At 53.5% G+C, this 134,191-nt stretch overlaps 12 protein-coding genes across 25 annotated transcripts in view; 7 read left to right on the top strand and 5 right to left on the bottom strand.

Moving 5' to 3' along the window:
- The window catches only part of NFATC4 (nuclear factor of activated T cells 4), a 12,740-nt gene extending 182 nt beyond the window's left edge, over nt 1–12,558 (bottom strand). Inside the window, exons 1-10 of one of the 3 annotated variants that reach the window (XM_073895000.1) lie at nt 12,172–12,558; nt 7,616–8,714; nt 6,119–6,281; nt 5,329–5,528; nt 4,825–4,997; nt 4,199–4,339; nt 3,314–3,369; nt 2,909–3,035; nt 2,128–2,709; nt 1–1,380 (exon numbers count right to left, since the gene is read on the bottom strand). The exon at nt 1–1,380 is cut by the window's left edge and continues 182 nt beyond it. In XM_073895000.1, coding sequence (XP_073751101.1) covers nt 1,313–1,380; nt 2,128–2,709; nt 2,909–3,035; nt 3,314–3,369; nt 4,199–4,339; nt 4,825–4,997; nt 5,329–5,528; nt 6,119–6,281; nt 7,616–8,604 — 2,499 coding nt within the window. In that variant the 5' untranslated portion in view covers nt 8,605–8,714; nt 12,172–12,558 and the 3' untranslated portion in view covers nt 1–1,312. The other 2 variants (XM_073894999.1, XM_025870240.2) reach the window with 2 other exon arrangements.
- Nucleotides 12,559–35,682: 23,124 nt separating this feature from the next.
- Nucleotides 35,683–39,540, top strand: RIPK3 (receptor interacting serine/threonine kinase 3). Its single transcript, XM_025870243.2, has 10 exons — nt 35,683–35,834; nt 35,983–36,123; nt 36,252–36,561; nt 36,988–37,127; nt 37,255–37,301; nt 37,519–37,686; nt 37,799–37,866; nt 38,107–38,469; nt 38,613–38,673; nt 39,223–39,540. The coding sequence occupies exons 1-10, from the start codon at nt 35,815–35,817 to the stop codon at nt 39,366–39,368; spliced, it is 1,464 nt and encodes a 487-aa protein (XP_025726028.2). The 5' UTR covers nt 35,683–35,814; the 3' UTR covers nt 39,369–39,540.
- Nucleotides 39,541–39,664: 124 nt separating this feature from the next.
- On the top strand, nt 39,665–55,750 carry ADCY4 (adenylate cyclase 4). Of its 7 annotated transcripts, none has more exons than XM_025870242.2 (26): nt 39,665–40,659; nt 40,965–41,176; nt 42,619–42,816; nt 42,902–43,063; nt 43,688–43,837; nt 44,277–44,425; nt 44,504–44,615; nt 45,261–45,388; nt 45,542–45,700; nt 45,958–46,090; nt 46,293–46,466; nt 48,912–48,955; nt 49,081–49,167; nt 49,369–49,438; nt 49,787–49,884; nt 50,558–50,642; nt 50,751–50,888; nt 51,509–51,619; nt 51,875–52,059; nt 52,237–52,321; nt 52,798–52,956; nt 54,241–54,387; nt 54,681–54,788; nt 54,881–54,995; nt 55,321–55,445; nt 55,531–55,750. In XM_025870242.2, the coding sequence occupies exons 2-26, from the start codon at nt 41,018–41,020 to the stop codon at nt 55,681–55,683; spliced, it is 3,234 nt and encodes a 1,077-aa protein (XP_025726027.2). In that variant the 5' UTR covers nt 39,665–40,659; nt 40,965–41,017; the 3' UTR covers nt 55,684–55,750. The 7 variants fall into 7 exon arrangements, with proteins under 7 accessions (XP_025726027.2, XP_073751092.1, XP_073751093.1 ...); XM_073894991.1 differs by having other exon boundaries at nt 39,665–40,671; XM_073894992.1 differs by lacking the exon at nt 50,751–50,888.
- Nucleotides 55,751–56,229: 479 nt separating this feature from the next.
- Nucleotides 56,230–59,399, bottom strand: LTB4R (leukotriene B4 receptor). Its single transcript, XM_025870244.2, has 2 exons — nt 59,230–59,399; nt 56,230–58,619 (listed from the first exon to the last, which is right to left on the bottom strand). The coding sequence occupies exon 2, from the start codon at nt 58,561–58,563 to the stop codon at nt 57,571–57,573; it is 993 nt and encodes a 330-aa protein (XP_025726029.1). The 5' UTR covers nt 58,564–58,619; nt 59,230–59,399; the 3' UTR covers nt 56,230–57,570.
- Nucleotides 59,400–60,654: 1,255 nt separating this feature from the next.
- LTB4R2 (leukotriene B4 receptor 2) lies at nt 60,655–64,212 on the bottom strand. Of its 2 annotated transcripts, XR_012378948.1 has the most exons (3): nt 63,603–64,212; nt 61,675–63,256; nt 60,655–61,467 (listed from the first exon to the last, which is right to left on the bottom strand). XR_012378948.1 is itself a non-coding variant. In XM_073894998.1 (2 exons), the coding sequence occupies exon 2, from the start codon at nt 63,244–63,246 to the stop codon at nt 62,170–62,172; it is 1,077 nt and encodes a 358-aa protein (XP_073751099.1). In that variant the 5' UTR covers nt 63,247–63,256; nt 63,603–64,212; the 3' UTR covers nt 60,655–62,169. The 2 variants fall into 2 exon arrangements, 1 of the variants encoding a protein (XP_073751099.1); XM_073894998.1 differs by having other exon boundaries at nt 60,655–63,256.
- A 1,503-nt stretch (nt 64,213–65,715) lies between these two features.
- Nucleotides 65,716–68,439, top strand: CIDEB (cell death inducing DFFA like effector b). Its single transcript, XM_025870246.2, has 5 exons — nt 65,716–65,871; nt 66,176–66,320; nt 67,207–67,356; nt 67,583–67,773; nt 67,939–68,439. The coding sequence occupies exons 1-5, from the start codon at nt 65,831–65,833 to the stop codon at nt 68,075–68,077; spliced, it is 666 nt and encodes a 221-aa protein (XP_025726031.1). The 5' UTR covers nt 65,716–65,830; the 3' UTR covers nt 68,078–68,439.
- Nucleotides 68,440–68,489: 50 nt separating this feature from the next.
- Nucleotides 68,490–73,898, bottom strand: NOP9 (NOP9 nucleolar protein). The gene is made up of 10 exons (XM_025870245.2): nt 73,562–73,898; nt 72,673–73,128; nt 71,789–71,899; nt 71,405–71,546; nt 71,126–71,318; nt 70,344–70,484; nt 69,834–69,959; nt 69,441–69,677; nt 69,116–69,221; nt 68,490–68,773 (listed from the first exon to the last, which is right to left on the bottom strand). The coding sequence occupies exons 1-10, from the start codon at nt 73,806–73,808 to the stop codon at nt 68,616–68,618; spliced, it is 1,917 nt and encodes a 638-aa protein (XP_025726030.2). The 5' UTR covers nt 73,809–73,898; the 3' UTR covers nt 68,490–68,615.
- A 61-nt stretch (nt 73,899–73,959) lies between these two features.
- Nucleotides 73,960–80,501, top strand: DHRS1 (dehydrogenase/reductase 1). Its single transcript, XM_025870247.2, has 9 exons — nt 73,960–74,378; nt 74,643–74,816; nt 76,357–76,500; nt 76,655–76,734; nt 78,099–78,231; nt 78,551–78,697; nt 79,237–79,306; nt 79,849–79,929; nt 80,112–80,501. Exons 2-9 carry the CDS (start codon nt 74,667–74,669, stop codon nt 80,246–80,248), a joined length of 942 nt encoding a protein of 313 aa, XP_025726032.1. The 5' UTR covers nt 73,960–74,378; nt 74,643–74,666; the 3' UTR covers nt 80,249–80,501.
- Nucleotides 80,502–93,044: 12,543 nt separating this feature from the next.
- RABGGTA (Rab geranylgeranyltransferase subunit alpha) lies at nt 93,045–99,225 on the top strand. 2 transcript variants are annotated; one of them, XM_025870265.2, is made up of 17 exons: nt 93,045–93,201; nt 93,519–93,575; nt 93,735–93,845; nt 94,203–94,327; nt 94,511–94,698; nt 94,942–95,145; nt 95,456–95,539; nt 95,628–95,710; nt 95,800–95,901; nt 96,007–96,112; nt 96,209–96,260; nt 96,420–96,508; nt 96,649–96,737; nt 96,832–96,948; nt 97,801–97,914; nt 98,181–98,268; nt 99,018–99,225. In XM_025870265.2, the coding sequence occupies exons 2-17, from the start codon at nt 93,573–93,575 to the stop codon at nt 99,164–99,166; spliced, it is 1,704 nt and encodes a 567-aa protein (XP_025726050.1). In that variant the 5' UTR covers nt 93,045–93,201; nt 93,519–93,572; the 3' UTR covers nt 99,167–99,225. The 2 variants fall into 2 exon arrangements, with proteins under 2 accessions (XP_025726050.1, XP_073751088.1); XM_073894987.1 differs by lacking the exon at nt 93,045–93,201 and adding an exon at nt 93,236–93,349.
- A 35-nt stretch (nt 99,226–99,260) lies between these two features.
- TGM1 (transglutaminase 1) lies at nt 99,261–116,972 on the top strand. Of its 3 annotated transcripts, none has more exons than XM_025870258.2 (16): nt 99,261–99,394; nt 101,635–101,698; nt 102,415–102,741; nt 102,890–103,078; nt 104,071–104,319; nt 104,723–104,841; nt 104,957–105,064; nt 105,515–105,689; nt 106,072–106,210; nt 106,342–106,445; nt 109,004–109,092; nt 109,775–109,928; nt 110,037–110,318; nt 110,450–110,610; nt 110,994–111,130; nt 116,567–116,972. In XM_025870258.2, the coding sequence occupies exons 3-16, from the start codon at nt 102,417–102,419 to the stop codon at nt 116,793–116,795; spliced, it is 2,460 nt and encodes an 819-aa protein (XP_025726043.1). In that variant the 5' UTR covers nt 99,261–99,394; nt 101,635–101,698; nt 102,415–102,416; the 3' UTR covers nt 116,796–116,972. The 3 variants fall into 3 exon arrangements, with proteins under 3 accessions (XP_025726043.1, XP_025726044.1, XP_025726042.1); XM_025870259.2 differs by having other exon boundaries at nt 99,325–99,394; nt 101,638–101,698; XM_025870257.2 differs by having other exon boundaries at nt 99,350–99,394; nt 99,560–101,698.
- A 7,272-nt stretch (nt 116,973–124,244) lies between these two features.
- TINF2 (TERF1 interacting nuclear factor 2) lies at nt 124,245–129,933 on the top strand. The gene is given in 11 exon segments (XM_025870268.2): nt 124,245–124,767; nt 124,906–125,010; nt 125,132–125,233; nt 125,316–125,423; nt 125,509–125,605; nt 125,766–126,228; nt 126,317–126,384; nt 126,489–126,580; nt 126,711–126,804; nt 126,807–128,421; nt 128,934–129,933. Coding segments are annotated over 10 exon segments (1,413 nt in total). The 5' UTR covers nt 124,245–124,575; the 3' UTR covers nt 126,899–128,421; nt 128,934–129,933.
- Nucleotides 127,382–134,015, bottom strand: GMPR2 (guanosine monophosphate reductase 2). Of its 2 annotated transcripts, XM_025870270.2 has the most exons (10): nt 133,856–134,015; nt 133,344–133,464; nt 133,086–133,205; nt 130,527–130,610; nt 130,204–130,377; nt 129,392–129,473; nt 129,198–129,304; nt 128,967–129,009; nt 128,215–128,377; nt 127,382–128,008 (listed from the first exon to the last, which is right to left on the bottom strand). In XM_025870270.2, the coding sequence occupies exons 2-10, from the start codon at nt 133,428–133,430 to the stop codon at nt 127,819–127,821; spliced, it is 1,050 nt and encodes a 349-aa protein (XP_025726055.1). In that variant the 5' UTR covers nt 133,431–133,464; nt 133,856–134,015; the 3' UTR covers nt 127,382–127,818. The 2 variants fall into 2 exon arrangements, with proteins under 2 accessions (XP_025726055.1, XP_073751089.1); XM_073894988.1 differs by having other exon boundaries at nt 129,198–129,473.
- Between the last annotated feature and the right edge of the window lie 176 nt (nt 134,016–134,191).

Genomic DNA, 134,191 nt, shown 5'->3' with positions numbered 1-134,191 from the left:
AATCCAGCTTCCGTCACACCTGCCCCTGAAAAAATAGGTACTTGCCAGGCCTGTCTGGACCCACTGGGCATAGAGAGGCCCCACCAACCTTAGGTGAGGCAAGTTTTTCAAGTACTAATTCCCTATCTTTTGAGTGTGGGCCCCTGCAGCCGGGCCTCACCAACTCAGCCTGGTGGTACTTAGTGCTTTCTGTGTACCAGGCTCCAAGTGACCAGGGCAGACAAGGTCTGAGTCTCCCCAGCCCACTGGTTGGTCCCATAGCCTGTCAACTGGGGTAAACCAGGTTTCCAACCCTGGTCTATCAATGGTGACATGTGGGTGTCCCTGCAAGATAGACCAGGAGGTCATACAATGCCCTGAGCCAGGGCAAGTGGTGGTAGAGCTGCCGGGGAGCTGTTTGGTTTCCTAGCTTACCTCTGAAGCACAGATCTTTCCAGAATGTCTTCACAGTCCCCGGAGGTGGGAGAATCCAGTGTAGATGGATCCATGCCAGCCCTCCCTCACCCCCAACCCTACTCCAGGGAGATAAACCTCGCTGGGGCCTGAGCCCCGGGGGTCAGGGTATCTGAAGGGGGCTGGGGACAGGAGCCCAGAAGTGTGGTTGTTCAACCTGCTAGTTGATTAGCTGTGTGACCTTGGACAAGTCCCCTTCCCTCTCTGAGCCTGGGATTCCTCCTTTATAAATGGTGGAAAGGGACTAGACTGGTGTTTCGGGACCTTGACTATGAATCAGAATGATCTGAGCAGCGGCAAGAGAAAGGAACTTGAAAACTCACAAATCCCCGGGCCCCATCCCAAAGCTCCTAAAGAATCTGAATTCCCATGGAGGACAGGCCTCCTCCAGCCCTGGCCCCCAACCTCACCCCAGCTGGGGAGCCTCTGGAGTCCCTCCAAACCTTCCCCAGCACCCGTCCACTGAGAAACTCTTTGGGATACAACCCCTAGGCCTCCTTGGACCAGGGCTAGAGTAAGCTGCCCCATCTCTCTCTCTCTCCAAAGACTTCTGGAGCCTGAAGCACTAGTCAGTGAGCAGTTTATTATCCATCAAGCTGTCCCCAGCCTCCCAGCAACCGTGTCCTGTACACAACCAGACACAGCCTTCACTCCCGTCTGTCCTCACTGCCGGCCTCGGACCCCACTCCCATCCAAGGCAGCACCAGGCCCAAGGGCCACACCTCAGCTAGGGGCAGGGGAGAGGAGGCAAAAGCTGGAGAAAGAGGAGCTAGATCGGCCCCAAGCTTCTGGAACCAGCACCCCAGGAGGAAGGGAAAGGGGGCAAGGCTGGGGGGAGCTGGGGTTGCCAGGCGATGCTTCAGGCAGGAGGCTCTTCTCCGGGAGGTGCAGGGAAGCCACTCAGGTCTCGGCCAATGATCTCACTCACTGTAAAGGAGGGGCAGTTGAAAGATTGGGCTAGGGACTGGTCCCCTCCTTCTCCAGAGACCCCCAATCCATTCCAGGCAGGCCTCAGTCTAGGAGTCCTCTAGGCTCCTCCTCTACTGGCTTCTCTTCCACTGGTCCTTAGTTTCCCCAAAATGTCTTGATACCTGGTCCCAATCCAATCTCGCTCAATTCCATCCACGTGGGCTCCCAGGCCCCCATCCCAGCCCTTTCCTGCCGGCTCGGCCTGCAACGTTAGGGCAGTGGCTGTCAGCAGCGCTGCGGGCGGGGGGTCGCCAGTGGGAGGGAGGAGACACAAAATACCAAGGCTCCTCACCACCAATCCTGACCACAGTCACCACGTGGAGGGGAAAGCTGAGGCAAGGGAAAACATGCTCAACTGGGACCTCTGCAAGCCCCTGCCCCTCTCTGAAATACAGTGTCTGAATCTGCAAATTGAGGGAGCTAGGCTGAATGATCTTGAAAGTGCTTCTAGCCCTGAGATTTTGTGAGCTGGGGCAGAGAGCAGAGGCAGAAGGGCGGGGCAGGTACTCCATGCACCCTCTGGAACTAAGTTTAACTGGATTCGGGCGGCCACATGCACCAAGCGCTTGCCTCCCAAGACCCTCCGACTGGCCCTGAGGGACCGAGGACGCCCCATCTCTGGGAAGCCAAAGTCCAGCCCTCAGCAAACATGCAGAGCAAACTCTTGCGCACACGCACACTCACAGCCCCCAGTCGCACACCCACCTTCCTCCAGCGTGATACCCTGGATAGGGGCACTGTCTCGGAAGCCGTCGCTGTAGCCACCCCTGGATTTCTCCTGCTCCGGAGCCCCCTCCCCAGGGCCATAGCTTGGCCCTACCTCATTGTATCCCTCAGCAGATGGGGGGTGAACGCCACTCTGGGGAGGGAAGGGGCCTTCCAGTGGTGGGGATGAAGGTAGTGGAGGCCGAAAGGGGGCTGGAGGGGGGAATGGCAGCCCCAAGGGAAATGGGGAGCCCCGTCCTCCATAGGGGTCACTAGGGAAGGGCCGGGGAAGGAAGGAGACTGGAGGTGGACGGGCACAACCGGTGGCACCCCCAGTCTCAGGAAACATCCGCAGGCCAGGTCTGTAGGATGGTGGGGGCCCCGTCTGGGGGTACAGAGGGGGTGTGCCATAGCTGAAGCCTTCTGACAGGTAAGGAGTTTCATAAGCAGGGTCTTCATGGGGATAGGAGGGGTAAGGGGGCCTGGGTGGTGAGAAGTCCATGTCAGTGCCAAAGGGGGGGCCAGGTGCTGAAGGGAAGCCGCGGAGAGACGAGTCGGGTAAAGGCTCCTCCTTGAAGATCACTAGGTAGGAGGGAAAGCAGGAGGACACACTGGTGAGAGGGCTTGCTATCTCCCCACTGCACAGCCTCCAACCACCTCTCCATCCCCAGGCTTCAGCCGTGGCTTGGCCCCTCACGATGAGGGCCCTGCATCCCTCTGCCCCTGCCTCAGCTCTCCATACCCCCACCCCGCCCCCACCGTGGGCTGTCCTAGAGCGTACCAGGCAGGAACTTGAAACTCTGGGTAGGACTGCGCTTCCTCCGCCCATTGGAGACATAAAAGTAGACCTGGACTGGCCGGGACACCCGCTTGTTGTTGTACTCGGGGACAGTCAGGGTCAGCGTTACCTGGGGAACGGCACAGGATGAGGCGGGGAGACTTCAGGGACCCAGGCTCAGCCCAGCCCTCCCAAGGACCCAAGCTCCACCCCCTGGCTTTTTTTCATTTGCTTAACAGCAAAGTTCATTCCCTTGAGATGAACCTGCTTCTACGGTAGCCAGGCCGCCTCCTTCAGAAAAGAAAAGGTAGCTTCTGGACTCCATTTCCAAGGGCAAGCGACAGATCTGTGAATTTCCTGACTTCTCCCGCCACCCCCCAGGGGTGGGTGCCCTAGTGACACGGGTACCTCGTTGCTCTGCAACCGGTTCACTGTGGCCTCCTCCTCCCATTGCAGCTTCCCATCTGTGCAGGAGGAACAGAGAGCTCCAGCCCAGCTCCAGGGCCCCTGCCCCCTGCCCGCTGCCATTTTCCCTCCTGCTAGAGCCAAGGCCAGACTCAGAAGGCCCCTACGGGGCCTGGCTCACAGAGGAGCCCACTGAGTGTTTATTCAATTGGATGGAAGAGGCAGCAAACTGAAACCAAGAGAAATGGCAGGGCCAGCCCAGGAACCAGAGAGAATTCATGATGGAGGCAACTCTTGAACCCCCCCACCCAGCTCCAAACATTCCCTCCCATGACAGTGCTGGGATGAAGTTCAAGGTTAGGAAAGGGTCCTAGCTTGAAGGAAGACCACGAGACCCCAGTCTCAAGATCTAGAACCTCTGAACCTGCTTTGACATGGTCTCAGGGTGCTAAATTTGAGTGTAGGGGCTGGGGCTCTTGATGGGCAGGGTTAGGGGAGGCGGTGGTTTTACCCAGACCCCTCAGTCTCCCCTTCTCCAGCCCTGCAGCTGCCCTCAGGCCCCTCACAGGCTTTGTAATCACGGTTGTGCTACCAGGCCCATAACTCAGGAGGGTTTCAGGAATTCACCACCCTGAGACCAGGAGTCGCCTGCTCCACTGACTGAGCCAGCCAAGGACCTCCCCCCCACCCTCTTGAGCCTTTGAGATTGCTGTCACACCCACCTCCCCATGGGAAGCAGACAGGACAATGGGAAGGGCAGTCTCTCTGTTCCCTTTTACAGATGAGGAAATGGAGGCTCCACTTGCTAGCTTAGGGACAGCACCAGAGATCTTTCATCTGCGCAGTCCAAACTCTTCCTGCCTGCCCCCCGCCCCCGTGGGTGCTCACCAGGGCCCCTCTCGATGAACACCACCTTGGAGTCTGGCAGGAAGTTGGAGCCAGTGAGCACTAGTTCCTCTCCTCCTCTCACGGAACAGGCACTGGGGCTGTACGCCTCTACCTGGGGCAGCTCCTGGGCCGAGCGCTGGGCTGCAGAGCAGGGCAGGAAAGAAACTGGCTGGGCTGAGTACAAGCGGACAGGACCCTCTGCCCCCACCCTCCTTGGAATAACGGCCGCAGGACCCTGGAGGCGTCCTCCTCAGCAGCAAACACACAAGTAAATCAACGGTATCCCTGGGGTCACACAGACCAGGTAAGGAGCCCGGGCAGAGAGAGAGAGATGAACAAGGTCACCGAAGGCCAGAGGTACCCAAACAAGGACACAGAGCCACCCACCCACGGACAGATGGAGGCCGGGGCCACTCTAGTCCAGCCCAGAGACAGAGTCTGCAGCAGGGATAAATTAGAACACTGCCCCCACCCCCTCCAAAAGAGAAATAAGTGCTGAGTCCCTTTCAGGGCTACCTAGGACAGACAGGACACAGGACACAACGCAGAAGAGATGGGAAGCCACACAGACACACAGAGAGTGAGTGGCAGGAGACACAGAGCCGGCTCAGGGCCTCTTTGCTCACAGCACTCAATGGGCACTGATGCTGTCTGCACCGAGGCGACCTTCCCGCTGCCCTGGGGCACGTGCACCCGGAACACGAGCCGCACTCGTGTGTTCTTGCGCCCAATGTCTGTCTCCCCCTTCCGAAGCTCGATGTCTGAATTCCGGAGCTTCAGGATTCCAGCACAGTCAATGCTGAAGGCAGAGAACGGAAGGCAAGCCCTCCCAGCTGAAACCAGAATAGTGATGCCCCCACAAGAGGGAAGCCCCCCACCCTTCATCCAAAGCCCTGAATGACTTCATCTGGGAGCCTTAAGGGTGGGGGGTGATTTTCTAATCAAAGGTGGTCTCTCCAACGTGCTCCCTAACCCCCAAAGTCCTCTTCTAGATCGTGAAAAGCCTGAAACCTGCTCCTAGGGGTGATGTCTAGCTCTTCTGGGAAGAGGAAGAGTGGGCCTAGCTTAGACCTCATGGAAAAGTTGGTCCTAAAGCCTGAAGACCGAGGGGAAGTGAAATGGGGACCTACTTGGCTGCCATGTTGTTCTCAGGAAGCAGGGTCATCTCCAACACTTTGGTACCACTGACGACAGCTTCATAGCTAGCCGTGGCCACCATCTTGCCCGTGATACGGTGCACCTGATAGAAGGCATGAGGCCGCAGGTTCCTTTCATCTGCAGTGCCAATGAACATCTGTAGAGTCAGTGGCTTCTCACTGTAGCCTAGGAGCTGGCAGAGGGAGAGAGAGGCCACCCAGTTGAAATCCCCACTGTCTCATCCTTCATCCATCCCTGGGTTTTCAGTCCACCAGGGGATGAGGATGGTGAAAGATAAAGGATATCCTGGAAAGGATTCCCGGGGGGAATTGGGTACCAGCTGTGGAGAAAACGTGGCCTGGAGTTCACAGTGCTATTCTTGGAATAAGGCCCAAACTGGGCTGGGCAAAGGGGAAAATCTTCCAAGAGAGACTGGCCCAACTCAACAGACAACCTAACTCCCAGTGAACTTTGGCCTCAGCCTAACCCCTCCCCCACATCTGGCACACCACCATTTTCCAGAGTAGACATGAGGCTGGTGTCCCATGGGAAGAATGGAGGGGGGGCAGGGTGGAGGGACGGAGAAATGGAAAGTATATCCGGGTCCTTGAAGTACACCCTTCCTCCCCTAACTCCAGCCCCTCCCCCAGCCTGCCTGCAGGGTCAATGCTGAGAGGGAGTGTGGGAAAGGGCAGTGCCATGGGTCGGCACAGCTGGAGCCCATCTGCAGGGATCTGGGACTGGAGAAGAGAAAGGCTATCAGGCCTGCCCTCTGCCCCTTACCTTGACTACAGGGTGACCACCAGGGGCGGCTTTGACAGCCCCTCGGCTGCCCTCAGTCTCATAGTGGGCCCGGTGGTGGGCTCTAGGCTGCACCTCGATCCTCAGCTCCAGCTGCTCGTACTGGCTGGGCAGAGGCCAGTCCAGCGGGGGTAGGGCAGAGGTCCTGGAGAGGAGAGAAGAGCAGTGATCATCTGCAGCCTCAGACGCCAGTCAGAGAAGCACTGGGCCCAGCTCCCTGGGATGTGAGGGAGGAGGGGGCGTGGGTATGGGAGAAAGGAAATCACAGCAGAAATAAGACAGTCCAAAAGCCCAGAAGCAAGGGGAAATAGGAGACACCCCTCTCAGAGCCCCTTGAGATGAGAGTGTGGAAAATGGCCCCAGGCCTGAGACTCCCTTCTTTCCAGCTCTGAGCACAGGGTTTGGGGTGGCAAGGGTTCATTCACCTGGATACAGAGGTGAACCTAGACCTAATCATAATCCCCAGACCTGGATGGGAAGAGTCAAGTAAAGGAATACCACTTCAGACCAGAAAAGTCCTCAGAGGTTCACCCCTTTGTTTTTCAAATAAGGAAATTGAGGCCCCAGGGGAGGAGAATACAGCAGGCCAAGCAAGCCAGTGACTGACAGAAGCCAGGACTGTTTCCAGCACCTTTTCCTCTAGTTGGGGGCGGACAGGTCAGGTCCAGAAAGCTGGGGGTTACAGATGGGCAATTTTCCTGTATTGAGCTCGAAGATATCCTCCAGGTGGTGGCTGGCAATGTCTGGAGACAATTTGGGGAGTCCCAACTAGGGGAGAGGGGGCCACTAGCATCTAGTGGCTAGAGGCCAAGGATGCTGCTAAGTCATCCTACGGTGCCCACCACAGCCCCATACAACCCTGGCCTACAGGAACCCAGGGGAACAGGCATTAAGGTTTCTTTCCCCGGATGGAGCCAGCTCAATCTGACATCCCCAGATTTAGGATTATTGAGAGTGAAAGAGGTGGAAGAACTATAAGCCCCGCTTGTTTTAATGTGAATTCTTTAACTTACAAGCTATTTTATTCAAATTAGCAGCTACACTTTTAATCAATAAGTCAGGGCCCTAGAAATTAAGTGAGAGAAGAGAGACTTCCTGCTACCCAGTGCAGGGCTGAAATCCAGCCAGGCTTATGCCCAGCCAGTGCCAGCACAGAGCTGGGGGTGGGGGACACCCTAGGGGCACTCCTTCTTTACCTAAGTGGTCCTCCTGGGGGGGTAGGGAGGTTCTTCCTTATTTGTCCACAGGGAGTGATTGTCCTTTTGTAAATCACGTCTGGAGGGGGTGGGGTTTGGGTTTGGTTTGGTTTTATAATTCTCCCCAAAACTGGGTAGATGGCAGCCATCAAGCTGGTCGCAGATTCTCTTTTGAAATGCCAAGGGCAGAGAACCAGGACCTTTCTTCAAACCCATCCCCTGACCTTCCTGCTCCCTCAGTGGGATGGCTGGAGACACAGGTGGGGCTAGGCACAATCCTCACCTGAAGATGGGGCTGTGTCCCCCAATCCGGGCCTTGGACCAAGCCAGTGGGGAAGGCACTGCCAGGTAGTCCATGCCGGCCACCTCCTTCCGAGGCCCCCCGGGGGGCGCTGCAGTCTCCTCAGCTCCTGCCTGCAGCTTCCCATTGCACGGGGCAGGCTCCTCAGACCGAGGCAGGGCCACGGCCTGCTCGCTGGAAGTCCGCCGGGTCTTCTGCGGGATGCTCTCCGCCGGTGGGGCTCCCACGTAGTCAAAAGGGCCGGGGGAGCCAGGGTCCCGGGCCAGAGGCAATGGGGGTGGTGGCGGTGGCTCGGGCCCCTCCTCCCCTAGGCTGCCACGGCGGGACAGAGCTGGGGAGGCCGAAGACGGGGTTCCCGAGCTGGAATAGCGCCGCTTGCCACATGGAGAGGCGGGCCGTGGGGAGGCTGGGGTGGGCCCAGGAGCGCTGAGGAGTAGCCAGCTATCCTCTGGCCCCCGGCCTCCTCCGGGGCTCGGACCATACAGGTTCCAGGGATCGTCGGGGGTCCACGGCCTAGGGGAGGCCCGGGGCGAGGGCAAGGGGGAGCCCAGGCCAAACCGCGAGGCTGCCTCGTTGAGCTCGGACTCCACCTCGTCACAGGCTGCGTACAGGGCTGCCTCGTCTGAAGCATCGGAGAAGAAGCTCCACGAGGACAGGCTGCTGCTGCCGGGGCTGGGGCTGAAGAAGGGGCCCCCGCCCTGGCCGCCTGTCTCTCGGTAGCCCCCAAAACCTTCTGGCGGCGGGTAATCCCTGGGGGAGCCGTCCCCCCAGGTATCGGGGTTGTCCTCCAGCGCAGCCGGCGGGTCAGGCGGGGGAGAGATGGAGGTGATGCGGATGCTGGGGCATTCAAGAACACGGCCTCCCCCAGCCCCCCCGGAAGCTCCTCCCGGGCCCCCCAGCCTCACTGACCGGGCGGGCTGGCTCTCCCAAGTGCCAGGTGAGGGGGCCGGGCGGGGTGGTGGCGAATGCATGCCAGGCCGAGGGGGTGGAGGCCGGGGAATGCCAATAGGGGCAGCGCCATAGGGAGGGGGCTCCCCCAGGGCCAGACGGCAGCATGGCGGGGCGTCCTCTGAGTCCAGTTCTGTCAAAATGGGAAGGGAGGGGGACAGAGAGAGGGATGCCACAGGAGATGGGGACAAAGAGAAGCAGGTGAGATGTCTGGGTCCCTTGAGTGGCCAGCCCTCCGAGTCCTGTATGCACCCCCTCCTCAGCATAAGGTGGGGGGGGGTCCCTGAGCCTCGAAGACAAAAGCAAAGTTGGACCTCAGAAGGTGGAGTACACAGATCCAGACGTCCCAGGCCTTTTCCCACTCGGAGAACCTGACTCTCCTGAGCCCCTGGCCCTGGGACCTGGGGTACCAGACGGGGCGGGTCTTAAGGTGAGGGAGGCGACTGAAGAGGGGCTGGAGCTGGGCCTGGAGGCGTGTTTAGGGAGGCGCTGGGCTGGGCTGGGGGCGACTCACACATGAACCCAATTAGCAGCGGTTCCCAAACCCCCAAACGGTGCTGGCAGGAGCCCCAGTTGCCATCGCAACGGTGGCCAAGGGTGGGGGGGCGCCGGGGCTGTGGCGACAAGGGGAGGTGGCTCCTCCCTCGCTCCCCCCAGCTGGGGACGGGGGTGCAGCGGAGGGGATGCTGCGTGCCGGGCCCGAGCCCGGCCGCGGGAGGGGGACGCGGGCAGCGCGGATTCCGTGAGAGCGGCCGCCGCCGCCCCCGGCTCAGTCCCCGCCATCTGCCTCTCATTGCGGCCGGCGGAGGAGGGGGAGGGGCGCCCTAGCGGGGCCCGAGAGCTCCCCCAGGCCCCGGCGTCGGGTCCGCGGGCCCAGGGCCGGGTCCGCCAAGCCGCACGGTCCAGAGACCCCCCCCCCGTCCCCTGGCGGCGCCCGGGGCTCTCGGGGCTGCTCTTCCCGCCCGCCCCCCATCCCAGTGACAGACGGCCCAGCCGAGAGGCGGCGCGCAGCCAACGGCACCCCCGCCCCCACCCCAATCACGACCTAAAAAGGAGAAAGTGGTGCCCGGCCCCCAGCCTCACCTCCGCAGACCCCCGTGCCCTGCGACTCCCCTCCACCTCTGAGCCCCTCATCCTCCACCCCAGGCTCGCTGCCCTAAAATCCCCAGACTCGGGATCCCCGGGCCCTTTCCTTCACTGACCCCAAGACCCCTTCCCAGCCCCGCACTAACCTTCCCCCGACCCCCCCGCGCCCAGCGGGGGAGTCTCCTTTTCCTCCCCGAACACCAGCTTAAATTCCAGCTCCTCATCCTCGCAGCTTGCGGCCCCCATGGAGCCGGCCAGAGCCCCCAGGTCCCGGTCTGGGTGGGAGGGGGGGAGCTCAGGAAGCTGCCGTATCTTCACCCGTGGCTCCCTCCCTCCCCTCCTCTGAGACGCCCCCTCCTCCGCCGCTGCCTCCTCCCTCCGGACGCCCCCTCGTTATTATAGAAACTTTTCCAAACTTTTTTCCCCAAACTTCTTCAAAGCGCCCCCCCCAGCCTGTCCCTGATTGGCTGCCCGGGATGCTCCAGCCCCTCCTCCAGGGATGAGATGGGAAAACCACGCGCCCCTCGTCCTCCCCCCCCCCCCCCCCCCCTCTCCCCTCCCCCCTCCCCCCCCCCCAAAAAAAAAAAAAAAAAGAACAAAACTGAATTGGAAAAACGCTCCCTCAAGCGTGGTGCAACCTTACTGAAGCTTATTGGCCCGCACTCGTGACAATCATATCCCGCAGGGAGCACTACCCCCACATAACCCCCCAATTTAGTCTAAGTTCGGGGGCTCCGGGTCCGAGCGCCTTAAAGCGGATACGTCCTGGGCCTATAGTGTGGAGAGCCCAGGGAGATCTTTTCTTAAGTTCTGAAGAGTTGTGCAGCCTGCAACTCTCAAGGAAGGACACCTCTCCTCCCCTTTCCATCCAAGCCTTGACACCCAGCGGCCTCTGGGGTTCAGAGTGGCTACAGGCTGCTCTGAAAAGGAAAAGGTCATCGCTCCCCTGAAGCCGCCTTGCCTGGGCTTTCTGGAAGCCCAACCGAGTCAGCCCTCTCAGCCACCGTCTCTCCCCAACCCTCAAAGGTGAAGAATATTTAGGCGTCTTGGGGAACTGTTCAAAGGTCCATAGCCCCTGACTGGGCGGTGATCCAGGCCGGGCTTTACCGCTGCCCTAGTCCCAGCCACCCAGAGGGGCCATTAATTAGCCTCCACGGGAAGTCGGCTCCCTCCTCGCTAGAACTGTAGTCTGGAATGAATCTCTGATCCGATAGCATCCCGCTCCGACTAGCTTGAAAAATCCTAGCCAGGTTTTCTAAGAGCCCGGAGCCCGGCGACCTTGTGGGCCCCAGGGTTGGACACCTGTCACCTGGGCGGGGGGAGGAAGGAAGACTCGGACTGGAGATTCCAGGAAGGGCAGGCATGGGGAGGAGGGGCTGTTGGCGTGAGAGGGAATTAGATAGGAGATTCTTGACTCGGAAGGCGGACCGGGGTGTGGGAGGTACCATTTCTCCCCCCACCACCAGTACCGAAGGTGTACTTCAGACCTCTCTAACAGGCCGCAGCGACCTTTAATCTAAATCCCTCCAGCTCAGGGCTGCGCCCCCTGCGGCGCCCCAGCCCCGCACCTAAAGGGTTAAGCTACGGCCCTCGGGTCAGACGTTTACAAACACTCGGGAGCCGGGCGGGGACCGCGCCCGTTACTCTAATGAGAAACAGGCTCTGCGGGGCAGAGGGGAAGAGGGGAGGGCTGGCCCGGCGGGCCGGAGCTCCGCCGCGGCCGAGGCGGCTCCCCTCCCTTCCCTCCCTTCCCTCCCGTCCTCCCGCTGGCCCGCCCTGGGGACCCCCCCCAGCCCCCGGGGACCCCAGTGACGTGCGGAGCTGCTCCGGCTCGGAGCCCAAGACCGCGACGCTGGAGGGGCGGGGATAAGAGGCCAGGCCGGCGGGGAGAGAAGAATGTCCCGGGGCCGAGCGGGGAGGCGGCCTGGTTTGATTATTCCTTTTTTTCCCCCCGCCTTTGGTTGGTCTCCTCAGGTTACATTTCCCTTCCAGCTTCATCTCGGAAATAAAGGAAGGAGAGACCCACGGGGAGGGAGAGCGAGGAACACCCTTGAGACCCGCGACCAGCCTCCACCTGGGGGGGGGGGCGGTGCAGAAGGAGGAGGGAAGCGGAGGCTAGATGGGCACGGGTAGAGACCCCAGTCCGGCCCCCTGATTGCCCACACGCCACCCCCACGCCCCCCTCCGCTGTACAAGCAGACGCGCACATTCTTTTCAAATGTCATATTTCCTTTGATCCTGGGCAGCGTTTCTCCATGTGTCTAGCTCAGCAACTACCCAGCCAGCCACCTCCCCCTCTCATCCCCCCCTTTGTATATTTTCCTGGAGAACCCTCCCCTCCTCCAAGCATCTGGAAGGCCCTGAGGGCTGGCGTCGGCGCACATTCCCCTGGCGACTCGGGCCTTGCCTCCCAGTGACTCAATTTCCCCTCTGCCGGTTTCGGGGGGAGGGTGGGGAACAGAGGGGAAGAGTGGAGAGTTTTTGAGCGCAAAAGTGGTACGAACGAGACTGAAGACTGCTCAGAGTGCCAAGCTTCTCTCCGGGGAAGTGGAGGGGGACGGCCCCTGGAGTCTGAAAACCCTCCGATCCGTCTGGGCTGCGGCAGAGGGATGGAATTTATGACTTCTGCCATGTCCTGCCTGTGGAAGAAGAGGTATTTGTAGGTTTAGATTGCCCTACACTTCCGCTCCCCGGCGACCACAAAGACCCAGCCGCCCTCCCTTCGGGTTCCAGGTTTCTCGCCCGCCTAGCCTTTGTTCTCGCTCCGCTGCCCCCTAGCGGGCAAACCTGAGCACAGCTCGGCTGTCTTACCTTGCGTTGGTGGAGCGTTTTGCCTTCTGCTCTGCACTTTCCCAGGCTTGATTCAGTGGCCTTGGAGAGGGACGATATCGTTTTGGGGGGGTTTGGTTTGGTTTGGTTTGGTTTGGTTTGGTTTGGTTTGGTTTTGTTTTGTTTTGTTTTGTTTTGTTTTGTTTTGTTTTGTTTTTAATTACACAGATACATTCTCCTTGTAAACGACTCAAGCCATACAAAATTATATAGTAAACCGTGATAGTCCACTATTTTGTATACATTTATTAGCATATATGTACACACACTTGCTCTTTTCAGGAACATGAGACCATTGCTACAAGCATTTTTCTTGACTTGCTTTTTTTTTTCTCTCTGTTAATAAATGGCTTTAAGATCTTTTCCTGTCAGTACACGTGCATCTGAAAACGGTGATAAACATTCCCATCTCTTCAAGGGAGGTTAGTGACACAGCTAGGTCTGTGGGTCCTTTACCAGTGCTAACTCCTCCATTCATGCCATATCTTACATAGGAATCAGTCTTAGCCTGGGCTTCCCCAAAAAGCTGAGCCTCAGACAAGAATGACATGTAGGCAGCTTACTGTGGAAAGCAATCCCAAGAGAAAAGCCAGTGGGGAATGGGAAGAGAGAAACCAGGAAGGCAGGCCCAAGGATGTGGTACTCAGCTGGTCACTGTCTGAGCAACTGGAACATTGTCCCACTGGAACCTTCTGTGAGCCATATAGAATGTGATTCAAGAGACATAGAGAGGAGTGGCTCAGTCGGTTAAGTGTCTGCCTTCGACTCAGGTCATGGTCCTGGGGTCCCGGGATTGAGCCCCACGTAGTTATCATCCTCAGGCTCCCTGCTCCTTGGGGAGTCCGCTTCTCCCTCTCCTTCTGCCCCTCCCCCTGCTCCTCCTCTCTCACTCACTCTCTCAAATTTTTTTTAAATATTTTCTTTATTTGACAGAGAGAGACAGAGCGAGAGAGGGAACACAAGCAGGGGGCGTGGGAGAGGGGGAAGCAGGTTTCCCACCGAGAAGGGAGCCCGACGCGGGGCTCGATCCCAGGTCCCGGGATCATGACCCAAGCCGAAGGCAGACGCTTAACTGACTGAGCCACCCAGGTGCCCCTCAAATAATTTTTTAAAAAATCAAAAAAATATATATAAAAAGAGACACAGAGAGGAATATTTATCCACTCACTCTTACCCCCAGTGGTCAAAAGTTGCCCCTTGAGTGTTCATCCCCTCACTCTTCCAGGTTTACACAAGTGTCAGGAATGGCAGATGCCCCACAAGGCTGCGGCAAAGGAGTCCCTGGGCAAGGGCAAAGAAAGGAGCTGTAGTTGGGAGCAGATACTGTCGGGTGACACCTGCAAGCAGCTGATTGCCATAGTAACAGCTAGAGTAAAAAATGGATGGAGAGTATATGAGGCAGCTAGGATGTGTCCTGTACAAGATCATCCATTCATTCAGACAAAAAATATGTACCGAAGCACCCATATGTTCAGAGGCAGTTCTAGGCTTTGGGTACCTATACTTATAGACTGAGCCCCCAAGAATTGCCAGTTATTATCAAGCTGGAAATATATTTCTTCCATGACATCTCCCTCTTCTTTGCCCTTGTAACTGTAGAAAAGCATCAGTTTTATTCATGCGATATCTATCTACTTCCTTTCTATTCCCTTCATTGCCATCCCAATTTAGCCCTTGATTTTTTTCTGATTTAGACTCTCAATAACAGCATCTAACATCAACCTTACACATTTGACAACTGAAGTATATATATCATTTTTAAAGCCTATCTCTTCTGTAACAAAAAATTATTTTCAGTATTAATCATGATATGAAACACAATCATGGCCAGAAAAGAAATATAGTAGAGTACACATTTTCTTTTATTGACCTAATATGCTCATAGAAATGCCAGTACGAGACGCCAGTAATGCACATATATAACACACACATATATAGGTATGTGTGTGTGTGTGTGTGCATGTTATCGTACAAGAAAGGAAAAAAGCAATGGGTTAATAATTGTAATTATATACATATACTTTTTATTTTAAATAAAAAGGAAAAAGATTTACATATTGGTCTAAGAATAAATTATAACATTATAATTTCTGTTCCAGGTCTTAATTTTTGCAAATTTGTCAATGACTTTGTAAAAATTGATCTTCCCATACAGACAAAAGAGCCAGATTTGTACATCTATCTCACTCAAGGGTTGATCAAAGAAAACTTTTTAATAATGTTAAATGTTGGGGCACCTGGGTGGCTCAGTCGGTTAAGCATCTGCCTTCAGCTCAGGTCATGATCCCAGGGTCCTGGGATGGAGCCAGCTTCTCCCTTTCCCTCTATCCCTCCCCCCTGCTTGTGCACTTGCTCTACCTCAAATAAAAATAAAATCTTTAAAAATTTTTTAAAAAATAATTTTAAACATTTTTGAGATATAACTCATATACCATAAAAGTCATTCTTTGAAAGCATACAACTCAGTAGATTTTAGTATATTCACAAAATTGTGCAACCTCACCATATATATCTAATTCCAGGACATTTTCATCACCCCAAAAAGGGTGATTAGTAGTCATTCTCCATTCTCCCATTCCCCTAACTACTGGAAACCACTAACCAACTTTCTGTCTCCATAGATTTGTCTATTCTGGACATTTCATATAAATATAATATGTCAACTTTTGTGCCTGTCTTCTTTCACTTTGCATAATGTTCTCAAGGTTCATCCATGCCATAGGAATCAGTACGTCATTCTTTTTTATGACTATCCATTTTAATTTTGAAATTTTTCTTTACACAAAGCAACATATATATAGTCAGAAGAAAACTGTTGCATTGCTTATTATTAAACCCTTTTATTAGTATATAACTTTTCACATGTTTACATCTTATCTCCCAATCAGATAATATATACCTGAAAGGAGCTACTAAGTTTGGGGGTGATATGTTACATATTGTTTGCTCAAGCTTGAGGTCCAGTAGCTAGGTGATGAGATCTGGGCCCTTGCACCTGAGCTTGGTGCCATGATGGATTAGACTTGAAGATTTTTTTTTTTTAAGATTTATCTATTTATTTGACAGAGAGAGATACAGCGAGAGAGGGAACACAAGCAGGGGGAGTGGGAGAGGGAGAAGCAAGCTTCCTGCTGAGCAGGGAGCCCGACACGGGGCTCGATCCCACGACCCTGGGATCATGACCTGAGCTGAAGACAGACGCTTAACGACTGAGCCACCCAGGCGCCCAAAGATTTTTATTTATTTTTTTGTCAGAGAGAGAGAGAGAGAGAGAGCACAAGCAGGGGGAGTGGCAGGGAGAGGGAGAAGCAGGCTCCCCGCGGAGCAGGGAGCCCAATGCCGAGCTCAATCCCAAGACTCTGAGATCATGACCTGAGCCGAAGGCAGACGCTTAACCGACTGAGCCACCCAGGCGTCCTAGACTTGAAGATTTTAAGGGGAAGGGATGACTATGGGAGGGATGTGAATTGCTATGACCAACAGGCAGACTGTGACAGATTTAATTTTCCAGAGATATATGGGTTTAATCCCATTCAACATACCCTTCTTACAGTGTAACTCCTAGTCCTTCCACCCAGAGATGAGAGGTCTATGTTCTCCCCCTTGATTCTGACCAGGGGCTGGTAACTGCCTTGACCAATGGCATACAATAACTTTCAAGACTAGATCATAGGGGCGCCTGGGTGGCTCAGTCGTTGAGCGTCTGCCTTCGGCTCAGGTCATGATCCCAGGGTCCTGGGATCGAGCCCCGCATCGGGCTCCCTGCTCAGCGGGAAGCCTGCTTCTCCCCCTCCCGCTCCCCCTGCTTGTGTTTCCTCTCTCGCTGTGTCTCTCTCTGTCAAATAAATAAAATCTTAAAAAAAAAAAAAAAGACTAGGTCCTAAAAAGAATATAGGTTCTGTCTGGAACTTGATGGCTCGCTTGTGCTCGCTCTCTCTCTCTATCAGTACTTGCCATGTTGCCATTAGTATGGCAGCTCCACAACTATCTGGCTTCCAAGCTCCTTCCATCTTGCTATTCCACCATCCCTAGCATTCCACTTCATGGAAGACCCATAAAGAATCCAGCTCAAGGTCCAGCCATCATGACCATATCTAAACCAAGAACAAAAAAGAAGAGCAGAAGAATACACACCCTCTCCATCCCCGTACCATTTATGTTTACTTCCAATTGGCCAGAATTTAGTCATATGACCACATATATAGCTATAAGCGAGGCTGGGAAATGTGTTTATTCCAAGTGGACATACGTCTAGCTAAAAATGTCATGTTCTACTACTAAGGAAAATGGGGAGAAAGACTCCTGGAGCCAATTAGCAGCCTCTGCAAACTAGAGAAATGGGAGTTGGGGATTATCCATAAATTCCAATTACATACATAGTCTCTTTCCTCTAATACAGGATATTTTCTTGACTTACTACATAATTATCCTCATTATGTATTACACAGAACAAATCAAGTTCATTTTATAGCTAAGAAGAAACAGCTTAATGAGATTTATGGTGATCCTATTTAAGGGATGCAGGCCATGATGTCTAAAGCAAGAGTCCTCTCTCTGTAACCAGGGACACTATTCTCTCAAGTCTCAGCAAGACCTATGCTTCTCCTGAATTATCATGCAAAAGGCAAAACCATAGAGACATTTAAAATGGCAGATGCTGAGCTTTTTGTGGGCTAAGCATTCACAATATACATTATACATTCACAATGTACATTATAGACCAATTTGCAATCAATTTGGTTCGATCTAAAATTATGTTCTGTCAGGACTCTTAACTATAGAGAACAAACCAAGGGTTGATGGAGGGAGGTGGGTGGGGGATGGGCTAGATGGGTGATGGGTATTAAGGAGGGCACTTGTGATGAGCACTGGGTGTTATATGTAAGTGATGAATCACTAACTTCTCCTGAAACCAATATTACACTATATGTTAACTAACTTGAATTTAAATAAAATCTTGGGACAACCCTGTCAGGACCCCTCTCACTCTTGAGAGCTTTTTCTGTATCTTCACTTAATAAACTTCTATCACTTTACTCACAAAAATAAATAAATAAATAATAAATAAATAAATAAAATCTTGGAAGTATAAATAAATAAATGCAAAAATATTGTTACCATAAAAAAATTTTTTTAAATAAAATTATGGAGCACCTGGGGGGCTCAGTCAGTTGGGCATCTGCCTTCGGGTCCTGGGATCGAGCTCTGCATCGGGCTCCCTGCTCGGTGGGGAAGTCTGCTTCTCCCTCTCCGTCTGCCTCTCCACCTGCTCATGCTTTCTCTCACTTTCTCTTTCTCTCTCTCTCAAATAAAAAAATAAAATGTTAAAAAAACAAATAAAATTATGTTCTGCCATTTTTAATAAATTCATGATCACACACATTAAATTTCATGATCACATAGAATTCCCCAGATTTTGCCTTAGAAATTTCCTGCAGCTCCTTCTGAATATCATTCTTATTTACTTTGACATGTTATTGTTTCTCACCCTCTGATTCATCCTGGTCACAGGAAAGGAAGTGAGGTATGGGGTGCAAAATAGTAAAGCACTCTCCCTTCTGCAAGAGGGACACAATGAAAAAACATTTCAAAGAAGACTATGGGACTGGGTTTTCCCAAGACTCCTAGTTCTTTCCTTATGTCCATATTGGGGGGGGTAGATTTTTTTTATTTTTAAGTAATCTCTACACCCAACATGGGGCTCGAACTCACAACCCCGAGATTAAGAGTCTCATGCTCCACCAACTCAGCCAGCCAGGAGCACCTCTTATGTCTGTATTTGGATTGTCAAGATCTTGATCTTTTTCCAGATCATTATTCTTACCTTCACTGCAGAATCCCCCGCCCCTTTTTTTTAAAGTAGGCTTCACACCCAGCACGGAGCCCAAACAGGGCGCTCCAACTCACAACCGTGAGATCAAGATCTGTGCAGAGATCAAGCTCTGAGCAGAGATCAAGAGTTGGACCTTTGGGGTGCCTGGGTGGCTCAGTTGGTTAAGCGACTGCCTTCGGCTCAGGTCATGACCCTGGAGTCCCAGGATCGAGTCCTGCATCGGGCTCCCTGCTCAGCAGGGAGTCTGCTTCTCCCTCTGCCCCTGCCCCCTCATGTGCTCTCTCTCTCTCTCTCTCTCTCTCTCTCTCTCATTCTCTCTCTCAAATAAATAAATAAAATCTTAAAAAAAAAAAAGAGTTGGACCTTCAATCAACTGAACCACCCAGACACCCCAATCACTGCAGAATCCTGATAAGGTTGCAAATTTATCTGCAGTTCAACGGCATGCAAGATCAGTTTCAGCATTCAGTTTATATCTGACATCTACAGAGAAAGATGCATGCAACTGTGCTATATTTTCTTCTGCGCTTTCAGATTGATAATTCTGTGTTCTAAGATTTTTTATTCTTGGGGTGCCTGGGTGGCTCAGTTGGTTGAGCGACTGCCTTCGGCTCAGGTCATGATCCTGGAGTCCCGGGATCGAGTCCCGCATCGGGCTTCCTGCTCAGCAGGGAGTCTGCTTCTCCCTCTGGCCCTCTTCCCTCTCATGCTCTCTATCTCTCATTCTCTCTCTCTCAAATAAATAAATAAATAATCTTTAAAAAAAAAAAGATTTTTTATTCTTCCACCTTTAGCTATCCAATACCATTGGAAGCAAAACCAAGCCTTAAAATTCCACATCCCTCATTACCTTTAACTTGTTCTATAGGAACTGTCACCTGGTCCCTTAGAATCTCATCTAGCTTGCTTCGCTAGAATATGGAAGGAGTCTCATTTCCTTTTGCTCAATCTTTACTCCATATCCAAGTGCATATGTCCCACATATTCTCTGCATACAATCCTACCGACTAGTGAAAAGGCTTATTGAACAATCATTTAATTCACTGTCATGGAGATATCATATTGAGGTTAAGTGCTCTTTGTACTTTGACCTGGTGACTAATACATGGTATTGTTTATCCAATACTGGAATAGATGTTCCATGAGAAACAAGATGTGGTAGACAGAATAATGGTCCCCAATTATGAAGTAAGAGTCTGAGAAAAAAATTTCAGCAGTCTTACTGTACTGAGAAAACAAAAATTGGAGTTCAAGACCTGTCAAGAAGGAGGACCCTGATTAAAACCCCAGGATTTCAGTTAGGGCCCCTGAAGAACTTATACCCTCAGACTAAAGCTGTATCAGTAAGGGTTCTATCGGGAGACAGAAATCACACAAGAATTTGAACCAGGAAAGTTTAATGTAAAATTTCGACTATAATAGGGTATTAGAGTACTGAGCAATTGGCTGGTAAGAAGAAAAGAGAGCTCTAAAGAAGACAGGAATAACAGGTACAGGGAAGAGCCACTATCTCTAGGGCTGGAATAAAATGTCAAGGAAGACCACCACCTTGCCCCAAACTCCCAGGGCTGAGATCCAGACCTCACGTAAGAGAACTATGACTCATGGGCTGGCAGAAGAATCACTGAGAAGCTGAGATGCCGCTCCTCAGAACTCACTGCAAAGCTGTCCAGTCATTTAGGGGAAGGTGCCTCATCAGCTGCAATTCACTAAGAAGCCACCCGAGGAGGTGCCAGGCGAAGCTGTTGATCCCTGGGCCCTGCCGATGGCACCGCTCTGCAGCAGCCTGCCCTGAACAAGTTGTACACGCCGCTGGAGCCTGGCCAAAGGAACACCAGAGCTAGGAAGAGACCTCTTCCTCCTCCAGTGTTCCTCTAGCACCCTCTGCTGGCAATGCTTAACATTGTGCCAACCGGCAAAAGAGACAGAGTTACAGAATCCAGCTCGAATATCGCAAAGCAGGAAGTGGAGGGTGGGTTTGGAGCTGAGACTTAATTGACAATTGGCACAAAGGATAATTCAGAAATGGAAGAGCCCGGACTAAGACTGAAATGCAGCTTCAAATCAGCTGGACCCCATACTGGAGGAAAGTGATTTTCTTCTATTCTAATTGCCTACCAGAAATAAAAAGAATTATCTCTGAAGAAACCTAGCATTATCGAGAGACATGTCTATCTCTATGATTTTTCATACAAAATACCTGTCATTCAATAAAAAAATTACCAGGCATACAAGAAGATATCATTAAGTGGCTGAAAACCAAGCAGAAAAAAAAAGAAATACTCAATAGAAACAGACCCACAGCAGAACCAGATAGTAGAATTATGAGACATGGATTTTGAAATAACTACAATCAATAAGTCTGAGAAAACAAATGATAAGATGGAAAATTTCAGCAGATAAATAAAATCTATTAAGCAAATGTAAAATCTAGAGCGGAAAAAATCCAAATGATCGTCTTTATTTCTCACTTCCCATTGGAGCTGATCCATGCCCAAGTCCCACTTAATTTTTCCCATTCAGAAAATTGCTTTACTTAATAATAATTATCTTTGAATGCCCATTATGTGTCAGGTACAGTAAATATGCATCATATACTTCTATCCACTTGTTGACCTTAAACAAATACTAGTTTCCCCATTGTATAAAATGTATAAGGAAATTGTCTCTCTCCCAAAGACAAAAAACTCTGAAATGGTGAGGCTTTAATCCCGGCCCAGGTCTATCAGTCTGACTCCAGATCTGTGTTCTTCCCACACTCTGCACTATATCTCTCCTCCCTACTTGTCTGAGCAGATGGAAACTGCTTTCCTTCCTATCTCTTCAGCACAACGTACTATCTTCACCTATTTCCTATTTGGGGTTTTTTTCTTTTTTTACTTATTATAAAAAATTATATCCTTATCTCTGGTGTGAGCCTAATCCTTCTACCGGAGCCCCTGAAACCCACCCTTAGCCACTACTCAGGGTCCTTACTCCCTCTCTTAGGCCTGCGACTCTTCCCTCTCTACTGCCACTCCCTCTTCTCCAGGGTCCCAGGTTGTCCCCTCTTAAAAAAAAGAAAAGAATCTCTTGATCTTTCTTCTTGCTTAATCTAATATCTGTTCCTCTTTTCCTTCCTTTATCACCAAATGTCTGAACAGGATTCTCTGCTCTCTGCTTCTACTTCCTCAGATCCTACACACTAACGCACTCAAAATGAAACTTAAAACTTCCTTCACAAAGGTCACCAAAGTCCTCTTTGCTACCAAACCCCACAGGCTATCTTGACCTTGTTCATCATTTCTAGCAGATGTGCGTGCTCATCACATCTCTGGGTTCAGGCGCAGCTGTGATGGACAGTTCTCTGTGAGGCCAGGCTCACCTTGCACGGCCAGCATCCCACCTCAAGTCTGCACCTTGACTTACATTCTGCTTCAGGGCTGTATTAGTCAGGGTTCTCTAGAGAAACAGAGCCTATAGGGTGTGTGTGTGTGTGTGTGTGTGTGTGTGTGTGTGTGTGTGTGTGTGTGTGTAAATATATATTTTAGAGATGTATTACAAAGAAGTGGTTCACACCATTATGGAGACTGTCAAGTCCAGAATCTGCAGTGTGAGCTTGCAGGCTTAAGACCCAGGAGAGCTGAGATCCCAGTTTCAGCCCAAAGGCCAGCAGACTGGAGACCCAGAGAAGTGCTGGTGGTACAGATGGAGTCTGAAGGCAGTCCGCTAGATAATTCCTTCAACTGATTAGGTGACACCTCCCCATACTATGAAGGCTGCTTTATTCAAAATTCACTGATTTAAATGTTAATCTCATCCAAAAATACCCTTCAAGTTGACACATAAAATTAACCATCACAAAAAAAAAAAAAATTAACCATCACAGATCATTTTTCCACACAATGGGAGCTTTCATACCACCCCTCTCTTTGTCTATTCTGATGCAAACACGGCCAGGAAATGCAAAGGAGTTAGTGCCCCAGGTGCAATCTTTGAGAAAGGTCTACAGACCTTGGCGGATGAATATTCCAGCCTCCCATCTTTCATGTGGATAATCCTGGGAGGCAGTCTCTAAATTTGGCAGTTCTACTGGAATAGAGCTTCCTTTGCCCACAACTGTAATCTCAATAAAACACCCTTCTGTTGGCTTTTCCTCCTTCCCTGTCTTACTCTCTCAGTTCCCTCACTCCTGCTTCCTGCGATCCCTCCCTGAAAGTTTACCTGCACGTAAAACTGTGCTCAGGTTCTTCTTTGGGGGAACCCCAAACTTAGATGCCTTCTCAGTAGCAGTTGACTCTGATGATTGTCTCCTGATTCTGCTCCTGCCTTGCTGACTTGTTTCTCTCATTGGTTTCCCTTCTGTTGTCCTGACCTTGATTATGCAGGGTTCTCCTCGATATTTACCCAGGAGAAGTGAAAGTATATGCCCATACAAAGACTTGTATGTGAATATTCAGAGGGGCTTTATTTGTAACAGCCAGAAATTTTGTCCAGGAACAGGTGAATGGATGAAGAAATTGTGTACGAAGGAATACTACAAAGCAACAAAAAAGAATGAATCATTGGTACACCCACCGATATGGGTGAATCTCAAAATAAGCACATTGGGTGAAAGGCCAGACAAAAAAGAATACAAATTATGTGATCCATTTATATAAAATAGAAAATGCTCTGGGGCGCCTGGGTGGCGCAGTTTGTTAAGCCCCATCTGACTCTTGGTTTCAGCTCAGGTCGTGATCTCCCGGTCATGAGATCGTGCCCCACATCAGGCTCCAGGGTTACGCAGAGTCTGCTTGAGTTTCTCTCTCCCTCTGCTCCTCCCTGTCGTTCTCTCTCTCTCTCTCTCAAATAAATAAATAAAATCTTTAAAAGAGAAAATGCGGGGCACCTGGCTGGCTCAGTTGGTAGAGCATGCTGCTCTTGATCTTTGGATCGTGAGTTCAAGCCCCACATTGGGTCTAGAGCTTACTTTAAGAAATAAATACTTAAATTTAATTAAATAAATTAATTAAATGAATGAATAAATAAATAAATAGAAAATGCACACCAGTCTAAAGTGACAGAAAGGAGATGAGGGGTTGCCGGGAAATGGGGAACGGCATAGAAGGGCGGAAGGGAGAAATTAAAAAGGAAGCTTTGTGGTGTGACAAATATGCTCCCCATCCTAATCGTGGTGATGGTCTGATGGGCATAAACATATGTCAAAACTCATCTGGGAGGGGGGTGGGGGGATGGGTTCGCCTGGTGATGGGTATTAAAGAGGGCACGTTCTGCGTGGAGCACTGGGTGTTATGCACAAACAATGAATCGTGGAACACATCAAAAACTAATGATGTAATGTATGGTGATTAACATAACAATAAAAATTATTTTAAAAAAACTCATCAGGCCATACACCTTAAATACATGCAGTTTAGTGAATATCAATTCTACATCGATAAAGCTATTAAAATATTTTTAAAAACCCAATAGTCTCACTTGATTCAAAGTCCTGCTTTCAGATTCTATCAAAGGACCTCACTCATAAAGGCAAGTAGCTAAAAGAGCCAAGATCTGGGTTTATTTTTATTTTTTAAAGATTTTATTTATTTATTTGACCGAGAGAGATACAGCGAGAGAGGGAACACAAGCAGGGGGAGTGGGAGAGGGAGAAGCAGGCTTCCCACCGAGCAGGGAGCCCGATGTGGGGCTCGATCCCAGGACCCCACGATCATGACCTGAGCCGAAGGCAGCCGCTTAACGACTGAGCCACCCAGGCGCCCCAGAGATCCGGGTTTAAAATCTGCTCTGCCTTAAATCTATCATATGACCTTGAGCTGGTTACTTAAATTCTCACAGCCTCTGGACAGCTTCTTCATCTCTACGATGGGGCTAATAGTAATATGCCTCACAGGTTTGTTGCTAAAACTTGCGGGAGATCACAGAGAGAGTCCTAGCCCATCCTAGATGCCAGAATACAATTAGGCCCCATCTCTGAGGCAGTTAGATTCCTTTCTGTTCCCTTCCTTTCCCCTCTCATTGCAGACAGGGAGGGATCCTAGTCACAAAGACAATCAGAGGAGAAACAATGAGGAGGAAACAGGGCAGAGGGCTTGGGTTGTGTTCCCCTGCAAACAGTGCCTGAGACCAGAACTGGAGACTTCCTGCAGGGTGGTCCCAGGGATCAGGGGCGGGGGGAGCAGAAAATGTGAGCCAGGGAAGGAGAAAAGGCCAGTCGACAAGTACATATTGAACTAGCTACTGATACGGAGCTTAGTCTGATGACGTTTTAGAATATATGTGAAGTTCGGTGGGGTGAGGGCCAGAGCTGACAACCAAGAAAGAATTCTTGAGATGTGTTTGGTGCAAAATGGTGGTTTTATTAAAGCACAGGGACAAGACCCGTGGGCAGAAAGAGCTGCTGCCCCCGGGGTTGTGAGGGGTGGCTGATAATATACTCAGGAGTTGGGGAGGTGAGGAAAAAGGGGGTGTCCGGAAGGACTGTCATATGCTAAAGACTCTCAGGATACTAGAGGCCTGGTTACTGTCAAGCCAAGGCACTAACATGAAGACAGTTGGGAGTTTCCTGGAGGAATGTTACATTCCTCCCATCACGCATCCTTGTCAATGAGCTTTAGGTTTAGAAGAAATACAATTTCATTTACATTTCCTTCTGCCTCAGCATCCCTTAATTTTATGGAGGGGAGGGTGATTCTAGGGCTTTAGGAAACTGAGTTATGGGTCTCTGGAAGTTAGGCTATTGATAAGAAAGCTTCTTTCTTGTAAATCACTAGGACATTTGTAAACTGAGGGAGACTCCCGTCCAGCAGGACTGTAATCTCTATCAGTTAACCATTTGTTTTTCCTTTAGGGCAGCCCGGAGTGCCTGAGGAATGTCACATATAGCCCAAAGCGGGGGAGGGGTGTAGGGTGCCAGCTTCCACTTTGTCCTGAGCTGGCCTTCTGTTCCCTCATCAAGTCCAGCCAGAGGCCCTCTGTGGAACTGCAGAACGCACCTCAGAATTAACCCTCAGAGGACAGGAGGCTGCGGCACCAGCCCGTGTTCTTTACTGCATAGGCACTGCCCTCAGCATTACCTCCACTCTTCTCACCACACTTCTGTTAACTGAGGCAGAGACAGGCCTGTTGCATGAGGCACTGGCAGGGTTATGGGACCATCTGAGCAACCACAGCTCAAATCAAAGGTGGCCCGAGGACATGTGGCCCGGGGCACCAAATGTAGCTGCCTCAGGCCCAAAGCCCATCCTCCAGTCAACAACGGGGAGCACCTCTGTGTCGGGCACACAACTCAAGTACCTTTCAGCTGAGAAGCTAGAAACCCAGGACTAAAGTCCTCTCTCCCCAAGACTACACAGGCAGGGACACAACGGACTTCCTCAATCCCTCCCTCAGGACATTTGTCTGGAAGAGAGAAGAGAGAATACCTGAGGGGTGAGTCACTGAAGGGGCCCTGGGAGGAAAGGGTGCGGCAGGGAATTTACCAGAAGAAGGAAGAGCTGTTTCACGGAGTAGTAGTTAAATCATTTGTCTCTGCTCTACAGATACACTGTGAACTAGGAAACACAGTAATGTTTACTGCATGAGTGCCTGTCACTAATGAAGCACGTAATTTGTGCCTGGAAATGTGCTGCGTTCTTTCATGACTTTTTTTTTTTTTTTAGATGTTATTTATTTATTTATTTGACAGAGGGGCACAGCGAGAGAGGGAACACAAGCAGGGGGAGCGGGAGAAGGAGAAGCAGGCCCCCCGCTGAGCAGGGAGCCCGATGTGGGGCTCATTCCCAGGACCCTGGGATCATGACCTGAGCCAAAGGCAGATGCTTAACGACTGAGCCACCCAGGCGCCCCTCATGACCTCTTTCGAGTCAGCCCCACACAATCCGATCCAGTAAGGACTGTTATTACCTGAAGCTCAGAGACGTTGGCTAACTTGCTGAATGTCAACCAGCTAGTAAATTGCAGAGCCCGAATTCAACCCCACGTAGTCTGACCTCAGAGCCTGGACCTTTGACCATCAGGCTATATAGTCAACTCCCCCTGTAAATAAATTAATTAATTAAACATCCAGCTATACTCAATGCCCTCTGTAAATAAATAAATTAAACATCCAGCTATACTCAACTCCCTCTGTAAATAAATACATAAAGCAAACATCCAGCGGGAGAAGCGATTTGAAGCAGTGGCCTGCCCTCCACTGCCCCCCCCCCACCCCGCCCCGCCCAGCCTCCAGGGATGAGAGGGGCTGGGAGAGTATCAGAATTAGATCTTCAGCATTAACTAGACGAAGTAAGCAAAGAGAGGAGGACTCCACAGTGATTGAAGGGACATTATGACGGTCGTATGTGTGCAGACACTTACCACTGATGGCTGCTGAAAATCGTTTTAGTCCCATCTCACTAAGGTAGAATAAAAAGAAAAATTACCCTTCCCAGCCTCCCCTGCCTGGAGGGTGCGGACAGGCAACTTCCAACCTGCCAACGGGACATCATTCACACGTGCTCTGCGAAGAAACAGATGACAAATGAGCAGCGATTCCATTTTGCGGGGGCAGAGGGCCCTAGGGGCAGCACAGTTCTTTGTGAAATCATCGTTCTCTCACCGTTGCTAAGGAAAAACAAGTTAAAAAGGGCCTTTGACCTGCTTGGACGGCTGAAGGAAAAGAGCACATCTTGGGCACTGGAAAAGGCTCCCAAAACATCAACCCCAAGGGCAGAGAGAAGCAGGGAGCACGGCAGGTGGGATCCTAAAGTTCCGGACCTGATTCCAACATGTGTGTAGCAAGAGCAGTTTCCCACACCACCGAGAAATGATTGGACACCAGCAGAGTGTCCTACAATTCAACCCAATTCTGACACGATCTATCTAGAGATAGTATCAGATCCCACAGGTTAAGGGCTCCGTCCCACAGGAATGACGCACGTACACCCTGCTTCAGACACCAATTGCAAATCCAGATTGTCATCCGTGCTTCTGACCAAGAAGGCTATATATAGACTGGAGCTTCCACTGAACCCTGCCTTGGGTTTGATTAATGTTGTAGAGCAGCTCACAGAACACAGAAAAACATTTTATTTACTAGATTCCTGGTTTATTATAAAGGACGTTAACTGAGGAACAGCCAGATGGAAGGGACGCATAGGGTAGGGTGTGCAGAAAAGGACACGGTGTTCCTGCACCAGGAGAGCACCACTGTCCCAGCACCTCCTGTCACCAACCCAGGAGCCCTCCAGATGCCATCCTCTCGGGATTTTATGGGGCTTCGTCACACAGTCATGACCAAGTCATCAGCCACAGGGGATGGATTAAAGCTCCAGCTCATCTCCCCTCCCACAGAGGTCAGAGGAGGAGGAGTGAGGTAGAACTGAAAGTTTCAATCCCCCAATTACAGGACGGGCGACCAACCCCGGCAACCAGCACCCTCCCTCAGGTTACCTCCCGGCTTTCCGAAGGTCACCTCATTAACGTAACAGAAGACACCTCTTTCCTCTTTCCTTACAGGAAATTCCAAGGGTTTCGTAGCGCTGTTCCAGGAATGGGGTCGAATATACTTCTTTTGTAAATCACAATAGCACAGATCCCGCTCCGCGTGGAACACTTTCCCCATAGCTCTGCTCAAACCCTGGGGTTTGTTTTGTGACTTTTCCAAGTTTGAGTGCAGCCCAGTCCCCCAAAGTGACAGCTCATTTGTCCGTAGTTCACCCTTACCCCTCTGGTGAGGGCTTGTTTTTCAGCAGCTGGGAGCAGAGATAAGGGCACCCCCGAGGAGAAGGAGAGGTCCACACTGCCGCCCAAATAGCTTCCTGATCGCTTTCTGTTTGTTTTTCATGTCCAGACAAAAGAACGAGGCCTTTGTGTTTCTTCACCTACAGAATTGACAAGAGGTCCAACCTCACAGAACTGAGGTGACTTTCAGTAAGTGCTTTGGGAACTAGCAAGTGTAAAAAAGGCCAGCTTTTATCATCGTGGATGACAGTGATGATGGGAACAGTGTTGGGGGTGGGGGGCGCAGGTCACTCAGCCAGTCTGGATTCCTGCCTTTTCCAAAGTTCTCACCTTTAGCTCGCAACATCCTCTCTGACTGGAATCACCTCTCCCGGGTTTATGTCTGTCAAAATCCTACTCATCATGGGACTGCCAAGGGCTAACTTCAACCAAGTAGCCAAGATGCTGCCAGTAGGCCTCCTTAATAGCTGCAGGAAACCAAGAGCCCACAGAGTCCGTTTCCGGGTCAGGGCAGGTGTCCGGTGGCAGAGGGAAGTGGCTGCATCTCTGGCCAATGTCCTGGGGGAAAAGAGGAGGCTGAAATGTACTATTTGAGAATTCGTTTTAGGAAAGTTAGGAAATGCAAATAAAAAAATACAAATATGACACATAAGAAGAAAATAAAAATCGCCTGTAAACTCAACAGCCATAACTTTAAAGCTTTTCTATTGTCCGTTTAGATATTTTTCTAAATATGTATTATATATTATAATATACAAAAACGTATACATATTATTATATTTTTCTAAATATATATATATTGATGTGGGAAACAAAGGCAAAAGAAAAATTAAATTTCCTTACGACTTACAGCCCATTGACGAGTCCTTGAAACAGGCAGAGTGACCTTCCTCTAGGAACTCAGCTGCCTCGATGTTAATACTTTGCTAAGGGCAAAAGGCAATCTTAGCCAGACCCCCAGGATCCTGTAAGTCTACCTTAACATATAAAAATTCCTTTGGAAACTTCCTTTACCTCTACCCCACCCCCCACCCCCAAGACACATGTTGGCAGTCATCCCCCAAGCATATCATCCACTGATACACATCTGAAGGGTCTCATGATTAAGGTTTTATTAGACACTAATAAAGCCAGGTCCTGGAAGCCTTGCTTCCAAAATTCCTTAGAGACATATGCTAGCCCTAACCCCCTCCCAACTTGAAAGTATATCATGGGCCGCTCCTCCTGACCCCGGTGCTGCTCTGTCTGCCCACGGGTCCTGACCTGTGCTTTCATAAAACCACCTTTTTGCACCAAAGACGCCTCAAGAATTCTTTCTCGGCTGCTGGCTTTGAACCCTAACATTTTTCCTACATCATATATTATATATAAATATATACTTTTGCTTTCTCCCCAGTAAAATTTAATGTTCAAATCAAATAACTAAATGTTGACTAACATAAATCTTCACATCTCACCATCTAAAACATGGAGCCATCATTTTAGCAGGTCTTTGTTGTGGTAAAACATACATAAAATCGGGGCGCCTGGGTGGCTCAGTTGGTTAAGCGTCTGCGTTCGGCTCAAGTCATGATCTCAGGGTCCTGGGATCGAGCCCTGCATTGGGCTCCAGCCTTGCATCGGGCTCCAGCCTTGCATCGGGCTCCCTGCTCAGCGGGGAGTCTGCTTCTCCCTTTCCCTTTGCTCTCCCTCCTTGTGCTGTCTCTCTCTCAAATAAATAAAATCTTTATTAAAAACATACATAAAATGTACCACTTTAATAATGTTTAAGTGTACAGTTCATTGACATTAAGTATATTCACATTATTGCATAACCATCACCATCTCCAGAAACTTCCCCTCTTCATCTTCCCACTTTCCATCTTCCCAAACTAAAGCTGTATTCATGAAACAGTAACTACCCGTTTCCTCCCCACCCTTGCCCCTGGCAACCACCGTTCTCCCTCTGTCTCTAATAATTAGAATTGAATTGTTCTAGGTACCTCATATAAGTGGAATTGTACAATATATATCTTGTTGTGACTGGCTTATTTTACTTAGCATAATAGCTTCAAGGTTCATCTCCATTTTAGCATATGTTAGAATCGTATTCCTTTCTAAGGCTGAATAATATCCCCGTTATATGTATATATACCATATCTGTATACCCGTTCATCCACTGATGGACATTTGGGTTGTTCCTACCTTTTGGCCAGTGTGAATAATGCTGTGATAGACATTGGTATACAAATATCTGAGTCCCTGCTTTCAGTTCCTTTGGGTATATACCCAGAAGTGGAGTTGTTGGTAGCAGGTCTTTTTATTTTTTTATCTTTATTTTTATTTTTTAAAAAGATTTTGTTGTTGTTTTTTTTAAGTCATCTCTGCACCCAGTGTGGGGTTCGAACTTACAACCCTGAGAACAAGAGTCACATGCTCTCCCCCACTGAACCAGCCAGGCCCCCCCTCCCCCGTAGCAGGTCTTTTTTAAATCAATGAGCCACCCCCTCCCATTTCTGTGGGTCTGGTATGATGCTAATTGGTTTTGTGGTTGAATTTTTGAGAAAACTGCTCTTCTTTCTTGCATTTCACATGTTCTGTCTGATTTAAGTTTTCTTTATCTTCTTGGTTCACATCCATTAGAATTTCTTGAGGGACGAGTCTGATGGTGTTAAACTCAGTTTTCATTTATTTATTTATTTGTTTGTTTATTTAAGATTTTATTTATTTGAGAGGGAGAGAGTGAGAGAGAGCCTGAGAAGGGAGAGGGTCAGAGGGAGAAGCAGACTCCCTGCTGAGCAGGGAGCCCGATATGGGACTCGTTCCTGGGACTCCAGAATCATGGCCTGAGCTGAAGGCAGTCGCTTAACCAACTGAGCCACCCAGGCACCCAGCTTTCATTTATTTGAAAATACCTTTTTTTTAAAGACTTTGTTCTTGAAAGAAATAATTTTTCTGGATATACACTCTGTGTTGACAGACTTTTTCCCCCTCTCTTTTACCACTTTCAATCATTCCAGTGTCTTCTGGTTTCCACTGTGGCTGCCGAGAAATGTGTTATTGGTTCTGTTGTGTTCCTTTGTAGATGATCTATGTCTTCTCTCTAGCCTGTGAGACTGTTTCCTGGTCTTCACGATTCTGCAGTTTTGCTGAAATGTATCTAGATATGGATTTCTTTAGAGTAATCCTTCTTGACATAGACCGTGCTTTTCGTATTTGTGGATTCTCGTTTTTCATCAAATCTTGAAAAATCTCGGCCATTTTCTCCTCAAATATTGCCTTGCCCCAACTTTTCTTTTCTTTTCTCTCCTCATGGGAATCCAATTAGATAATTGTGAGACCTCTTCATTCTTGGTCTCTCAATTTTTCTATTGGCTTGTTTCTTTTTGCTGCGTTTTGGAGAATTTCTTCCGATCCATCTTTTGGTACACTATTTCTCTCTTCAACTGTGTTTTCTTTTCTTTTCTTTTTTTTTTTTAAGATTTTATTTATTTATTTGACAGAGAGAGAGAGGGAGCACAAGCAGGGGGAGCATCAGGCAGAGGCAGAGGGAGAAGCCGGCTCCCTACCAAGCAGGGAGCCTGACATGGGGCTCAATCCCAGGACCCTGGGATCATGACCTGAGCCAAAGGCAGACACCCAACGACTGAGCCACCCAGGCACCCACAACTGTGTTTTCTATTTAACCAAGCATTGCAACTTCAATTTTATTTTTTTTTAAGATTTTATTTATTTATTTGAGAGAGAGAGAATGAGAGATAGAGAGCACGAGAGGGAAGAGGGTCAGAGGGAGAAGCAGACTCCCCACTGAGCAGGGAGCCCGATGTGGGACTCGATCCCGGGACTCCAGGATCATGACCCGAGCCGAAGGCAGTCGCTTAACCAACTGAACCACCCAGGCGCCCCCGCAACTTCAATTTTAGTGTTACATACTTTTTTAAATTTCTCATTTTTTATACTCTCTTATTCCTTGCTCATTTTTTTTCTATTCCATCTTCTTTCTCTTTAAACATTTCCCAGAAGCTTCTTTAGATTCTTCATCTGATTATTCCAAATTCTGCAGTCCTTAAAGATCCAACCCTGTTGATTTTTGTTCTTATTGATTCTCCCTCATGGTGCTTTGAATCCTTACATATTTAGAAATTTTTTGTGTGAGTCTCTATTTGGCAGAATTTAATCCAGAAGCTTGGGTTGATCATGCTGTCCTCTAAGGAGGATTCAGTTTGCTTCTGCCAGATTCCAGAGGGCATTAATAATCTGAGCCACTTAAATTTTTCAGCTTATGGTTTGCTGATCAAAGGAAGAGTAAACATTGCAACCACAGATCCTTGTGAGAGCAGAGCTCATGTGGAAACCAACATTTTTAATTAATTTTAACATCTAGTGCTGCAGCCTAGACAGGCTTTCTTGTAGGTTCCCTTTGTAAGCAGGTGGACTTTTTCCTTTCTACTGAGAAGGTAGCCCATTTGAGGATCCCAGCTTTTTAGGGAATAGGGTGTCTTACATTTAGTTCTTCCATCTTCCTAGGCCCTATGACTGGCTCACTCTGTGGTTCCTCCCCAACCTTCTATATCCCTTTCCCAGTCCCCCAAACTCTACGCTTCTAGTTAGTTGACCTGCTGTTTGCTTACTATTTACTTTTTGTTTTGTATTGTTTTATTTTGTTAGTTTCAGGGGGATGCCCTGGGGAGATTACCTTTCTTTTCTTGGGAGCTCACTAAGGCATTTTTTTAATGTGTTGGTTATGTTTTATGTAGCATTTAGGTATCCTGCTATGGGAGGCTTTTGAGAACTCTGTCATGCTACTGGAAGAGAATTTTTTTGAAACAAACAAACAAAAATGTGATTATATGGTACAAATTGCTTTATAACTTGCTTTTTTCCCCACTTCATATATGATAAACACCTGTCATATTAATAAGCATAGGTTTAGAGTATCATTTTAAAGGCTACATAGTTATCCACTACATAATTTATTTATAATCTTTGTAATATATATTTATTTATGTATAATCTTTTTCCTACTATTGGATATTTAGGGTTCTATTTTTTTGACTGTGTTAAACAACACTTCAGTGAATATCCTTACAGCTAAATTATTGCATACATATGATCTTCTTCCTTCTTCAACTGTTTATAAAAGTAATATATGCTGGGATGCCCGGGTGGCTCCGTTGGTTAAGCATCTGCCTTTGGCTCGGGTCATGATCCTGGGGTCCTGGAATCGAGTCCCGCATCGGGGTCCTTGCTCAGCGGGGAGGCTGCTCTCTCCCTCTGTCTGCTACTCCCCCTGCTTGTGCTCTCTCTCTCTCTGACAAATAAATCAAATCTTTTTTTTAAAGTAATATATGCTAATATAAACTATCCAAACACTAAGGAAAATGAAAATTCTCCATAATCCTTTTTACCATCACCTCAATTAATACCATTTGATCTATAATTGGATTCTCTTCATCAAACAACAGATAAGAATTAGTTCCGGCTAGGAATATGTAAGAAGAGAAACCACATCCTCTGCCCTCCCACCCCCACAACTAAGGATAGGGAACCAAAGCAGGTACACTAGGCATGGGCTGAAGGTAACCAAAGATAATCAGGAGCAAAGAACTGAAGGGATGAGAGATACCTAAATAGACTCCAAAAGCCTGGGACAGGGACAGAGGCAGAGGCTCTGCTAGGGATCAGGGGCACTCGGCCTCAGGTAAGGCCACAGTTCCAAAACCCAGGAATCAACTCTGTTTTGCCAGGTGGTTCCTCCACCCAGAAGCAGAGGGTCTTTTCAGGCACTCACTCCAGGCTCCTCTCGCTGCCCGTCCTTCTTTTAAATGGGTTTGGTTTATTTTGAGTCAAAAAGGAGTACAGGCTCTGACACTCTCCCCAACCCCATGCTTTATAGCTGCTTACGCCTGATGCTCAGGTCCTTATTCCAATCTGAAGCTATTCAGCCACAAAAAGGTCGGTAAGCACCCTTCTCATGCCTTTCTGCCTGTTCCCCCTCAAGAGGAGCCCAGGGTCTTCTCCCAAAAGAGAATCATGAAAAGGATGGCTGCCCTCTCTGGTGGCTCTTGACTCCGGACTAGACTTGAGGACCTGCCGCACTTGCCTTTATGGTTTGTGAGATACCACCCTGTCTCTACAATAAAGTCAACTTCAGGTGGGTTCTGTCAACCATGCAGGTACAGGCGAGAGCTCTCACACCTTAGAGAAGCTCAACCACCTTTTCTCCTCCCAATGAGTATGGAGCTCCAGCTGGAGGGATCTAAGTTGTAAGGAAGCCCCCAAAGTCTTGGTTGTTCATGTATTAATTCAATTCAACAAATATTTATTGGGTACCTACCAGGTACTGGCTTTTAAAAGACACTACAGTCTTAGAATTCCCTAAATAGCTCCAAAATAGCACAAACTGGGGCTCCATCAAAATTCATGGGATGGCTCCTGGAGTTCCCAGCTGCTCCAGAAACCACAGTTAACTGCTGGCCACTTTTGCTCCAACCAGCAGAGCCCAAGGACCACCGGACAGAATGGAAAGTGCAGACCAAGGTGATCACCTTCCAGTGAGAGTCGGGTCTCCCCATGAAGGACTGAGTGCCTAGGACTGGCCACATAGAGTTTCCACAACGTCCAGCCATGGTCAGGCCTTGGGTAGCCAGCCCAAGAGTGGAGAGTAGGGAGTGGGTAAAACATAGACACCTTTTGTCTACCCTAAATCCTTAAGGCTCCCCAAGCTCCTGAGTTTCCAAAGGCCCTTGTCCAGAGTATATGCTTGTTTGGGAACATGTGTTAACCAGGGAATTTGCATGGATGGGTAGGTGTGGGGGGAGAGGGCAGGGATGCGTTTCCCCTCCAGTGTCCACCACAATGGCAGACACACTTGGCTGGGCCAGTTCATCTAGCTTACCACCATGCCCTGGGAGTCAAGTCACTACCAATGCCAAGGGCTTGCCTCAGCAAGAACAGCTGTCAGGGACTGGGGAGGAATACAGACAGGGACCCTTCACTACACTATTCACACCTTCTTTAGCCACATTCAGGGCCAGCTGGGAGGTGGAGCCCCGGAAGCCTATCTGAAAACAGGAACCCTTTGATGGTTCTGAGCTAGGCTTAAAGTCAGCTCCATACTGACTTGGGCAAGGTACTTAAGCTACCTTAAGTACTTAAGTGCCTGTTTCCTCATCCATAAAGAAGTAATAAAAGCAGTACCAATCCCCTTAGGGTTGACGTCAGCATCAGATAAGCTAATACGGGTACCTGGCACATTCAAGCTTTATAGAATTGTCAGCTATGATCGTAGGGGCATTTGGGGGATTGCTGAGCGCTAGCAACATAAAACATTTCTCAGCACCATCCCCTCCCCACCGCACCCCGGGTAGGTGGTGGAGCCAGAAATCTTGTGGGAGAAGGGAGAGACCCCAACTGCCAGAGTGGACCGTGGGCTCCTGGCTGATGAGGACTCCTCCTGTGGCACCCAAGTGCCCAGGGACAGTTAAGCTGACTGCGATCCGCGGCAGGTGCTCAGGAACCCTGAGTTAGTAAAGAAAAGCGCTCGCTTCCGTTCTGCCTCCAGCGTCCACCGCGTCGTCGGACACCCCTGGCTGAGCCGAGGCTTCAAGGCTTCCGTTCTGTCTCCCTCCCCGCTGGGGCGGGGCCGTAGATGCACCCGCCCAAGAAGGAAGTGGTTTAGTCACCCTAAGTAGGGGAGCAAACCTAGAGATTGATCCCTCTCACGACCTCTGCCCCTCTCTGCCACAAACCCCGCTCCCAGAAGTCCCTCCTTCCGTGCGGACTTGCACCTTCCAGCCGGATGTCTGGCGGCAAGTTATGGTCAGTGGAGGGTGGGATACACCCACCGTGGGCCCCCCGGAGGGGGCACGGGGCCGGGGGAGCTAGAGTTTGAACTGACCACATGGAGTCACCGGGGTCACGGAGCTGGGGGCGGTACGCGGAGGAGCTGGAAGACCCCCTCTTTCAGGCCCGGCGGTACCCCAGCCTCCCTGGTGTGTGTCGAAGAATTGGAGAACCCAGAGTTCATCGGCGCAGGCAGGTTCGGGGTGGTGTTCCGGGCGCGACACAGGACGTGGGACTTAGATGTGGCGGTCAAAATCTTGAGGGGGTGAGTGACCTGAGCCACGGGCCTCCCAGGGTCTGCCCAAGGAGGAGGGGCCACTGCTGGGCCTGAATGGGGAGGGGAGGGATCGGCCCGGAGTCAAGGGCGCCGTTGCACTCTTTCCCGGAGTGTAGGGAGGCGATATCCAGGGAGGTGAAGGCCATGGCAAGTCTGCGGAACCAGCATCTACTGCTCCTGCTGGGGGTCACCCAGAAGCTACAGTGGGAATCCACCTGCGGGCCGGCTCTGGTGACTCAGTTCCTGGAAAATGGTTCCCTGGCAGGGCTGCTGCAGCCCGGCTGTCCTCGTCCTTGGCCTCTCCTCTGCCGCCTGCTGCGGGAGTTCGTGCTGGGGATGTGTTACCTGCATAGCCGGAACCCCGTGCTTCTGCACCGGGACATCAAGCCCTCCAACGTCTTGCTGGACTCAGACCTGCACGCCAAGGTCAGCCTGTCCATAGCCCAGCCCAGCCCCTGGACACAGAACCTGTTGCAGCCCTCTCTACTCCATACCCTCAGCATCTCCCTCTGGACACAGGGCTGCCCGAGGGTCAAAGCCCAACCAGGAGCTTTAGCTCCTACCCTACCAGGTGGGAGGGACCCTGACGCATACGGTCAGTTCCACAGGCCCACCCACCACGTCCGGCCAAAGACCCATGGCTGACCTAGCTCAGGGGACTCAGACCTTGACCCAGCCCCCTGAAGAGGGGACCCAGACCTCCAACCCAAGGGCCCCACTGGTCCTGCCATTCCCCTAACCCTCAAAACCCCCTTTATAAGGCTGGACCTGCACCTTGTGGTGGGAGAGGGGATTCTGGAAGCTGCCTGGCCCTGTCCATCGTCTACCTTCCCCCTCTTCCTTCCCTTACAGCTGGCAGATTTTGGCCTGTCCACGTTTCAGAGAGGCTCAAGGTCAGGAGTTGGCTCTGGGGAGTCAGCCCCCGCCTACTTGGCCCCAGAACTGTTGGCTGATGTAAACCGGAACGCCACCATGGCTAGTGATGTCTACAGGTAAGGTACCCACTCCAAACACACATTCCACATTTCTACACCTCTCTGGGCCCTTCTAGGGGACCGTATATGGGAAAAGAATCTTTGCCAGCAGTTGGGCCAGGCCTCAGCTTTGTGTCTCCTGCAGCTTCGGGATCCTAATGTGGGCAGTGCTAGCTGGAAGAGAAGCTGAGAGTAAGACTCTGGGCAGACCCTGGGATCCTTAACTCCGGGTGCCCTCCTCCCGCAAGCCTCCACACCTTCTTTCTTCCAGCTTACCCACTCAGGCTACCCGACCTTCTCCTCACCTCCCCTTGGACTACACTCCTTTCCCCCTTCCATGATGGAGCAAGTGGCCCCTCATACCCTGAGTGTCTTCTCTTTGTGTCCCCCACCCCCACCCCCACCCCAGTAGTGGCCCAGCCATCGCTGGAGCAGGAAGCAGGGTGTGAGAGGCAGATCCGGCCCCCGCTGACCAAGCTGCCGCAGTCCAGCCCGGAGACTCCTGGCTTGGAAGGACTGACGGAGTTAATGCAGCACTGCTGGAGCCAGGAGCCCAAGGACAGGCCCTCCTTCCAAGGTGAACTGGCCAGTCATCTGACAGCCAGGGTAGGAATGGATCTGTCAGCAGAGGGCTTCTCCCTGGGAAGGTTTGGCTCACCTGTCTGCCACCCACTCTGTCTTGTCTCCAGAATGCCGACCAAACACCGAGGAAGCCCTCAGTCTGGTAACCAAGGAGATGGATGCCGCAGTCTCCACGGTGAGTGTCCATTGCCACCCCCCCAACCCAGGAGCTGGGCAAGGATGGCACAACATGGCTCCCTTGGCCACTCAATGACTCCCCACTGACCACTGTTCTTTGTGCCTTAAACTTTGTCCTCACTCTCCCCCGCTCACCACTGAGTTCCCAGGTAATAGATTATGGACCAAGAGACTCCTCCCTTGGGTTTAGGCTGGCTCTCCCACCTCCGTGCCCAGAAAGCTCCCCGTGTCCTTGCAGGTGAAGAAGTTCCTGTGTGAAAACCGGGGCAGCAACAGGATGTCGTCTGCGCCTAAGCCAGGCCCAGGAGGGACAGAAACGGAAGGCCCTAGGGGAACCACAGGAAGCCATGACATCATAGTCACTGAGATGCTAAACAGACTAAATCTGAAGGAGTCCCCCAGCTCTGCTCCTAAAAAATGCACAAACCTTCCTGAGAGGACCAGGGCATGGGGAGACAAAGTTCAGCCCACCCAGACGGCAGGGATACCTTCCGATTCAACAGCCCCATCTCCCCAAACTCCAGAGACCTCACTTTTCACAAATCGGATGCCCAGCCCCAACTTGGCTTGGACCCCAGGTCCTGAACCCGAAGGGAATCAGGTGAGACACTGGCAGGACTAGAGGATGCACTGGGAGTCCCGTGACTCCTGTCCCCCTTGCCAGGGAGAACTTGGGGCTGAGGGGGATGCGGCAGGGGAACCAGTCCTGAGACGGGGAGCCTAAGAGAGCTGTGTTGTTTGCAGGGGGCTAAGAGACGTGGCACCAACTGGTCTCCCAGGGCACCACGGCCCAATCCAAAACCAGGTACCTGCTCCTCACTCCTGCCTTTTTCCTACTCAGTTCTCCCAATGGCTTCTTCCTCAAGACTGTCTAGAGATCCAGGTTACCTTGGGTAGCGGGAGGGAGAAAGGGCTAGGGGCCAACTACCCCAAACTTCTCATATCATAAATGAAGAAACTGACACCCACTGGGCCTGGGTCCTGCTGAGGTCACACAGCAAAGCCTGGATTTGCCCTGGGCCTTCTGACTTTCCCCAGAACCAGCTCTGTGAACCCCTAACTTCTGCTGTTGCTCTGTTGGCCCAGAGGAGCTCCTAGAAGAAAAAAAACCCAAATCTCAGGGTCTCAGACATTAGCTGCCACTCCTTCTGAGCTTCTGAAAACCCAGTTCCGAAGGGGCAGCACAAAGCCCAAGGGCACATTTGACACAGTCGCAGGCTGCCCTAGAGACCCCATACTTGCATTTCCCCAGGATGGACACAAGGTGCCGCTGCCCCTCCACCCCGCGCTCCTCCTAATTTTGAGTCCGTTTCCCGGCTGCTTCACCGCCCCACCAACACAATTTCTCTTAAAGGGATCCCTGTTACCATACGCGACAGCCATGCGGTGCAGGTGGGAGACAACAACTACTTGGTTATACAAGACGGAACTGCCTTGCCCACGCCAGGCCTGGCGCCTTGGGGCCAGGGTCAAGGCAGGCCGCGTGCCCCCCACAAGTAGGTTGGAAAGGAGGGCCGCAAGAACCAAGAAGCCCGGAGCCGGCTGCAGGGCCGGTATGACGCACCTTCTGAGCTACCTCTTGGATGTGAGGCAATTAGCTGAGGCTTTCTTTGAAGGCCAACTGATTTGTGCACACAGAAGTCAATAAACGTGATGGGTTTTGAAAACCAAAGCGCCACACTTGGGAGGCTAAGGCTTAGGCCAGGGGCCGGCGGTGGAGACGCGGATGGGAGACTGCGGAGCTGACCCGGAGGGAGGCCCTGCCCTCTAGCTGAGGCCGGAAGCGGGATGCTCGGGGCTGGGAGCGGGCGGTGGCGTGGCACACAAGGTCAGGGCCCAGCTGGCGGCAGGAAGGAATCCCTGAGGCCTTGGCTCCAGGGGCCGCTCTAATCTCTGGGCGGACAACTTCCCCTAGATCGGCTGAGACCCCACCCTATACCAAAATTCTGGGGATAGTCTCACTGCCCCCCTTTTCCTCTGGGCTAGGGAGACGCCGCAGTGGGGTCCTGGGGAGAGGGCTCTCCATGGGTATTGGAAGACCCCGGCACATCTCTTGCCCTGCACAATGCCCCCAGCCTCTCTGAGGTCAGCCTGATTTCTTATTCCCCTCCACCGCAAGCGCTCACCGCCTGCGCTCCCGCGCACCTCGCTGCCCAGGCGGAGCCCTTTGACTCTCAGCTGGTGTCTGCAGTGGAAAGCTTTGGCTCCACAGAGCTACACACAGACGTGCCCCCTCCCATGGAGCTGGACCGGTGGGACAGGAACAGTTCAGACTCCACAGCAGCTGCATCCAGGCAGGAGGGGAGCGGATCGGGCCCACCCGCCGCCCCCATCCCGGCCCCAACCCGACCTAAATCCTAGCCCCGATTGGGCCCCACATCCTTCCCTACATTCTCACCAGCCTTCGCTCCAGCGCTCCTTCACTCTCCCGGTGGCCAAGGGCCCACCCCCATTTTGACACTTGCTGCTCAGCCTGGCCCACCCCACCCCCTTGCCTCTCCCACGGTTCGCATTCCCTTGCTCGAGGGGGCTGGAGCGGGGAGGCAACGACAGGGTTAGGGGAGACAATGGGGGGGGAGGAGGCCTGGGGAGTCCGCCTCGGCACGGGAAGGGGCCGGGCAGGGCAGTCCCGTCGGGGAAGTGGGAGGGGGCCCCGGCGCAGGGAGGGAAGCGCCCGCCGCCCGGGGCTCTGAGCCACTAGCTTCTCGGCGATCGATCGGGACTCCGCCACCGGCTGCCCTGGGCTCCCTCCTTGCGCCTCGCCCATTCAAGCCGCTGCAGCATCCCGGCAGTGAGTTCGGGGGTAAAAGAGGAACCCGAGGCTCCTTTGCTTCAAACCCAAATCCTGCCCCACCCGCAGCCAAGGCTTTTGCTAGGGCACCTCTGCAGTCTGGGTTTGAGGGACGAGGAGCGAAGGATGGGGCAGTCTTCTCACAGCCAACTGGGAAAAGGCTGGGAGGCCACGGGGAGTGCCTGGCAGCTGGGATTGCCGCCCGGTTGGGGAAACGGGGTGGAAGTGGCTTGGACCCTGTGAGAGAGGCACAGTTGGGGCCCCGAGCGGCCACAGGCGGTAACGCAGCCCCTGGCCTTCCCCAGCCCGGGGGTCCGCCCTCCACCCCCGGGGCGACGCAGCCCGGGGCAGGGGGACCATGGCCCGCCTCTTCAGTCCCCGGCCGCCCCCCAGCGAAGACCTCTTCTACGAGACCTACTACAGCCTGAGCCAGCAGTACCCACTGCTGCTTCTGCTGCTGGTGATCGTGCTCTGCGCGCTCCTGGCGATGCTGGCTGTCGCCTACACCAGCGGCAGGGTGAGCGGGGCTCCTTCTGGTGGGGGGGGGGCTCCTTCCCGAGGGGGGCGGGAGGGTCACCGTCTAGAGGGCGTTTTCGGGGTAGAGACTTAGGGAGGGGTCTTCTTTTTGACATGCGTTCTTTGCTGGAACCCAGGAAAGAAGCACCGAGCCTTGCTAGGAAATGTCGTGATCCTGGACAAGTCACTGCACCTCTCTGGGCCACAGTCGCTGGGCTGCTGGGAGAAAGCCGAGCCCTGGGTGCTTTTAATTTCTCTCAGGGGACTGACAGACCTTCTGAGCTTCTGTGATCTACTGGTTCTAGAGTAAATTCAACACCGGGTTTTCCAGTTTTCCAGAAGGGAAATTACATGGGGCCCCGTGGGAATCCGTTTCCTGGTTTTCTTTCTCTCACAGGGGCCGTGGGGCAGCTGTACCCATGGACTCCCACTCACATTTAGTCCCCAAATAAAGCCATTTCCAGTTGCCTTTTTTTTTTTTTTTTAGGTGAAAGGGGGTCTTCAATTCCATTTCTGGGGACATCTTGCTCCAAGTTTTCTTTTCACTTTTTGGAAGCGAGTTGGGGAAACCACTAAACTGACCAATTCTTGCTGGGCCACCTTGAAGTCCAGGAAGAGGTGGGGACACAGGGCAGGGACAGCAGCAGGAGGTCGACGCCCAGAGGTGGGTGGTGAAAGTGTAGCGCTCTCCCCTGCCCTGCCTCGAGGGAGGTTCCAGGTGCCCCCTGCTGCTGGGGCACTTTTTGGAGCTGGCGGCGTGGCTACTCCCAGACTTGTGCCCAGGGCAGGGAATCTCCTGAGCAAATTGGCCAGATTTGGATACACTCATTCCTAAGTGTCTTCTGTGATGTAGGCTTTTTCACTTGTGTCAGGACCCCAGGATGGTGTTCCAGTTCCTATTTGACACATGAGAAAATGAGCTCAGAAAGGTCATAGATTCACAAATGCGCCATATGGGTAGGCTCTGGGTAGATGACCCAAGGCTCTAGCACCCTGCCAGTGAGATATGAGGTTGAACCATTGCATTGCAGGCTCTGTAGATTTTTTTTTTTTAAGATTTTATTTATTTATTTGACAGAGAGAGAGCGAGAGCAGGAACACAAGCAGGGGGAGTGGGAGAGGGAGAAGCAGGCTTCCCGCTGAGCAGGGAGCCTGATGCAGGGCTCCATCCCAGGACCCTGGGATCATGACCTGAGCCAAAGGCAGACGCTTAATGATTGAGCCACCCAGGCGCCCCCTGGCTCTGTAGATTAAAAACAGATTCTTGGCAACTTCCTATGGTTCAACCTAATCTGAACGGCCAGCCCAGGGGCACTGTCTCCTTTTCCGACTTGAGTTTGAGACACTTTTCAGAGGTGGCCTGGGGGGCTGCCTGTTCTTCAACTTGGAGGAGCTCCCCAAACTCCGCACTCCAGTCTTGCCGCAAGCACCCCCTCCCCACAGGATCTAGCTTCAGACCGGGGCTTCCTGACCACTGTGCTGTGCGCACTGGGTGGCTTCTCGCTGCTCCTGGGCCTGGCTTCCCGCGAGCAACGGCTGCAGCGCTGGACACGCCCCCTGTCGGTCCTGGTGTGGGCCGCGCTACTCGGGCTAGGCCACGGCTTCCAGTTCACTGGGGGCCTGGTGAGCGCCTGGGACCAGGTGAGGGGAGCGGCAGGTGGAGCAGGGGGCAGGAGGACGCCCAGGCCAAGAGCAGCCAGCAGCTTCCCGTGCGCCTCTCCCCCAGGTGTCCTTTTTCCTCTTCATCATCTTCACCGTGTATGCCATGTTGCCCTTGGGCATGTGGGATGCCGCTGCCGCAGGCCTTGCCTCATCACTCTCCCACCTGCTGGTCCTTGGGCTGTACCTGGGGCCTCAGCCGGACTCCCGGCCGGCGCTGCTGCCGCAGGTGAGAACGCATGCAGGTAAGAACGCACGCACGTAGCCCAGGCCGCGCCCCCGGGGCCCCCACTGCGCCCAGGACCCACTGGGGAGCACGCCGCGTTTGTTCCTCTGAGCATGCACCAACCGCTTGCTGAGCTGGGACTCCATGGCAGGGCGCCACGCTAAGCACAGGGTACAAACACATGCACCCAGACGGTGCCCTCGTGGAGCAGGTACACCACTGCAGCACGATGCTGCAGACCCCAGAAGACCCCTCTGGGCCCACGGGGAAGGGACTTCCCCAGGGGACCAGAGTTGTGGGGACAGGTGCGGATGATGGAACCTTCACAGCGAACGTAAAAATTGGTGCTTGAGTAATTTTGTGCTGCAGGGGACACGGAGGGGCGTAGATGATGGGGTGGTATTCTAGGCAGAGGAAATGTGTGTGCAAGCGTTTCTAGACCTAAGAGGCCTTGTTGGTGCTCAACTGAGTCTAGAGCAGGGATACTGGGGCAGGAGAAGCGCCCCCGAGGGACTGGGCAGTGTGGCACCGATGGCCTGGAAATACTCCGGTCTCTCACTGTGGAGTCCTCCTCAACCCTCTTGGGGACCAACTCCAGCTACACACGTAGCCACTCCCCTCCCCCAGCTGGCAGCAAACGCCGTGTTGTTCCTGTGTGGGAACGTGGCCGGGGCATACCACAAGGCACTGATGGAGCGCGCGCTGCGCGCCACGTTCCGGGAGGCTCTTCGTTCCCTGCACTCGCGCCGCCGGCTGGACACCGAGAAGAAGCACCAGGTCCGCTGGGCCTGGGAGGCTGGGCGGGACCGGGGTTTGAGAAAGGAGTTGTTTACATCACACAATGGGGCTCCTTTGCAAGCCCAATGACTTTGGGCAGGTTACTTGCCCTTCTCTCTCCTCCTTTGTAAAACGTGGCTAACTGCCCACCTTGGAAAGTTGTGTTAAGTCTCGAGAACCCCGAAGCTTCTAAAAGCACTTTTGGGATACTAAACGAAGAAGTCATTCTGGCATCGGTGCTGGGAGTTCAGTCCCTAAAGGTGATAGCGCAGGATGGGGTGCTGAAGCCCAGCTCTATGTGATGGGGAGGATCTGGGGGAGTACCCTGGGGCCCACCTGGTGGGGCTGGGGAAAGTGGGTGAGCTCCTAGGTCGTTGGGAGGCTGGGACTCCTGGCTTTAGGTTGCAAGAGGGTGGGTGTTCATAGTGATCTCCTCCAGGAACACCTTCTCTTGTCTATCCTTCCTGCCTACTTGGCCCGAGAGATGAAGGCAGAGATCATGGCACGGCTGCAGGCTGGACAGGGGTCACGGCCAGAGAGCACCAACAACTTCCACAGCCTCTATGTCAAGAGGCACCAGGGAGTCAGGTATGAGAGGGGATGGCCAGAGGGGCGAGGGGTGTGGGCTGAGATCTTGGCCCCACTGACGCCATTTGCCCTGCCCAGTGTGCTATATGCTGACATCGTGGGCTTCACGCGGCTGGCCAGTGAGTGCTCCCCTAAGGAGTTGGTGCTCATGCTCAACGAGCTCTTTGGCAAGTTCGACCAGATTGCCAAGGTCAGAGGGGACCTCCCTCCCTACCCAGGGACCTTCAAATGCCCCACCCTGGATAGCCCCTTCCAAGGGAAACTCCTGCCACCTAAGATCCCAGTCCCATTTCAGAGCCCATGTATTCCAATGGAAGATATTCCAATGGAAGTAGGAAACCCTTTCAAACAACCCTAGGTATGGAGCTGCTCACCACACACCTCAAACCTGGAGAGACTTCTCAACAAGGCCCCACAAATACCCCAACGACAACACCCCCCAAATATTCTCAGAGCGCCCGGTGTAGGGGTCTCTGGACACTACAACCAGATCTAGAGAGATTTTCAGATGTTCTGACCTTAGGGAGCCCTTCCAAGGGAAATCTCTGCCCTGTGCAACATCAGCCCAAGCTAGACCAGCCACCTGTTCAGGCCCCAGGGATGCCCCCAACAAACCTAATCTTAGCCGAAGCTGGGGGAGAGCCACAGACCTCAGCCAGCCCCATATCCAGTTAAGGGAATCCCTAGATCTGACCCAGAGACTCCCAACCTCAGAAGTTCTTCAGGAATACCACATTTGCTCCCACCTGTCCCAGCCCCCTCGTGCCTCCTCTGACCTCTAACCAGGTGCCCCCTCCCCCCTCCACCCCGCACATGCACACACACACACTCCCAGGAGCATGAATGCATGCGGATCAAGATCCTGGGCGACTGTTACTACTGTGTCTCTGGGCTTCCGCTCTCCCTGCCAGACCACGCCATCAACTGCGTGCGCATGGGGCTGGACATGTGCCGGGCCATCAGGTCAGCTCAGGGGGGGCGGTGGGAGGGGTACCAAGGGATGGATGTGGGCGAGGAGCAGGCAGGGTAGTGGAGGTCCTCTTGGAGAGAGGGAGGGGTGTGGCATGCGTAGAGCCGAAGGCGGCATTCAGACTGTCCCCTGCATACCCTGCTCAGGAAACTCCGGGCAGCCACTGGCGTAGACATCAACATGCGTGTGGGTGTGCATTCGGGCAGTGTGCTCTGCGGAGTCATCGGCCTACAGAAGTGGCAGTATGATGTCTGGTCCCATGATGTCACGCTGGCCAACCACATGGAGGCGGGCGGTGTGCCAGGGTGAGATGTGGGGCTGCAGGAGGCCACAGGAAGAAACCAGCGGACCTCCCACATGCTGCCACCCTATTCACAGTTACTTAAAATGAGCACAGTCCTACCTGAGGCTCGGGGAGATCCTGGCATGCAGGGAGGGGTGCAAGGAGACACCTCCTGGAACACAGGGCCTTGCTTAAAGTCAGACCTCCAGGAAGGATCCTGGGAAAAAATGAGAGGTTTGAAGGCCCTCCCTCCTGATTCTCACTGCCCCCTCTTTCCAGACGAGTACATATTACAGGGGCTACCCTGGCCCTGCTGGCAGGGGCTTATGCTGTGGAGGATGCATCCATGGAACACCGGGACCCATACCTTCGGGAGCTAGGGGAGCCCACCTACCTAGTCATCGATCCCCGGGTAAAAGCCCAGCCTGGACCCCATGGGCTGGCCCATCCTAACCACCCACAGCCACCAGGCCTGATCTCTTCTCCTATGCCAGACATTGAATTCCTGGGTCCCAGGGTGTCTGTCGAGGGGGAGGAGAGCCAACCTTCTAAGGGGTATGGGGAGAATGTAGAAAGCGTTTGTGATCTTGACTCTCAGCCCTCATATGCCCCAGGCTGAGGAGGAGGATGAGAAGGGCACTGCGGGAGGGCTGCTGTCCTCTCTCGAGGGTCCCAAGATGCGGCCGTCACTGCTGATGACCCGCTACCTGGAGTCCTGGGGCGCAGCCAAGCCTTTTGCCCACCTGAGCCACCTAGAGAGCCCTGTGTCCACCTCCACCCCTCTCCCGGTAAGTGCACCTCCGTCGTGAGCCTGAGCACTTATGAACCCCTCCCAACTTCCCCGCCCTCACCACCAGTGAGTCACTTGATGACATCCGAGGTCCTGAACTGTCTGGTTGCCCCAGTTGCTGGTTCAGGCCTTTCCTTGTCCTTCCTTCCAGAGACAGGGCAAAGATCACCGCCCTCTGGGCTCACCTGAGATGCAGAATCTTATATACATCAGATCTATGGCCATTGTTCCCCAGCCTCCACTCGGGAACCCCCTTCCATCAGCACCACAGAGGTATAGGCCACACTTCTGGCTCCGAAGCCAGTGCTCACAGCCATTCCCATGGGGAAATGTCTCTGTCCAGCTCCATTCCTGAGACTGCACACTCTCTTTTAATCCCCACCAGGACTGGGAAGGTGGGGGCAAATCAGTTGTTGACCCAACTCTCCAGCATGTGTATGAGAATAAAATGAGGTGACAGTGAAAATCTCACATGGCCTTAAAGGACGTCACCCTGAGCAGGCAGGGGTTGGGGGGGAGGGAAGAGAGGACACAAGGGGACGGTGGATACTGGCTGATCCTGTGCTTGGCCACCCTCAGCTCATTGGTGTCCTACTAGCTGGTGCAGGAGTCTTCATCTCCCCCACCAGCAGGCTCTTAGGTTTGGTGCTTGGTGACAAGCAACCAGAACACCCTCTTGCAGGGACTGAGGCCGTGTCCCCAAAGGCTTGCCCTAGGAGTAGGTCCCTCATCTTGCCCTCCTCCATTTGATCTGATCTTCCCAGAACTTTCCCAGCCACCTTTCTGCAGATCTTCCACTCAGAATCTTCTCTACTAGGTAGACCCAGTTGGGTATATGGGATGACTTCAGAGTACACTTTCTGTGTGCTGGCTCCCCTCCCCACCCACCCAGCAAGAAAGCAGGCCAGAGATCAGTGAGCACTGTGGGGTGGGGGGACCTTGGCAGCAGTGGTTCAGGAGAATACCTAAATCGAAGCCTTAACATAGGGTAGGGGAAAGGTCAGAAGGGTTAAGCAGGCAGGAGAGAGAGGAAGAAAGAATCCAAGACCCTGTTCACTCTTGCAGGATGGAGCCCCCCCTCCCCCCGGGGGGAGGAGGTAGAGTAGAGGGTGGGCTCTGGTGGGAGCCCAGGGACTGTGAGACAGTGTTGGGTGCAATGCCCATGGTAAGATGCCCCCCCAGAACCCATGCCAGACCCCCCCCAAGACCCCACTAGTGTGCAGGCTAAGAAGTGTCAGGGTGGAGAAGTTGGAACCCCTAGTTCAAGGGTATCTCCCAAGGCAGGACCTCACCAGCCCAGGAGTTCACTTCCCAGCCCCTGAAGTGCCAAGCCCTCAGTCAAATGTTAGGAATCCTGAGAATCACATCAGCTTACCCTTAAACAATGGGGACCTCTGCGGTGGTGGTGCATTGTTAGTGCTAGTATATACCTACCATCCATCCGTCCATCCGTCCGTCCATCCATCCATCCATCCATCCATCCATCCTTTCCACAATCTTAAAGCACCTACTATGTGGCAGGCACGAGGCTAGTTCTTGAGAAGACAGAAATGAATAAAACGTTTTCTCTGCCTTTGAATAACATACAGGCATTGAGCAAGGTGGAGAGGCAGGTGGGTAGTTTGAAATAAGTTAGGCTCGAACCAAGATGCGTAGTTGGGCTCCTACCTAGAACATCCCTCTTAATCTCCCTTTTCCTCTCCTCTCCCTCTCCCATACACCGGGTTTGGGTTTGGGAGGATGAAGTGGCCCCCTGTGACCCTGCTGCCTTCACATGAGCCAGGGGAGAGCGAAAGAACAGTCACCAGACGCCTGGCCCTGGGCAGGCTGCTGCTCTTCACTCTCTTTCTTGGGGTTTGACTCACCCACTTATGTGTCTGCCTGCTTTCATATCTTTACACACAGCACGCTTTCCTTTTACTGCAGAAAAGAATGACTGTGACCGGGTTGTTTCTCTTCCTTCCTCTTTCCCTTTCTTCTTGCTTTTTTGTTTTCTGCTCCCACCACCTCCCAGCTCAGCCTGACCACAAAGGAGTCAGAATGTTCGGTGTCATCACTTCAGTTTAAACCAACGAGGATTTTTTGGCATGCTGGGGGGATGGGCAAGTCCCCGTCTTTGGGATTTGTTCAGTCCTTAGGGAAGGTGACCACCCCTCAAGCCTACAGAGTTGTCTCATAAGTGGTAGAAAACTGAGGAAATAAGAGCATAAGGACCCCTGGGTGTCTGAAGAGTCCGGAAGACCTTTTAAGGCATAAATGTGGTTTGACCCTTCCCTTAAGGACAGGTGGGATTTGATGGAAAGAGGAAGCCATTAGAGGCAGGGGAAACACATCAGACGCTCATGGCCAAGGACGTGTATAGACATGGAATGCCTCACTGCAGAGAGGCTTCAAGGATGCTCAGCATCGCCTCATCTCCCCCTGCGCTGTGTTCTCCCGACAGGAGAAGGCCCTGGCCTCCTTCAGCCCCCAGTGGAGCCTGGACCGGTGAGGAGGCCCCCGCAACTCTGTCTGAGTGACCTGCCTCCATCCTCCCTAGGGGGGCTGCTCCCGCTTCGCCCACATGCTATGGAGGGTCTCCTGTGGTGACAGGCTGGGCTCTCACCATGCAGGAGCCGTACCCCCCGGGGACTGGATGAGGACCTGGACACTGGGGACGCCAAGTTCTTCCAGGTCATCGAACAGCTCAACTCTCAGAAGTATGGAGAACCAAAGGCGGCCGGGAGGGTTTCGGGGCTGGGCCCCCGCGGTATGGGATGGATGTGTTCCCCTGAGGACCCCGGGGGAAGGGAGCGGCTTCCCTGCTCCAGCCCAGGGAAACACACACCTGGTCACCACCCCCCACCCGCCCTGCCCTGCCCTTTCCTCTCTGGGGCTCACTACCCTCCACCTCCCACCAGACAGTGGAAGCAGTCAAAGGACTTCAACCCATTGACACTGTACTTCAGAGAGAAGGAGCTGGAGAAGGAGGTGGGTGTGGGGGGTGATAGCGGAGAATTTTCTAACCTTAGTTCCTTGGCCTTGGGGAGCAGGCAAGCCCCATGGTCGCACCTCACCTCCCAGGTCTGCTCCGTTTGTGATCCTGGGGGTGAGGAGCTTGGGCCTCTCTCCAAATGGACGTCACCCTGTCGATTGGATCCCTAGGTGGGGATGGGAGGGAGGAGGGTGGCTCCTCAGAAAACCAGTAGGGGGTACCTGAGACTGAACTGGGGGGGGGGCGTGAGGCTGGGGCCCCCGCTCCTTGCCTGAGATGGACACCTCCAAGGTGATGGGCAGCCCTGGTGGCCCCTGTTGCCACACTGACCCCTGTCCTTCCAGTATCGACTCTCTGCCCTCCCTGCCTTCAAATACTATGCAGCCTGCACCTTCCTGGTCTTCCTCTCCAATTTCATCATCCAGATGCTGGTGACCAACAGGTGAGAGCCCCAGGCAAGGACGGCCCTGAGTCTCATACAGTGACCACCAGGCTCCTGCTGATCCTTGACCCACACTTTCTTCCTTTACCCACTTTCCCTTGGCTTCAGACACTGAGCCACAGAGGAAGTATGTGTTCTGGGGAAGCAGTGATAATCACAGCCTTCATTTTACTATCTTACATCCTGTGGACTGTCTACATAATCCGAGCACTTTCACATGCCTGTCTCTGGGTCCTGAAAACAGGTTCTGTTTTCATTGAGAAGCCCAAATCTCACAGCAAATGAGCTTAGAAAGGAGGTCCTCGTTTTTAGTCCATGGCTAGGAGGGGCTGCAAGGACTTGTCCAAAACTCAGCCAGGCGCAAGAGCTTCGGCCTGAAGGCCCAGACACTGGCCTGATGGGGCCTCGGCCCCTTCGTGAGCCCCCTACCCCCTTCCAGTACTGTCCCTACCTCATTAGCCCCCGCACCCCACCACCACTGCCCTAGACCCCCTCAGCTTTCCCGGATCATCGGCATGCGATGCCTTGTATTGGCCCAAACCCCACTGGGGGCCAGTTCAGATCCCCAGGACTGCTCCTCCCCATGTCTCCCAACCAGGGTGCACAGCACCCTCCCGGCACACAGAGAGTCCTCTGACTCTCCAAGGCCTCACTCACTCTTGTCTCCCTTTAGGACCCCAGCTCTGGCCATCGCCTATAGCGTCACCTTCCTCCTCTTCTTTCTCCTTCTCTTCGTCTGCTTCTCAGAGCACCTGACGGTGAGGTGGGCTGGGGGGTGGAAGTGGTCAGCTGGGCCCTGACCATGACCTGGCCTGAGGGGGGTGTGCCCCAGCCCCGTGGCTAAGGTTCTTGTGCTCCTTCCACAGAAGTGTGTCTTGAAAGGCCCCAAGATGCTGCACTGGCTGCCCACACTGTCTAGCCTGGTGGCCACGCGGCCCGGCCTGCGAGTTGCCCTGGGCACGGCCACCATCCTCCTCGTTTTTGTCATGGCTGTTACCAGCCTGGTGAGGGCACAGGGGGCCCTGTGCACCCCCATCGGGGCCTATTGGACCCATCGGAGGCTGAGAGGGGGCCCCTGGATTTGGGAGAGCAGCTGGACCAAGGCCAGGGGATCCTGGCAATGTTGGACAAGCATAAAGAAAAAAATTAATCTGCCACCTGCGTAATTGTTTGTAACACTCTGGTGGACATCGGTCCTATCTTTTCTATGTAGGCAGATCTTCACTGCTTAGCTCACTCACTGTGATTTTGTAGCTGAGCCTGGTGGGTTTTTCAGGACTTAGAATCACTCCTAGAATTCTATCCCTGAAAGACATCTTAGGAATCCTCCCCCAGCCAAGTCACAGAAGAGGAAGCTGAGGCCCAGAGAGGTAAAGTGGCTGGCAAGAGATCACCCAGTGGATCCACTGGCAGACCAGTGCTCAGGACACCCACTCCTCCCATCCCTGACCGCCCAGCGAGGGCCCCGGCGCTAAGGCTCCCTCACCAGCCCAGAAATAGCAGGATCCACCCCTTTGGAGGAGTCTGGCCCTCACTCATCCCTAGGTCAGCTGAAACCCAGCACAAGCCACCATTGTGCTCCAGGGGCTGCCTGCCCACCTCAGCTCTTCGCTTCCTTCTGCAGTTCTTCTTACCGGCAGCATCAGACTGCCCTTCCCGGGCTGCCAATGTGTCCTCCGTGGCTTCCAACCTCTCCTGGGAGCTCCCTGGGTCCCTGCCTCTCATCAGCGTCCCAGTGAGTGTTCCTCACAACCCTGAACCTCTTTCTCCAGAGCCTTCCTTGGCCCGTCCCCCACCCCCTTACTTGAGAAGCATTCCATCCTATGGATTGGGATGGACATAAAACACACTCGGTGTGTGTTTGTGTGTATGACACCCCCTGCCCCCAGATAGGACCTGGGCCCTGGGCAGGACAGGAGCCCTGGGATATTCTCCCACCCCTGCCTGTGGCATATGCCCCGCCCCTTGACCACCCCGCCCGGCCCCACAGTACTCTATGCACTGCTGCGTGCTGGGGTTCCTGTCCTGCTCCCTCTTTCTGCACATGAGCTTCGAGCTGAAGTTACTGTTGCTCCTGCTATGGCTGGGGACCTCCTGCTCCCTCTTCCTGCACTCCCATGCCTGGCTGTCCGACTGCGTCCTCGCCCGCCTCTATCCGGCTCCCTCGGACTCCAGGTGCGCACGGCCACTGGACAGAGGGGCCCGGGGCCTCTGGGACGAGAGCAGAGCTGTCCTCACCTCACTGACCTGAAAGGGGGAGGGTGGCTGAGGGCTACATGGGCCCTCGGGGTAGGGAGGAGGCCATCAGGAAGGGGCAGGGCAAGGGGCAACCCTGATGTGTGGCGTCCTCAGGCCAGGGGTGCTGAAGGAGCCCAAACTGATGGGAGCTATCTCCTTCTTCATCTTCTTCTTGACCCTCCTTGTCCTGGCTCGGCAGGTAAGTCACCCAGCTCAACCCTCCAGAACTTCCCTTTGAAGCGGGAGGCAGGGGGGATCCCCATATTTGTGACTTGGTCTCTCTCACCCTTTCCCTCAATCCTCCATCTCCAGGGTTGAGCCCAAATGGTGTGCCCACTGGGAGCTTCTAAGTGAACCTTCCGGCTCCCTTTCTTTCTCCTTCACTCCCCAAGGGAGGTGCCCTCAAATTCTCCCTCCCTCGTCCCTCCCACCCCACGTCCAGGAAAACCACCCTTAAGAAAGAATCTGCTGCCAATTCTGTCTTCCCTAGTTTGAATCTGGTTTCAAGGTAGCCTCCCCAGGGAGAGTTGGTCCTTGAGCCTTCTCTCCAGACTGGAGAGTGGTGTGGTTTGAGGCATCATGGAGCGCGAGGGGGCGGGGGGGAGGGTGAACACTCAGGAGCTGAGGCTCCCCCTGCACTGTGTCTCCCCTGGGGCCCCTGGTGACCCCTGCCAGAATGAGTATTACTGCCGCCTGGACTTCCTGTGGCAGAAGAAGCTGCGGCAGGAGCAGGAGGAGACAGAGACAATGGAGAACCTGACACGGCTACTGCTGGAGAATGTGCTCCCTGCGCACGTGGCCCCCCAGTTCATTGGCCAGAACCGGCGCAACGAGGTGACTCCCCCGCCCCCGACTCCTGAGCCCCAGATGCCATAGACACTAATTTCAGATGGAAATCTTGGCCCTCGGCCCATCGTCTCTGGTCCCCCCACAGTGGGTTGGGTGGCCACCCGGGTCCCTGTCCCTGTCAGGTAGGTGCCTCCATCTTCATAAGCTCTTAGGCTTCGTCTGCTGAGCACAGAATCCCTGTGTTCCAAGTTCTTACTTAGAAGGCGTGTCTTCTCCAACCCATGGCCCCTCCATACCTCCCAGAAGCTTCTTCGAGTGTTGATGGGAGTTGTGTGGAGGACACCCAGTCCACCCAGCCCTCTGGACCTGCACTATCCAGGATGGTAGCCAGTAGCCATGTGTGGCCACTTAACATTTAAATTAATTCAAATAGAATGTTCAGGGCCTCAGCCTCACCGGCCACACTTCAAGTGTCTACGAGCTGCTTCTGGCCAGTGGCTACCATATTGGACATCACATACAGAGAACTTTCCAACACCACAGGAATTTCCATTGGTAGATGTTCATCTCCACCCTCAAACGTGCTCTAGTCAGACCGTCAGAGAAGGTCACCCACATATTGGCCCCGTTTTATCTGTACTCCCTGTCTGCTATGGAGACACTCTTGGCCTGTCCTGAGGAATGTGAAAAGAAACAGGTCAGGGGCTATTTCACAGCTTTATGCCGCCAGCAGTTGCTCTCTGCACTCAAATTCACCGGTAGATCTACTTCTCCTGGTGTTTTCTCTTATTTACACTGGGACTCTCATAACTAGTCCCGTTTCTGTCTTCACACTGGCTGCTAGAAAGCCCAGAGCCAGAACCTAGGCCTGACAAGGACTTCGTGTCACCCCTTTCGTGAACCAGCTTCAAATAGGATTCCATCTTTACTATCTTACCTTTGTTTTCCCTTTGTCCCACTTCCCCTATTATTTTATCTTCCAAATTGTAGCTGCCCCTGTAAACTGACTTAACTGGCTTAACACCCTTCAGCAGTAAGGTAGGTTAGAAAGACCATCCCCACCAACATGATCCCAGTTCTTGAAGAGACTCCCTTCATGTTGCTATGAGGTGATCCTGACTCCAAACCCCTGTCTTTCCTGGGATCATAATGAGACCCGATCTTCGACTCCTGAGTCACACATCCCTGGGGTAACCTGGCCCTACCCCTCTCCCTCCTTTCCAGTCCTTAAATGGAGGGGCAAGAGTATGGACACAGGGAGGTGGGCCCATGCAGACCACAGGGGGAAGAACGTGGCTTGCTCCCTCATCCCAGCCTCCCACCCTCCAGGACCTCTACCACCAGTCCTACGAGTGTGTCTGTGTCCTCTTCGCCTCAGTTCCAGACTTTAAGGAGTTTTACTCTGAATCCAACATCAACCACGAGGGTCTAGAGTGTCTGCGGCTGCTCAATGAGATCATTGCTGATTTTGACGAGGTGACAACTCCAAGGGTCCCCCAGACCCTTTGTCTTGGATGCTAGAATTTCCCACCATCCCTCCTGCCCACTTACTCTCCAGCCAGGGGCCCATCCTCCTCTCCCTGGCCCTGCCACTCCTCCTCTGATCCCCCAGCTCTCCAGCAACTCTTCCCACAATCCACTCTCCCTCCTGCCACGCTCCCTGACCCCACAACCTGGTCCTTTCGTCTCCAAAGGCCTGGGGCTGGGCTTCTGAGAGGGAGGAGGGAGAGAGCAAGAAAGACTGGGGACACAGCCTCCTTTCTGTACAGCTGCTCTCAAAGCCCAAGTTTAGTGGGGTGGAGAAGATCAAAACCATTGGCAGCACCTACATGGCAGCCACAGGCTTAAATGCCACCTCCGGACAGGACACACAGCAGGTACAGCATCCCTTCCTTACCCACCAGCGCCCATCTGGGCTTGCACTCCTGGGCCCTCACTGACCCATGGTGGTGGGCCGGCCCATTGCTAGGATGCTGAGCGAAGCTGCAGCCACCTGGGCACCATGGTGGAGTTTGCAGTGGCCCTTGGATCGAAGCTGGATGTCATCAATAAGCACTCCTTCAACGACTTCCGCCTGCGTGTGGGTGAGGGCCCTCCCTTGCTGGGGCAGTTCCTCTTCACCTTCTCAGGCTCTTCCTCCCCCAAAGTCCTTTGTTAGCTACTCCCCAGCTCACCCCTGGACCCCCCCACCACCAGCCTCATCCCTGGGGGTGGAGCATGAAGCTGCTGGGCCAGGAGCTCTGGGGCTCAGCCACCCCTTCCCTAAGCCAGACCCCTCCAGACCCATCCTCCTTTCCTCTAAGACCTCCAGGCCTTCCGCCTGAGTCTTGGAGCTTGCTCCTCCCCTCGCCCTCCTTAAACCCCCCCCCCCCACCTCCCAGGGCTCCTCCTGACCACACTTCTTGTCAGGGTTGAACCATGGACCTGTAGTAGCCGGAGTGATTGGGGCCCAGAAGCCTCAGTACGACATCTGGGGCAACACGGTGAACGTGGCCAGCCGCATGGAGAGTACTGGAGTCCTGGGCAAAATCCAAGTGAGGAGGCCATATTGGAGGCATGGGGTGGGGGGATAGGATAGGACCACCCCCACACTCCAGGCTCATACCCTTTCAATCCCAGGTGACTGAAGAGACAGCCCGGGTGCTGCAGTCCTTAGGCTATACCTGCTACAGCCGGGGCATCATCAAGGTCAAAGGCAAAGGGCAGCTCTGCACCTACTTCCTGAACACAGATTTGACACGAACTGGCCCGCCTTCGGCCACCCTAGGCTGAGACCCCCATCCTCTCTATTCTAAGATCCTCAATAAAAAGACTCTGGGGGCACCTGGCTGGCTCAGTGGGTTGAGCGTTCGACTCTTGATTGCAGCTCAGGTCACGATCTCAGGGTCGTGAGATTGAACCCTGCTTTGGGCTCTGCACTGAGCGTGGAGCCTGCTTGAGATTCTCTCTCTCCCTCTGCCCCTTTGCTCTCTCTTTCCTCTTTCTCTAAAAAAAAAAAAAAAAAACAAAACAAAACAAAAACTCTGGTATGACTGGAGCCAATCGATGTCAGAAGCTCCTGGTATAGCTGCGGATCACCTTCTCCTTGCCTCTCAACAGGATGCTTCTTCCCAAGCTAAACCGAGTTGTGTATGCAAGTGTGATCATGAGTATGTTAGAAAGGAGTGATTCTTCACAAGCTCAGGAAGAGGACTGCCTCAGCCTCCCTGCCTGATTCCAGTATTTTGTACACCTCGGAAGTGTAAAGAATTTTAGCCACATGACTCAAAATACGGATTCGTCCTTTCCTGCTCCCCACCCACAAATACTGGGAAGGAATGGCTAGGAAAGTGTCATTTGACCTTTATTCATTCAATAAACACTAAGTAAGCACTTACTCTGTGCTTCCTAGGCAGCATGGGCGCGAGAGGCCTGGGAAATGATCTGTCAGGTCCCTCCCTGTTTTCAGCTGCTGCTGTCAGATTGACCCATGCTTTCCAGCCAAGACCTGTAGACAGTTTTGGGATTCTCTTGTTCTCAGGTCCCTCAGATGCCCTCTTGCTTCCTTCTGCATCCTTCTGTGCAGGTGCTGATATTATGGGGGTCTTGAAGCATCCTTGGTTCGTTCCTGCCTGCTCAAATTTGGGGGTCTGTGAGCGATATCTTGACACCCTAGGTTTGTTACAGATGTTGCACATGGATTCTTGGTTTTTCTCCTAGTTGCTCTTTCTTTATGGGAGAGATTCAAAAAAGTACTCTGCAGCCACTTCTGCTACCATCTTCCTAAAATGCTGTTGGGACAGAGCCAGTCTGAGGCTCTCTAAAACAGTCATCCCTCAGAAAGAATGACTTAACCCTCTCACTTGTGGGAATCTTAATTTCCTAAGAGTGACCAGGGTCACAGAGGGCATCAGAGTGTATTTTGGGTGCTGGCAGAAAGCTGACGTGCAGAATTCCAGGGCCCAAACCTGATGACTTTGTTTTCAGGGGAGACCTCCTTGGGAGATGGAGGGAAGGGAGGCGTCCCCTTAGAACATTGCCCACTGAAAGGACAAAGATGAGTAGCAGGAAGTTGGAGTCATGGTAACAGTGATACCTATCACAAGCTTCAGGGTAGAGCTCCCACAGCAGTGCTATGTGTACTCATAACATCTGCTAATTCAGGGAGTCTGGAGTGATAAGCCACATGAGTGGCCTTCCTTGGTCAGCTCCTAAAGGGGTCTGTAGCCCTGTGTTGCTCTAAGTATTACCTGCAGAGCACCTGCCTCAGAATGGGGCAGGAGAGAGGGTTCTGGGTTCTCTATCTTTGTGTCCCTTCCCAAACCGAAAATCACGGGAAACTAAAGGAAGTGCCTCTCAACTGTTGAGAATGACCTCACCCCCCCACCCCCACCGCCGCAAGAGCGCGCCGGGGCACGCCTCTCGCCCCTAATGCGCGCGCCCCACACACAGGGCTGACCCAACGTGAGACCAGTTTTAATTGCAAAGCTGCTACCGGGCTTTCACTCTGCCCTTACCTGCCCCGCCCCTCCCTCCTCTTCCGCTCCACCCTCCTCGCGGTTCTCCTCCGCCTCCGCCTCGGGGTAAACTGGGTCAGGCCAACGTGGGGAGCATTCGGCCGAGCCGCGAGGACAGCCAGCGTCCTTCCACCAGCAACCTCCAGGCCTAGTTCAGTTCGCTTCACTGGAGAGCGTCGATGGAGTCCGCGAGGCTCTCGGAGGGGCCGGTCTCGGAAGGGGCGGGGGCGCCCCTCACCGTCTGGCCCAGGGTGCCCCCGCGGCGGGCGCTGGACGCCTCGGAGCCGGTGCCCTCCAACAGCTTGGCCACGAAGCCCACGCCGGCCGAGCGCAGCAGGCCGCCGCCGGCGCACGCGTACAGCACGGGGTTCACGCTGCTGCTCAGGAAGGCCAGCGCGATGAACACATAGCGCGCCAGGAGCAGCGGGTCTCCCCTCGGCTCCGGCCCCGGCCCCGTGCCCGCCAGCGCCCGGCCGGCCTCGGCCAGGTTCACCACGTGGTAGGGCAGCCAGAAGGCGGCGAAGGCCAGGATGATGAGCGCCACCAGGCGGCCGGTGCGGCGCCTGCGGCGGAAGCGCCGGGCCTGCAGCCTGCGCCTGATGTACGAATAGCTGACCACCACCACCAGGAAGGGCAGCAGGAAGCCGGTGAAGGCCTCGAAGAGCAGATGGAATGCCTTGGCTCGTTCGCTGGAGTACTTCAGGAAGCACAGGGTCTGGTTGTTCAGTGTGCGGTACATGATGACGGGTGTGGCCAGCAGAAGGGACATCACCCAGATGCTTGCTAGCACCCACCAGGCAACGGCCTTGGTACGAAACTTCTGGGACACAAAGGGGAGGGCCACCGCCAGCGAGCGGTCCAGACTCATGACCGTGATCAGCAGGACACTGGCGTACATGCTGACTCCGCAGGTATAGTGAAACAGGCGGCAGCCAACCAGTCCAAACACCCAGGTGCTGCGGGCCACAGAGTACAGGAAAAAGGGGGCAGTGAACAATACAGCCAAGTCCGCCAGGGCCAGGTTCAGCACGAGCAAGGCTGTGACAGAGCGCTTTCGCATCTTTACCAGGATGCTCCACACCACAAAGCTGTTACCAGGAAGCCCCACAGCCAGCGCCACTGACAGTATGACGATAGTCAAGGGAATGATGAACATGACACCTAGTGAAGAGGTACTGCCCCAGATGTAGTGTCCGTGGCCACTGCAAGGACCTGGAGAGTGAGGGCGAACACAGGCATGAGGGTAGGGGGCCCGAGGCTTCCTCCCGCCCTGGATACACCTAGCCTGAGGACTCTGGTCCGTCTCCAAGATCAGCAGCAGCAGATGCACCTCTGCAGTATACTGCCTTCATCCCTTCATCAACGGACCTGGCTTCAGGGGATCTGGCAGAGCACAAAGACAGGTTTCTAACTGGACGATGGGGCTCCTTCTTGCCCACAGACCCAATTGCCAAATACAGAGCTACAGCAGCAGCATTTCCATACCCTTTCTGCCTCCTTCCCTTCTGAGACCCAGAACCAAACAGGGCGGGGGGCCTTCCTTACCAAAGCTGCACCCCTCAAAAGCCTAGCTCCTCTGTCACCTGCCAGGCCCTTAGCCCCCTCAGTCCCCTCGACTTCCTCCAGTCACCTGCCGACTCCAGAGCTGCCCAGGGCCCACCAGGAATAACAGGCATGGGGAGGAGTTTGTGGATAGGAGACAAGAACAAGCCCTCCCTGGTCCTTTTACCACTGGTCAGGCTTTCTTTGGAAATTCCTTTGCACCTTCTCTCACAGTTGTATCCTGCCCCACCCCTACCTCCCCTGCTCCCAGGATACTTACTTCCAGGCTTTGCCGGGTACCGGTTGGAAGCTGGTGCCAATCCCAAGGTCAGGGCAGAGTGGCGCAGCTTATCCCCAGGTCAGCCCCAGTTCCAGGGTCCCAGCCCCAGGTCTGGGTGCTGTCAGCTAAGTCCGCCAGAGAGGAAGTACCAAGAAGCAGAGGAGGGGGAAGGCACATCTTCCTGAGGGTGGGGCTGACACTCCTAGCCCTCCCTTCACTGGGGGAGGGGAGGGGAGATAGTCTTTGTGTTCCCGAAGAGCCTAGCAGGGAGAAAGACTCCTCATGGGTGGGACCAGATGAGAAGAGCCCAGGAAGGTGGAATGAGAGGAAAGCGGGGGTGAGGGGAGTGAGTAGGCTGGGGTGTGCCCTCAGATGCAGGTCTAGACCGGAGAATTGGACAGAGTAATAAACTGTCATACAGGAGGAGGGAGGGAAGCCAGAGAAGGGAAACGGCCTCAGATGGAGAGGCAGGAATGTTGGGTATCTTTATACGTTGTGTAAATAATGCAGATTCTTAGATCAATAGGAAGCGTAGGTTAGACCTGTGGCTAGGTTATGGGTTTGGGTTTAGGTAACATCAGGACTTAAAGAGGACAGCACCCTGTCTTTGGCTTGGATTCAAGCCATGAGTGGAGGGGGAGGGGGAGGGCCCTCTTTCAGCACCCAAATCTATTCCCTCACTTAAAAGGGTTGCTTCAGCTCTAGGTCAGTCAGTTCTCCCTTCCCTTTGGCAGAAGCCAAAGTCCAAAGGATCTCCTTAGAATCGCACAGAATGCCAGTTTCTCCGCCCTTCCCCAGCCACTTGCCTTACACTTGCCTGTGTGGCTTGCCTGCCACATGAATTTGGATTTAAGATCTGGGCACTGGGCAAAGAGGTTGGCGCCCTCTCTATTGTACCTTCCCATAGTTGGCTGTCCAGTCCCACCTCAGACACACAGAAAAGGTGGAGCCTGAGCACAGGGAGAGGAGGTGGGGGCAGTGATGCCTCACACCTGCCCTGCCAGGAGGGGCAACCAGGAATGTGCAAAGAGGAACAGCCTTCCCAAATGGTCACTCTTCTCCCTTCTTGGAGGGAGGGCAGTCTCCCCCTGTGACCTCTCCTGCAGGGGCTAAGATCTGAGAAGTCTTTCCTTCAGTCTGACTGTGAGCCTTCCTGCTTCCCTGCCAACTCTGTCACTTGTCAGGAAAGACGTGGCATGTGATGGTGGTCACTGCGGTCCCTTACCCTTCACAGCGTGCCCACTTTCTCTGCTTTGAGAAAAGGCCAGCGCAGAGCAGACCCAGCAGCTGTGAGGCAGAGGATGTGATGCAAAGAAATGGGCTGAAACCACAGCAAGAAGGCAGAGTTGAGGAAGGGCTTTCTGACCACAGATACTGTGAGACGGGGACTATGGAAGAGAGGAAGTTGGGGAGCCTCTGCCCCGGCACATGAGAACAGGAAGAAGCCCCTGCTGTCGGTGTTTGGGGATGAAAGTTCTGGCTCAGAGCTCCAGGGTTAACCAGAGGCTCCTTCTGGCAGAAGCTGGGTTGTCTTTGCCTCCTCTCCCACACTACTCCCCACCTCCATGTCTCTCAATGGCCTTTCTTCCTCCACCCCAGACTAGATACTCTAAGCATACTTCCTGCCCCCCAAATCCAGAGCTCCACTTCCGCCCCAGTTTGGGTGGCCCTGGCATGACCCTGAGGACTGAATTTCGTCTGTTGTTTCTTGGCCTCTGCCTGGGTGGTGTAAACAGTCACTAATGCAGAACCTGGGGTGATGGTCCCGAGGGAGCACTCACGTAAACGGCCATCAGAGTTTGCCAAGGACTGAGAGGACTGGAACAAGAGATGTTCAGCACTAAAACTGGGAAAGCCTTGGGCAAACCAGGACGAGTCGGTCACGCTAGTGACCGCATGTGTGTGCACGTGGACACCCTCTAATAAAGAATCCTATCCTACATCCTCAAACTCAAAAGTGTTGGGATCCAGAACAGCTTTAGGACCTAGAGATGGAGAGACTCCAAAAGATGGGGGCCAAGAAGTATTGGAGGGTGCTGAGCAACAGCTAGCAGTCTTGGGAGGAGTCAAGATTTGGCAGAAAGAAAAAGGAGACAAAGGAGAGGGGGCGCCTCCCTGAAAAATTCTCCTGTCCTCCAGCCATCCACACCATTCCCCATACCTGCTCAGCTCCAAGCCCCAAACGTCCCCAGGGGTGAGCATGTGCCTGCTCCTGGGCTCCTTTTTGAGTCAGGTGACCTTTGGGGGAAGAGTTGGATTCAGAGAGGAAGACAAATCTGACGCCCAGGGCTCCTTCCCCCGCTGTACCAACTGCAAGACAGGAAAACTATCCTTTCAAACCCCACAGATTATCTTTCCCTTTCCAAAGCCAGGTTTTTCTCCACTCGGCTCTTGCAGACCCCAGAGAATGGATCCCACCCCCATCCCTCATTCAAGCACCCATACCTTTCCTTCCGCTTTCTCCCTTTATTTCCAGAGTGGTTCAATAGGTTGGCCTGGGAGACCCAGGCTACCTGGGCTGGGGAGGACAAGTCAAGATGCCACTGAAGGCTGGCAGTGCCCAGCCTCGGGCTGACCCAGGAGAGAACCAGGTGGCTTCAGTACAACTCAGGCATGATGAACTACCAGCGGGGGCATGCTTATGCCATCATGTAATGCCGCCCCCCCCCCCACCGTGTATTTCACAGTAGCTCTTGGCAGCAAGTCAGCAGCTCTGGCACAGAGGCACATGCCAACCTGCAAGCACACAGTACCATCACCATTTGCAGTCCCTCTGTTTGGAGGTACCTGGGCCTGCCCCAGGGGTATAATTCTGCCCAGAAAGATCCAAACTGTGGCCAGAGAAGGGTCCCCAAACGCTCCAGAGTGGTTCCCTGAGTTCTGGGGGAGGGACGATGGAAGGGGACAGGGAAGAGGCAGGCCCGGGTGTAGGGTCTGGTGTCAAGGTTCCCATCCCTGACTGTCCTTCTTCACCCCGCCCCCGGGGTCTCCATCGCCCCGGCCCTGCGCCACCACTTTAAGCCTAGGGGTAGCTCGGAGCTCCATGGTCCCCTCCCTAGAGCGGCCGCTCCCTCGGGCCTCTCCCGAGCCCTCAAAGAGCCGCGTGAGGAAGCGGGGGCCTGCCCGGGGCAGCAGATCCCCGGCGGTGAAGACGTAGAGCACCGGGTTGACGCTGGAGCTGAAGAAGGCCAAAGCGGTAGTTCCAGCCCGCGCCGCCTGGCCCGCCCCGCCCAGCCTCGCCAGGGCCCCTCCGGGCGGAGCCAGAGCGGCCGCCACCTGCAGAATGTTGACCGCGTGGTAGGGGGCCCAGAGCAAGCCGAAGGCGAGCACGATGGCGCTCACCAGCCGGCCCACCCGCGTCCCGTGCCGCCCGGCGCCCCAGCGGGCACCCCGCAGCCGCGCCAGCGTCAGGCCGTAGCAGCCGAGCACCAGCCCGAAGGGGAGCACGAAGGCCGTCAGCGTCTCCAGGCTCAGGTGGGCGGCGGTGTGGGCCGGCGACGGGTGGCACAGCTGGCACACGCGGCCTCCCCACACGTGGCGGTAGACGGCGGCCGGGGCGGCGAGCAGCAGCGCGGCCAGCCAGACGGCCAGCAGCAGGCGGCGGGCCAGGGCCGGACTGCGCAGCCGGGGCGCCAGGAACGGCCGGGTGACGGCCAGGCAGCGCTGCAGGCTGAGCAGGCTGGTGAGCAGGACGCTGGCGTACATGCTGAGCGCACACGCGTAGTACACGGCCTTGCAGCCCGTCTGGCCCAGCGGCCACGCCTGCCCCGCCAGGAAGGCCACGAAGAGAGGCGTGAGCAGCAGCACCGCGCCGTCGGCCAGCGCCAGGTGCAGCACGAGCGTGGCCGCCAGCGGTCGCCCCTGTGCGGGCCGCCAGCCCGCCAAGCTCCACACGACGAAGCCATTGCCGGGCAGCCCCAGCAGCGCCGCCAGCAGTAGGAAGGCCGTGCCCGTGACCCGCGAGGCCTTCCAGCTCAGCAGCGTCTCGTTCCCCGGGGGCCGGTAGCAGGCCAACATTCTTCTGCACCTACCGGGGGGTGGGGGGACGGGGCGGGGGGGGGGGGGGGACGGGAAGGGCCATAGAAGGCATTTAGGGACTCTGTCTCCTCCCACCTCCCTGTCCTCCGTCTCGGAGCCTTGACTCAAACACTACTTCTTGGCCGACCCTAGCCCCAACTCAAACACTACTTCTTGGAACCCAAATGCCCTGCTGTCGGCCAGCTGACCTCCCCAGGCCTGACTCCCGGTTCCCACTCTCGCGACCTCCACCTCCACCCCCTTTAGTTGGGCCCCTCCTTTGTCCAGCCCCATTGCTTCTACCTCAGCGGAACGTGAGTGGTGGGAAGTCAACGTGCATGAGCAGAGCTACTTACCCAGCCGGGAGCTAGAAGGATGGTGGGCCCGCGAGGAGCCTGGGAAGCTGGAAGGCACAGCAGCAGCAGGAGAGGTGCCTACTCCTAACTTGTGCTTGTCAGGTTTGCAGTGTGAGACGAGAAGGGGGAGGGACAAGGTGGGGCTCTTCTCGGGCCTCTCACTGGGGCCCCTCCTGCACTCTACTCTTTCCCATCACTAACACGCCCAGGCGTGTGAGAGTCCGCCTCCCTAGGAAACAGGATAAGCTGCAGGGTACAGATAAGATTCCCAGATCATGTAGGTGAGTAGGGACACTGCTGAGTCCTGACTCTGGGTCCTGCATCTGCACTCATGCCTCCCCCCAGTTCTGGCCCCAGTTGTCCCAACCTTGCCACCTGCCTGTTATATGCTCTCAGGCTTCCCTGGCCGGCACTCAGCAGAGAAGGTGACCCAAACTACTCATTCCCCCAGCTGCTCTATCTTGGTCCATTTCCAGACTTCTGATCCAGGTGAGCCCCCTTTTCCCTCAGTTTCCTACCTACTCTTCTTATCTCTTACCTTAGGCCCTGCCCCAGTCGTTCCCCCCCCTCCCCGGGGAGGGGGGCTCTCACTGGACTGTCATTTACAGCTTCCAGTCACGGTGCTGAGTTCTGGAGGATGCATGGAGGTACAAGGGGCTTATAACCTCCTTGAGGAATCATAACACACAACCTCCAAGAGACCCTACTACCGAGCTGCACCAGGATACAAGATAAGAAGAAAAGAATCGGTGCATTGGTAGAGACATACCGACAAGAAGCCTTCTCTGGGTGAAGAAGTCAGGCAAAGCCTGGAAATGAAGACATTCTAGGGGGACCTGGTACACTGATAAGGTGGAGGTAAGGGGAAAGATCCCTGCCCCGTCAACAGCTGGAACTGGGGGCTCCCAAGGAGCCAGGACGCCAGTATTGTCTCAGTTTGGGTTACTTCCAAAGCACAGCCTGAATTAAGGGCTTGGGTACAGGTAATCCTGCATCTGGCAGGTCAGCTTTGGAAGCAGGAGTGAGGGAGCAGGGCAGAAGAGGGAAAAAGAGAGCCAGGAAGAATATGTTGTTGGGTCCCTTCAGTAGGGATCAGGAAGCTCTCAGAAGTACACAGAACACCTTCCAGAAAGACAGAAGACTGGGACACTGGTGCCCAGCTTGTATTCCCCATGGTCTGAGGGCTGTCCTGGAGGTATTATACACATTTGCAGCCTGTACTTGTCAGGAGTCTGAGTGGGCTGCCATAGCTTCGGACCCCGAGGCAGGAAAGCAGAGATTCACACTCATGTGATGGGTTCAGCCTTAGTGAGAGTCTGAGCTTCCAGACAAATGTCCACCACAACTGTCGCTGAAATCAGAGCAGACTCAGGGCACCAAAAGCTAGTCTCAGTGTCTTCAAAGGACACCCCCCCTTCACATCTCCTTCGTGCCCATTAAGTGGCCAAGAGAAAGGTGAGAGAGAAAGTGACCAGTCCAGTGTGGCTAAAGCAAGCCGTTCTGGAGAACAAAGCCAGTCCCTCCCCTAGATCAGGGAGGAAGAAGCAGGGAAGCAGGAAGTCCATGGTCCCTGCCAGGATCCTGGTAATCCTGATCCGTGCAGCAGGATCCATGCTCCCCTCACCGCCCACCCTGGCACACTGCCTTACCCCTCATTATGTCCAAGCCCTGTCCACAATCCCACCCTCAGCCTGGCCTCCCTTTTGCTAAAGCTGCAGTTTGTGGCTTTCACAGTAGGTGGCGGCAAGTTCAGTGCAAATCCCACATAATGCAACTTCTCAAGGACTGGGAGCCCGAAACTATCCTTAGAAATTCTCTCCATAGAAAGAAAAAGACCAGAGATCACATCCCATCCCATCCTCTTACACCGTTCCCATTTATCCTCAGCACACGCCGCCACCAGACACACACACACACACACACACACACACACACACACACACACACACACACCCCCAAGCTTCTGTGACTTTTGCGGCAACTCTGGACCTCCATCCCTCCTCCACGATCCCATCTAGGCCCCTCCCCTTTCCCTCCCCTTGGACTTTGCCCCTCTTACTGGCCTGGCAGGGGGGGCCAGAGTCCGGGGTGACTCATCCCCCACCTCACTGGGGCTGAGATCCCAGCTCTGTAACAGAAAACACCACCACTTCAGCCCCAGCACAGCGGAGAACCACCCAGCCTAGAACTCACTGGGACAGGCAACTCTCCTGCTCCTGCCCTCCACCATGGAGTACCTCTCATCCCTAAACCCCAGTGGTCTGCTCAGGTGATTTCTAACCCTCCTCTCTACCCCCCAACTCTGAGGATAGTGCATGGCAACAAAATTCCACTCAGCCCCCTAGGAGACTCAGAGACTCACATACCCCTTCCCTTCCCCGCCCCCACTTTCCGCAGTGGGCTTGTCCAGCTATGGAACCACCACTGACCACCCCTCCTCTCTCCCTCTCTCCCTAGGCTACTCTGATCTCCAAACCTAGATCCCTCCCTAACTCTCCAAGCACCCCATCCCCAGTCATCCCCCCTGCAGTCACCAAACTCCTCAGTTCTTGACCTTTCTTGCCAACTACCAGGTCAGTATCCAGTATGAGCTCTGAGATTGGCCGGAAAGTCTGGACTTCAGCTCCACCACCCCAGCGACCTTTCCGAGTCTGTGATCACAAGCGGAGCACCCGGAAAGGTGTGACAGCTGCCACCCGCCAGGAACTGCTAGACAAGGTAAGTGAGCCAAATCCCTAAGTTCCTATTTGCAGGGGCAGCCAGGGTGCTAGAGAAGAGTGAGAACTTGGAGTGAACAGAAAGGCTGAGGTTAGTTACATGGCTGCCCCTCCCTCTAAGGGCTAAAAGGGGGGGGAGGCGCAGTCAGCCCAATGACCAATGCTGTATTTAGGTCAGTTCATTTCTTTTCCAGGGCGTAGAGGAAGGAGTGGATAGGGAGAGTTGGAGGGATGGCATTCAGAAGTCAGTATGGAGTGTCGATTTGTATGACAAATCAAGTTCAAGGCCTGATTCTATCAGGACTTGCCGGTTTGCTAGTGTCAAACTGTAGGGTGTTGTTCAGTCTATCAAAACTTCAGTTTCTTCATCTACAGAAAGGGAATAATGACACACCTTCCTCCTAGAGTTGTTGGAAGGAGTCAGGGAGGACAATGTATGTAAAGTACTCCATAGATAGATGCCTGACACTAATGAAGACTCAAAAATGTTAAGGGTCATTATTACTGAAAACAGTTCTGGAGGGCTCTCTGAGGGTGAGGACAGTGAGGTAGGACACTGGAGATAAGCCCGAAGGATGGACCTCAACAGAAGCAAGCAAGCTTTTCAATTCCAAGCCAATAGGAATGGCTCGAAGGGGTACAGGGGAGAAGACAGTGAAGTGGACAATGACATAGGAGCAAAGAGGAAGTCAGCCCTTAGTGAGGGTCCCCCAGCAACTGAAGAACACCAAGAGCTGGAGCCATTTGAAGGGATGGCAATTTTCCAGGAAGTAGAGTTGGGGTATCAGCCAGCATCTAGGGCCAACCAATGGATGTGGGGTAGCTGGGGAGGGAGGGGCATGGCTAAGCTCTGCCCCTTCTCCCTCCTGCTTCCTGTGGCTGGGCAGGCACTGGAGGCCCTGCTGCTGAGAGGGATGCTAACACTGGTGCTGGAGGAGGATGGGACCGCTGTGGAGAGTGAGGACTTCTTCCAGCTTTTGGAGGATGACACATGCCTGATGGTGCTGGAGCGCGGGCAGAACTGGAGCCCCAGCAGGGTGAGAGGCCACAGTGGGGCTGTCGTCAGCCACCAGTCTCTCTCGAGCTTCTCTAGCCCAACCATGATCCTGGGGCAGACACACTGGGAGAGGCGAGGAGTTGACAAGGACACCTTATAAGGGGTCAAACGGTCCGGGCAAGGGTGGGTCGGACGTAGTGCTGATGGGGAATAGTGGTGGGTGCCAGGGTGGGAGGGTGCACTGTACTGATGGAAGTGCCCTACAGAGTGGCATGCTGTCATATGGCCTGGGCCGGGAGAAGCCCAAGCACAGCAAGGACATCGCCCGCATCACCTTCGACGTGTACAAGCAAAACCCTCGAGACCTCTTTGGCAGCCTCAATATCAAAGCCACGTTCTACGGGCTCTACTCCATGAGTTGTGACTTTCAAGGACTCGGCCCAAAGAAAGTACTCAGGTCAGAGACCGACAGGTCATGTTTCCCCATCCCCCTACAGTTGCAGCCCCCCTAATTCCTTCTGCACTCACCTACCCCATTAGCTCTCCCTTGTGGAAAACCCCCTCGATGGCCTCCTCCCAGGTTCCCCCACCCATCTGACTCCATCTTGTCTCTGCCCTTCAGGGAGCTCCTCCGTTGGACCTCTGCACTGCTGCAAGGCCTGGGCCATATGCTGCTGGGAATTGCCTCCAGCCTTCGCCATGTAGTAGAAGGGGCCGAGCAGTGGCACTGGCAGCAGCAGGGTCGCCTCCATCCCTACTGAGAAGGGGCTCTGAGCTGCTTTCTGCCCCTAGACTCATTCCAAGAGACATACTGTGAGGACTGTGACAGCATTGGCTTTGGAGATGGGAGGACAGTGCAGATGAGATGACTCACCGATTTCCCCACTGTCTTCTGACCCCACTGTTACAGGCCCCATCAGCATAAGGCCTTCCAGTCTAGCCTATACCCTTTCCTGAAGAATGCTGTTCCCTTCCCAGCCATCTTTCCGGCCTCCCACTTACCCTGAAAGGCCACAGGCCCATCCCCCAAGCATCTCGATTCCACCCTGATCATTGCTACATCTAGATTCTTTGCACCTCCTCCAGTCCCTAAGCTTCCCAATGCACTGAATTCAGCCCTCTTTGACTTTGTCTCGATTTCTTTATACCCTTCTCCCCAAAATAACAAAAACATTTCCAACAAAAATATAAAAATATTTATTATTAAGACTTCTGACTCCAACTTAAACTACAAAGGGGACAGGACAGGTATGCCCTTTACCCTTCCCCCATCAACACCCAGTCCCAGATCCAAAGGCTTCAGTCTTCAAGTATTGAGTTCAAAGCCCGCCTCCGCTTGGCCACTGCCCCCTGCTGCTGTTCCCAAGCCTCTCGGCGCTTCAGGAAAGTAGTCAGGGCCACGTTTCGAGCCACATGGTGGCCAAAAGGGTCTCTTATCAGCTCCTGGTTCTGCTCCCCTGCAAATGGAAACACTCATGTTCAGTATCATCATGCAGTCACCCACCATGCTCAAAGGGCCTCCCCCTGAGTGAAGGCCCTTCCATTTTCCCTGGGCCCTGGGTTGGTCTCGGGATCATGAATACCTCACTCTCCAAAGAGGAGAAGCTAGGGGAGGGGTGGGAGCACCGGGCTGCATAATCAGCAGACGAGAAGGGGAGGAGAGCAGATTGCTAAGAACCCATGGCCAACACCATCCTTTAGAACCGAAGTCTCTGCTGAATATAAGTCCCCTCTCCAGCCACCCAGCCATCTGAAGTGAGGGAAGTTTGGAAAGGTCAGAGAGAGGTGCCGGTACTCACCCAGCTCAGCAGCAATTTCCTTCCGGGCCCCCAAGGCTGCTCCACTCCAGATGGCATCTAGTACACGGCTGCCATGGCGACTACAGGCCAGAGCCACATATTGTCCCTGCAGTGAGACAGGCAAGGTAGGTCCCCCTAGGGCAGTCCACAAAGGTGTGCTGGGGAGGGCAAGGGGTGAAGTGAATGAAGTTTCCAAAGTTTACAGGTGGAGTCAAGAGAATCTGGGAACTACATATTCTCTCTTTGACGCTGAAGGACAGTACTAGGGCAAGCTCATGTTCTCTTAAATGGATGTTATTAGGGGCATCAAAGCAGAAACTAGAACCTTTAGGGTCTTCAGCACACGGCGGCGCTGCTTGCGCGTCACGGAGGGGCTGGTCAGGATGGCATCGAGCACGTGTGAGCCAGCAGGGCTCTGGGCTAGAGTCAGAAGTTGTGGTCCCGTCAAAGCACCCAGACTTTGAAGTATAATACCAGGACTAGAGAAATGCAACAGATGCTGGAGCAGGAGAGACCCCAGGACTGTCACGTCCCCCAGGGCCCTGGCTGTGGCCATGTCCACCTGGAAGGACAGAGAGAGGGCATTAGGAGGCAGCCACCAAACTGCCACCTCTGCCTGGATGAAGCCAGAGACCTCACCACCCTCACCACAAGGGTGAAGGACTTTTTAAACCCTGGCCCCCAACTAGTCACTGGCTTGGCCCCTCTCCTACCTCACCTGGTGCTCTGCAGGCACTGCCCCCTCCTCCTCCAGCAGTCCATAGTACACCTCATAAGCCATCAAAGTGGCAAAGAGGGGCACACAGGCCACTTGCCGGGAAGAGGGCTCTGCACAGTGGAATGCCTACAGGAGAGGACAAAACATGATGAATCTGAGAACTACCTCATCCCTAACCCCGACTCTCTAGACAAGGGAAAGCATTCAGGAGACGTGAGAGAGTAAGCTGCACAAGGGCAGGATCTCCTCTGCCTTGCTGTATCCCCAGCCTCTATACACATGACAGGGGTTGAATAAACATTTAGTCCTTAAATAAACCGTTCTCTTAGTCCTGGCAGACAATTTTCATTCCAGGGCTATGAGATGGGTTTGGCTTCATTTCTCCCTGTATCTGTGAACTCCTCGGGCATGAGACCTCTTCGAGTCCAGAGATACAACCACCGAAGATCAGAGAAGTCCTAACTGGTAGAATTTGAACTGAGGGCATAAATGGGTGGCGGGTAATATCACCTCCAACAACAGCTGCAGGACCTGGGCTTGGTGGGCCCCAACTCTGCGGCATGCCCCCACCAGGGCAATGACCACCCCTGGATGACCTTGAGCCAGCACAGCTTCCAGGGCAGGGCTCAGCTCCTCAAACACAGGGGACAGCTGAGGAGAGACACAGAATGAAGAATCTTTGGCATTCTGTAACAGTGGACTAAGTTATTCAGAGAAAACTTCCTACTGAAAACAACTAAAAACGGTAGATAGGCATTGCCAATATCAGGGTTTTGGTTTGGCCACATAAAGTCCAGGACCAGGGGACAGTTTTAGAGGTGCCGCCTCACTCGGGGGGAGCAGGATACTTTAAATGGCCACACTCTCAAAATAAGGGGATACTAGAATTAAATCCGCCCTTCTTACCCCAACTCCCAGCCCATGAAATCACAGGCAAGCGTGCCTTGGGGCTAAGCAGCAAAGGCAAAAAGAAGCTACGGCAATAGCCCTAGCACTCACACAGATTTGTAGCTAAGTACCCAGGGTCTGAATGGACCATGGAACCTCAAGCTGCAAATCTGGATTAAGCCAGTCTCCTGCCAGGCACCTGAGAAACTAACACAAATCCTTTCTGGAAAGAAGGCACTTTTGTCCTAAGCTCTGAGAAACCCCCAGGAATAACCTTTCAAGGGGAATGGCCAGCACACTGTCAGAGACACCGAGGCAGGCACCCAATAAAATAAGGCCCAATGAACAAGAACTAGCAGAAACAACAGAGTACAGAGAGAGATCTAGCCCCATTCTCAACTCACCAGCTCAGGGGTAGTAATAGCATCCAGTAAACGCTGCAAAGGGAAGTTGGCAATAGGGTGTGCAGCCAGGGCCTGCAGCTGCCCTTGGAAGTGATCCTCAAAGAGGCTCTGGAGCCTCAGGGGCTCCAACACCAGCAGGACCTGCTCCAGGAGTCTGGAGCTCGTCTGATCCCGCAGAAATAGCAGCAGGGGGCTAGGGACAAGGAGAACGTGATCAGGCAGCCTTTATTCTACTTCATCTAAAATACCCACATCACTTCATTCACAGCTTGACCATACCTGCCATCTGCTGAGGAGTTGCGGCTACTCAGATAGCTGATCACAGCACTGCAGAGATGAGCACAAAACTGGGGCAGTTTGCGGTGTAAGATTTGTAAGGCCACTTGAAGGCAGAAGCTGGAGATCTTGTCAGTGATAAATACTGTGGGAGAGGGCAGAAATAATCAAAGCAGCTCTTCCAAAATCCTGACAACCTGTACAACCTCAAACCTCAAGCAGTAAGGTACCAGGGACTATGGACATAAAGGCTCTATACAGAGTCTTTGCAATATCAAACCAGATCAGATTTGAAGAGGAATAAGACTGATCTAAGTAAGAGCTTTGCATGATGACAATCACCTCCAGAAAAATGGTCCTAGACCCTCCTTCTATCACTCTCCTTACCGGCAATGTCCTTCAGAAAGCAAAAGCTCAGGTCCTGAAGGCGATTCAAGAAAGTTTCAGGGACCTCAAAATCAGTTGGCTTACATTCCCGAGCTGGGGCCCTTTGTGCGTCTGAAAGATCAAAAATTTGTGCAGTGCTGGGATCACAAACTACCATCCAAGAGAGAGAATGATTCCATAGATGATCAAGGATTCAGCTTGGAGATGCAGAATATCTCTTCTCATCTGGATGACTGAACTGAGACTATGTTTCTGTTTTAATTTTTCTAAGAAATTTCAACCAGCTCCCCAGTGGTCCATAGGAGACAGGTCAAACTCTCAGTCAGGAGTTCAAGGTGTTCCAAAATCAGATCTCATCTAAACTCTCTAACCTTATTTCCCAGAGTTTTTAAAAATGTAGGTCACTGCCTATCAGTGCATCATGAAATCACTTTAGTGGATCTTAACCAGGCCTTTTTCAATGGAATAGAACAGAATAAAATAAACCAGAGAAGAAAATATCAAAGTGGACTGCACATATTAAGAATATTGTCTCTCGAAGTTCTGTTTTGAGTCCAATATCTGTATACATATACAGAGGCAGGTTCGGTGATGTTTAAAAAAAAAAAAATTCTGTAAGTTGTGGTTAAAAAAAAAAATTGACATCCATTGCTCAAATGAATCAACTCGTACCCCTGGCCCCATTCTACTAGCTGTCCCTCAAACACACTGACACATCCTCACCTCTGGGCCTCTGCACTAATCTTTGGTTTGTTAAGCCTTGTTCTCATTCCTCTGCTAATTCTTCAAAGTCATGAGGAATTACTCTTCTGCTTACTCTCTCCTTCTGGACTTCCCAAACTCTCCTCTCCTCTAGGTCCACTTCCCTATCTTGTAGTACTTACCAGGTGACTGAGAGCCACGGTGCCTGGCTCTCTCAGACTCCAGAAGAGTCCCTCCCAACACCTGCAGCAGAGTTCTGACCACGAAGCTGCCATGTGTGTCTCCACAGTAGAAAAGAAAATCATCACACACCTCAGAGGCTAGTCCCAAAACCAGCTCCTCCAGGGTCTCCAAGGGACCATCCTTGCCATTCTCCTCCTCCTCCACGTCCTCCTCTTTCTCTGCCGGGCTCCCCAGCAATCGAGGCAGCTGCAGCAAAGCACTTTGCAAGACATGCACCCCGCATCGATGACAGGCCACAAAGCGCAAGCTGGAGCGCATAGCAGCCCAGACTCGACACAGCGGTTTCAGGGGACTGAATCCCAACAGTTCCTGCATAATCTCACTGCCAGTCCTGTTTGTGGCCAAGGCTAGGGCCTGAGCCTCCACTTCCTTCAAAACATTGTGCACCATCAGTTCTGGAGAGACAAGAAAAGAAATATTTTAGAGACTGAGAGGAGAATAAGGTTATGTTCCATCAGTTAACAGAGTGAGGGAGAGATGGGGGAGCGATGAAGAGGATATGGGAGGGCGCCTGGGTGGCTCAGTTGGTTAAGCGGCTGCCTTCGGCTCAGGTCATGATCCTGGAGTCCTGGGATCGAGTCCCGCATCGGGCTCCCTGCTCGGCAGGGAGTCTGTTTCTCCCTCTGACCCTCCCCCCTCATGTGCTCTCTCTCTCTCTCTCTCATTCTTTCTCTCAAATAAATAAAAAAATCTTAAAAAAAAAAAAAAGAGGATATGGGAGACGAGACTAAGTCCCAACGCCCTGGGGACCCATGAAAATTTCCCCGCCTGTCCTGGAATTTATGCCGAACGAATCCCTCTTAGTCCCATCCTGCGGTTGCTCCCCACCTCGTTCTTCTCCGGTCTCGGGAGCCTCTTTCAGCGCGGACAGCGCCCGGCGGAAATACCCCAAAGCTTCGGGGCTCAGGTGAGGGTGCGCATCTAGGGCCGGCTCCGAGCTCCGGTCCGGAGGCGGGCCGGGTGGCCGCCGGCGGTCTGGTGGGGGGCGCCCCGACCCCTTGGCCCCGCGCCCTCGTTTGCCACCTGCTGGGAACCGGCGCCCCGCCTTGTGCGGGGAGCGCGGACCCAGCCCCATGGACGCTAAAGCCCCTGACCGTCCGCCAAAGCTTCCCCAGCCACAGGGGAGCAAGCAGCCAGGCGCATGCGGGGACCGGACCGAGTCTAGAAACGCCGGCGCGCTCGGGGCGCAGCATTACGTCATAGTTCCGCGACGGCCCCTAGCCGGGCGTCAGCGGACCTGCTCCCAGGTCGCCCCGCCTCCATTCCTTAGTCCCTGTCCCAGCTGAGGATCGCCTCCTCCACGCCCCCAGCTGACCCCGGACCAGAACGCAGACTGGCTCCCCAGCCTCCACTCTGACTCGGTTGCACTCACCCCACCCTGCCCCCGCGGCCGGAATTGAAGCTCTCGAAGTCCAAGGACTTTGCGAGCTAGACGGCGCCGGGACTCCAAGACCGCACGGGTGGCGGGGAGATAAGGGGCGCGAGCTCCCACTACTTAGGACTCCGGGTCCCTGGGCCTCGCGCTCACCCCCGACAAGGCCAGGCCAGAGGCCAGAGCTCCTGATAGCCCAGCAGCCTGCGTGGACCCGCCGTGAGGGGCTACCGCGCCAGAAACCCACCCGGTCAGCCTGTTTTCAGAGTCCCGGTAGGTGTCTGGCCCTGGACAGTCCTACGCAGCCCCTGGGGTCATAGTCGCTCGATGGCTCCTAGCCAGGGGGCAATGACCAACTCGTTCGCCCCCCAAAAAGGACCAACAGCCTTACCCTGCAGCCTGCACTATTGTCCCGCTCTGAAACTTCTCTTTGCTCAAAGGATCCCAACCTTGGCTCCCTCTCCTACCGCTATCCCGATCACCCTTCCACAATACACAGTTTGCAGCCTTCCCTAGAGCAAGTCTTTGCTTCCACAGATTTCCCCCTTTTGCTTGTGAATCATGGCAGCTCCCATGAAGGGCCAAGTGTGCGTGGTGACTGGTGCTTCCAGGGGTATTGGCCGCGGCATCGCCTTGCAACTCTGCCAAGCAGGTGCCACAGTTTACATCACCGGCCGCCATATGGACACCCTGCGGGCCACTGCTGAGGAGGTGGGTGCTTCCTCTGGAACCACAGGGGCAGAAAACACCTGAGGTAGCCCTTCCCACTGACCACCCCTTCCACTAATCCCTTACCTGAAGCCATAATATTTCTTTCTTTTTTTTTTAAGATTTTATTTATTTATTTGAGAGAGAGGATGAGAGAGAAAGAGCACATGAGAGGGGGAGGGTCAGAGGGAGAAGCAGACTCCCTACTGAGCAGGGAGCCTGATGTGGGACTCAATCCCGGGACTCCAGGATCGTGACCTGAGCCAAAGGCAGTTGGCTGGTCCAACTGAGCCACCCAGGCGCCCAGCCATAATATTTCTCAACACAATGCAAATATTTACTCAAACTAGAATAAAGTCCATAAATAACTTCAGATCAGGTCAAAGTTTGCCACCGAGTTTTATGAAAAAACTTTCTGTTTGAGACCTTCAGGGGTTTTGGAATTGCAACTGAAGGGTTGTGGACCTGTGCTTCCCTCTATTTTAGGCAAGACTTTACTGAGCTGTACACTTAGGCTGACTTTTCTACTGGATTTCAGTTAAATATTTGGTTTGCCAAAAATTGTGTGAAGCACGGAGGTTAACCAAGACCAGTAAGATGTCACTTCTGCTTTTAAAAGATAGGGCCCAGCAGGAAATCAGAGGCAGACACAGAATGCTCTAGGAGCATGGGTGAGCAGTTAGGAAGCAAGGAAAGAGGGTAGGACCCAGAGCATGGATCTGGAGAATAGGAGGATTGGTCTGGAATAAGGTATTTTTCTTCCTGTGAAGTTAGAGGATGGGGACACATTTATGGCGGGTGAGATAGAACAGAAAGTAGAAATAGTTCATAGCTGAGGGTTTTGGTTTGTCAGTTACCCGGCGGGAGCGTTGGTGAGGTGACGGTCAGAGGGCTGGGACTGAGTAGGGGTTACACATGAGTGGTGAAGGGGGGAGCTCAGAGCGTGAGAGATGGGAATGACCAAGGACGAGGAAAAAGAGAGATACTCCTTTCTCAGGAGCAGCCCTCCTGCCTTATTTGTCCCTTGCCTTCCACTAGCAGAGTACAATGCCTTGCCCATGGTGGGCCTCAGTAAATGTAGATTTTATTTTATTTTTATTTATTTATTTATTTTTAAAGATTTTATTTATTTATTTGACAGAGAGAGACAGCGAGAGAGGGAACACAAGCGGGGGGAGTGGGAGAGGGAGAAACAGACTTCCCACTGAGCAGAGAGCCCGATGTGGGGCTCCATCCCAGGACTCTGGGATCGTGACCCGAGCGGAAGGCAGATGCCTAACGACTGAGCCGCTCAGGCACCCGGTAAATGTAGATTTTAAACCTGAAATCCCAGTCCTTTGGGTCTGTAGGGAAAGGACCTAGCATTCCTGAAGATCCTCAAACAGACATCAGAGGGCGGTATTGCTCACCATCTTCCCTTAGCTGCTGGCTTTGATTCCTACTCTTGCCCTCTCAGCCCCCCAAGCTGGGAGTTGAAGAGAGTTGCCTCCTGTCTCACACTCACGTGCAACTATAAACTCATATCCCCTCTGTCCCTCATCAGGCACAATCTCGAGGAGGCCAGTGTGTGCCTGTGGTGTGTGATTCAAGCCAGGAGAGTGAAGTGCAAAGCTTGTTTGAGCAAGTGGATCGGGAACAGCAGGGGCGTCTGGATGTGCTGGTCAACAACGCCTATGCCGGAGTCCTGGTACCCTTTAAACTTGATTCCAGTTCCACATTCCTAACCTCCCCCTCTGGCCCTGGAGCCCTCATCCCCACTCACTGTCCCTTTCATTATCCAGCCCCCTCGTACCTTCCTGCCTTCAGATCATCCAACTCACCACAGTCCCTGTGCTTTCCAGGCAATTATGAAGAACATTAACAAGGCATTCTGGGAAATCCCTGCCTCCATTTGGGATGATATCAACAATGTTGGACTCAGGTGAGTGTTCCCTTTGCGCACCACAGGGGCTGAGTGGGCCTGGACCTTTCCCCACGTGTCCTCTCCTTGTCCCTCTGACCTCCCCATCTCTTTCTTCTTCTTCCTGTCCCATTTGTCTCACACCTCTGGAGAATTTCCGTCCAGGGGGATCTGTACCTGGGAACATTGAGTTTTACCTTGTTTCTGCCAGTAATTTTCGTCTGAACCTGCTCTTGTCCTCTCTCCTGCCTCTTACTCTGCACATCCAAATGCATGGCCCAGAAGGGAGCCTCCTTTCCTCAGTAAGGCACACCGCCTATAGTTGACGTTGACAAAGATGGTTAGAGGAAGGAATTCTTCTGTTTTAGATCAAGAGAAGGTCAATGAGAGTGAGCACCTGCCATTTGAGCCTCCATATCCTCACTCCAGATCCGCAGGCCGGGGCACCCCCATGTCAGAGTTACACATACATCTGGCGTGGGAGTGAGATGAAGCACAGCATGTAGAGTTCACCAAGCATGATACACCAGTTGTGTCTCCTTTTTTTTTTATTGTTGGAACGATGGTGCCCTCTCGGAAACTGCACTCTGTGGGTGTGATCAGCCACCTGTGGGAGTAACTAAGAGGTTATCTGAAAATCTGTGACTAAAGCATTTGAGAACACCCACAGCTTCTAGTGGCAATCCCAAGGAAGCAGGATTAGAATGCAGTTGTGATTTCCAAGGTAGAAGAAAGATGATGACGACAGGGCAGGATGGTCAGCTAAGAGGCAAGAAAAGAAAGCCCAAAGACTGGTAATTGGCAATGCCCACATGCTTAGTCTTCCAAAGGGAACGGCCCTCCACACTCTCATCTCTTTCGAGTCAGGGTTATGAGCCTATAAGGCAGAGAGGTCCAGACCTCGGCCCCTGAGCCCTGATGAATTTTCCAAAATAAAGGCCACTTGGTGAGCCTCTTGAAAGCCCAGCCTCCCCCACACACGCATTCAGGTATACATTTACTGTGCCTTTCCTCTGCATTACCTTAGATTGGGCTTTCCCTTTGAAACTATAATTCTTTCTCCTTGTTTCCACTTGGAGGGTCCTGTTTCCCATGCAAATGAAATGTTTTTCTGGTTACCGAGTATGTGTGCACTGGGTTTTCCCTACATAGGAAGGTGGAAAACTGAGTTTTTCCTTTACACTCACCCATTGATAGTTCGTTTTACCGGTGTTCCTCTCAGAAAGTGGCCTCTAGGCCTGGATTCCCCAGGTCTGCGGCCGCCCCTATGTGGCCTTCTCTCTTCGGTCCCAGCCACTGGAGGGCAGAGGAAGCTGCCAGGGCTACAGCAGCCAGGCCAGCGGCGAACATCATTTATTCCTTCTCCTTCCTTGCCCACCCTCTAGAGGCCACTACTTGTGCTCGGTGTATGGAGCGCGGCTCATGGTTCCAGCTGGTCGGGGGCTCATCGTGGTCATCTCCTCCCTTGGGGGGCTGCAGTATTTCTTCAATGTCCCCTATGGCGTGGGCAAAGCTGCGGTGAGGACCCAAGAGCACAGGGGTAACAGAGGCATCGGACAGTGACGGTACCTATAGCTCAGGAGATAGAGATCAGTGCTCAGAGTAGTAAGGCTGAGCGGCCCACTCGTCCCCCTCTGCCCCTCCATAGACAGCTCCTCTGCCTGGGTTCTCCTTGGCTGGCCAGACTAGGCAGTGCACTGGGGCGGTAGACAGCTGCGACAGGGTTCCCGGGAAGGGTTAGGGGGCTGGGTGTACCCAGCAGAAGCAGGGAAGGTAGGGGAGGAAGGCAATGTGGCCAGGTGCCCTGGCTCTCACCCTGCCTTCTGTCCTTCTACAGTGCGACAGGCTGGCTGTGGACTGTGCCCAGGAGCTGCGGCGCCACGGGGTCAGCTACGTGTCTCTGTGGCCAGGGTTGGTGCAGACAGAACTAATAAAGGAGGTCATGGTGAAAAACGACAATACTGACGATCCCCTGTTGAAGCAGGTGGGCAAGGGGAGGGCGAGGGAGGCGGAGGACGCAGAGAACTCAGCCTCTCCATCCTCAATGACAAGACAGTAACAACAACGGAGAGCCAATCCCCCGGTGCCTACTGCGGCGGGCGTGGGGCTGAGCACTGGACACACGTTATGCCCTTTTAAGCTGTAAGGGAGATATTATCTCCATTGTACAGATGGCAAAACCGAAACCTGGAAACATTAGGAACTTGTTCAAGGTCATGTATGCCATAAGTGGAAAGGCTTCGTGCCCCGAAGCCCATGTTCTTGACCCCTGCACTGAACTAGCCTGGGAGGTCCAGACATAGTTGACATTCCAAGATGTTTCCACTTGGGAGAGGCAGTGGGTCCTGGTGCCAGAGTACAGGGCTCACCTGAATGTAGGGAAGAGTGGCTCCAGCACCTTCTGAGTCCCGCAGGTGCACTGATGAGGGCCTGTCTCTCCTGGAATAGGAGCTGAAAGTGGGGAAGAAATGTGGGCAGTTCTCTTGGAGATTAGCCCTTCACTTCTCTGCCCTTGTGTTTCAGTTGAGATCTAATTTCTCCTCTGCGGAGACCACAGAAATGAGTGGCAAATGTGTCGTGGCTCTGGCAACAGGTAAAGAGGTTGGGGGCAGGTGGTAACAAGAAAGGGCCTGGAGATGGGGCGCCCAGGTGGCTCATTTAGTTAAGCATCTGCCTTCGGCTCAGGTCATGATCCCAGGGTCCTGGGATCGAGCCCCGCATCGGGCTTCCTGCTCAGTGGGGAGTCTGCTTCTCCCTCTCCTTCTGTGTGCTCTCTCTTTCTCTCTCTCAAATAAATAAATAAATCTTAAATAAAAAAAAAAAAAAAGAAGAAAGAGAGAGAGAGAGCGGGCGGGCAGGCCTGGAGAATCTGCAGGGTGGTGGCATCCAGTCCTGAGTCCTGGCTCAGGAGATGGTTGAGGAAAATACCCTTCTTTTCTCTGGCTTCTGGAGACCCAAAGCGGCCTAGGGGCTGGCTTACAGGAAGTGCAGCTGGGAGCCAGAGGTCTGAGAACCTTCCTAGGAACACAGATAATTCTGGGCACCTAAGCCTGTCAGTGGTTCCCTGTGCCACTGGGCCCAAACCTTGTCACACCGCGTCACTTCTATGCCTCTCAGCTGCGTTTGTGCCCACAGATCCCAATGTCCTGAGCCTGAGTGGGAGGGTGCTGCCATCTTGTGACCTTGCTCGGCGCTACAACCTTCAGGATGTGGACGGTGAGAGCTCTGGCGGCACAGCCAAGCTGGACCTCCCTTCCTCCGTTGCCTGCTCACTCCTCCTCCCACACTCTCTCCCCATTCCTTCTTCCCTCACATCCCACTCAGGCTCTTCAGCCAAGGTGGAGGTGTCTAAGGAGTGGGAAATGAAGACTTAACCCTCCTCTTCCTGTGGTCTGCAGGCCGCCCCGTCCAAGACTACTTGGCTTTGAGCTCGGTCCTCTCGCATGGTTCTAGCCTGCGCTGGCTAGCCTCCTACTTGCCTGGCTTCCTCCGTATGCCCAAGTGGATTTTGACCCTCTACGCTAGCAAGTTCTAACCCTCCTGACGTCATGCCTCTGCCCTCCCTCGGGCTACGTAGTAAGGCCTGTCTCAGTGAAACAAGGCAGCTTCTCCTGCCTACCTCATACCCTTGAGAGGAAGAGAAGGCCTCCACTGTGCGTCCTGGGTGAGCCCTGTGGGCCCTTACGGATCCTCCTTTATGCCTTAATTTTACCTGCCCCTACATTTCACTTTTTGCCTTAGTATTGAAAAACACTCTGGGGGCTAATAAAAGTCTCATTTCTCTTTCAGCGAGTTTTGACTGTTGATTGTGTGCTCAGCAAAGCATTAAGTGCTTGAGAGAAAGACTCCAAGATATGCAAAATGTTTAGGTCCCCAAGGAGTTCCCTTGCCAGGACAAAGCCCCTTTCCTCCAGACGTGTTCCTGCTCTTCCCTGTAGGGCTGCCCATCTCAGGCCACGAGGCCTGTTTCCACGCCTCACTAGGGGACAGGGTCCCTCCACGACCAGAAGCAGGCCCACCCCTGTCTTGCGGTACTTTCCCACCCCCGCAGTCCACCACCTCCTCAGGGATGCCTGCTGCCTTCCAGCTGGGCCTGATCTCAGGGCGGCAAGGGCAGATTCCTCGGTGTTTATGATTTCGTGGCATTTGGGAGGAAAGTACTGTCCTAATCCAGGTGAGAGACAGAGGAATAGCTGCAGGCTCCTTCCTCGCTGGACGGTACCACCTGAATTGCTTCCTGAGGAATTGACTGCCCGAGCCCTTTCGGGCTGCCTGGCCTACTCTGGGGGCTGTCCCAGCCTGAGGCAAGGCAGCCCGGGCTGTGAGCCCAGGGCCCCTCTGAGGGAGCCTCCCCAGCAGCAGCCTAGATGGCCATCAACGTAACGGGACGGCTGCTGTCAGTCAGAGGTGCAAAGACCATTTCTAATCTTTGCAAAAGGCAGAGTGAGAGCTGAGGCCATAGCACGTGCAGGAACTGTGAGCTCCCTGCGGCTTGCGGGGACAGCACCGCTTACCGTTCCGGTGCCGTGTGCGAGGGTGGCTGGTGAGCGCTGACTCTGTGCTTCTCTTCCAGTTCCCCAGTCTGTGGTGACTGCACGTTTGCTGCTTGAAGTTAGCTTCAGCGAGAGTATACACGCCACAGAAACCAAGAAAGGCTACTAATCAGGGCTTCTATTTACTTATTTATTTATTTAGAGAGAGCTGACTTAGCACGTGACTGGAACTATGTCCTAAATCCCACCATTTGGCCAAGCACCCCATGGTCACAGTGATCAGATGTCCTCAGCACCCTCTGACCCCCTTCCACTCGCCACCCTCAGTTCCTATTATCTCCTAAGGTTGGCGAGAGGCAGAGGCATTGCCTATATGCTACGGTACCAATAAGGGCCTCTAGACCTGCAGCCTTCCACTCCACAGCCATCATTAGAAGAAATCCTGGCGTGATGGCGTTGCCTCCTAAAGGCCTCAAGGGACTTGGGAAGAATATGAGTTTCAGAGTCAGGCAAATCTACGTACAAATTTTGGCTCCACCACTTTGGGGGTGAAATGAAGTAACACGTATAAAACCCCAGGCAGTATGTAGCCGTCAAAGTTGTCATTTCCTTCTCAACAAGTGTTTAAGAACACGGTCTGCACCAGGCACCATTCTTGGCTTTGAGAACGCAGAACACAAGACAAAGCAGGCCCTGGCCCACCAAGGATTTTCACTTTAGTCCTAGAAGACCTTAGAAGCCATCGAGACTTTCTACTGACTGGAGGAAGTGAGTGAACCGAGGCCCCCAGGGTCCACAGCACGTGGAATGAGACCTCAGTCCTGGTATCCCAAGGAACCAGAGGGGCAGTGTTCTTTCCGGCACACCACCCAGCTTCCCTCCAACAAGCGTCAGTCACTCTTCAAAGCAAGCAATAGAGGGCGCCTGGGTGCCTCAGTCGGTTAAGCGTCTGCTTTGGGCTCAGGTCATGGTCCCAGGGTCCTGGGTTCGAGCCCCGCATCAGGCTCCCTGCTCCGTGGGAAGCCTGCTTCTCCCTCTCCCACTCCTCCTGCTTGTGTTCCCTCTCTTGCTGTGTCTCTCTCTGTCAAAGAAATAAATAAAATCTTAAAAAAAAACAACAACAAGCAATAGAATAACAGAGCTCTGAGGGAATGAAACGTGGACAGTGAGTTTTGATTGGAGGTGAAGAGATTCAAGATCTAAGAAACCCAATAGCAGAGTCACAGGACACTGGGGGGCGGGGATCAATGTTCATTCCAAAAAATGTTTATTTATGCCTACACTCTTCCCAGCACCCTATCAGGCCCAGGGAAGACTAGTTAAGTTTGCGAGATGGGTGCCATGGCCAAGTTCACAAAGAGTACCCTGAGAATACAGGAGGAAGCAACTAGCTCCATTAGAGAACTGAACGAAGGGATACTGGCCAGAGACTTAAAAAATGGGGAGAGAGGAGGAGTGGGGAGGTTTAATTATTTCTAATTAAGAAAATAAGGGGCACGTACTGAGGCACAAAAGGGGTCCCTTTCCCTCCTAGATTCCCTCGTTATCGAGTTAAGCACAAGCAGCTTTCCGGTTCCTCTGCTCTCCTGGCACACAAGTCCAGGCAGGCCCTGGACCCCTTGACCTTGCTCCAAGCAAGTTGACCCACTTCTAAGCTCCCCGAGGCACCGCAGTACAGAGGGCCTCAGTATTCACCCGGAGAAGGTCCAGCCCATGCCTGTCCTTCGCCCCAGCTCAGGGCGGGCTCTGTCTCGGCAGCTCAACGTGAGCTCAACGTGGGCCAGCTCGGCCTGGTCAAACGGGAAGTCCCGGGGCTCTGTGAATGGTCCCTGGGCAGGGGCACCCATGGTGGTGTGTGGGGTGGGGTGGCTGGCCAAGGCGTGTGTCAGGGAGGGGTCAGGACAGACCGAGATGAACAAGGGCTAGACCGAGGGGTGTAGATTCCAGCTTTCAGGACAAGTCACTGAGAAGAAGTTCCCATCAGTTCCTGAAGGCCCTTTTGGGTGCTGTGAGTCAAAGAGGGGGGTGGGAATTCAGGCAGGGGAAAGAAAAGCCCACATGAGGGCCCCACAGGAGCCCAAGCCCAGTGGGCAAATCAAGATGCGGTGGTTGGGCCCAGGCCTGCCCCTTTTCCTTCCTCATTCTGGTTCCACCCACCCATAATCCTCAGTGGCCTTTACTCTCTCTGAGTTCTTTTCTGAGGCCCCTCCAGCTCTTGGTCTCCCCACCCCTGGGCAGAGCCCCTGCAGCCTGCCCCCCGTCCCATCTGGTCCCTGGTCCTCGCCCCCTTGTTGGTCCACCCTCCACACAACCCCTCTCTCCGGACCCTTCTGCCTATGCCCTCGCAGGCTCCCCGCCCTCCCGCTGCTCCTCTTGGCCCCCCGGCCTCCCCTTGCCTGCTCTTTCCCTGGCCCCAGTGCTGAACGTTCTCCCTGCCCTTCCACCTCCTGGTCGGCTGGCGGTCAGTGGCAGCCACCTCCGTGCCCAGCCCCGGGCAGCAAAAGGGGGAGGGGTGCAGGCAGGCCTCGTGAAACCAAGGTCTGGCTCTCGAAGCGCTTTCAGTTATCATCATCAGACAATTAGACAACCAGGGGGAGACACAGGGTGGGGACTCAAACAAGCAGGAGGGGTCAGCGCAGCCAGGCTGCCTCCCAGGCCGCACACAACTGTCGTTCCTTTCAGGTTTCACTTTCCTGGGCATGTCACAACATTCTCATGCCTGCCTTTCTCGGCAAAACCTCATCTCTATCTCATTTCCTGCCTCCAGGCACCCAGGGGCACCCTTACTCATCTCGGTCTGTCCTGACCCCTCCCTGACACACGCCTTGGCCAGCCACCCCACCCCACACGCAACCATGGGTGCCCCTGCCCAGGGACCATTCACAGAGCCCCGGGGCTTCCCGTTTGACCAGGCCGAGCTGGCCCACGTTGAGCTCACGTTGAGCTGCCGAGACAGAGCCCGCCCTGAGCTGGGGCGAAGGACAGGCATGGGCTGGACCTTCTCCGGGTGAATACTGAGGCCCTCTGTACTGCGGTGCCTCGGGGAGCTTAGAAGTGGGTCAACTTGCTTGGAGCAAGGTCAAGGGGTCCAGGGCCTGCCTGGACTTGTGTGCCAGGAGAGCAGAGGAACCGGAAAGCTGCTTGTGCTTAACTCGATAACGAGGGAATCTAGGAGGGAAAGGGACCCATTTCTAGGCCCTTGGAAATGGAGGAGCCTGTGAGAAATGCTGGGAAAGAGGCAGAGGGAGGACGTAGGGTCAGCTTGGTGCAATCTCTGTTAGCAGGTACAGACACATGTGCACCTGTCCTCCAGTGAGCAGGTCTTAGCTTCCCACTTCTTAGAGAGGTGGTTCCAGAAGAAACAAGCAAAGCTAGAACTCCACAGACAACGCCTGGCATCCCCAGAGGGGCTCATGCAGGAGGGAGCAAAGGTGACTCAGCTTTGGACTTTCACTGTCACTTGAACACAGCTGAGCCAGCCAGAGACTCGTGTTATGGTAGAGGCTGAGGGAATTAGCATCTACTGAGCATCTACCTCCGCTGAGGTCTTGCTTAATCTTTTCACATCTGCCACATGAGGTAAGTACTCTCTTACAGCTTTGGAAACTGAGGCTCAGAAAAGTTGAGATACTTGTCCAGGTTGCAAGTGTTTATAGCAAAAGAGTCTAGCTTCGGGGCCCCTGGGTGGCTCAGTCGTTAAGCGTCTGCCTTCGGCTCAAGTCATGATCCCAGGGTCCTGGGATCGAGCCCCACATCGGGCTCCCTGCTCTGCAGGAAGCCTGCTTCTCCCTCTCCCACCCCCGCCCCCGCTTGTGTTCCCTCTCTCACTGTGTCTCCCTCTGTCAAATAAATAAATAAATAAATAAGTAAAAATCTTAAAAAAAAAAAAAAAGAGTCTAGCTTCAACGTATGACTCCAGAACACGGGCTCTTTCCCAAGCATCCTCCTGCCTCTGCTGCTTGGTTTTTGGGGGGTTTTGTTTGGTTTTCTTTTCTTTTCTTTTCTTTTTAATATTTTATTTATTTATTTGACAGAGAGAGACACAGCGAGAGACGGAACACAAGCAGGAGCAATGGGAGAGGGAGAAGCAGGCTTCCCACTAAGCAGGGAGGCTGATCCGAGGCTCGATCCCGGGACCCCGGGATCATGACCTGAGCCGAAGGCAGACGCCCAACAAATGAGCCACCCAGGCGCCCCTTGTTTGGTTTCCATTTGGTTTGGAGGATCTTTTCTTCTTAGCAGAGAGCGTTGGCAATTGGGCAGGATTGTGAAAGTGTTCCCAAGTTCACTCAACCCAAGGATGCCCTGGCCAAGTTCAGAGTTGCTCTTCTTTCAACTTGACCACACTCCCTTCCGTGCCTTTGATCCAGCTGTTCTGTTCCCTGGAGTGCCACCCCCTCCCAACTCCAGCCCCATTTCTACCAGCCAGAACTGTTCTCACAAGGTCCATCTCAACCTCCTAGAAACTTCTGCCTTCTCCCATTGCTCCTGCCCCTTTCTAGGGAACCTCTGACACTCACTTGGCTCTTGACTAGTATCCGAGCTATGGATGTCCTCACCCCATCCCCTAGATAAGGTTGACAATCCCCCCAGGTCAGGGGTTGGGTCTTGGACAGCCCCCCTACACACACACACACACACACACACACACACACACACACACACACACACATTCACAGAAACTTTGAACCCTGGGGACAGAACAGAACAGTACCTGGAGTGTCCGTCCATACCACCCAGAGCATGGCTAAGCTCCCAAGCCCAGTGGGAGCTCCTGGAGCCGGTTCCACTTCCCTACCTGGAGTCAGATGGGCTGGGCCAGCCTATGTGCCCAGGACTCACCGTCCCCAGACTGCCGCTCTCTAGTTTTCCTCAGTCCTTGGCCTCAGTCCCACTCACCACACACATCTCAGCCTCCACAACCCCTGCTCAGGGGCCTGGGCCTGGGAGAGGACTGCCCAGTAAGGCTGCCAGTTATGCCCCTGCCCCCGCACCTGCCCCGTGGACCTCTGCCTGGGGCAGGCCCTGGGGAGGCTGACCACCCCAAGGCAAGTTCCCTGAACCTCAACGCCAGGCCCTCCCTGCCCCAGCCCTCCTCTCCAAGCTCGACCCTCAGTCATGAATGGGGGCACAGCGGGCCGGCACACAGTGCTGCTCCTGTCGGCACTTCCGGGTGTACTCCTGCCTTACTTGGAACTCTGAGTTTCCACGGCACTTCCTGTCCATTTCCTCCCCTAGCGCTCAGATCTGCCCATGAGACCTGGAGTGCAGCCACCCCTGACCACCCCTCCCTACCTTGCCCCAAGCCCCCCACCCTGGGATCTGAGAGTCTTGGCTCCCCTCCTAATCCCTGCCCCAGCCCAGTGGGGTGCAGTGTGCGTGCTCTGACCGTAAGGGCTCACCATTCACTCATTCACTCATTCACTCACCCATTCTTTCCCAGGACTCCTACCACCACTGCCAACTCCATGTCAATCCTTTCTTTAATTTTCCTTGGGGCACTTATAACTGGCTAAAATCACCTTTTGTATGTATTTGTTTCTGCAGAGGGTGTTTCCCTGACTCAAGTATAAGCTCAGTGACAGCAGGGGCCTTGGCAGCCTCTGTCACTGCCACAGGGTGAGCTGTTCTGGGGCTCAGTGATTGTTGCTTGATGATTGGCTGGATTATATAAATGTTTGTTGAGCAACCGCTGTGGCACCTGGCTACGTGAGGGGACGAGATGGTCAAAGGGGCTTCCTTGGGTCGTTCACAGTGAGCGTGGAAATGGGGGTGCTGTACCCCACAGAATGAGCTAAAATGCAAGCCCCACGGGCCCCCCTGTTGGAGTGGCACGGAGGTGTGCTGCTGGCCTCAAACCGGGGCTCCCGCCCCACACCAACAGCCCCAGTTCTGAGCTCACTTCCCTGGGACATCTCCCCCACGCCCGACAGGGCATCTCCCCCCACCCATAGGACACACCTAGCACTACACCCCTCTCTGTAAGGGCATGACTGCAACCTTACACTTGCTTATACAGTTACTCGACTGCCTCTCTACACTATTTCCATCATCTAGAAAGTTTTACTGGACAGCCCTCCTCTGGGCCAGAAGCTCCATGAGGGCAGGGGCTGTATCTGTGTTTTCCTCCCCACCATGGCCCCCCTGCCTGTCACTGTGTCCAGCACAGAGGACACTTAGTTGCTTAACTGTTGAATGAAGGAAGAGGACAAGGAAGGGGTCAGGGCTAGGTCTACCCCTAAGGAAGCAGTTCCTCCTTTCAGAGCCAGTTGTTCATCCCCCACGCTTATCTATCAACCAGAGCATCTACCCCTTCTTGCTCCAGACACCCACAGTCTCACCTTGTTCCAAGGCTTCTGTTTCTCAGGTGGGCGCAGAACCTCAGGGCTGCTGCCTCCTGGCACTACTCACATTTCATATGCTCTGAACCCAAAGCGCCCCCTGGAGTTGTTCAGGGGTGGTTGCTACTCAGGCCCTGCCAGGCAGTGAGCTTCTTGGCCACATTCCCACCTCCACCAGTGCTCTTGATGTGTGGGCAGGCTGGGTCCGAGGACCTAGAGGGGGTGCCACAGGACCAGCCAAGAGGGTCCTTGGCTTCACATAGGATAGAATTCAAACTCGAGCCAGGAGGAGGTGAGAGCAGAGTTTACTGAATAGCATAAGTGATAGAGTCTAGCAGACAGAGTGTCTGGGACACTCAGAAAAGGAGTGAGTCTCTCCATCGCTGGGGGTTAGGGGTTTGTATTGGAAAGGGGTCCAGGGCACATGTTCTTCCAGGCATCCAGGGTAAAGTCTGATCAAAGGCAAGTGTTGGGTGTTAGTCCACAAATCACTGAAGGTAGGGGGTATTGACACCAGTGCTGACCGAGGTTTGTTTGAAGTGAATGTCCTGGAACATGCTCAGGATCTGGCTCTCCTTAGATGTTATCAGGTATATGGGGGCCTGGGATGAAACTCAGAGAATGATTCACTTTCTTGCCTCCCTCTTGGAGTAGGAGCAAAGGAGTCCTTCTTGGGTGTACTTGGATGCAAGGGGAAATACCGAGCATGAGTAAATGGGGCCTAGCAGAGAAAGAGCAGCAATGGAGCCTGTCTAAAATGGAGTCTGTTCAGCTCCCCTATCCCACTCTGAGCAATTGTAAGGCAATGCTGTCATCATCACCCCCCCATACCCCTGCCATGTGTGTGGTGCCTGGCTCTCTGTAACAGAAGCTCCGCTTCTGGCTCAGGGAGTTTTTCCAGCTTTTCAGCCCCATTTCCTGGATCCTTTCCCTGCATCTCTTCCCGCAGAAATGCCATGAATCAGCACTAACTGAGCCCTGGGTGAAATACGATGCTCTATTGCAGGGACCTTCCCTTTGGAGTCCTTCTGTCTTTTGGGCCTGTCCTCCCCATATCATCAGTGAAACTGTTCCTTCCTTTTCCCCAGCGAGGAAGTGTGCTATGGGCATAGGGTGGCACCGTGGGCCATCGAGGAAATTTTCCAGACTGGCAGAAGAAACTGGGAAGCAGGGAGAAGAGAAAAAAATCCAAGCACTCAGACCAGGCACCCAAGGAACTCCAGGACTCTGGGGGATTGGGCGGTATAGAGGATCTTCTTGGGCTTTGAGTCATTCTGGTCCCCTGGTCCAACCCAAGTATCAGAACCTTTCAGAACTTTGGGGTGGGTCCTTCAATGTCCTTGACCACATTGTCAAAAAGTAGTTGAACGACACAGGCTTGATTACCTCCCATGATGGTAAGCTCACAACCCACTCATTCCATCTTTAGATGGCTTTAATTACTAGAAAGTCTTACCTAATAATGGGTCTGTATCCACTCACTGCCCCCCCCACATTGCTCTCTATTCCTTGTATTTCTAGGAGACGATAACCCCCTTCCCCATACCTGTGGTCGGGGAGTTTAAAGTAGGAGGATCAAAGCTGTATACTTTCAGTATATATGTTGCTCTTCATTGACAAGTTTTATAGGAAGAAAAAAGAAACATTAGGAGTTTAAGAAAAGAAATTGTAAACCATTATCTATCACCAGATCTAGAACAAACTCCCCCTGACCTCAGTCTGGGTCAGTGCCCCTTCCTCATGGGCCCCTGTCCTAATCTAGCTTACATGCTGACATGTCTGTCTCACCCATGAGACTGTTCTGTCCAATACCAGCCACTAGCCCCATGTAGTTGTTCAAACATAAATAAATTAAAATTAGATTATATTAGATCCATTGCGCTGGGCACATTTCAGGTGCTCAACAGCCACATGGGGCTAGTGGTGACCATACTGCATGGCACAGACATTGAACATTTCCACATTGCAGAAAGTTCTAGTCTAGTACAGCACTACGTTAAGTCTAGCTCCAGGAAGACAGAGACCAAGTCTTTTTGGTCCTGCACTGTATCCCTGGTACCCAGCACACTCTCAAGCCCTGCTCTGATACTAAACAAATATCAACAGATTTCTCACACTGCCTCACTCTGCACAAGGCCCAGCACCAGCGCCAGTACCCATATCTCCCTTACTCTCCTTGCCTCCAGACCATGGCTTCTAGCCAAGCCTTTTTTTTTTTTTAAGATTTTATTTATTTATTCATGAGAGACAGAGAGAGAGAGAGAGAGAGAGAGAGAGAGAGGTAGAGGGAGAAGCCGGCTCCCAAGGAGCAGGGAGCCCAATGCGGGACTCGATCCCAGGACTCTGGGATCATGACCTGAGCTGAAGGCAGATGCTTAACCATCTGAGCCACCCAGGAGCCCTCTAGCCAAGCTTTGACTGGGGCCCTGAGCCAGGGCTCATGGTCTCCTTCCTCCCTCCAAACCATCTCTGGTCCATGACTGGCTTATGGTTCTAGGAACATTGTAAACTGTGTGTGTGTGTGTGTGTGTGCGCGCGCGCTGGGGAGCGGTTGCAGAGAAATAATTGGCAGGGGAAGAGGTGGTCAGCATGAAGAGAACCAGGGTTCCAGGCTCAAGAAGCTCAAATTTGAGCCTCTAGCAATGGCTGATCCCACCTATATGGTAGGCAGCCACCCAGGCTTTGGTTTGAATTCTGGCTGTGTTTCCTCCTGGCTGTATGACCCTGGGAAGCCACTCAACCTCTGTGAAGTCACTGTATGCATTGCTTTCTCATTTTAAATATGGATAATAATACCAACTTGATATAGGTAGTGAGTACATTAAAGAAGATGTGTGGGGTTCAGTTGGTACTCAATTATTGCTTGTTCCTTTCTCCACACAGAGGGCAGTAAGATCCCTTCCTTAAACATCATTCAGATCACAGCCCTCAGACACCTGTGTGGTTCCCACTTCTCCCACACAGGAGACCAAATATAACTCCTGATAGCTCCCTTTGCCTTAAAGCAAGACGCCTATCATTCATTCCATTGTTCTTACCTCCAAAGGTACCCAGTATCTGCCAGCCAGCCAGGTCTGTTCCCTCCCCCACCTTCACGTCCCCGTACATACCTGAAATGCCCTTCCCGCCCTCTCTTTCCTAAACTGGGCCCTATCTTCTCAGAAGCAGATTCTTTTCATGAGACTCGCTTCCTCTTCTAAGCCTACTTGATTCAACCTTTCCAGTTTCAAGATTACTCATCACTAAAAATTATTTCATGCCTACCTTGGCCTTCAGCCCCTTTCCTCCTTCCTTAGTGATTAAGATACAAGACAGTACCTGGAAAATCTGCACCTGTGGGCATCTGTGTTCCCAGGTATCTGGTTGTACATGTTGAGTGTGTATAGAGCAGGAAGCAAGAGCAGGTGGTGACAAAAAAAAAAAAAAAGAAAGAAAGAAAGAAAGAAAAGGAAGGAAGGAAGGAAGGAAGAAAGGGAGTTGGTGAGGTGGGAGAGTTGGACCAGACCAGACACAATGTCCCATTTGGCCCCTTACTACATGGATGGCAAGTTACTTAATCTTTCTGAGCCTCAATGTCCTGTATATTTTTCAGGAAGATTAGAAATAATAATAATATAACTACCATTACTATTTATTGAGCCCTTACTCAGTATAGGCACTGTTCTAAGCTAAGCACTTTACATAGATTCTTTTATTTAATCCTCACTTCAACACTCCCGGGTAGGTAACATTTTTTCCACGTTACTGTTGAAGAAACTGAGACACAAAGGAAACAACACAGAGAGGTTAAGTCCCTTGCCCCAGATCTCACAGCTAGTAAGTGGCAAAACTGGGATCTGCACCCAGGTGCCCAAGAGTCCATGCTCACAAGCACTCTGCTTACTGCCTCCACAGGTAATTCTGTGTGCACGCAAAGCTCCCATCACAATGCCTGACACAAAGATAACCAGTAAGTGGTGTGACTCTTTCCTCACTAGGGCCACAAGCACAAGAGGCCAGGAAAAGTGTCTCTTTTCCTCTGTAATTTGTTGCAGGGCCTAGGAAAGACAGACTATATAGTGGGCACTTTATATGCATTTCCAGGACCTGAGAAAAATGTGGAAGAACTATAAAAAATTTAGAGCCATACTTTCTAAAATGTGAGCTATAAACACATGCCACATGGACACACACTTCTCACAAATACATCACATATGCTCATTCATTCATACACACTCACTGGCCATCTTGAACCCCATGAAGGCTCACAGGAAACCTTTCTGAGCTGGTCCAGGAGCCACAGGAGGCTTTTAGGCAGAGATGTGACAGATCAAACCTGCATTTTAGGAAAGTTGATCCAGCAGCACAGAGGATGAACTCATAATGGAGGGGACAGAGTGGAGATGAGGGAACATTGAAAACACTTTTAACAATCAGGGAAGAAAGGAGCTTAATTTCTAGTGGAACGGAGAGAGTATTTAAGAGTTCCTAAGGAAAGGTGGGGAGGGAATAGTGCCATTCTCTACAATAGGAAACATAAAGGCCAAAGTTTAAGAATGGATGAGACACGTGGGACGTCTGGGAGGCTCAGTCGTTGGGCATCTGCCTTCAGCTCTGGTCATGGTCCCAGGGTCCTGGGATCGAGCCCTGTGTTGGGCTCCCTCCCCTGCGGGAAGCCTGCTTCTCCCTCTGCCAACCCCCCTGCTTGTGTTCCCTCTCTCGCTGTGTTTCTGTCAAAAAAAAAAAAATAGATGGGACACACACACACACACACACGCACACACACACACAAAGAATAGATGGGACACAGTATCTTTTTACTTTTGGAGTTTCAGATGTCTCTGGAACACCCAGGTGACATCCAATAGGCTTTTGAATATTTGAGTGCATATATATGTTCGTTTTTACAGCTCACAAGACATCTGAACTGGAGACACAAGTTCGAGTGTTATCAGCTCACAGGTAGTAATTAAAACCATGAGTATGGATGAAGTCACCCAGAGAAAGTGTGGGGCCAGAAAATCTGTGGGTCCAGGACAGAGCTCTGGGGAGCTCCAACTCCAAGCAGGAGAAGGCTTCAATTTGTGAATGTTCTTCCAGGAATAGTGTGCGATGTGAAAGGGGGTGTGGAAAGGGCCCTGGAGATCACCAACATTTAGGGGAGAAGAAGGTTAACAGATGAGAAGAGACGGGCAGAGGTGCAGGAGAAACCAGGAAAGGGTGTCACAAGCGGAAAGAAATCGGCTGCATAAAAGCTAACAGAGGTCAGTGGAGATAAGAACAGGAAACTCCACCCATTAGATGTGGCAAGTAGGAGGCAGCCCGCGCGGCCAGAGTGAGGTCAGTGGGATAGTGACTGCTTGAGTCCCCAGCTGTTGAAAACACTAGTTTGAGCAGCTGATCGAAACTGCCGGCCTCACAGGGCTTTCACGAGCGCTACGCCGTCGCGCATGCGCACTCATACGCACCAGAGGGCTAATTATAGGGACTTGGCATTTCCGGAGAGGACTGGCGCACGCGCCTCCCGAGCCCGCCTACTCCCCCGCCGGTCCCTCCCCAGGCCTGCAGAGGGCGTTGCCCCTTGGAGAGCCGGGGCGTGGCGCCGCTCTAGCCTGCGCCTGGGCTCGGTGGCGGGCGCCGCAGCTTAGCGTGCCCCACGCCTCCCCTCGGCGCAGGTGGGTCCGCCCGCGGGGGGCGGGAGTGTCTGGGATCCGTGGGGTGGGCGGGTAGGGGTAGTCTCCAGGCGCGGAGTGGTCCCCATTGCTGAGGTGCCCCGGCTTGGGTCCGGCCCCGGACGGTCGGGCTGTGGGCGAGGCGGCACGGGTACGAGTCCCAGTCTGGGTGGGCAGCTCCTCCAGGACAAGCGCTGCTTGTCCAAGGACCTTTTCACACCCCGGGGGTCTCCGCCAAGGCTCGCGTGCAGCTTCCGGGGACTCGCTGGGGGCGGGGCTAGCGGGGGCGGGGCTCCCGTGATCGACACTTCTTTCCCCAGGTCTCTCGGGCTTCCACTGGACCCCTCCCCTGTCCTGAGCCCTGAGCCGGCACCATGGTGAGATCTTTGAGTCAAGCCCCTCACCTCCGCATGCCCATGGCCCCCGTGGCCTTGCCTCCGTTGCCTTCTATAAACCTGGGGCTCCGCTGGGGGGAGGGGTTCGGTGGGTCTGGCAGCCTGCACCCTTCCAACCCCCCCCCGCCCCCATCCCTGTAGCACGGGCGCCTGAAGGTGAAGACGTCGGAAGAGCAGGCGGAGGCCAAAAGGCTAGAGCGGGAGCAGAAGCTGAAGCTATACCAGTCAGCCACCCGGACTGTCTTCCAGAAGGTGGGCCTTCAGAGGTAGCCCCTTCTCCAAATGGCCTTCTTAGTATCTCACAGAGGTCAAGAGCTGGGCCTTAGAGTCAGACTGCCTGGATCCATATCTGGGTTCCGTCGCTTACAAGCTGTGTGACCTTGGGCAAGTTACTGCATCTCTTTAAATTTCAGTTTGCTCTTCTGTAAAATGGGCCTTACTGCATAAGGTTGTTGTGAACATTCAATGAGAATGTAAACTCCTGAAGTGCTCTGCTGGTACTTATCGTGTAGTGTGGGGTTTACGGAACATTCAGTAGTGCTATGTATGTTATTTAGTCTTGCAGTGGGAGAATGATATGGTATCTGACCCTGCTACCTATCTTCTAAGCGCCAGGCTGGTGAGCTGGATGAATCGGTGCTGGAACTGACAAGCCAGATTCTGGGAGCCAACCCCGACTTTGCCACCCTCTGGAACTGTCGACGCGAGGTGCTTCAGCAGCTGGAAGCCCAAAAGTGCGTAGGAGTTCAGGGTCCCAGGAAGATGGCACTGGCCCTGCCCTGCCTGGGTCCAGGGGCAGAGGAAGAATGGGGCAGCCAGGGGCACAGGCAGAGGGGAGCGGAGAGCCGGGTGTAAAAAGTCAGGGGTGAGCTGAGGTTGAGTGTTGGGCCCTGAGTCCCGTTTCCCTCTGAGTGCAGGTCCCCCGAGGAGTTGGCGGCCCTGGTGAAGACAGAACTGGGCTTCCTGGAGAGCTGCCTGCGGGTGAACCCCAAGTCCTATGGTACTTGGCACCACCGCTGCTGGCTGCTGGGCCGCCTGCCAGAGCCCAACTGGGCCCGGGAGCTGGAGTTATGTGCCCGCTTCCTCGAGGTCGATGAACGGAACTGTACGTGCCTGTCTGCTGACTGTGCTCCACACGCTGGTTGCTGGGGCCTCAGTAGGGCCCAGAGTTGGGAGGGATGGGCAGGATAGGCCCATCGAGCTGGTGGCGAAAGGGGTGATGGAGACAAACGCATGCCCTGTAGAGCACACAGAGGTGTTCCTGAGGGCTGCCATGGGAACTCCAGGGGTTCCAGCCATGGAGCTCCCCTTGCCCTACTTCTGAGATGTGCTGTTGCTCCTCCCCTAGTTCACTGCTGGGACTACCGGCGCTTTGTGGCTGCACAGGCAGCTGTGCCCCCTGCAGAGGAGCTAGCCTTCACCGACAGCCTCATCACCCGAAACTTTTCCAACTACTCCTCCTGGCATTACCGCTCCTGTCTCTTGCCCCAGCTGCACCCCCAGCCAGACTCTGGACCACAGGGACGCCTCCCTGAGGATGTGCTCCTCAAAGGTCAGCAGGGTCAGAGGGTGCTGGGGAAGACTGTACTGTTGCCTTTCCAGCCCTGTTACCTAACCCTGTTCCTGAACCTGCTACTTGGGCTCTGAGCACCTACTTTGTGCCTGGCTTTGGGGGTGCCTAAGATTCAACGCCTGGCTGCAGGGCTCTCGAGTGTCCAGTGGGAAAGATGCAGCCGTTGTGCAGGGCCAACAGATGAATGGAACTGAGGGCTGGCGGTACTCCAGGGTGAGGGTGGGATGCTGGGATGGCCTGGGGCCCACCAGGGTCCTGGCCCTAGCCCGCGCCGCCTTGGCCTCTGCAGAGCTGGAGCTGGTACAGAACGCCTTCTTCACTGACCCCAATGATCAGAGCGCCTGGTTTTATCACCGCTGGCTCTTGGGACGAGGTGAGCAATGGGGAAAGAGGCTGGGCGTTTCGGGCTTGGAAGGAACGGAAGAGGATTTAAGGAGACCTGAGACTGTGTCTCCCCCCAGCTGACCCCCAGGATGCCCTGCGCTGCCTGCACGTGAGCCGGGACGAGGCCTGTCTGACTGTCTCCCTCTCTCGGCCCGTCCTAGTGAGTCCTGCAGCTTGTGCCGGAGAGCGTCACGGGTGTGGGCCTTGTGCCACTGGGGCTGACAGGTCTGTCTTTGTCCCCTGGGCCAGGTGGGGTCCGGGACAGAGACCTTGCTGCTGACAGTGGACAAGTCACCCCTGGCTGTGGAGTGGAGGACCCCAGATGGCAGGACCCGGCCCAGCCACGTCTGGGTATCCCAGGGCCGGTGGGGCAGAGTGGGGGGCTGGGGCGGCCCTGGAGCGGGGCAGTCAGAGAAGTGGTGAGGCGCAAGCGTTTCCTTAACCTGGTGCTCCCAGCTCTGTGACTTGCCTGCCGCCTCCCTCAATGACCAGTTGCCCCAGCATACATTTCGTGTCATTTGGACAGCAGGCGATGCCCAAAAGGAGTGTGTGCTTTTAAAAGGTGACACAGCCTCTATCTCTACCCCTTGCGGCAGCACTTTTCATCCTTGCCCTGCTCTCACACTGGTCCCCTTCTACCACCCGTTCTTATTCTCAGGCCGCCAGGAGGGCTGGTGCCGGGACTCAGCCACGGATGAGCAGCTCTTCAGGTGATGGCAGGGAAGCACACGGGCCAGGAGAGGGGCTCTGGGCACCAGGCAGCTGGGGCAGGAGGCCGGGGGCCCAGGCAGATGGTCTCAGACTGGGTACTGGGGACGACCAGCACCCCGAGGAGACATCATCCCCTCTCCCGCCCTGTCCATCTTCAGGTGTGAGCTGTCGGTGGAGAAGTCCACGGTGCTCCAGTCTGAACTTGAATCCTGTAAGGAGCTGCAGGAGCTGGAGCCGGAGAATAAGTGTGAGGCCCCATTTCCTGAGATCCTGCTCTTCTGAGGAGGCCCTTTTCCAGGAGGGCCTCCCGGGGACAGCAGGGAGGGTCTCGGGACGGGAGCAGAGGAGGCTCTAGGAGAGACAGTCCTTCTCTCACCCTCTCCTCAGGGTGCCTGCTCACCATCATCCTGCTGATGCGGGCACTGGACCCCCTGCTGTATGAGAAAGAGACGCTGCAGTATTTCCAGACCCTCAAGGCAGGCCAGGCCTGTGGGAGTAGGGAGCGGGGAGGCCCAGTGGGCAGCAGGAAGACAGCTGACGGGGCTTCCTTGCCATGCCTATCCCCGCCAGGCCGTGGACCCGATGCGGGCAGCGTACCTGGATGACCTGCGCAGCAAGTTCCTGCTGGAGAACAGCGTGCTCAAGATGGAGTATGCCGAGGTGCGCGTGCTGCACCTGGGTCACAAGGTACGGACTGCCGTGGGCACCTTCCTCGGGCCCTTCCTTCTTCCTCATGACCTGGACAGCTTTTGAGCCCTCTCTGTGGGCTTGAGCTGAGGCACTCTGGCCTCGCCGGGCCCCTGACTTTGGCCTGAGTCTCACGTGCCTTTCTGGACTTTCTTCCTAACCAAGATTGAATTCATCTTCCTTCCGGACTATTCCTCTTCCTGGCCTTGCTTTCTGTCACCTGCCCCCATCATTCTGGTTACCCAGTCTCAAACCCTGAGTCACCAGGGCCCTCTCATGCCATCCCTTCTCCAGGGCCAGTCATGTCTTCATTCTTCCCTCACAGTGAGCCGTGCCCCCCCGCCCCCACTCCGATGCTTCTCTCCCTGGAGCAGGCCCCAGCACCTAAAGCCTGGGTAGTTTCCAAAGATGTCTGACAAACTTCCCAGGCTCTGTTTTCCGTCTTCGTAGCCTATCCCAGTCAGTCTTCCCAACAGAGCAGTTCCGTCACATCGCTGCCGCCCACTTCCATTGTCTCCAGACTGGTCCCCCAGACTCAGCAGGCCTGCTCCTGCCGGTGTCTGTGCTTTCCCCAGCGCCCTCCTCCACCCCCTGTGCCTGCCCCCACTCCAGGCTGCCTCCACCCCTCCACCCGCCCGCCCACCCCCCCAGCCCAGCACTCCCTGCCTGTCCCTTGTCCTTGCTCTGGAGCGTGGACTGCTCGGGGTCGTAAGGTAAGCTTCTCACCTGCTCTGTCCTGTCCTCGGCCAGGGTCCCCAAGGGCCTGTGTGGGGCACAGAGGGTAAGTGCCTCATGAACCGTGGCTGCGGACCCTCCCCTAAGTCTCACTGAGTATCTCATCCCCCTCCTCAGGATCTGACGGTACTCTGCCATCTGGAACAGCTGCTCTTGGTCACTCATCTGGACCTGTCACACAATCGTCTGCGCGCCCTGCCCCCTGCCCTGGCTGCCCTGCGCTGCCTCGAGGTAAAGCACTCCTCCATCACTGTCCCAGGTGGCCCTTTTCCCTTTCCTCCCCCTCAGAAGTCTGCCCACCCCACAAGGAGGTGTCCAGATCCTCCCAGCCCCTGCAGATGACCCCTTGCCTTCTCTGCCTCCATTACCTAGCCTGACGCCAGCAGCTTTTCCCTGCACTGTAAGCTGATCACCCCAGGCTCCCTGCTTGCTTGCACCAGTCCCAGGCTGCCAGCTGGCTGCCCTGCCTTGACTTCCCTGCACTCCCTGCTCCCCAGGTCCTGCAGGCCAATGATAATGCCATAGAGTCCCTGGATGGTGTCACCAGCCTGCCCCGGCTGCAGGAGCTCTCCCTGTGTAACAACCGTATCCTTCCGGGTGCCTTTCAGGCCGGGGGGGGGGGGTGACGTGCCACACTGGGAAGGGACACACAGTAAGCTGGGAGAGGGGGCTCTGACAGCGTAGGCTAAGGAAGGAGGGTAGCCTGGGGCCGTATGGGGCATCGGTGACTTGCACTGGTGGTTTTGCAGGGTGGAAGTGACTTCCTCAAGCCAGTTCACAGACCAGCGGCCTGCAGATGTTCTTGGGTACCACATGGTATTTTAAAAATCAGAAAGTTTCGTATTAAAAAAATCTAGAATTCTGATTGTACTTAAAAATTGGAGGTTAGGGGCCCCTGATAGAGTCAGACAGTCACAGTAGAGTGTGTGACTCTTAATCTCAGGGTCGTGAATTCAAGCCCCACATTGGGTGTGGAGCCTGCTTAAAAAAAAAAAATGGGAAAGTTAAAGCAGTCTTTGGCCTGCATTTCCACTTAGCAAGCCTTGGCCATTGCCGAGTCATGGAGGCCTCCGTAGTCAGAGCTGGCTTTCTCCTTGGCCGTAGTCCACCACTGCTGGTACCACATGCAGCCTGCCGCTTGGGCTTCCTGCCTGGCCCCGGGGGCAGGTGTTTGCAGTCTGCAGCCTTACTCCAGGCCAGGGCCTCGTGCAAGATGCCTCGCAGCCAGACCGCTGGGCCGCAGTCCTTGTTGTGGAAGGAAAACCATGATGGCTACCCAGGAGCACATAGGTCTGGGGGAACCGGCCACGCTTTCCTTGACTCTCCTGCCCAAGGCCTCTGGCAGCCCACACTGCTCCAGCCTCTTGCCTCCTGCCCCAGGCTGGCCCTCCTCCACCTGCAGGGCAACCCCCTGTGCCAAGCAGTGGGCACCTCTGAGCACCTGGCAGAGCTGTTGCCTTCAGTTAACAGCATCCTCACCTAGGAGATCCTTCCCCACCCTTGCTCTTTAACTTATTGGGACTGAATAAACAATGGAGAGGCCCCCTCGGGCTGCTACGCCGCCCCCGCCCCCTCCGCCGCCGCCGCCACCATAACCACTGCCACCTATTCTGGACAAGAAGGGGAGAGAGTGAGGCTGTGTCAGCTCTCCCTCGCGCTTTCGTCTTCCACTCAGTTCTGCTGTTTCTTACCACCGGGAACCAAAGTCTCGGTATTGGGGCAGAATCCGCAAAATCTGAGTTCACCTTCTGGTTTGGGCTGGGGTGGGGATTGGGTTTGGGTTCAGGTTCTTTTTGGGGCTGGGCTGCAAAGCAGCTGGAAGTCTCCAGCTAGAAGGACTCATAAAAGGTTCTCCCATGACTCCTGTCCCTTCCAGATGCCCTCCGCGCCCTGGCTCATTCACCACAGCCGAGAAGGCTGTTCCCGGGAGGAACCAGGGTGTCCAAGCTCTGCCCTCTGTAATAAGAGCATCGGTCCTCAGTAGCATCCTGCGGTTGAAGAGCCCTTGACAATACTAGGTCTCAGCTGGCCCTCACAAGTGCTCAGGAATGAGCTGGTCAGGTCCACTGTACTGACGAGGAAGCTGCTCCTAGGGTGTGCCCACGTTTGCTGGGCTCTCATGCTGGAGCCACAGCTGGCTCTGCACCTTGGTCAGGGATTCCAGACTCGTGTTCTTGCTTCCGTATTGATAGCGAGTGATGGGCAGAGCCTGGCCTCCACTTCTGAAGTACTGAGCTGGGTGTCTACTCCCATGGTGCCCCCCCGCCCCAACGCCTCTTCCTGACTTTAAAAGCGCTGAGGCACTTGAGCCTCCTGGAGGGAGGAGAGGGAGCAGCTCAGTGGCTAGAGCACTGAGTCAAACCTGGCTAGGTGGGGGAAAGGGAAATAAAAGGGAGAGAGTGTGACAAGGCATTACCCTGACTCCCTGGGAATCTACTGGGGCCCACAAGTGCTTACACACTTCCGGCTGCTCAGGACCCCGCCCCCCCCCCGCCCCAGGTTCTTAGTGGCAGCCCTCAACAAAGCCCCTTGGCTGACCTGCCTGGAATTTTGATTTTTACTTACGTGTCCCCTGAGAGTGTTGGAGGTGGACACAGATCCTCTGCCAGGTCTGGGGCTTGGAACCGGGCAGGCAAAGGTCAATGTGGGTGTGAAGGGCTCCCTGCCAGGTCCTGGAGTCTCAGTCCCCACTCCCTGAGGCTCCACCCTGCCCGATGCATCACCAAACTCTGCCCTTCCTCAGGTTTGCTTCCTTGTGTCTTGTCAACCCCGTTTTCACTGTCTTCTGTCCAATGGCCCATGGGCAGAGCTAGGACAATAGCAGGATGTAAGGAAGAGACCCCCAGAAAAGGGCCCCAGCATTCCCAAAGAACTTTCAGGAGAGCTTCCCCAAAGATGCCTGACCTCCACTTTGCCTTAGGGTTCTCTCAGTGGCATCCCCGGTGTTTTTCCAGTCCCAGGGTGGAGTTGGGATGCACACAGGGCAGGTGCCTGGAGCCGGTTGGTCAGGATTTCTGGGAAGAATTCCAGGCTGGAGAATCCTGGACTCCAGCTGACGGGCTACCCCTCTCAGTGAGAGGGGGTACTCTGCCATCTAGGGAGAGGGCCTCAGTTCCCCCCTGAGCCTCCGAGCCAGGGCCTAAGCCTTCACCAAGCCCCCAGGCTGGGGGGAGAAAACAAGAAGTTGCTGCTACCCTGACCCTGACCCTCACCCCCCCAACCCAATCTCAAACTTGTAGGGACACGGGAAGCTGGGGGCAGTTCATTCATGCCAGGGGTTGTGAAGCAGCTGGAGGAAGAAGGAAGGACAGATGGGTGGAGGGGGGGAATCAGAGGATCTGGTAGAGCCAGCAGGTCAGGGGTTGGCTGGTGGAGCCAGTCTGAGGGCCTGGCTGCTGATGTCACCAGTCTGCAGCTTAGGATCCCAGGACCTCCCTGGGCAGGACCAGGCCCATGGGCCAGTTTCATGGGGCTGAGCCTGGCCAGGGCTGCACCAGAGCCTGGCAGTGGGGGGCCTGTGAGAGCAGAGACAGGCCACCTGAGCTTGGGAACAGGGTCCCCTGCATAGGGGCGTGGGTGGAAGGGGCACCCTGTCCCATTGCCCTCGGGGTTTCTCGCCCAGGAGAGGGGGCCCCTTCTGCACCAGTCTGGGAGGAATCAGCCTGGAGTGGGGTCCCTCAGTGGGGGCGGTCTCCCAAGACCTTCCACTTTCACCTCAGCTTTGAGTCCTGACAGACCCCGGCCCCACCCCGCAGTTCCTCGAAAGGGTAAAGGGGACAGGGCCAGGTCTCATTTCCTGCCCCTATCTCCAGAGTCAGCCCCTGGAGGCTGGGCCTCTGGGGTGGGGGGGTTGGAGCAATCAGGTTTGCCCTCTCCACAGCTTGGCCCCGCCCTCCCCCCTCATAAACCACATACCCACCCGCCCCACACCTTGCACTTGCTCCATCCCAGCAGTCCCGACCTGTCCCAGCCCGGCCGCCAGACTCAGTGCTGCTGTCGCTGACACCGCCGCCAGGTGAGGCTCCGTCGGGGACTGCGGTGCTGAGCCCAGGGGACTCAGGTCGGGGCCCCAGCAACGTGGGGCGCGGGCCAGCCTGAACCTGTCAGCCCAGGGCCGGCTGCCCCGACGCAGAGGCTCCGTGCCCCTGGACCGCGGGCTCCCGCACCTGCAGCGCCCTGCCACTCTCATAGCTCCGTGTGGGTGACTGACCCAACGTGGGGAATGCCAAGAACCTCAAGTCCTGCATATCACCCGCCTGTCTTCTGCAAGGAGCCTCTGCTGAGGGAAGGGGTGGGGGATCTCTGCTAACAATGGGTCCTAGAGGCAGGCAGCTCATGGACTTCTAAACTGAGTAACTGGCAGGAGCAGGTCCCAAGGATGGTCTGTGTGCCGGGTCCTGAGGCTATGACAAGTGCCCACTCTTTTCTGGGATGGGTTCTTGAGGGCAGGTTTCTCAGTGGGGCATCTGGTTTGGTGGACGTCACTGCGGGTAAAAGGGAGATTTCTCTGCAACGTGGGTAGTTTCTCTAGGTGAATCTTGAGAGGAGTCTTTGGGGAGGGTCCCTGGTTGGGTCTGGGGGGGTCTCTGGGGCAAGATCAGGTCATCTCAGTCAGCTGGATGGGACTGTGTCAGCTCTCCAGATGGAGGGCTTCTGTGTGCGCTGGCGGGGGCGGTCTAAGTACAGGAGGTCTGAGTGGGTGATCGGAGCCTCCCTGCCTCTTCTGCACAGGCATGACGGACGGTCCTCGGTCGGATGTGGGCCGCTGGGGCGGGAACCCCTGGCAGCCCCCCCACACACCTTCTCCGGAGCCAGAGCCAGAGCCAGACAGAGGGTCTCGTCGAGGAGGCCGTTCCTTCTGGGCTCGCTGCTGTGCCTGCTGCTCCTGCCGAAACGAGACAGATGGTGACTGGGGCCCGGAGCCCCATGGAGACCGAGGCTCCAGGGGTCGAGGGTCCAGCTCTGGGAGTCGAAGACCGGACTCCCGGGGCTCAGATTCCCGCCAGCCTGGCTCCCGGACCGGCGGTGTGAACGCAGCTGGAGATGGTACCATCCGAGGTGAGGCCCTCCTGCCCACCTTATCTGCCAGCCGAAAGGCCTTAATGGGGCCCGAGACTCATCCTGACGTCTCTGGGGGCCTGGGAGGCCTAGGATGGGGCCTGGGCTTCCCATAGGGCTTCGCTGACCCAGAGCTGTGGCCTTGCAGAGGGCATGCTGGTGGTGACCGGTGTGGATCTGCTGAGTGCACGGTCAGACCAGAATCGCCGAGAGCACCACACAGATGAGTTTGAATACGACGAGCTGATTATACGCCGTGGACAGCCTTTCCACATGGTCCTCCACTTCTCTCGGCCCTATGAGTCCTCCGATCGTGTCGCCCTGGAGCTGCTTATTGGTCAGTGGGGCCTGCAGTGGGAGGGCGAAAGTCCTAGAATGGGGGGCAGGGGTGCTGGCTAGCAGGGCCTCCCAGCTCTGGTATTAGGGTCAGAGGGACATCTTTAAGCTCCTCCCTCACCCCGCTCCTTACCTCTGCCGCGTAAGACAGGTGCAAGCATAGGAGGGTGTTTCAGGGAGGGTCTTGGTGTCCCATTTTCCTAAGATCACCCTCTTTGAGCCTCCAGAGGCATCTGTCTCAAAACACTTTCTCTTCAGGTGCTTGCTTCAGCTGCTGCTTCTCCGTGGCTGCCTCTGTGTGTCTTTCTTTCTGGGTCTGTTGTCCTACCCCAGGGTGCGGCTGGCTCTCTCTCTCCTCTCTGTCCAGCTCTGTCTCTGTTTCTCTGTCCCCATGGCCCAGGGCAGGTGCCTCCCTCACCGCGTTGCTTGGTGGCCGTTGACTGCCCAGGCTGGTGATTATGCTGCTGCCGGGGGCGGGCGACTCCTCATACCCTTTGATTAGAGCCTAGCCTTGCCCACCCCAGCCTCTAATTTCCCGGGTACCCCCACCACTGCCACCAGGGATGCTCTAGGCTCTGGAAGCTGCAGCCCCATGGAGTAGGCAGGGTTGGCCTTCAGGATCTGGGCTGCCCTTTCACATGGGCTCGGGGCATCTGGACCCAGCCGGGGCAGCTCTGTTCCTCCAGCCCAGGCACTGGGACAGTCAGGCGGGCAGAGGGTGATGGTGGCCTGGTCTCTTCTACCCACCTCTGAGTTCAGTGTCTGGGGAACAGGTTTGGGATGTTGGACTAGGGCTCTGCCCTGGCATGCGGGCAAACATCGGGTGGGGACAGAGCTGCTCTCAGAGACTGTCACAGACTAAGGTGGTGGCCCAACTCAGGGACACGCACACACGCTGGCTCATACATATTCTGGGTGGGGTTGGGAGAAATGCAAGGTTCCATCTCCCCTCAGAGAGGCCTCATCAGCTAATTGCTGCTTCCCCTCTTCCAGGAAACAACCCTGAGGTGGGGAAGGGCACCCACGTGATCATCCCAGTGGGCAAGGGGGGCAGTGGAGGCTGGAAAGCCCAGGTGACTAAGGCCAGCGGGCAGAATCTGAACCTCCGGGTGCACACGTCCCCCAGCGCCATCATCGGCAAATTCCAATTCACCGTCCGCACACGCTGCGAGGCTGGCGAGTTCCAGTTGCCCTTTGACCCCCACAACGAGATCTACATCCTCTTCAATCCCTGGTGCCCAGGTGAGCCTGCTGGAGTCAGGAGCAGGGCGTGGACAGGAAGGAGGGCCGGTCAGAGCTTCTCTTCCTAGAATCCGAGGCTAGGTACCTAGGTGAGGTGCCTGGCTCTAGGAGAAGCCAGCCTCCTATTGTCCAGGTGAGGCGACCTAGGTTCAGCATGGAAAGGTGACAGCCCAAGGTCATGCAGACTTGCTTCTGCTAGCGAACCGCCTTGGTTACAGTCACCTTCCTCCCACGACCTCTGTCATGCTCCCCCATCCTTTCCAGGAGAAATGCCATCAGACTAGCAGTGTCCCCACTCCTCTGTGGACAGTAGTCTTGCAGAATTGGCCCAGCAGCGGGGGTGGGGGGTGGGGGGGCAGGAGAGGGCTAGAGGGGACCAGGCATGTGTGTTTTGGGGACACAGAGGACTTCGTGTATGTGGACCATGAGGATTGGCGACAGGAGTATGTGCTTAATGAGTCCGGGAGAATTTACTATGGGACAGAAGCCCAGATTGGCGAGCGGACCTGGAACTATGGGCAGGTATGGCTGGCCGGCCAAGGGCCGCATGCGCTTGGGGGAGCAACAGGCCGCTGGGGTGGAGTGAGGGAGCAGGTGCTGCTGGCCTAGGGGTCACCTCTGCCCTCCCTCCGTCCAGTTTGATCATGGGGTGCTGGATGCCTGCCTGTACATCCTGGACCGGCGGGGCATGCCATATGGAGGCCGTGGGGACCCCGTCAGTGTCTCCCGGGTCATCTCTGCCATGGTGAGCACCCTCATGTCTCTGAGTGCTATTCTGTGTCTGTCTCCTGCCTCCCCTGTCCCCCGCTGCTGCCCTTTCTGATTTCTCCGGGAACTCAGCCCTATCCTGCCCTTGCAAAGGGTATTGTGGGAGGGGTCTCACTCCCTCTCTTTCCTCCTTGCCTGGCCCCACCCCACCCTTCCTGGCTTCAGTCCCAGCTCTTGTGGAATGTAGGGCCAAACCCAAAGCTTGGCACACCCAGGATTCACATTACTGTGTCAGATCCGGCAGGGGTGGGGGGTGGGGAGGTGGGGGGGGGACTGATGTTTTGGGGAGGGGTGGGCAGGGCTCAGGCTGCTGGCTAGATCCTGAGGCATTTAGGGGAAAGGGAAGGGCAGGGGCAGGGCTGGGGACCACATGGGAGGTCCTGAGCCTCTCCCTCCACTCCACCCCACTCCATCCTGTCCTGGGCAGGTGAACTCCTTGGATGACAATGGGGTCCTGATTGGAAACTGGTCTGGTGATTACTCTCGAGGCACCAACCCTTCAGCGTGGGTGGGCAGCGTGGAGATCCTACTCAGCTACCTACGCACTGGCTATTCTGTTCCCTATGGCCAGTGCTGGGTCTTCGCCGGCGTGACCACCACAGGTAGTGGAGGGACTGGGGCAGGAGCAGCCTGGGCCCTGCGAGAAAGAGGGAGGGAAACCAGAGCCCCACCCAGCGGCGGCTCTAGTGCAAGGACAGGTGGAGGGGTGGGTGGTAGGCTGGCCTTAATTATCATTAATTAGTGTTAACTACCTAGAGAGGCCTAGGGGAGAGGAGGGAGAAGGGCCAGGCAGGGCCAAGTTCAGGCAGGTGGCCTGGCTCCCCCTGACTCTCAACGCTCCCTGGCCCTAAGGCCTCCTGACCCCTGACCCAGCTTGGCAACCCCAGTGGCCCTTGTCCCACTGCTGTTCCTCCCCTGATACCTCACTTACCCACCACCACATTACGGTCTGGGCCCCGAACCCTAACCCTGGCTCCTCCACAGTGCTGCGTTGCCTGGGCCTGGCTACCCGCACGGTCACCAACTTCAACTCAGCACACGACACAGACACATCCCTCACCATGGACATCTACTTTGATGAGAACATGAAGCCCCTGGAGCACCTGAACCATGATTCTGTTTGGTGAGGCTGGGGCCAGGGCTGGGCTGCCCATCCCTGCGAAGGAATGATGACCAAGACCTGGACGTCGAGGGGACACTGGGGAGGCCCTGAGCAGGCTGCTCAGACCCAGGCCTCCCTCCATATCCATCCAGGAACTTCCACGTGTGGAACGACTGCTGGATGAAGAGGCCAGATCTGCCCTCGGGCTTCAATGGGTGGCAGGTGGTGGACGCCACACCCCAGGAGACCAGCAGCGGTGAGACGGGGCCCTCCCTGGCTCCTGTGCCCCACCTTGGCCCCATCCCCATCTCCCAACCTGGGTAACAAACCCCAAGTGTCAGGGCCGGTTCGGGCCCTTTAACCCCCGTGTTTCTTTAAACGGGCTTACCAACAGAATCACCGCCCTGCCTTTGGTCAATTGTCACCTTTCTGCTTAACTATCTATTAGCCTCAATTTCCTTTGTTTATGATTTATTACGATTTGTATGATTTACATATTCAGGTTCAAAAGTCAAAAGATGGAAGAGAGTTCAGTGAGAGGTTTTCCTCCCTAACACACCCACTCTTCTCATTTGCCTTTTTACTCACACATCCTGGAGATAATTAATTGAAGGGCCCTTTTATTTATATATGTATTTAAAGTTAAAAAGGCCATTACAGGGGCGCCTGGGTGGCTCAGTCATTAAGCGTCTGCCTTCGGCTCAGGTCATGGTCCCAGGGTTCTGGGATCGAGCCCCGTGTTGGGCTCCCTGCTCCGCGGGAAGCCTGCTTCTCCCTCTCCCGCTCCCCCTGCTTGTGTTCCTTCTCTCGCTGTGTCTCTCTCTGTCAGATAAATGAATAAAATCTTAAAAAAAAAAAAAGGCCATTATAATAAGTAGTACATGCCTGGAAGGGGGGAAAGTATAGAATGGAATAACTCAAAATGTGGAAGTTCCCCAGTTTTCTCTGTGGATGTTTTTGTTTTGTTTTGAGTAAATGTCTAGGTCCCACCCCAGACCTGACACATCAGACATCCCAGGGATAGATTGATGCTAAGAATCTATATGTTTGAAAGTTCCCCTGGTGATGCTGAAGATCAGCTGGGCCGGGGACCACCACAAGCCCTTGTGGGACACATGGCAGTGGTGGCCCAGAGAGGTGGAGCGACTTTCTCTAGGGCACAGGGCCGAGCCTCTCGCATTCCTGACTCCTTCCCTTCACACATTCTCATCCACCAAGTTCCCCTCTTGTCCGTTCTGTTGCTCATTTTGAGTTGTATGTAGGGTACAGAATAAAACCAGGGTTCAGATAGGTTCGAAGAAGAAAATAACCCCATAACCCAGCCTGCGGAGACCATCACTGATGTCATCATCTACTGATCTCCTTTTCCCCAGCACACACGTTTCTGCCAAAATTGGACCTGCTGTACATTCTGTTCTCAAGCAGCCCTCCCTTCCCACCTTAACATTCCAGCGCCAGGCACCCAGGCCTGCCCCTCCTGCTGCCTTCTTCCCCACCTCTCCCTTCCTCACCCCAGGTCAGATGGCTCTTGCCTAGCCTACATTTCGCCTCTCTGGCCAAACCCCTCCCTCTCAATCATCTCTTCGAATGGTGCTCCCTGACTTGTGCAACCCAGTGACGCCTGCCATGATGGAACAGCGTGGCCCAGGAGCCTGGGAGATCTGACTTCCTGTCCCCACGCTGGGGAGCGGTGGGGTGCGTGGCTCACAGGGTTCTGAGGCCAGCCAGACCCCGGCTTGATCCAGCTTGATCACTTCTCAGATGTGTCATCTTGGGCAAGTTGCTTGCACTTTTGCACTTTGGTGTTGTCTGTAATATGGGGATAATATATGCCAGATAGGGTTGTTGGGGGAATTAAATGAGGTCATTCATTAGAGAGATTAGCAGCATGCCTGGAATATAGCAGCTACTTAGTAAATATCCGCTCCTTCCGTTCAGTTATCTGATTGTCTTGTCAGACTCCGACATCTGTTTGGCCTCCCTGGGCCTATTTCCTCATTTGGAAGAGGAAACCATAGTGTTGGTGTTTTCTAAGATTCTTTTCTTTGTTTGTTTATTTATTCTTTTAAGATTTTATTTATTTGAGAGAGACAGAGAGAGAGAGAAGAGAAAGCATAAGCAGGGGGAGCAGCAGAGGGAGAGGGAGAAACAGATTCCCTGCTGAGCCAGGAGCCCGATGCGGGGCTCGATCCCACGACCCTGAGATCATGACCTGAGCCGAAGGCAGACGCTTAACCAACCGAGCCACCCAGGCGCCCCTCTAAGATTCTCTTCCGTTGGGTGGCCCTCACTTCCTATTTTGCGTCCTCTCTTGCCAAGCCTCTTCCTTGTCAGCCCATCTCCGGAAAACTTCTGAACGTGCTGAGAACAGACTCTATTTCCCACCAGCTCCCCTCCCACCTCCCCACAGAGAGGACACACTGCAGGCTATAGAGCTGAGGGTTTGTTCTGGATCTTTCTGGAGGGTGGCTCCTTTCCCAGCCAGCAGGCAGAGCCACCGTGGGCTCTGGGTTTGTCCTGCTGCAGGATGGAAGTCCTGACCTCGGGGGGTCACAGATAGCCCACACCCAGCTTCGGCTAGTGGAGGAAGGACGTGCCAGTGACTTGGTTATCAGGGCAGGCTTGTCCCACGTTTGGACCCACCCTGGTTGACTGAGGCCAAATGGAACTGAGCTCTTCTCTGTGTTCCTTCCCTGGGTTGCCCCAGGTGGCAGCTGACCCTGAGGCAGTGGGCGCTGGGCCTGGGTGGGTGGGCCTCTCCCCAGGATTAGAGGGTCCCCTCAGCCTCCTTTGACCTCTGTCCTGCTCCCCTAGGCATCTTCTGCTGTGGCCCCTGCTCTGTGGAGTCCATCAAAAATGGCCTGGTCTACATGAAGTATGACACACCCTTCATTTTTGCCGAGGTGAGGGCTGTGCTCCAGGTGCCTTCTCGGGCAGTCTGGCGGGACGAGAGCACTGGAGTTAGGCCTGGGTTCTCTGGTCCTGACTTCCGCACTGACTGACTAGCTGTGTGACCTTGGGCAAGTCATTCATCCTAGAGTCTAGGTTTCCTCCACTGTAAAAGGGGGATAAGAATGGCTGCTGAGCTTCCTGTGCTCAGGATCAAAAGAAATAATGGGGGGGCGCCTGGGTGGCTCAGTCATTAAGCGTCTGCCTTCGGCTCAGGTCGTGGTCCCAGGGTCCTGGGATCGGGCCCCGCTTGGGGCTCCCTGCTCAGCGGGAAGCCTGCTTTTCCCTCTCCCACTCCCCTTGCTTGTGTTTCCTCTCTCGCTGCGTCTCTCTCTGTCAAATAAATAAATAAAATCTTTAAAAAAAAAAGATATAATGGGTATGAAACTGCTTTAGAAGTCGTAAAGTCAGCAAATGAGCATGAGGGATTACTGTTATTAATGCCAAAATGTACTGCAAGAAGCTGCCCAGCTTCTCTGCTCTCGGCCTTCCTCTGGCTCCGCTTGGAAGGACTCCCAGTTTGGCTGTGCCAGGAAGTTCCTGACCTTTGGATCCAGCCTTCCCTGCAGCTGGGGGTCAGACCCTCCCTCAGAAACTCAGGCTTGCTCATTCCCGGCTCACCACCCCCCCCAACAGGTCAACAGTGACAAAGTTTACTGGCAGCGACAGGATGATGGCAGCTTTAAGATCGTGTATGTGGAAGAGAAGGCCATTGGCACGCTCATCATCACAAAGGCCATTGGATCCAACATGCGGGATGATGTCACCCACATCTATAAACACCCAGAAGGTACCATTCCTCCAACCGGGTCGGCTCTGGCCCACACCCGGGGTTCTCACTGAGCACTTGCCCACTCCGGCAGCACCCATAACCTCACCCCTGACCCTCAACCCCCAGGCTCAGAAGCAGAGCGGAAGGCAGTGGAGACAGCAGCCGCACACGGTAGCAAACCCAACGTGTACTCCAGCCGCGACTCGGCGGAAGATGTGGCCATGCAGGTGGAAGCCCAGGACGCAGTGATGGGGCAGGACCTTGCGGTCTGTGTGGTGCTGAGCAATCGCGGCGGCAGCCCCCGCACTGTGAAGCTTCACCTCTACCTCTCGGTCACCTTCTACACCGGGGTCACGGGGCCTGTCTTCAAGGAGAGCAAAAAGGAAGTGGTGCTGGCTCCAGGGGCCAGTAAGTGCTCCTTCCCCAGTCCTGCCCCACGGATGGCCAGGCACCCCGTGGCTGTAGGCCCAGAGACCCCCCTCTTCGGAGGCCGTGTCTGGGTAAGCAGGCCCTGGTGACACCTTGCCTCTTCTCCGCAGCGGACCGCGTGTCCATGCCTGTGGCCTACAAGGAATACCGGCCCCACCTCGTAGACCAGGGGTCCATGCTGCTCAACGTCTCAGGCCACGTCAAGGAGAGCGGGCAGGTGCTGGCCAAGCAGCATACCTTCCGTCTGCGCACCCCAGACCTTTCTCTCACAGTGAGTGTGGCTTGCTGGGCAGGAGGGATACGCGGGGGCTGAGGGAAGTCGGAGGGCAAGGGGCAAAGGCATGAAACTGGGAGAGGGCTGGCCTGGCGAGCAGTTCCAGGAGAAGGGGATTGGATACTGGCTTTGGGCTCTTGGGCCTCCATGTCCTCATCTGTAAAGTCCGATCTCATGTTCCTGGTTCTGCAGAAGCTTCATTTGGGGAGTGGGTTGGAGTTTCTTCTCTGGCTTTTGCAGAGCCCTGTTTCTCTCAAGGGTGGAAATGTGGGACTCGGGGAGATTTTGATGCAGAAGGAGTTTTCCCTCTGGTGGAGTGTATGGTTCCACTGTATCTGGCTGGGGTCTCTGATGTGGAGGTGGGCTTCTTCTTCTCCTAGTTATTGGGGGCAGCCGTGGTTGGCCAGGAGTGCGAAGTACAGATTGTCTTCAAGAACCCCCTGCCTGTCACCCTCACCAACGTCGTCTTCCGGCTTGAGGGCTCCGGGCTACAGAGACCCAAGATCCTTAATGTGGGGTGAGTCTGGCCTCTCCCCCACCCCTGCCCTTTTCTGCCTCCCAGACTGCCCCAGGTGCCACACTGTTTCCTCTCTTGGTCAGGACAGTAGTCAGCCAGGACCCAAGACAGCAGCCTAGAGCCAGCCAGCAATGCCTCCTGACTCGGTTCAGGGCCAGCAGCAGTTAAGAAGACCTGCCATGTGCCTAGTGCTGGGCTGGTCCTTCCCCGCGGTCTCACTAGGGAGCCAACACTTTACTTAGGAATCATTAGCAACTCATCACTAACACGTGCCCAGCGCTCAGGAACCGACCGGGCACTTCAGAATCATTATCTCATTCGCAGACCACAAAAACCCTTCAAGGTACATTCGAGATCATCATATGATTAAAAGCAAAGCTTTGGGATCCTGAATTAGGTTCAAGTCCCAACTCCAACACTCACTGGCTGTGTGCCCTGGAGCAGGTGACTTATCTCCTTTAAGCCTGTTTTCTCACCTGGAAAGTAGGGATGACAACCATCCCGGTTCCGAGGGTGGTTCAGGGAGCTAGGTGTGATATGCACATAAAGCATTTAGTGTTGGCTCTGGCCCAGCGTGAGCCTCTGTTGGTCGTTCTTTTTTTTTTTTTTTTTTTTAAGATTTTATTCATTAAGAGAGAGGGACACATTAAGAGAGGGAACACAAGCAGGGGGAGTGGGAGAGGGAGAAGCAGGCTTCCCGCCGAGCAGGGAGCCTGATACGGGGCCCGATCCCAGGACCCTGGGATCATGACCCAAGCTGAAGGCAGATGCTTAACGACGGAGCCACCCAGGCGCCTCGATCATTCTTATTTTGATTATGGCCACCGCCACCCCACTTTACGATAGGGAAGCTGGCAGCCACACCGTAAGGGGCAGACTGCGCTCTTCCCACCTGGGCGCTCCTGACATGCAGGCTCTCAAGCCTGTTGCTTTCTTTGCGTCATGAGGGCCGAGCTGCAGTTCCCAAGGTGAGGGCCCTGTGCCTCAGGCCCTCCACCAGCCGCCTTGGCCCTCACCCCGGGCCAGGTGAGGCTCCGCACCCAGTGAGGGGACACCGAGTGCCTGTGTCCCTGGGCCTCTGCTGTCCTCTCTGACACAGACACACACGCTGCTGTTTCCCTCCCTGGAATAGCACAGAGGGAAAGCAGAAAAGGCCAAAGGCTGACCTTTAAGATCAGACTTCTGGGGACAGGGGCAGGTGTTTTCCTCTTTTGACAAAGAATGCCTGGGGGAAAGGGGTGGCCCCTGTGGGGCAGCTGGGTAGGGGATGCTGGGGGTCCCTGCCCACCCTGCGCATCCCTTCCCCTGACACAGAGCAGGCTCTGCCAGCTGGTGGCCACCACTCTTGGCCAACAGGCCGAAGCTGAATAGTTGCTATCCTGATCTTTGCCCCAGCCTTGACCATGGATGATGTGATATGCCACAAAGAAGTGCTTTTCCCCATTTCACCCTACGTGGGTCTCTTTCACCTTAGAGAGTGCAGCTGGGGCTCCCAGGTAGCTCACCCTCTAGGCATCTCTCACCTGCAGATGATGGAGAGAGGTTCCCCCGAGTTGAACTCCCCTCAGCCCCTACACCAGACCTTGGATTCTTGCCCCTGCCTAGAAGTAAAGAGGTGACCCCTGTGCTGAGCATAGGGAGATCCAGCCCCTACCTTTAGCTGTGGGGCTTGTACGAGCCTCCCCCCAGCCCTGCCTTTAGCTGTGGGGCTTGTGCGAGCCTCCCCCCAGCCCTGCCTTTAGCTGTGGGCCTTGTACGAGCCTCCCCCCAGCCCCTGCCTTTAGCTGTGGGGCTTGTACGAGCCTCCCCCCAGCCCTGCCCTTAGCTGTGGGGCTTGTACGAGCCTCCCCCCAGCCCTGCCCTTAGCTGTGGGGCTTATACGAGCCTCCCCCCAGCCCTGCCTTTAGCTGTGGGCCTTGTGCGAGCCTCCCCCAGCCCTGCCTTTAGCTGTGGGCCTTGTGCGAGCCTCCCCCCAGCCCTGCCTTTAGCTGTGGGGCTTGTACGAGCCTCCCCCCAGCCCTGCCTTTAAAGGCCCCAGTCCTCCCTCCAGTAAATGAGAGGGTTGGATAGTGGTTTCTCGAGGCAGGTCCTCCTTGGACATTCTGTGGCTCCTTGCTACCTCAAGCCCAGTCTGGGGTCTACAGAGCAATTGAGAACTCCGAGTGGGGAGTCCCTGGGTTGGTGGTTCAGGTATAATAGATTCCAAGACGGGTGTTACTTTGCTCTCATTGGCACATCAAAGGCTGTGGGATGGGAACTCCATTAGGCATAAGGTGTGCCACCCAGTGGGGTGACTGGCCACTTAATAAACATTCCAAACTTACTCCTCCAAATGGCTTGTTGTCACCACCACAGCAGTCACCCGGGGAGGCTGGGAGTCTGTTCCAAACCCTTCTGGGGAATTTCCCCCACAGCCTGAATCATAGTCTTTAGAATGTCCTTAGGGTGGCCTTCTGGGGCTGATTTGACTTTGGAGAAACCGCCTGAGGCCATTTAGAGCTAAGACTAATTAATAAGGAGATGGGTGGGGATGCCCTTTTCCATCAGGAATGAAGCTTGACTGTAAAGGAGGAACGGGGTGTCTGGGGGGGCGGGGGGTGGGGAGGGGGACAGAGAGAGGGACTAGACTGGGCACACTTGATGTGCTTGTGGTTTTCAGTGGCTCTGAAGAAAAATCTGAGAGGAGTTTTTAAAAATGTTTCAAGCCTTGGCAACATGGTTGAACAAGTACATAATTGCAGGACAGTGCTCATTTGGATGTCTAGTTTCTGGTGTCCTTGTCAGAGAGTTCGTTTCATTCCCTGCACTGGGTTTCAGGCACATTCCAGCTGTAGCAGCTGATGTGCTGCACTTTAACTGGCAGGCGTGGGTGTGGCAAGGTGGCGGCTGACACTAAGGCCAGGGCTGGGAGAGATCTTGACATTGCTAGCTGGAAGCTGGAAAGCAGCCTCTCTCGGAAATAATGTTACAAATAAAGGCTATATTCTGAAATAGTACCGTTCAATTCTACTATGAATTAAGTAGAAGGTTTTCTTAAAAATATTTATTTGACACACAGAGAGAGAGAGAGCACTAACAGGGGGAGCAGGAGAGGGAGAAGCAGGCTCCCCACTGGCTCGATCCCAGGACCCTGGGATCATGACCTGAACCAAAGGCAGACGCTTAACCAACTGAGCCACCGAGGCACCCCTAGAGCTTTGAAGTCTGGTCTGAGCCTAAAGAACTTGAAGCTTGTATCTATGGAAAAGTGGGCACAAGTTAAAAATACAAATTTGTAACTAGCCACAGTATAGCCCATCTGTTATGTTTTAGACTTAATGTCTAGTTATATATTTTGATTAGAAGTCTAGAAATTAGGTCTATAACTTAACAGTAGACTGTATATATATGTCCCCACCTTCCACTTCTTCCCTCCTTCATGGAGCTTAGAGGCACCTACAAGACCGTCTGACCCCACCCCCTCATTTTGCATCCACTCCCATATTACACACCAGAAGGTGAGAATCAGAGTTTAGTAACTTATCTTCAACCACACAGCTAACGGCGCTAGAAGAAAGAGTACAGAGTGGTCCAGGGGAGCCCTGTGAAAGCAGGCTCCGAGCTAACTAAATGTTTAGTGCCAAGGAGGGCTCATCTTCGAAGTTGGGGTGTTGGCTCATTCCCTTGGAGGACTGAGGTGTCTGCACAGAGTTGGGCTCCAGAGAAAAGAAGATCCCCAGGGCAGGCTTGGGTTGACTAGGGGGCTAGAGGCAAGGGTTCAGGCAGAGGCAGGAGAGGACAGATGCCAAGAGGCACGAGCGAGAGGGATGGAGATGCGGTCGTGGTCAGTGTGTAAAGCGCACACAGGGGCTGCTGCGGGAGCTCAGAGCAGGACGAGGCTCATTTCCCTGAGGGCAGGAGGTGCTCAAGGGAGCCCTCACTGAGGGGGTGGTGTGAGTGGGGCCTGGAGCGGGGCCTGGAGCCAGCCCAGGAGCAGAGCGTGAAAACAGAGTGAGTTCAGGGAGGGGAAGGAACTGCCTGTCAGGGCTGGTGGGCAGGAGGAATGGTGGGGGATGATGAGGCCATGCAGGCAGGGCTGAGTCAGAGGGAGCCTGTGTGTCGGGTTAGGGAGCTGCAGTCTCATCCCTAAGCACCGAGGAAGCCCAGCCCTCGAAGGGTTCAGCTCACCTCCGAGTGACTGGAGACTAGAGTGGAAAAATAAGGTAGGACCTAGGAGGCAAGGAGGCCAGTTAGAAGGCTGGTGAAATTGTGACTCCCAGAGGGATGGTTGGGGACTAAATTTCCAGATATCTGTGAGGAAGGGAGAAAATGAAGACACTAGTATGTGTGTGCACACGAACACATGTATGTATGTATGTCTCTCTCTCACACACACACACGCACACAAAGTGTCACTTTAAAGATGCCAGTTGTCTGTTCCTGGGAAGAACTTTCCTTTTTCTCTGAGATAACATCCTTCCAATGTTTTGGGGTATTTAAAATGCTCCTTCCTGTTTGGAAAGATGATCATGGCAGAGGATAATTAATTTTCTTCCACTTTTTTTCTTGGCAAAACTGAAATTATTTGGCAATACTGTGTTGAGCCCCAAAGTCTCTTGGTTTTTTTTTTTTTTTAAAGAGTTTATTTATTTGACAGAGAGACACAGCGAGAGAGGGAACACAAGCAGGGGGAGTGGGAGAGGGAGAAGCAGGCTTCCTGCAGAGCAGGGAGCCTGATGCGGGGCTCGATCCCAGGACCCTGGGACCATGACCTGAGCCGAAGGCAGACACTTAACATCTGAGCCACCCAGGCGCCCCATTTTGGTTTTTTTAAAAAAAGATTTCATTTATTTGAGAGAGAGAGAGAGAGAGAGAGAGAGAGAGAGAGCGCGCGCGCGCACACACACACGCATAAGCAGGGGAAGGGGCAGAGGGAGAGGAAGAAGCTGACTCCCCACTGAGCAGGGAGCTGATGCAAGAGGCAGGGCTTGATCCCAGGACCCTGGGAACATGACCTGAGCCAAAGGCAGACCTCAACCGACTGAGCCACCCAGGCGCCCCCAAAGCCTCATTTTGAAGTTTCCTCAGTCCCGGAAGTCCCAGGTGGGATAGGTATAGATGGTGTGGTTCAGGCAGGAGCACTGGTGATGGAGAGGTGGGAGAGACAAGGCAGCCGTCTCTGTCCAGGTGTTTGTGGGAGTGGAGAGGGAGGACTCCTGGGACGACTGGAAGATTTCCAGCTCAGGCAGCTGGGAGGGTGGCGCTGACCTGGCTATGAGGAGGCAAAGGCCCAGGAGGCCTTGGGGCTCAGGCTTTGTCCTGGCCATGGGTATGGGGGTTCCAGCTGAGCCCAGAAATGCCTGAAGTGCTCTGCCTCCTTCTCCTTCCTTCCTGGCTGCCCCGTCAGTCCTTCCTCCTGACTCCACCCACGGCCCATGACCCTGTCTCTGCCCACAGGGACATTGGCGGCAACGAGACAGTGACATTGCACCAGAAGTTTGTGCCTGTGCGACCAGGCCCCCGCCAGCTCATCGCCAGCTTGGACAGCCCACAGCTCTCCCAGGTGCATGGTGTCATCCAGGTGGACGTGGCTCCGGCCCCTGGGGGCGGGGGCTTCTTCTCAGACGCTGGAGGCGACAGTCACTCAGGGGAAACCATCCCTATGGCATCTCGAGGTGGGGCTTAGCCCCTGGCCAGGAGTGATGGGACTGGAGTCAGATGAGCAAGGACATTGCCTCAAGTCAGGGGCCTACTGCAGAGCTGCTCCCCAGAGGCTCAGGTGGGGAGGCCAGGGCATCTGGGCAGGGAGCCAAGCTTCACTTGCACGGGCAGCACAAATGCTAATAAACTGTTTTTTAATGAACTGTTTTTCATGAAACCGTTCTGTACATTTGTCAGTTCGTGGCAGGCCAAGGAGTGTGGACTCACGGCCTGTCCCGGGGATGCATGTGGCGTTTCGGGCACCCCCGGTTCTGAGAGGGCTGGCTGGGGTCAGCAGCGGGGCCAGCTCAGCAGCTCTTGAGATAGAACCAGTCTCCCCCCGACCCCAGGGTACGTCTACTGACCAAAACCCTTCGGAAGCCCGCTGGAGTGGGGTTGGACCGCCTCCCTTCCCTGGCACCTACAGTGGGAGAGAAGCATCTAAACTGCCTTTTGTAGGCACATGTTTGAGGTAGAAGTAGGCTGGAGTTCTCTCTGAGCAGCAAAAACCACTTTCCAGTATTTATTTTCAAATGTCCTCGTCTAAGAATTTTTACTAAAGTAATACATGTTCAACGTGGAGAACTGAGAGAATACAGAAGATTGTAAAGAAGAAAACCGAGAAACCTCAACCACAACCAGGTACTGAAAATAGCTATTAAGGTCGTGTTTCATACGCTGTTCCCCCCGCCACCCATGTAACTGGGGTGCGCATTTTCCCACAGCATTAAATATTCTCCGCAAACATCGTGTTTACCCTGGACAGTAGTCTTGGCTTCCAGGCCGTCATCCTGGTCCTCCTGCGGCCCCCGCTCAGCCTTGGGGTGTTGGAGTGACCCAGGCCCCCACCCAGGCGCTCCTCCAGCCAGCTACACTCTGCCTCGGTGAGCCCTGCCAGTGTCGTGGTTGTAAGGACTACTGGGCCCCCTTGAACTTCAAATTTGCTTATCTCCTGCTTTCTTAGCACGTCTAGTGGATATCTCATAGACTTCCCACGTGGTATGTGTCCAAGCTTGAACTGCGGACCTCCTGTAGCCAATCCTCCCATGGCCTCCCCTCTATCAGCAAATGGCAACTCCATCTTTCCAAGTTTCATGGGCCCCAAATCTTGGAGTCATTCTTGGCTTTTTTCCTTCTCTCACGTCCTACATCCAGTCTGTCCGCGAATCTTGATGGTCTGTCTCCCGTACAGAGCTGTCCAGCATCTGACTGCTCCTCATCCCCTCTTCCTTTCCCAGGCTCCAGAGCTGCCTTCAGCTCTCATCTGGATTGTTCCCCAGCCTCTTGATCATTTCCCCCACTTCCGCTCTTGCCCTCTTGGTCCTCTGTTCAGCACACAGCAGCCGGGATGGCCGGGTAAATCTAATCCAGTCAGCCCTCGGCTCAAAACCTTCTACGGCCCGGCCCTGCTTTTCCTTCTGGAGGAGTACTGCCCCCAGCTTGCAAGGCCAGCCCCGCCCTGTTATTTAAGTCTCAGCTCACAGGCCACCTCCTCAGGGAACTCTTCCCTGGCCCCCCCGTCTGATTTGTTTTCCTGCCCCCTGGTCTCTTTAGCCTATCATCCTATTTTATTTCATGTCTTGCCTAGCACTCATTGTTTGACATTGGGGTGTTTTTCTGCTTATTAAATTCTGTCTCTTTTCTCTGAAATGTGAGTTCTGGAAGAACTGAGACCTTCTGTGTCTTGTTCACATCCCGGTCCCAGGACCCAGAACAGGGCCTAGCACCAAGTGGCGCAAGAGATGTTTGCTCCTTACAATTTAGGGGCAACAACTTGCAAGATGTGACTTTTAATTGTTCCATGAATTTATGGAGCAAACTCCAGTGGTTTCCCTATGTTTTTATTTTGTTTTTAAAATTTTCCCATTTTTAATAACAGATGAACAAATTCAGTCCCATAGAATGACATGATTTAATTGATTAATCCCTTCTTCCTGGAAGTTTAAGTCTTTGCCATGTTCTGCCATTACATGCATAAATATCCTTATAGAAGCACATATATCTTTGTGCTTGTTTTTTATTTCCCTGAAAAACCCCCTAGAGTGAGAATTATTGGGGAAAAGGAATTGAGCATATTTAAAGTGGTTGATACATTTTGTTCATTAGTTTCCAGAAAGATGGAGCAGCAACACAACAGTATCTTTTTTTAATTGAACACCTGGGAGAAAATGTGAGAGCTTAAGATTTCTAACAACTTTGTAACTTGCTTCACATTTGTTCATTTTACCCTGGTCCCCTGTGTTTCTTAGAGCTCGGAAATGCTTGAAATCCTCAAAAAGAAAAACAGAAACACAAAGAACAGGAAGGCAATGCTGTTCTCCAAACAGCTGGAGGGAAAGAAACAAATATATACGGAGCTCCCACTATGGGTTAAGTTCCAGCTAGGGGCTCGAGAGGGGCATCTACTTTAATTCTGTGGAGATGAGCGTTAGAATCCCTGGTGTCGTGGCTACTGTGCTCTGGCCTCGGGCCTCTAGTTCCCCTCTACTAGAATGTAAGCCCATGAGGACAGAGACCGCCCCCACCGCCTTACTTAGGGCTGATTCACGGTCGGTGACATGCAGCAGGTGCTCCATAAGTATCTGTTGAATGGACAATGAGCTACATTGGATTGTGATGGGGAGACTGGGAGCCAGGGGGAGCAGTGGAGGATTGTGTTTTGGAGCATTTGTGGGAAGAAGGCATGATGGATGACTAGACCAGCTCTAGGAAAGATAGATAAATGGGCACCTGGGGAGCTAGTAACTATCAGTGCAGACTCCTACTGGGACTGTACCTCAGAAAACTGTACCAGGGAAACCAATTTTATGCCTGTTTATATTTATGTATATGGTTATTTCCTTGACATCAGCATTTATATTACAGAGTGGTTTTTAAAAACAGATTTAATTAATCAATTAATTAATTAATTAATCTTGCAAGGGGAGGGGCGGGGGGGAGGAAGAGAGATAAGCAGAATCCATGCTGAGCCTGAAACCTGATGCAGGGCTCCATCCCACGACCTTGAGATCATGACCTGAGCCAAAATCAAGAGTCAAACACACACTTGGGGCACCTGGGTGGCTCAGTTTGTTAAGCGTCTGCCTTTGGTTCAGGTCATGATCCTGGGCTCCTGGGATGGAGCCCCCTGTTGGGCCCTCTGCTCAGCCGGGAGTCTGCTTCTCCCTCTGCCTCTGTCCCTCCCCCCGCTCGTTCTCTCTCTCTCTCTCTCTCTCAAATAAATAGAATCTTAAAAAAAAAAAAAGTTGAACACTCAACCAACTGAGCCACCCAGGCAATGCCCCCCCCCTTTTAGTAAAAAGAAGGTATTCTTAGTCTCGGTTTTAGGAAATCCACTAGACTTGCCCTCTTAGTTGGTGCCCCTGGACTGATGAAGCAGTCATTGTCTGAGAGTCTTGGTGACCTGTTTTGTTTCTCCTGGGACACCTGGTATACAAAGTTGAACACTAGGGAGGAGGTGGACTCTTTGCATCAGTAGCCCAGGGTTTCCTGAGTGTAAAGAACCAGTATTCCCTTTAATTCCTTCTGCCCCAAGATTTAAAATTGGGAACATTAGTGTGGACTGTGGTAGCTTCAAATGAGGCTTAACAGCAGGGAAGGGGACCATCCTAGGCTCAGAGAACCATTCTAGGCTTGAGAGTCCCTGAACCCCAGCTGAATGGGTTTGATTTGGCAAAGCCTGTGGCTAATGCTAGAAGCTCCTGCAGCCCCTTGGCCCAGGGAGCAAAGTCTGGACCTGGGTGTTGAAGCCTGAGACCTCAGGTACCAACCTCTGTAGGTGATTTTCTTTCTTTAAAGACTTTATTTATTGATTTATGAGAGAGAGAGAGAGAGAGAGAGAGAGCACAAGCAGGGGAAGCAGCAGGCAGAGCAGGCAGAGGGAGAAGCAGGCTCCCCACTGAGCAGAGAGCCCACAGGATCCTGACCTGAGCCGAAGGCAGAGGCTTAACCAACTGAGCCACCCAGGCATCCCTCTGTGGCTGATTTCCTAAGAGGACATTGAGTGGGTGGAAGAAGTATGACAGACCCTGTGGAGAGCAAAGCTCTCCCCAAATAAGCATGGAAGCTGGAAGGCTGGCCCTTTTGGACGGAGTGCTTGGAAAATTTTGGAAGAAGTAAAAATATCAAAAGGAAGATTTTATTTTCCTGATAATAAGCCAGATGGAGTCAATTACAAATATAAAAACAAAAAATTTATAAGATGTGACTTATAAATGTTTCCCAGATTTATGGATAAGACTACAGTGGTTGTACTTTATTTTAAATAAAGTTATTTTTTAAAATAATGGCCACCTTCAGCTATTCTAAGGTTCTTTCTGGAAAAGGAATTTTTGTCTACAGGTGAACCAGAATTTTACAGGAGACTCTGACTGGCAGGGTCCAGACATGGCGGTGGCTAATGGACACATTCCTTCACCCATTGAACAAATAGTCAATGATGTGTGCCAAGCAATGGATTAAGTGTCAGAGCACAGGACAACCCTAGTTCTTGCCCTATGGAGCTTGCAGTCTGAGAAAGAAATAGATAACTGCATGAAATAAAATAGAGTAAATAGCTCTGAAGTTTACAGTAAAGGCATTGACCTGGCCCGGTGGTGGTAGTTAGGAGAACTTTCCCTTAAATAGGTGACCCTGGAGGATATCTAGGCAGAGAGGGAAGGGAGATCACTGCAGACAAAAGGAATAGCCTGTGCAAAGATCCTGTGGTGGAAGGGAGTCTGGAAGAATAAACAAGACAAAGATGATGTGGCTAAGGCAGAGAGAGCAAAGGGCAGAGTGGAGGAGGTGGAGTTGAGGGGCACAGGGCCACCCATGCCTGTGGGGCCTCATAGGCCAGATTAAGGATTTTTGTCTGCCCTAGGGCAGTGGGAAGACTTTGAAAGCTTTAAGGAATTGGAGATGACATGACCAGACTGTGTTCTGAACAGATTACTCTACCTGTAGTGTCAAGACTAGATTGGAGCAGGGTTGGAGTGGATGCAGACACAGATTGGAAGGCAGTTGTAGTCATTTACACTGGAGATGGTAGTTTGGGCCAGAGTGGTGGTGTGGAGACAGAAGTGGAAAGCTTGGAGGAATATCTAGGAGATAAAGTTCACAGGACTTGGGGAGGGATGGGTGTGGCTGGGTGGAGGGTGGAGAGGAGCAGTAATAGGAGAACCCCCAGGTTTCAGGTTTGTGGAGCCACACCAATTGGGTACCATCCACAGGGACAGGGGTCCCTCACCAGAGAGAGGAAACTGCAGGGGAAGGTGATGCTCAGAGACACAGAATCAATACCCTTTGTATAGTTCTCGTCTATGTGGAAATTTTCATTTGGGTGACTTGGAGGATTTGGTTTTGGTTTGATTGAAACTGTTCCCTTACCCCGGGTTCTTCAAGTGTAGTCTCTAGACACTTACATTAGAATCAACTGAGATGTTAATAATACAGATTTCTGGGCACCAGCATAGACCTCACGAACCAGAATTCCCGGAGCAGAGGCCAAAAAGTGTGTTTTAACAAGCTCACTAAGTGGTGGACTCCTATGCACAGTAAGGATTGAGGACAACCACCTTCTATTCTTCTTCTCAGCTGTATTTTTCCCATGTTCTCCCTCCCAACACCCTTCTTGTGCCAGCAGCGGCCATGATACCACATGGCCAAAGTTCTGAGCTCTGATCACTGAATTTAAGAAGGCTTGCAAAACAAGGAGCTCCTAAGGCAGTAAAAAGAAGACTAAAAGGGGGGCCGGTTGTATTAGCTGTAAACACATGAACAAGGTGCTGCACATACAAGAAAGGAACCAGCTCTTCCCTCAAGAGGCTCGTGCCCAGTGGGGGTGACAGACACGTAGACATTGAAAATACAACACATATGTAGTACTTACTATGAGCCAGGCACTGTTCCAAGTGCTTTATAGTTACTAATTTAGTTAATTCTTACAACCACCTTACAAGATAGGTTCTGCGACAGAGGTGGTGATAAAATGTACTGAGGACCCCAAGAAGAGAACTCTGATGGGCTTCACGGAGGTGGTTATCAGATGAACCACAAAAGATGAGAAAGAGTCAAGTCCAAGAGGCAAGGAGGACAGAGGAATCATCTAGTATGTGCGAGGCACAGAAATGTAAGACAACACAGTATATTTGGAAAATGAAACCCGTTTGCTGAGGTCTGGCATCTAGGTGCATACGTGCCGAGTGGCAAGGGATATGGATGAAGAAAAGCTTGACCAGATTAAAAATCTTTTTGCCCTATTTCAGAGTTTGGGCTTTCTTTTGAAAGTAAGAGAGAGCTTTCAGTTAGGAATGACATGATCAATTTTGCATTTCCCAAGATTCATGGTGAAAGCAATGTGGTAAAGAAATTAGGAGTTGGGCTGGAGGTGGGAAGGGTGAGACAGGAACACCTGAAATAGCATAGAGGCAGTGAGAATGAAAATGGGGTGGGTTGGAACAAGGTTCCATAGGAAGTAGAACTGATTAGACCTGGTGACAATTAGATGTGGAGAGGTGGGAGGACTGAGTTAAGGGCTGTGGTCTGGGTTTCTCACTCACAGGTGAGGAGAGGCACTCTGCACAGAAATGCAGAGCCCGGGAGGAAGAGCAGAACTTAAAAGGGAAGATAACTTCCAGTTTTCAGTCCAGCAGTCCCTGTGGATCACCTGAGAAGACTCATCTTGGGTGAGTCAAGGAGAGATCCTGGGGGCGCTACCTCTAGGAAGGGAGATGGTCCGAAGCAAGGGTAGTTCCACATCCCTGTAAGGTAGTCAGGAAAGGTAATTCATTCAACCGACATTTAAAGAATATACAGTATGCCAGGCTCTGTACTTGGTGATGAAAATAAGAAGAGACCCCAGGAAGGGTGACAAGGAGACAAGTCAGTCAATCACATCTGGGGGCTGGCTGGAGTAAGCACGCGACAGAAATCCGAAAAGGGAAACTATTTTAAAACTACAGGATACAAAAAAAAAAAAAAGATATCGAACACCGAAAAACACAAAAAATTACCCACAGTCTCATCATCCTGAGAAAACCAAGTTAACCACCTGACGTAGCTTTTCAAACTTTGTATTTATTTTTTAAAGGCGGGCGCCCTCTACTGTTTTTAAAAAGGGACAGCTGAATTCTTACTGGAAGCAGGCGTGCCGCCGGGCAAGGTTTTGCAGGCTCTGCTTCGAGGCTAGGATTTAAGGAATCGTACATCAGTGGCGCAGACGATGGGGGAAGGGAAGGGCATGATTCTCGCTTTCCAGACAAGTAAGTCCAGCCTTGGAGAAGGACGTGACTGTAGGCTCCGCGAAGAAAGGCAGGGGCCCCCGAGAGCCCGACTCGGCAGTTCCCGTCGCCCCAGGGCTACTGGGCGGAGGGAGCGGGGGCGGGAGAGACGCCGGATCTGTTGGGGCGTGGCCTTATGACACGACGTCACGTCTCCCTGCCCGGTAGCCCATTGGTTCTCCATTACCGCCCTTTTCCGGGGCAGGGAAACTGGCCGCAGAGCCGGAAGCGGGGTAGCCCTCGGGCTTGAGGGGGCGGCGGTGTGGAAAACAGAGAACCTGGTGCCATTGGAGCTGGCCAGCTTCTCCATTCAGGCTCCAGCCCGAGTTGAAGACCCCCAGGATTCCGGTGGCCTATGGAAAGGATCGCATCGCGAAGTATCCGGCGCAGACCGAAAGAGCGCAGCCACTAAGAGCCGCCGGAAGCTTCGCCCCTAGGAGGAGTCGAGAAGCCTCGCCGTGGAGGAAGGAACCCAGAGGGCCTGCCCCCGGGGCGGAGCCCGCGGCCATGGCCACGCCCCCGGGGGCCGGTCCCGCGGCTCTGCGCTTCGCCGCCGCCGCCAGCTGGCAAGTCGTGCGGGGACGCTGCGTGGAGCATTTTCCGCGAGTATTAGAGTTTCTGCGATCATTGCGCGCTGCTGCCCCTGGTTTAGTTCGCTTCCGCCACCACGAACGCCTGTGTATGGGCCTAAAGGCCAAGGTATTGGAGCCCGTAGGAGCTGGAAGACGGGAAAGGGGAGGGATGCGAGGGCCGAGGGCCGACTGCTTGGGGTTGGGACTCATTGGAAAAGGGCAGCTTGCCCTGAAGTGGAGATTGCGAGTTGAGTACCCTTCACAGGTAGTGGTGGAGTTGATCCTGCAGGGCCGGCCGTGGGCCCAGGTTCTGAACGCCCTGCATCACCATTTCCCAGAGTCTGGACCTGTAGTGCGGGACCCCAAAGCAGTGAGTAATCCCTGGAATAAGCCCTATACCCCAGTTAATACTGGGCGCCACAAAGTTGATTCTCCTTCCGGCTACTGGGTCCTGGTGACCCTAAATTGTCTGCTTTTCCTACTCTCAACAGACAAAGCAGGATCTGAGGAAGGTCTCGGAGGCACAGGAGACCTTTTGCCAACAGGTGAAGCAACTAGCAGAGGCCCCAGTGGACTTGGCTTCCAGGCTGCAGGTGAGACTGGCTGGCTTGGAAGCTATTATGTGGCCAACATTTCCCTAGTCCTCTTCTGACCTGCCTTTCTACCTCCCTGCAGGAACTTGAACAAGAGTATGGGGAACCCTTTCTGGCTGCCATGGAAAAACTGTTTTTTGAATACTTGTGTCAGCTAGAAAAAGCCCTGCCTGCACTGCAGACACAGCAGGTTTTGTTGGGACAAAATAAGGGCAGAGTGGGGGATGGCTGTATCAAGGACTGTGGTCTTCATGCCTCTCTCCCTCTGCCCACAGCTTCAGGATGTGCTGAGTTGGATGCAGCCTGGAGTTTCTATCACTTCTTCTTTTGTCCTGAGCCAGTATGGTGTGGACATGGGGTGGCCACTTCCAGGTACAAGGACCATCTGGGAGAACAAGGAACTTGGGGGTGGATTGTTTGGGCTGAGACTTTTTGAGATGGGCTATTGGAAGGGTTACATGGACCTGAGCCATAAGAAACCAGACTGAGTTGGGTTTCTGTCTGTTCTGAGGAGCTTCATTTTCTTTTTCAGAGTGCTCTGTTCCCGATTCAGCGAGCATGACAGAGCCCACGGAGCAGAATCCTCCTCAGCAACCAGAACTAGCACTTCACGATCCTTTGCCAAATGCTAGGCCTGGCCCACACCTACCTCAGGCACCAGCCTCAAGGAAGCACCAGGAACCTATGGCTGGCCACCACTTCAATCTGGCCCCTCTAGGCCGGCGAAGAATCCAGTCCCGATGGGCATCCACTAAGGGAGGCCATAAGGAGCGCCCCACAGTCATGCTGTTCCCCTTTAGGAATCTGGGTTCACCAACCCAAGTCCTATCTGAGCCTGAGAACAGGGAAGAACATGGGACAGACATGGCAGATCCAGCAGGTGCTGGGGGCACGAGAGCAGCTTCCACTGGAAAGTCAAAGAGTCCATCCCAGACCCCGGGGGGAAGGGCTCTGAAGGAGAACCCAGTTGAGGTGTTTGCTTCAGAGCAAGAAGAGTGAGTGGAACAGTTGCTTCTCCCTACTAGCAGTCCATTCTTTGCCTGCTTTCCCCTCACCTTATTTTTTTGCTTGCTCCCAATGCAGGAATTGCCTGGTTTGCCCCATGGACCCCCTGAGACTGTCATTATCCCCTCCTAGAGCCAGGAAGCCATGTAAGTATTCTGAGTCAGACTGGGTCAGATAGCCTCCTCTCGCGGGGACTCTTGAGGGCCTGTTTGCCTAGAAGGGTACTTTGATTCTGGTTTCCTTCCTGCAGTGTGTCCTCCATCTCTGTGCAGCTCTGTCATTACCATAGGGGACTTGGTTTTGGACTCTGATGAAGAAGAAAATGGCCAGAAGGAAGGAAGGGTGAGTAGGAAGGAACAGAAAGCTGGGGAAGGGGCTGAGCCGAACAAGACAGAGAAACCCACATGCTCCAGAATATGGAGGGCTCAGGGAATGAGATGATGATAGCATCTCCCTGCTCCCTTCTCTGCAGGAGTCTCTGGAAAACTATCAGAAGACAAAGTTTGACACCTTGATCCCCACCTTCTATGAATACCTCCCCACTTCTGGCCCCAGTGCCATGTCTGTCCCTCCCATGACTGTAGAGACAGGTCTAGACACTTAGGACTGGGATTCCCTCTGCACTCTGCCTGTCTCCTTCCTCATCTACACACAGTTTAGTGGGAATAAAGCGGAAGCCCGGGCTTGGGTGACCTGACTACCTTGCTAAAATTACCTTGTAATCCTTGTTAATTAAAATTTGGATTTGTTAAAACACTGCCTTGGTGTGAGGAAGGGGAATTAAGGCTTCTATCGAGTCAGTGTAGGTCATTCCTTAGAACTGGCTTCACCAGGGCTGGAGGAATCCCTTTGCCTTTTTACTTCCCCTGGAAAATGGTGTTCACATGTGCCAAGAAGGGTTGATAGCCTCAAAGGGAAATTTCCCTTCACTATGTTAAAAATATCTGTGTGTCCTGATAGCAGACTGTACTTCGTAAACTCTCCTGCCGTCGGGTTGCCTGGGGGTGGTGGTACTGGAATGGAGGTACTTCGTGGAAAAAGTATTCCCTGTCCTTGGCTCTACTGGGTCAGTGCCAACTCTACTGCCGCTTGCCCTGGAGCAGCACCCAGGTGCCAGCCTTGTGCAGAAAGATCCAGAATCTCTTCAAAGTCCTTGGGATCTCTTTATTGAGATATTTAAAATTATGTCAGCACTTTTGGGCTTTTTAGGTATTCAAAGATCCTATTTAATGAAGCTCATTAACAAAACATGATTTCAGGAGCCTCACTCTTCCAGACCAAGGTCATTCAACACTTAGATAGGAATCAGCATCTTTTCCTTTTAATAATCTTCAGGATGCTGGGTCCCCAGATTCACATTTGACTGTCTGACTTCATTTTCTCAGCCTGCCTGCCTTTGCTTCCTCCCCAGTGAGTGCCGTGGGCATTTTGTGTGTACAGTACAGAATTACTGCAGGCGCCCTCAGGAGTGAGGCAACAGGAAACGACTACGAAATAGAGTAGCTGGGATGGCTGAGGAGCCCACCTGAGGGGCCCTGTGCTCGGGTGCTAGAGCCTTGAGAAGGCATAGCTGCTCAGGTCTAGCTGTCATCACTGAAGATTGGATTCACCTGCTGGGTGACCCGGATGAAGGTGGTTCTCCGGCTCAATTCCTTCAGTTTAGCTGCTCCCACGTAGGTACATGTGGAGCGGATGCCTCCAAGGATGTCTCGGATGGTATGCTCCACATCCCCTTTAAAGGGCACCTCCACCGTCTTTCCCTCTGAGGCCCTTCGAGGAGAAAAACTTTCTTACCTTTTCCTTTTGGGTTCCTTAAGCCCAGTGATGGCTCGCCCCTGCTCTCTGGCATTGAGCCCGAGCTCACCACTGTTCCTCCAAGAACCGTACCATGCACCTCCCAGCAGCCAGGAGTTCTGCCACCACCCTACTTAGTCACGCTTTCCAGGAACCCTCGGCTCCTGGACCTCTGCACATACCTGTACTCAGCCACGCCCCCGGCATACTTCTTCATGGCCATTTCAGAACTCATCCCATAGAAGAGCTTGTACTTCCTGCCATCATCCCTCTCGATGAGCTCACCACCTGACTCACTGTGCCCTGCCAGCATGCCACCCAGCATCACAAAGTCAGCTCCTGCCCCTGCCAGCATCCACAGAGGAGGGAAAGAAGTGAATCTGGCCCAGGTACCCACATACCCACCCTCAGAAGCAACTCACGCCAAATTCTCAGTCCTGACAACGAGTCTAACATCTTCCTGGTTTCGTTCCCCTAGCCGACCCACAACCCACACAGGCCTGCTCTGCTTTGGCCTCTACTCCTCAGTGGGCTTGATTTCCCCAAGAATTTAAAAGGAGCTTCTGGAGATTCCCTGCCTGCTCTCTCTTTTGTTTTTTTGCTGCTTTTGCCATCTTCTGGTCATTTCTTTTCATTGTGTGCAGCTAAACAAGACTCACTTCAAGTGTCCCAAGGGCAAAAGTCTCTAACTTTAGTCCCACAGTCCGGGGGATACTACAGGTGCCGTGGCCTGCACTTGGGCAGTCCATATCAGAGTCTCAGGATTTCTCTTGCTGGCTTGCCCCAGGTGACACCACAGCTTCAGGGTCACTAGTTCATATTGTGAAAGAATTTGAATGGCTTTCTCAGCCTTTCCAAGCCTGATCCTTGACCCTCAGAGGTGACTTATCCTCTTCTACAGGACCCTCTCTCCATGCTCTCCCAACATCCTTACCGAAAGCCTTGGCCACATCCCCAGGACAGCTGCAGCCTCCGTCCTGCAAAGTAAGGAGCACTATGAAGAAAGAACGTGGATTGCCCAAGCACTCTGAGCGATGTTCCCACGGCCCACTTCAAAGCTGACAGGAACCCAGGAGTCCTGATCCACTGCTACCACAGTCTCCACAGCCAGCAGAAAACACAGATGTTTGGCAGCATCATACCCTACCGTGCCCTTGGGCCTTACTGAGATGATGTGGCCTTTGAGGCCATGAGCAGCATCTGCACACTCCATCACTGCACTGAGCTGTGGATACCCCACTCCAGTTTTCTTCCGGGTGGTGCACACGGAGCCTGAGAAAAATGTAATGAGAACAGTGAAGTGCTCCACAGGCATTTGCCAACTGGGGAGGTAGCCCATGGCCCAGTGAAGCAGCTTACCTGGTCCAATTCCCACTTTGATGATGTCAGCCCCAGAGAGAATCAGCTCTTCCACCATCTCTCCTGTTACCACATTCCCTGCCTGAGGCACAAAACGGCAGTCTTAGGGTCGGAAACAAGAGAGGAGGTTGAATGCTCTCATACACAGCATGCCTGGACCGTGACCTTCCAGCATTATTACCTAAGTTTCCTCTACTGGGCAAGGACTCTACTTCCCAAGCTGAGGTAAGGGGGTTAGTGGCCAGCATCACTGTTGCACTAGGGTAAAGCTGGGGTCCAGTTGGACCAAGGCCAGAGCTGATTTACAGATTTATCTTCCCGTCCTTGCCAAGAGATCCAAACATATCCTGTCATTAAGCTGTTACATCATAAAATCTCTGGCTTCAGGGAAAGGGGGAGATGTGGTCATGTAAGCTAAATATCCATCTGTCTTTACTTCTGATGGACAGTACAGAGAGACCCCTTGATGCTGTAGAGAAAATGAGACCTTGCCATCACTCCCCTAAGCTTGTAAAAAAAATAAATAAAACTCTTTCACACGATCCCTCTAATATGATTCTAGTGCATGTCCACTTCAGTGGGCAGATGAATATATACCGTAGGTATGTACAAGGCATGTATCAAGGGACAGAGGTAACTGCACTAACCAATCTGAACATTTTAAGCATGGAACCATGGATTATCACCTAGTGACAAGATTCAGTGGACTAGGAAAATCAGCATAGGAGAAATGAACTGACGTCACAAAATGAAGCGTCTGGAAAGAGTGGAAGGAAGAGGAACATACCAACTACAGGGTACTGGAAACATACCATAATGGTGTGCTTGGGGAAGCGCTTCCGCACATCCTTTACAAACTCAACAAAGTGTTCCGAATAGCCATTTGCCACATCCAGGCATATGTATTTCACCTGGGGAATAGCTTCCAGGATCTGCTCCAGCTGTTCAAAGTCTGAAGAGCCTGTGCCTGAGCTGGCAGCCACATGCTGTGAGAGAGAGAGGGCCACTGGCATGTCACAAATGACCCAGTGAGCAGCCAGTGGGGTTGGGAAGGTGAGGGTTGGTTCCCAGGAAGCCAAAAAGAGATACCTGGAAAAGTGGGATAAGGAAGGGATCAGGGGAGGATCAGCATTACCTCAAGACACTCAGGATTCTGGTTAGCAAACTCTTTCCACTGCTGGAGGCTGTAGTGTTTATGAACAGCTGTGAAGAGGGAGAACTGGGGAGAAGAAAAAGCCATCAAAAAGAAGAGAACTTTACAAGCGTCTCTTTTTCTAGAAACATTTATAGTATTCTATCCGAGGGAGAAAAGGACTGAACTTTGGAAAGCAACTTGAAGAAACCACTGGTTGAGCTGGGATTTTAGCTTAACCATTATTCTCCCTAAAAATACCAGTAGGGCTTTTTCCCGTAAGCCAGTGCTTGTCCAACACTCCACCCAAAGTACAAAGTCATCTGGATTGGATTTCACCAATCAGCACCTACAGGTGACAAAGACAAGCTGCTGGTGCAGTGGGACAAGCAGCAGACAAGAAAGAGGCAATATCTGGAGAGAGGTAATATCTGCCTGCACTGACTCAGCCCCTCCCCCTATGGTAGCCTAGTACTGAACTAACCTATTTTGGGGTATCTTTTGGTCCATTTACCAGCAATAATTCAGTGAGTCTAAATGCTTACAAAAGGCAAGGTCTTAATGGAGCCAATAAGGTGCTACCCCATTCTTTCTCCATCTCCACTGGAGTAAAGGACAAATTTTTTGGAGACACGGACCAACCTAAAAAGTCCATTTCCTTCCATCTGTTTCAGTCAACGGTTGACAAGTTCAAGGATACAGTGAACTCATCAGACTTGTATTCCATAGGTCAACAAATTGCAAAACAATATCCCAAGACTTTGAGAAAGGCACTCGGAGGCCGGTGTGAATGCTGGTGCTTGTGCCTTATTTTTATTTTATTTATTTTTTTTAAAAACCTTTAAGTAATCTTTCACCCCAAGGGGGGGCTTGAACTCAAAACCCCCCCGCCAAGAGTCCTGCGTTCCACTGACTGAGCCAGCCAGGTGCCACACTGCTGGTGCTTTAAAAGTGCAGACATGCAAATAGACGAGAGCAGTTGACAGAGACAGCCCAAATCTTGCAAGTGACAAGAAATCCAAAGAAGTCATGTGTCAGCCAGCAGTAAGGAAGTGCTAATGCTATACTCACTCATCAACACCACCCAGCTGAAGCTGGTATTGAGTTTACTTCCTCAGCAACACTTTGCCACCAATGTGCTGATACACAAAAATCATTCCATGAGGTCAGTAGACCTTGGAGATATACTGGTATAGTGTGATATGATGAGCACATCGCGATTACATACCAAGCTAGAGACCTAGAAAAAGATGCTTGTATCCAACCTTATTATTACTGTGAAACCTGGCTCTATCTCTAAAATCTGATCTCTTTAGCACTCATCAGCAGTACTGAAAAGCCAGTCTCAACATAAAGCATTAAGATAGTCCCCACAAGGGACTCCTGGGTGGCTCAGCCGGTTAAGCATCCGCCTTCAGCTCAGGTCATGATCTCAGGGTCCTGGGATCGAGTCCTGCATCGGGCTCCTTGCTCAGCGGGGAGCCTGCTTCTCCCTCTGCCTGCCGCTCTCCCTGCTTGTGCTCTCCATTTTCTCTCTCTCTCTGACAAATAAATAAATAAAATCTTAAAAAAAAAAAAAGTCCCCAAAAGGGCCACGTATTCTAGCACGTTTGTTAATGCTAAAGTCAGATTCACTATTCCTCAACTCTACTGGGCAGAGCAGGTGGACAGTGGGCAACAAGATTCCTAAGCAGTTAGTGAATGGCAACAGCAATAAAGTACTAAAACTGTTTAACTATCAACCTTAGAGAAGTTAACAACAGACATTCCACAAAGACTTACAGCGATCGAAAAAAGAGAAAGGGAGATGAAGTCCTTGAGGCTAACAGAGCCACAAGCAGCAGCAGAATCCATCAACCAGGGCTACATCGATTAACCAGAAGAATGCATGTGTTCTTTGAGTGCCCAGAGTAACTATCTACCTTCTCAGCTACAAGTATAGAGGCAGGTAATATTACTGACAGGAGCAGCATGTTCTATTTTCAAAGTGAACAATAACCTGTGCATAAGAAAAACACATTCCATTTTGGGCACGTCCCAGAAACTCCCAGAAACCTAGGACTTAAAGAAGAGGAAGGTCAAAAAAATAAAAGTAAAAAAAGGGTAGCAGACATGAAAGAAAATTAATAAGCTGCTTCTCTTCCTAGCTAGGAATTTTTGAATGCTCAAACTATATTTAGTTTCTAGACTGAAACTGGAATATTTAGTGTCCTGAACAATGGTGTAACTGGAGGGATGAATGTGATTTGGAAGGGATGACCTGGGAGGTGGGAAAAGTTGGCAGGGTATGTAAACTGCTGGACAGGAGAAAAAGGAAAGTTATGTTTATGTATCAGAAAAATGGGGTAAAACTTAGTTTTGAATTTTACTAATTCAGATGTGCCTTTGAACTTACCAGATAAAGGGCATTAGTATTGGAGAAAATGGATAAAATAGTAAATTGTAACATCCTGTTAACTTGCCAGGCAGCTGACCTGGGGTTGGGGTGGTGATGCAAATTACCTCTGCAGTCAGCCCACATAACTGGTCACCAGTGAGGAACCTGCATAAGGGAAATCCTACCTTACAGATAACCTTGGCCATCTCAAAGGTGCCCACAGTATCCATATTGGCAGCAATGATGGGGATCCCAGTGTACATCTGCTTTGAGTTCCGAAATGAAAAGGATCTTGTGAGATCCACCTGAGATATGAACAGGAAACAGCATTTCATTCATCAAATAAATGAGTATTGAACGAGGACAAGAACCAGAAATGCCTCTCAGTCCTGCCCCACCAGGAGCTTGGGGTCAAGAAAGTAGAACTAGGAAAGTAGGCTCACCTCACTTCGAGATTTAAGGGTACTGCGTTTGGGCCTCAACAAGACATCCTTGAAGTCCAGTTTGATGTCACTGTCGATGTGAGGCATGGCGGGAACCTTGGGGTAGCGACAAATCCGAGAACTGGAAGGTAGAAAAAGTCAGGTGGCAGGATCTGAACCAATCTCCCCGTAGGCCTTAATGCCCTGTTACAGCTAAAGGCATGGCTCATCTCTCGCCTTGCTTTAATTATGGAAGGTCGGGCATTGGCTGAGCCATGGTCTCTGAAGACTGTCACCTCCGATCCGTCCCATGGTTGGAATTACCCGTGGTATCTCCATCCCAGGTACTATATGATGGGGAGAAGAACTGGAATGGAGTCGTGAATGACCCCCAAAATGTGCATTCCTTAACCCTCACTACTCTTCTTTCTCCCACCCTCGCAAAGAGCAATTTGGGGTAAGTAAGGCTGATTTGGGGGTGAGGAGGAATGTGGGAGATTCCCACAACTAGTTTCCGGAATAGGGGTACTCACTTCCTGTCGCCGTGGCCCAAGTGGCAGTTGACCACAGTCACCCTTGCTTAGCAACTAGCCTCGTGCAGCTCCGCCGAGCCTTGTGGGCCACACCAACAGGTTCCGCCAATTGCGGGCGCAAAGGATAAACGGGAAATCCCAGTTTCGGCAGCGGCCGTGCGAGGCCTTCTGGGTAACAGAGTTCACACACCGAGGTTGCCCTTGGATCCGAGGGGCGGAAGACTACGACTCCCAGGGTGGAACGCGCGGAGCTGTCCCCTGGCATGATGGGAGAAGTAGTTCGTTCCGACCCTGCTTTCCAAGCCCCGGCTCACTAGGGACTCTAAGAATCGCGGA

Source organism: Callorhinus ursinus, unplaced genomic scaffold (genome assembly GCF_003265705.2).
Source record: "Callorhinus ursinus isolate GAN/ISIS: 27379988/994484 unplaced genomic scaffold, GSC_fseal_2.0 scaffold8, whole genome shotgun sequence".
Taxonomy (NCBI): Eukaryota; Metazoa; Chordata; class Mammalia; order Carnivora; family Otariidae; genus Callorhinus; species Callorhinus ursinus.
This window is presented reverse-complemented; position numbering and strand designations above follow the sequence as displayed.

Coding starts and splice junctions, on each gene's coding strand:
- RIPK3 (XM_025870243.2), top strand. CDS start 35,815: ATGTCTGGCGGCAAGTTATG. Junction 36,124..36,251: donor GCGGTCAAAATCTTGAGGGG/GTGAGTGACCTG, acceptor CCCGGAGTGTAG/GGAGGCGATATCCAGGGAGG. Junction 37,302..37,518: donor AGCTGGAAGAGAAGCTGAGA/GTAAGACTCTGG, acceptor CCCCCACCCCAG/TAGTGGCCCAGCCATCGCTG.
- ADCY4 (XM_025870242.2), top strand. CDS start 41,018: ATGGCCCGCCTCTTCAGTCCCCGGCCGCCCCCCAGCGAAGACCTCTTC. Junction 41,177..42,618: donor TCGCCTACACCAGCGGCAGG/GTGAGCGGGGCT, acceptor CCCTCCCCACAG/GATCTAGCTTCAGACCGGGG. Junction 42,817..42,901: donor TGGTGAGCGCCTGGGACCAG/GTGAGGGGAGCG, acceptor CCTCTCCCCCAG/GTGTCCTTTTTCCTCTTCAT.
- LTB4R (XM_025870244.2), bottom strand. CDS start 58,563: ATGTTCATCATTCCCTTGACTATCGTCATACTGTCAGTGGCGCTGGCT.
- LTB4R2 (XM_073894998.1), bottom strand. CDS start 63,246: ATGTTGGCCTGCTACCGGCCCCCGGGGAACGAGACGCTGCTGAGCTGG.
- CIDEB (XM_025870246.2), top strand. CDS start 65,831: ATGGAGTACCTCTCATCCCTAAACCCCAGTGGTCTGCTCAG. Junction 66,321..67,206: donor GCCAGGAACTGCTAGACAAG/GTAAGTGAGCCA, acceptor GTGGCTGGGCAG/GCACTGGAGGCCCTGCTGCT. Junction 67,357..67,582: donor AGAACTGGAGCCCCAGCAGG/GTGAGAGGCCAC, acceptor AGTGCCCTACAG/AGTGGCATGCTGTCATATGG.
- NOP9 (XM_025870245.2), bottom strand. CDS start 73,808: ATGGGGCTGGGTCCGCGCTCCCCGCACAAGGCGGGGCGCCGGTTCCCA. Junction 69,960..70,343: donor TCCTGCAGCTGTTGTTGGAG/GTGATATTACCC, acceptor CCTCTCCTGTAG/GCATTCCACTGTGCAGAGCC. Junction 68,774..69,115: donor GGAAATTGCTGCTGAGCTGG/GTGAGTACCGGC, acceptor TTCCATTTGCAG/GGGAGCAGAACCAGGAGCTG.
- DHRS1 (XM_025870247.2), top strand. CDS start 74,667: ATGGCAGCTCCCATGAAGGGCCAAGTGTGCGTGGTGACTGGTGCTTCC. Junction 76,501..76,654: donor ACGCCTATGCCGGAGTCCTG/GTACCCTTTAAA, acceptor TGTGCTTTCCAG/GCAATTATGAAGAACATTAA. Junction 79,930..80,111: donor CAACCTTCAGGATGTGGACG/GTGAGAGCTCTG, acceptor TGTGGTCTGCAG/GCCGCCCCGTCCAAGACTAC.
- RABGGTA (XM_025870265.2), top strand. Junction 93,846..94,202: donor CCCGGACTGTCTTCCAGAAG/GTGGGCCTTCAG, acceptor CTATCTTCTAAG/CGCCAGGCTGGTGAGCTGGA. Junction 96,738..96,831: donor AGTATTTCCAGACCCTCAAG/GCAGGCCAGGCC, acceptor TATCCCCGCCAG/GCCGTGGACCCGATGCGGGC.
- TGM1 (XM_025870258.2), top strand. CDS start 102,417: ATGACGGACGGTCCTCGGTCGGATGTGGGCCGCTGGGGCGGGAACCCC. Junction 102,742..102,889: donor TGGAGATGGTACCATCCGAG/GTGAGGCCCTCC, acceptor GTGGCCTTGCAG/AGGGCATGCTGGTGGTGACC. Junction 103,079..104,070: donor CGCCCTGGAGCTGCTTATTG/GTCAGTGGGGCC, acceptor CCCCTCTTCCAG/GAAACAACCCTGAGGTGGGG.
- GMPR2 (XM_073894988.1), bottom strand. CDS start 133,430: ATGCCTCACATCGACAGTGACATCAAACTGGACTTCAAGGATGTCTTG. Junction 133,206..133,343: donor CCCTTAAATCTCGAAGTGAG/GTGAGCCTACTT, acceptor TTCATATCTCAG/GTGGATCTCACAAGATCCTT. Junction 129,474..130,203: donor TCCCCAAGCACACCATTATG/GTATGTTTCCAG, acceptor TTTGTGCCTCAG/GCAGGGAATGTGGTAACAGG.